This window comes from Vitis vinifera, chromosome 8 (assembly GCF_030704535.1).
Source record: "Vitis vinifera cultivar Pinot Noir 40024 chromosome 8, ASM3070453v1".
NCBI classification, from domain to species: domain Eukaryota; kingdom Viridiplantae; phylum Streptophyta; class Magnoliopsida; order Vitales; family Vitaceae; genus Vitis; species Vitis vinifera.
The window spans coordinates 6777965-6904225 of record NC_081812.1 but is presented as its reverse complement, the minus strand read 5'-3'; the positions used below and the strand labels follow the sequence as shown (position 1 = coordinate 6904225).

Here is a 126261-nt window from a genome sequence, read left to right as displayed (position 1 = left end):
CAAGGTTGCCAAGAACTCCCCAAATTAATTTTTTATTTTGATAGGAAATTTAACCTATAGTTAAATAAATCATTATATTATTTAAAAACAAAATTTTAATATTTTTCATCTTTTATAGAAGAACCCTAATTAAGCAATCTTAGGACCCATTTGGCATATTTTCTGAATATTGCTTTTAAAAACTATTTTTTATTCTTTACCTTAAAAACAAGTTTTAAAAAACATAATCAAACATACCCATATTTTTATTTTCATTTTTATTTTTAAATATATATAGGTGAAAAAAATTCCTACTTGTGTTTCTAAAAATAATTTTTTATTTCATTTTAATTTTTAAAATTGTTTTTAAAAATATAAAAATGTTTTTAATTATTATTTTTAAAATTTTGTTTTAAAAATAAATTATTATTTTTAGAACAAATCTTAGGTGTTTTTAATTATTTGTATATTAAATAATAATTTAAAATATAAATAATTTTTTGAAAACTTTAATATGGGACACAAATTGGTTTTCCTTTTTTTCTTTTTTTCTTTTTTTCCTTCAATTTGTTTAAGTTAAAAATTTAATCACCATGTACCCAAAGATTGGGTTGTGCCAAATTTATTTTTGACCTGAATTCTGCCCATTAGCTTGCCCAACTTGAATTTTGGGCCTCACCTAAAAAAAAAAAACAGAGCTCGAACCTAAACCCCTTAAAAATATATGGGCCAGATTGGGCTAAGAATTAAATTCCTCATAATAGGCATCCAACCAAGGGAATGAAAGTACCCAATGAGCTTGCATTTTAGTTGGGCCTTTTCAACCTTTTGTTTGTTGGAATGAAAGGACCTAATGGGCTTGTATTTTTAGTTGGGCCCTCCAATTAATTTTTTTAACCTCATCCTAAAGAGCCCAAGGACCCAAAAGAAAAAAAAGAAATTGTTTTCCTTGAGAAGTATATCCCAACGCCTCCTAAATAAATTGTTTATATTTTACTATAAACTTTTATAAATAGAAATTTTAATATTATAATAAGTAAATATTACTGCCTTTTTTTTTTTTTTTTTTTTGAGAAAATCGCTTTAAATTAGTTAAAGGGAAATTTAACTAGGTTGTACCTAAGGTGCACTAAGGTTGTACCTAAGGTACATTAAGAAAGTACCTTTACACTATTAAGGTAGTATCTAAGGTTCCAATTGACTAACCAATCACAACATAATAATGGCATGCTTGTAGAAATGCAATTAAAGAAATTGTGTCTTGAGTAGAAAAGTTCTAACAACATTCATCTTCAAATGATGTTCTCCATCTTTAATGAATGCCAAAGCTAGGTCATATTAACATAACTCTATGGGACATGGGCTTAAATAGAAGGAAGGGTTCTGCTCACGGTTTGTCCTCTCTGCACTTTTCACTAAGAGTTGTGATGGAAGGGAAATGGAGATCCAATATAACTAACATGAATCATCAAAACTTGCGTTCTTTACCATGTATGTATGTCCTCACCACTTCTAGTTAGCTAATTATAGGGCAAGGGAACAATCACCAATATTCTGCATTCATTTATAGTGACATGTAGAAGAAACATATGCTACATATAAAGAACACACTATCTATAACTGAATAAATTCTTCCTTAACAAGTTATATACTTTTTGCTAAAATGGCATGTTGATGCATTACCAGCATCACCATCATACAACAATCTTACATAACAACCCATCCATGTTAGCAAATAAATGCAAAATAGATTTATATCTTCCCTTCAATCAAATTATTCCAACTACCATGCAAGTGGTAAATCACTTCCAAGCATTAATCATGGTCCCATATCTAATGCTGCAAAAGAAGAGGTCCAATATATTGATACAAACATATTGGCAAATTATCATAACAAAACTAAACTAGGGTTACAATGAGATTTTTATAAGTAAAACAAGTCCAATATAGGATGCCTAAAACAAGGGTGCTAACCAAGTACTCACAAGTCACAAAGTTCACGCTTTAGGGGGTGGGGTGGGGTTTGGAACAGGGGGTTGCTCACCATAGCTCAACATCTACAAAAGAAGTTCATTCTCCTAGAAAGTTTTATTTCACTCTCACCTCACATCATAGGACAAGAGAGTCACTCTCTGTGTAATACCTAATACTAATGAATTAAATAGGCAATAAAGATTATTTTAGTACTTAACTTTAAGCGTGCTTAATTAGATGTTAAAACTAGTTTAGTGCTAATCATGTTTAATTATGATATAAATTTTGATTAAGGTTAAGTGGGATTAGTTAATGACCTAAGCATGCTTATTAGGTTCTTAGGGACTGATTAGGGTTATGAAAACCTAAAGGACTAATGGGCAATTATGGGTTTTATTTTTGATAACTTGAAGGACTAAAGTGCAAAATTGGGAAATTGAAGTTCCACCTCCTACTTGGGTGGATTGGTGGCAGCCATGTGGCCTACCACCTCGTGCTTGGCTGCATGGAGACCCCTTTAAAAGGGGTTGCAGCTCGTTTTGCACTAGTTCACCTGCAACAACTTGGGTTAGAGAGAGAGTGTAGATTTGAGTTAAGCAAGTTGTTTAATTTTGTAATTTTCGTTTATTTTGGTTCCTAATGGTATGCTGAAAAGAATTAACAATAAAATTTGTGTAAAAATTGAGTGTAATTAGCTATAAACCTGTTTTAGTTTAAAATCGCAATTAATTAAGGATTAAAGTATTTTAGCTTAAGTATTTTATTAATGGTAAGATCAACATGAATCTTTGTTTAATTTGGTTTGATTGAAAAATAGATTAGTAAACATGTAATTAATTAGGTTATTTGGACACTTATGATTTGTTAATAGGTTAGGCTTTAAGAAAATAAAAAGAATTAGTGTTTGGTAATTAATTGGGGAATATGAGATTTAAAAAAAATTAATAATAGAAAGTTGTTAAAAATTAGTAAGAAAGAAAATTTTCATAACTTCTAATTGAGTAAACTTTAATGGTTACGAAACCTAAATTATGTTGTTTATTTCAGTTCCTCGTAATATGCAAAGATTGCCTACATAGAAGAAACACAAAAAGGAAACTAGTGTAAGGTAGGGAATTTTTTGGTATTCTATGGTGTATCTGATATCTTTCCTTGAATCATTTGTTGGCTGAAGGGAGTTCATTTTTTATTTTTTATTTTCAAGAAACTGAATCAAATAAGCCATAAGAATCAATTCTTTTCTTTTCCATGATTTTCTCCGCAACCTAACACACAATTATCTTAACAAAAGCATTAAAATAACACCAAACCTGAAAATTCTTGCCATGCAAAGCAAAATCCGGATGCAAATATTAGTCAAAAAAAAAAATTCAAAATTATTAAACCCTTGTTTGGCTGAAAACATAGAGGAATGCATTATTTATTTATTTATTTTTCAAAAAAAACTAGACTTTGAACCAAACACTTCCATTTCTTATATATTCCCCAGCTTTTCTTTGGAACCAAACCAGAAACCCAAAAAAATTCCCATTCTCACCAAACAAAACTAATGGTTCCAAATCCGAGTATTTGAAAACAAGAAAACGAGATCCACCCAACAAAAACCCAAAAAAAAGTAACAATAATTACGAAGAAGGAGAGTAGGAGAGAGCTAGAAGTGATTACAAATTAGGGATTAGGATCTCAGCTAACGATGAGGAGGAGTTGCATCATGAAATGTCAGCCGTGGATTACACCGGAAAGCATGGATTGTACGACTAGAATTGTGTTTGAGCTTTCAGCTCTACTTTTGCTTTTGTTTTCTCCTTGGTAGGAGAGAGAAGAGTGAGCAACAAAGGACATTTACAATCTGATGCAAAATATGAACAATATTTTAAATAAATAATTTATTTACTATTAATACCTATAATTACGGGTTTGCCCTTTTTCATATAAATTTGGGGAGTTTTTAGAGAGTTAACGGGTGTAATAATGATCCACATCTTAAATTGGATTTTGGAATGGTTGTAGATAAATACATAAATCTTTTATTTTTTTATTTTTTGGAGAGATGCTGGATGTACTTTGCACTAAAATAGATACTTAGAGAAGATGGTTTTAACTTAAACCTCAATTGCTTTTTTTTTTTTTAACACTTGATTACTTTTCATTTATCATTTTTTTCCATGTTCGTAATTGTGTTGACTATTACAAAAATCATGTTATAATAAAATAAAATTATTTTTTATCATTAAATTAACACACCCTATTTTGAAGTTTTTGGCAAAGTTACAAGATGTTTGATTTATATCTCACTTTAAATGAAAAAAAATTATATACTAGTAAGTGTCTACATGCACATAAGGTTATGACTATGTCCATAATAGATATATTAGTAAGTGCACATAAGCTTATGACTATGTCTGTAATATATATACTAGCAAGTGCTTCCATAGCACATAAGTATATGACTATATCCAAATAGAAATACCAGAGTTTGTAAAATACATCATTTTTTATTTTAAAAAAATTAACTTTTCTACTTAAATTTAATAAAGTTAAGGTAATTTTAACTTAAATTCATTAAGATTTTGTATTTCCCTTTAGAATCCCATAAAGAAATATAATCTATTTTTCATTAATAAGATAAGGCATTTCCCTTTAGAAATGGGTAATAAAATCTAATTTATTTTTCATTAGTAGGATAATATTAAAAAAAAAATACGGAAATAAACTCAATAACTCACACTTCAAATAGTTTAAGTGCAAAATTTGTTAAACAAAATTTCTAAGCCCAAAAGAGAGGTGTTAAATACACCATTTAGAATTTCTACTATAAATAGGATATGTCATTGTCATAAAAAATAAAAATAAAATAAAAAAATAAAAATCAATGTGGATCCCTCTTTATAATGGCGCATGGTCTACCATATGAAATTACTTATTATTAGTAGGAAAAAAAGGGTTAAGAAATTCATAAATAACAATATAATCTTTAGCTAGGGAGGGTTTACAAAAAATCCTAATGGACATTTTGGATATTGGATATCAACCTTCAAATTATTTCAAAAGATAATAATTTTCACATCATAGAAAACTACCATATGCGCAACTTAGAAAGGGCTTCAAATAACAATATATTAAGTTGACATCATAGAAAACAATGAACCACAAATGTTTAGACCAGCTCAACGATGATATGGATTGTTTTCTCCTTGTTATATTTGTACATACATGAGCCCTAGACCTGCCTTAGGACAAACACTGTTTAGCATTTTGTGTTTCTAGGTACAATAGACAATTGGATAAGCAAACTTCAAATAAAGTTTTAATAACAATGGATGGGCAGATAGCTTGCTAAAAAATTTCAACAAGGCACAAGGAACAGATCAAGCGACTATAAAGAATCATAGAGAATATGGAATCAAGCAAAGGATTAATGCTTCTACCTTCAACAATATTGGCTTCTTGGTATTCTTTTGCACTGGTCTTGGCTACCATAAAACTTTCCAAGCTACCAACTTTTTATTTATTTACTTAGGCATTTATTGCAGTAACCTCTTGTTCCATATGGAATTGATTAAGCTTCCTCAATAACTCCTAAATGTAAGACTTCAACTCCAGTTTTGTGAACCTCCGACTCTAGTTTTAGTCAGTCGACACGATATATTGCACAGATATATCGGTGGTCAACGCGGTCAAAGCTCAAAATTGAGCTATTTTTCGCTGCTATTGGGGGGATTCGAACCCCCAACAAAAGGTTCAGAATTCATCCCCAGCTCCACTAGGGCATAATATTTTATAATCACATATCACAATATTATCATGAAATAATATTTTATATAATTTAATAATCAATGTACACTTATCAAATTTATATTTTTTATTAACATGTACAATATTATATACATATATATATATATCAATTTATTCAAAAAAAATAACTTTAAAATGTCTATTATGTTTTTAATTTCATTTCTGAGTTTTATTTTATATTTTTATAAGTTTTGATCAATTTTAGGTCTACGGATATTTTGTGTCAAAATATCCACCGAAATCAAATATCACAATATAATGATAAAATAATATTTAATATAATTTAATAATCAATATACACTTATCAAATTTATATTTTTTATGATACGTATAATATTATATATATATATATATATATATACATTAATTTATTCAACAAAATAACTTTAAAATGTCTATTATACTTTTAATTTCATTTCTAAAAGTTTTATTTATATTTTTCTAAGTTTTTGGTCAATTTTAGGTCTACTGATATTTTATGTCAAAATATCCACTGATATATCTCCGATATATTCGTAAAATCAAATTACCGATATTTTCATCCTTGGTTTTAGTTAGTGTGAAAAAACACACATTGTTAAAGATTTATTGCCAATGTGGTAAAGCAAGAATAATAAATTAATACCTTGCCAATCATGTTTTGGAAATAGTCCATCACAGAATCTTCATATAGGGCATGCTCATATGTTTCTTGATTGACTCCATGAGCATTTTAATACCCTTTTGGGTGAATGCTAGACGAGACAAGCAACATGAAATATATTTTCCCATTGTCTAACATCTACAACCGAAGACAAGTCTTGATAGTAGGATAAAACCATGTCACAAAGTACATACAAGTTGGTTTGAAACTTTTTCATCAAACAAAGTGACATCGCCTTGAAAATATTACAGGACAAATGAAGAAATAAAGCCATTTGAGAAATCAAAATTAAAAGCACCTTCAGATATCCCACATGTTGTTGTAGCAACAACTAGTACTAGAATGACTAGGTAGAATACAGTGACAATCTCCTTGTTCTTTAAAAAACGTGCTAATGCAGCAAGAAGTATACCCTTATGGGAGATCAAATCAAAGGAAGTGTATAAAATCAAATGGTAGAGATTTACAGTATCTTGCTTAAATAATGAATGTAGTTTTCGACTGGCTAGAAAGCAAACTGAGAATGATTTTTTTGACAAGAAGAATTAGAGCAAAAACCTTTTGGATATAGCCAATGATATTGCATCTATGTGTGCATGAATGTCCAAGACGCCAATGCACAAAACAATATATGTACCTAAGTAGAATTAAAAAGAAAAATGAAATTCAAATTTGAAATATCACTATGGCAAAAAAATAATAACAATATTTTCACCTTTGTAAAGGACAATGAAAAATTACATCTAACCTAAAATACTCAATGAAGTATGTTTCCAATATGAGTATATTAGGAAATAAAACCAGTTCAAACATACACAATGTTAAAAGAAATGCAAGGAGCCCTCATATTATATCTTATAACGAATACGTGTAAAAACTTGACATGATAAAAAGATGCATATTAGAACATGATAGAATGAAAATATAATTGAAATAATAGCATAAAGAACACCTGAGACTCCACCTAAATCTACTGGAAATCTATTTTCCAAAGATATCTAGAAGAAAATTACTTACAATATTCATTCAACATTAGAATACAATTTAATTTCTACAAAGCTTTGATTAGAAAGGTGTATAGCGGCCAATCAAGTTCTTCTAAGTAGAAACACCGAAAATAGCTTCCTTCGGACACATGACTCCATATACATCAATTTGTTGAAGGTCACTCAACTTCTTCTACTGCTCTAAGGCTGCTTGAAAAAAAGCTATATGAAGTTGTGGCCTAAAAGAGTTATGCTGCAACATCATGAAAAATAAATTCAATGCAGATTTTCTTACCATTGCATTCTTATCCTCTAACCTCCTTGCTACAACTATAACAACCTCATTTTCCATGCAAATTAAAATAGAATGTTGTCAAAATAGTTCCTCAAAACTTGAAGAACCTTACTTTTAGTATAATAAGCTGAAACATCTCGACATCGCTATGGCAATATTTCCAAAATGGCTTGCTTGGTTTGAAGTTGAATAGATTTTGAACTCACTTTACCCTCAATGATGAGAAACAAAAACAACAAAGAAATAAGCTTAAATGGAAACTAGGATGGCATCCCATTGATGGAAAATCTTAGGAAGTTAGAATGACCAATGATAGAACCTAGGATGGCGTCCTAATTATGAGAAAACAAAGGAACGAACAATGAACATAAGTCAAACCTAGGATTGCATCCAAATGTTTGGAACCCAAAGGGACTAAGAACAAACCTAGATTGTCACACCCTGATTTTTATTTTTATTTTTAAACTGAACAATTGATACTCAAATATAGTATATGTAATACCTAGCACCAATGAATTAAATAGGCAATAATGATTATATTAGTACTTAACTTAAACGTGTTTAGTTAGATGTTAAAACTAGTTTAGTGTTAATCCTGTTTAATTGTGAATTAAACTTTGATTAAGGTTAAGTGAGATTAGTTAATGACTTAACCATGCTTATTAAGTTCTTAGGGGCTGATTATAGTTATGAAAAACTAAAGGACTAATGGGCAATTATGGGTATTATTTTTTATAACTTGAAGGACTAAAGTGTTATTGGGAACTTGGAGTTAGTGGCAGCCAAGTGGCATGCCACCTCCTACTTGGGTGGATTGGTGGCAGCCATGTGGCCTACCACCTCCTACTTGGATGCATGGAGAGCCCTATATAAGGGCTTGCAACTCGTTTTGCACCATTTTAACAGCAGCAGCTTGGGTTAGAGAGAGGATCTTGAGAGAGAAAGTGAAGATTTAAGGTAAGCAAGTTGTTTAATTTAGTAATTTTGGTTTATTTTAGTTCCTAATGGTATGCTGAAACAAATTAACGGTAACATTTGTGTAAAAGTTGAGTGTTATTAGCTATAAGCATGTTTTAGTTAAAAATCATAATTAATTAGGGATTAAAGTATTTTAGATTAAATATTTTATTAATGCTAAGATCAACATAAATCTTATTTAATTGAAAAACATATTAGTGAATATGTGATTAATTAGGTTATTTGGACACTTGGGATTTGTTAATAGGTTAGACTTTAAGAAAATCAAAACAATTAGTGTTTGGTAATTAATTAGAGAATTTTATAATTAAAAAATTAGCAACAATAAATTATATAAATCTTCATCATTAGGAAGTCTAAATTATGTGTTTCATTTCAATTTGTTGTAATAGGTAAAGATCGCCTGCATAAAAGAATCACAATGGGAAAGTTCGTGTAAGGTAGGGAATATTATAACATCCCATGGTGTATCTGATTTTCTCCTTGAAACATTTATTGGAAATTTCATGTCATTTCTATGATTTCATAAAATGTTTTAATGTGTCACTGTATCTTAGTTTATTGCGCTGAAATATTACGTTGAGATTGGAACATATATTGGTATGAAGATTCATGGTTCTGTGTTGTGGAAAATGGTTCATGGTGTCGTTGCATGGTTCTGTGTTGTAGAATAATCAAAGATGATATTTAGAGAATTGATTGGTGGGAAGTGTTTATGTGATGCTACAGGCATCATCTTTTGATATATTGTTTATGTGGGACCGTGGGTCCTTGGGTGAAAGTCCCTAAAGCCCTCGAGGAAGACACTCCGATGTGGGTGTATAGGGTTGGTCTTGCCCTTGGGTTTAACTCCCTAAAGACACGGGGTTGGTCCTACCCCTGGGTTTTAGTCCCTAAAGACATAGGGTTGGTCCTACCCTTGGGTATGAGTCCTAAAAGACACGGGGTATGACTTGCCCTTGGGTGATGTCCATAAATAGTCATTATTATATTAACCGAGTATCTTGTGGAGCATTGATATCTGATATATAGATTGGTGGGGATGAGCAGTTTATCAGTTATGAAAGGATGGACGAGGAAAAGCAAAGATGAAACCAGCAAACACATGCATACATGTTTGACATGATTACATATTTGTTAATGGTTATAAAATGTTTATCATGCATTCTATTACATGTTTAATTCAAAGTTTTTAAGGGTATGCTTAGGATGGTTATAAACTTTTCTACTGAGTTGTTAACCCACCCTATCCCTTCTACCTTTAAATGCAGGTAAGAAAACCTATGCAGGAAATAATGCTTAAGCATTGCTTTACTATGATTGGATGTTGTTTGCTCGCATTCATAGTGTTTTGAGGCTTTGCTTTTGTATTAAAGACTGAATCTTTTTGTACGAATGATGTTATATATATATATATATATATTTGTTAGGTACACTTGTAGTATGGGCTACCCATAGTGAACCATGGGGTTTTGGTATATGTAAATTAATGTAGTACAAGTTTCTTTAGTCAAACGAAACATATTTTGTTAACTAATAGTTACGAAGTTTAATATAAGATGCACTCTTTATAATAGGTTTTGCATATCCTCCTTTTGCACAAAATCAAGAAGGAACTCAACATTTAAATTTTGGTATCCCCATATCTTTGAGAGCATTTATACTATATTTGAGAATCAATTGTTCAATTTAAGAAAAAAAAAAACTAGGGTGTGACAATATAAGTGCTCTCAAAGATATGGGGATACAAAAATTTAAATGCTAAGTACCTTCTTGATTTTGTGCAAAAAGAGGATATGCAAAACCTATAATAAAGAGTACATCTTGTATTAAACTTTGTAACTAATAGTTAAAAAAATATGTTTCGTTTCATAAAAGAAACTTGTACTACATTAATTTACATATGCAAAAACCCCATGGTTCACTACGGGTAGCCCATACTACAAGTGTACCTAACAAATATATATAACATCATTTCTTCGAAAAGATTCAGTCTTTAATACAAAGGCAAAGCCTCAAAACACTATCAATGTGAACAAACAGCATCTAATCACAGTAAAGCAATGCTTAAGCATTATTTCCAGCATAGGTTTTCTGACTTGCATTTAAAGGTGGAAGGGATAGGGTGGGTTCACAACTCAGTAGGAAAGTTTATAATCATCCTAAGCATACCCTTAAAAACTTTGAATTAAACATGTAATATAATGCATGATAAACATTTTATAACCATTAACAAACATGCAATCATGTCAAATATGTATGCATGTGTTTCTGGTTTCATCTTCGCTTTTCCTCGTCCATCGTTTCATAACTAATAAACTGCTCACCACCACCAATCTATATATTAGATATCAATGCTCTATAAGATACTCACTCAATATAATAATGACTATTTATGGATATCACCCAAGGGCAGGTCATATCCCGTGTCTTTTGGGACTCATACCCAAGGGTAGGACCAACCCTGTGTCTTTTGGGACTAAAACCCAGGGGTAGGACTAACCCCGTGTCTTTAGGGAGTTAAACCCAGGGGCAAGACCAACCTCATGCACCCATACACTTATATTGTCACACCCCGGTTTTTTTCTTCTTTTTTTTTTTCTTTTAAACTGAACAATTGATTATCAAATATAGTGTAAGTGCTCTCAAAGATATGGGGATACAAAAATTTAAATGCTGAGTTCCTTCTTGATTTTGTGCAAAAGGAGGATATGCAAAACCTATCATAAAGAGTGCATCTTATATTAAACTTCGTAACTATTAGTTAACAAAATATTTTTCGTTTCACAAAAGAAACTTATACTACATTAATTTACATATACCAAAACCTTATGGTGAATTACGGGTAGCCCATACTACAAGTGTACCTAACAAATATATATATATCACATCATTTCTACAAAAAGATTCAATCTTTAATACAAAGGCAAAGCCTCAAAACACTATCAATGCAAACAAACAACATCCAATCACAGTAAAGCAATGCTTAAGCATTATTTCCTGCATAGGTTTTCTGACCTACATCTAAAGGTGGAAGGGATAGCGTTCACAATTCAGTAGGAAAGTTTATAGTCATCCTAAGTATACCCTTAAAAACTTTGAATTAAACATGCAATAGCATGCACGATAAATATTTAATAACCATTAACAAATATGCAATCATGTCAAACATGTATGCATGTGTTTGCAGGTTTCATCTTTACTTTTCCTTGTCCATCCTTTCCCAACTGATAAACTGTTCACCCCCAATCTATATATAAGATATCAAAGCTCCACAAGATACATGATCAATATAATAATGACTATTCTGGGACATCACCCAAGGGCACGTTATACCCCGTGTCTTTTGGGACTCATACCTAAGGGCAGGACCAACCCCGTGTCCTTAGGGACTAAAACATAGGGGCAGGACCAACCCCATACACCTACTTCGGAGTGTCTTCCTCAAGGGCTTTAAGGACTTTCACCCGAAGGACCCACGGTCCCACATAAACAATATATCAAAAGATAATGCCTATAGCTTCCCATCAATCAATTATCTGAATATCATTTATGATTATTCTAGATCCTTGTTGCTGTGCAACCACACCATGAACCATTTCCACAACATTGAACTATGAATCTTCATACCAATATGCGTTCCAATCTCAATGTAACATTTCAACACAATAAACCGAGATGCAATGACACATTAAAACATTTTATGACATGAGATTTCCTACCTTACACGGACCCTCCCTCTGTGATTCTTCTATGTATGCGATCTTTACCTATTACAAGGAATTGAAATGAAACACAGAATTTAGACTTCCTAATGATGAAAATTTATACAATTTACTATTGCTAATTTTTTAATTATAATATTCTCAAATTAATTGCCAAACACTAATTGTTTTGATTTTCTTAAAGTCTAACCTATTAACAAATCCCAAGTGTCCAAATAACCTAATTAATCACATGTGTACTAATCTATTTTTCAAATAAACAAAGTTTTATGCTGATCTTACCATTAATAAAATATTTAAGCTAAAATATTTTAATCCTTAATTAATTATGATTTTTAACTAAAATATGTTTATAGCTAATTACACTCAACTTTTATACAAATTTTACTGTTAATTTGTTTCAACATACCATTAGGAACTAAAATAAACCAAAATTACTAAATCAAACAACTTGCTTACCCCAAATCTACACTTTCTCTCTCTAGATCCTCTTTCTAACCCAAGCCTTCAGCTAAAACGATGCAAAATGAGCTGCAAGCCCTTATATAGGGCTCTCCATGCAGCCAAGTAAGAGGTGGCAGGCCACATGGTTGCGCTTTAGTCATTCAAGTTATCAAAAATTAAACCCATAATCGCCCATTAGTCCTTTAGGTTTTCATAACTATAATCAGCCCCTAAGAACCAAATAAGCATGGTTAAGTCATTAACTAATCTTACTTAACTTTAATCAAAGTTTAATTTGTAATTAAATAAGATTAACACTAAATTAGTTTTGATTAAGCATGTTTAAAGTTAAGTACAAAGATAATCATTAATGCCTATTTCATTCATTAGTGCTATGTATTACATCCTCTCCCCCTAACAAAAATTTCATCCTCAAAATTTAAAGAAATAAACCTGTAAAGAGTTCTGGGTACTTTTTTCTCATATCTGATTACAACTCCCATGTAGTTTCTTCCACTCCATGGTGATCCCATAACACTTTCACTAGAGGTATGGTTTTGGTTCGTAGTACCTCCTCTTTATTATCTAAAATCTCTCTCAGCCCTTCCTCATATGTTATATCTTCTTGCAAATTCAAATCTTGCCAATCCAGTACATGATTGATATCAGGCTCGTATTTCTTCAACATGGAGACATGGAACACATCATGTATACTTGATAGCTATGGCGGTAAAACTAATTTGCATTTTATGTCTCCAATCTTTTGATGGATTTCAAAGGGCCCAATATGTAACACCTAGTACTAATGAATTAGATAAGTAATAATGATTATTTTAGTACTTAACTTTAAGCTTGCTTAATTAGATTTAAAACTAGTTTAGTGCTAATCATGTTTAATTAAGAATTAAACTTTGATTAAGGTTAACTGGGATTAGTTAATGACCTAAGCATGCTTATTAGGTTCTTAGGGACTAATTAGGGTTATGAAAACCTAAAGGACTAATGGGCAATTATGGGTTTTATTTTTGATAACTTGAAGGACTAAAGTGCAAAATTTGGAAATTGGAGTTAGTGGAATGCCACCTCCTACTTGGGTGATTGGTGGCAGCCATGTGGGCTGCCACCTCATGGTTGGGTGCTTGGAGATCCCTTTATAAGGGGGCTGCAGCTCGTTTTGCTCCATTTCACCTGCAGCAACTTGGGTTAGAGAGAGAATCTAGAGAGAGAAAGTGTAGATTTGAGGTAAGCAAGTTGTTTAATTTTGTAATTTTCGTTTATTTTGGTTCCTAATGGTATGTTGAATAGAATTAACGGTAAAAATTTTGTAAAAGTTGAGTATAATTAGCTATAAACCTGTTTTAGTTAAAAATCACAATTAATTAAAGATTAAAGTATTTTATTAATGGTAAGATCAGCATAAATCTTTGTTTAATTTGGTTTGATTGAAAAATAGATTAGTAAACATGTGATGAATTGGGTTATTTGGACACTTGGGATTTGTTAATAGGTTAGGCTTTAAGAAAATCAAAAGAATTAGTGTTTGGTAATTAATTAGGGAAATTAATATGCATTGCAAATATTGTTTAATTCAATTCTAATTTGATCTGTAAACATGTAGGATATAGATTAGAGAATGTGAGAATTAAAAATTTACAACAATAAACTATATAAATTTTCATGGTTAGGAAACCTAAATTATGTTGTTTCATTTCAGTTCCTCGTAATAGGCAAATATCGCCTACTTAGAAGAGACACAAAAAGGAAGTCGGTGTAAGGTAGGGAATTTTATGCTATTCTATGGTGTATCTGATTTCTTTCCTTGAATTATTTGTTGGAATTTTATGTTATTTTTATGATTTCATAAAATCTTTTAAAGTGTCATTGCATCTCGGTTTATTGCATGGAAATGTTACGATGATGTTGGAACGTATATTGGTATGAAGATTGGTGTGATTGCGTTGCAAGAAGGATATGGAATTATCACAGATCATATTTAGAGAATTTATTGGTGGCGAAGTGCTTATGTGATGCTACAGGCCTTATCATTTGATATATTGTTTATGTGGGACCGTGGGTCCTTGGGTGAAAGTCCCTAAAGCCCTCGAGGAAGACACTCCGATGTGGGTGTATGGGGTTGGTCCTGCCCCTGGGTTTTAGTCCCTAAAGACACAGGGTTGGTCCTGCCCTTGGGTATGAGTCCCAAAAGGCACGAGGTATGACTTGCCCTTGGGTGATGTCCCAGAATAGTCATTATTATATTGATCGAGTATCTTGTGGAGCATTGATATCCACTGTGTAGATTGTTGGGAGTCAGCAAATTATCAGTTGTGAAAGGATGGATGGGGAAAAGCAATGATGAAACCAACAAACACATGCATACATGTTTGACATGATTACACATTTGTTAATGGTTATGAAATGTTTATCATGCATGTTATTAAACGTTTAATTCAAGGTTTTTAAGGGTATACTTAGGATGGTTATAAACTTTCCTACTGAGTTGTGAACTCACCCCATTCCTTCCACCTATAGATGCAGGTCAGAAGACCTATGCAGGAAAGAATGCTTGAGCAATGCTTTATTGTGATTGGATGCTGTTTGCTCATATTGAAAGTCTTTTGAGGCCATGCCTTTTGTATCAAGACTACACCTTTTGTTGGAATGATGTAATGTATATATTTGTTAGATACACTTGTAGTATGGGCTACCCATAGTAAACAATGGGGTTTGGTATATGTAAATTAGTGTTGTACAAGTTTCTTTTGTGAAACAAAACATATTTTGTTAACTTAATAGTCACAATGTTTAATACAGGATGTACTCTTTATAACAGGTTTTCCATATCCTCTTTTTGAACAAATTCAAGTAGGAACTCAACATTTAAGTTTTTGAGAGCACTTATACTGTATTTGAGTATCAATTGTTTAGTTGAAGAATAAATAATAATAATAATAAGAAAAAAAAAAAATTGGGGTGTGACACAATATATCTTGGAGCAAGCTTTCCCCTTTTACCAAATCGAAATACGTCTTTCCGAGGTGTTTCATGTAAAAAACACGTGATCTCCTATTTGGAACTTTAGGGGTCTCCTTTTGTGATCAGCATAAATTTTCTGTCTACTTTGTGCTATCAATAGCCTATCGCGTATTATTCGAATCTTGTCAGTAGTCTCTTGCACCAATTCTGGCCCAATCAAACTAGCTTCACCAGATTCCATCCAACACATAGGGGATCTACAAGGCCTCCCATATAGTGCTTCATATGGTGCCATTCCAATACTGCTTTGGAAGCTATTATTGTAAGAAAATTCGATCAAGGTAGATGCTCCACCCAATTTCCTTAAAAATCCATCAAACATGCTCATAACATATCTTCCAAAATTTGAGCAACTCTCTCTTTGACTGCCCATCAGTTTAAGGATGAAATGCCGCACTTAATCTTATTTCAATTCCCAATGCTTTCTATCAGGATTGCCAAAACTGAGATGTAAATCTAGGATCTCTATCAGAGACAATAGAGAGTGTACCCCGTGCAACCTTACAATTTCCTTCACATACAACTTACTCAAAGCATGAACTAAATTAGTGATCCTCATTGCTAAGAAATGCGCTGATTTCATTAGTCTATCAATATTACCCATACAGTATCCTTACTTTGGGGAGTTCTTGGCAATCTTGTCACAAAGTCCATGGTCACATGATCCCACTTCCATTTTGCTATAGCTAGTGGTTGTAACAACCCTGCTGGCTTTTGATGTTCAACACTTGGAAAGGAATTCAGCTATATCCCACTTCATACCTTGCCACCAACATTGATGCCTCAAATCATGGTACATTTTAGTTTCTCCAAGGTGTATTGTGAACCGAGATTGATGAGCTTCCTTCATTACCTCCTCCTTCACCTGAGCTTCCTTAGGAAGACAAAGTTTATTGAAGAAATAAATCCCACCATTAGAATGTATGCTCCAACCTTCCACTTCGCCACCTACCATAATTCAAGTACGCATGCCCTCTAACTTTGTATCTTTCCTTTGAGCTTGAATAACCTTATGCAATATTGTTGGCTGAGCCACCAAGTACAAAAACATGCACCAGAATCACATACATTAAAACAAGGATTGAACTCACTAATGCAATCCTACATTTTCCACTCAGAAACTACCAATCCAGATAACACACATTGAGCTTTTCTACTTAAGGCATCAGCAACCACATTGGCTTTTCCTGGATGATACTGCAAGGTAAAGTTAAAATCTTCAAGGGTTTCCATCCATCTCCTTTGCCTTGCACTCAGATCTTTTTGAGAAAAAATGTACTTCAAACTTTTGTGATCAGAAAATTGTCAAAATTTTCACCATATAAGTAATGTCTCCATAACTTTAAAGCAAAGACTATGGCTGTGAGTTCAAGATCATGTGTGGGATAGTTTTGCTCATGGTACTTCAATTGCCTAGAAGCATAAGCAACCACACTTCCTCTTTGCATCAAAACACATCCCAAGCCATTTCTCGAAGCATCACAATAAACTGTATATATGTCGCCACTAATAGGAGTAATTAGCACAGGCGCTGTTGTTAGTGTCCTTTTTAGCTCTTGAAACGATTCTTCACACTTTTGATTCCAATGAAAGTTCACTCCCTTGCGCGTCAGTCTAGTCATTGGGCATGCAATTATAGAAAAGTTTTCAACAAACCTTCTGTAGTACCCAACTAATCCAAGAAAACTACGTGCTTCAAAAACATTCTTGGGTCTTTCCCACTTTGTCATAGCTTCCACTTTTGTTGGATCCACTTAAATACCCTCTTAACAAACCATGTGCCCCAAAAATTGAATTTCCTGCAACCAAAAGTAACATTTCTCCAATTTGGCATATAACTGGTGTTCTCTAAGTGTTTGAAGTGCCATATGAAAATGTTGATCGTGCTATTCTCTACTCTTAGAATATATCAAAATATCATCCACAAATACCACCACAAAAGGATCCAAATAAGGTCGATAAATACGATTCATCATGTCCATGAATGCAGCTAGAGCATTGGTTAACCCAAATGGCATCACCACAAATTCATAATGACTAAAACCTAGGGACAGGACCAGCCCCATACACCCACATCGAAGTGTCTTCCTCAAGGGCTTTAGGGACTTTCACTCAAGGACCCATGGTCCCACATAAACAATATATCAATAGATAATGCTTGTAGCATCACTTAAACACTTCCCACCAATCAATTCTCTGAATATCATCTATGATTATTCCATATCCTTGTTGCCATGCAACCACACCATGAACCATTTTCACAACACAGAACTATGAATCTTCATACCAATATGCGTTCCAATCTCAATGTAACATTTCAACACAATAAACCGAGATGCAATGACACATTAAAACATTTGATGAAATCATAGAAATGACATGAAATTTACAATAAATGATTCAATAAAAGAAATCAGATACACTATGGGATAGCATAAAATTCCCTACCTTACATGGACCCTCCTCTTGTGATTCTTCTATGTATGTGATCTTTACCTATTACAAGGAATTAAAACGAAACACATAATTTAGACTTCCTAACGATGAAAATTTATACAATATATTGTTGCTAATTTTTTAATTATAATATTCTCAAATTAATTGCCAAACAATAATTCTTTTGATTTTCTTTAAGCCTAACCTATTAACAAATCCCAAGTGTCGAAATAACCTAATCAATCACATGTTTACTAATCTATTTTTCAATTAAACAAAATTAAAAAAAAAGATTTATGCTGATCTTACCATTAATAAAATATTTAAGCTAAAATACTTTAATCCTTAATTATTTGTGATTTTTAACTAATACATGTTTATAGCTAATTACTCTCAACTTTTACAAAAATTTTACCGTTAATTTGTTTCAACATACAATTAGGAACAAAAATAAACAACTTGTTTACCTCAAATATTCACTTTCTCTCATTAGATCCTCTCTCTAACCCAAGCTGCTGCAGCTAAAATGGTGCAAAACGAGTTGTAGGCCCTTATATAGGGCTCTCCATGCAGCCAAGTAAGAGGTGGCAGGCCACATGCCTACCACTAATTCCAACTCCTAAATTTTGCACTTTAGTCGTTCAAGTTATCAAAAATTAAACCCATAATTGCGAATTAGTCCTTTAGAATTTCATAACTATAATCATCCCCTAACAACCTAAGAAGCATGGTTATGTCATTAATTAATCTCACTTAACCTTAATTAGATTAATTCCTAATTAAACAAGATTAACACTAAACTAGTTTTAACATCTAAGATAATCATTGCCTATTTAATTCATTAGTGCTAGGATGACATAACAATGACGAGAAACATAACAAACTACCAACTAAGCTTAGGTAGAACCTAGGATGGTATGTAGACAATCAGACAAAAAATTAACTTAAATTGGATATAGATAGAACATAGGATGATGTCCTAGTGATGAGAAATCAAATGAACATACGAATAAACTTAGATTAAAACTAGGATAGTAACCCAATGACAAAGGAACTGAATGAATAGAGATAGAACCAAGAATTATGGTCCAATGCTAAGTAATCAAGAGAACAAATGAATTAGCTTAGATAGAACCTAGGATGGCATCTCAAAGATGTGAAACTAAACAAAGAATGAAAATGAATAGAACTATGAATGGCGTTCCAATGACGAGCAATCTCAGGAACAAATGATTATGTTTAGATAGAACCTAGGATGGCATTCTGATTATGGGGTGAAGGACAAGGGATACCCTAAAAAAACTTAAGGAAGTGGGATGCCCTTAATAAACTTAATGATGGGAATTCTTTCAAGGAAGCAAATTCGAGTAAGTGGGATGCCCTTAAAATGCCAATGGAAGAAGAACGTCGTAAATGAACATTAAGAAGGGGGATTCACTAATAGGACTCATAGAAGGGGCATGCCGCAAACAAACTCTACCAAGGGGGGATGCCCAATCCCAACAAAAGCGGTTGTGCTAAAAAACCTCAAGAAATGGAGTTGCTAAACAAACTACTGGATGGGGATGCCCTAGTACACTAAAGAAAGTGGGAGTCTGCTAAGTAATCCCTAGGAAAGGGTATGCCCTTAAAGAATTGAAGGAAGGTTGTTGGTCTAAACAAACTCTAAGAAAGGGAATGAATTAAAAATCTCCATGAAGATGGATTGTAATACCTAGCACCATTGAAATAAGTGAGCAACAATGACTATCTTAGAACTTAACTTTAAAAGTGCTTAATTAGATGTTAAAACTAGCTTAGTCTTAATCCTGTTTAATTATGAATTAAACTTTGATTGAGGATAAGTGAGATTAGTTAAGGACTTAACCATGCTTATTAGGTTATTAGGGCCTGATTATAGTTATGAAAACCTAAAGGACTAATGGGGAATTATGGGTTAATTTTTGATAACTTGAAGGGCTAAAGTGGAAAATTGAGAAGTTGGAGTTAGTGGAAGCCATGTTGCGTGCAGCCTCCTACTTGGCTGCATGGAGAGAGGATCTAGAGATAGAAAGTGTAGATTTGAGGTAAGCAAGTTGTTTAATTTAGTAATTTTATTTTATTTTTGTTCCTAATGGTATGTTGAAACAAATTAACGATAAAAGTTGAGTTTAATTAGCTATAAACATGTTTTAGTTAAAAACCACAATTAATCAACAATAAAAGTATTTTGTTAATGCTAAGATTATTATAAATATTTGTTTAATTTGGTTTAATTGAAAAGTAGATTAGTAAACATGTGATTAATTAGGTTATTTAGACACTTGGGATTTGTTAATGGGTTAGGCTTTAAAAAAAATCAAAATAATTAGTGTTTGGTAATTAATTAGGGAATGTTAATATGCATTGTAAATATTGTTTAATTCAATTCAAATTTTATTTGATAACCTGTAGACATGTAGATTAGAGAATATTATAATTAAAAATTAGCAACAGTAAATTGTAATAGGTGAAGATCGCCTAAATAGAAGAATCATAGAGGGAAAGCCCGTGTAAGGTAGGGAATTTCATAAAATGTTTTAATGTGTCACTGCATCTTGGTTTATTGTGTTGAAATGTTACCTTGAGATTGGAACATATATTTGTATGAAGATTCATGGTTTTTTGTTGTGGAAATGGTGAAATGGTGTGGTTGCATTGCAAGAAGGATATGGAATAATCATAGATGATATTAAGAGAATTGATTGGTAGGAAGTGTTTATGTGGGACTGTGGATCCTTGGCTGACTAAAGCCCTCGAGGAAGACATTCCGATGTGGGTGTATGGGGTTGGTACTGCCCCTGGGTTTTAGTTCCTAAAAACATAGGGTTGGTCTTGCCCTTGGGTATGAGTCCCAAAAGATACGGGGTATGACTGGCTTGGGTGATGTCCAAGAATAGTCATTATTATATTGACCACTTATCTTGTGGAGCATTGATATATGATATATAGATTGGTGGGGGTGAGCAGTTTATCAGTCGTGAAAAGATAGATGAGGAAAAGGAAATATGAAACCAGCAAACACATGCATGGATGTTTAACATCATTGCATATATATTAATGGTTATAAAATGTTTATCATGCATGCTATTTTACATGTTTAATTCAAGGGTATTCTTTGGATGGTTATAAACTTTCCTACTGAGTTGTGAACTCACCCTATCCTTTCCACCTTTAGATGTAGGTCAAAAGACTTAAACAGAAAAGAATGCTTGATCATTGCTCTACTGTGATTGGATGTTGTTAGCTCACAATCAAAGTGTTTTGAGGATTTTCCTTAGTATTAAAGACTAAATATTTTTCTATGAATGATGTAATTATATATATTTGTCTGGTACACTTGTAGTATGGGCTACCCGTAGTGAACCATGGTATTTTGGCATATGTAAATTAATGTAATACAAGTTTCTTTGTGAAATGAAACATATTTTGTTACAAAAGATTAATACAAGATGTACTCTTTATAACAAGTTTTCCACATTCCATTTTTTTTTTTTGCACAAAATCAAGAAAGAACTAAACTATTAAATTTTTGGATCTTCAGATCTTTAAGAGCACATACACTGTATTTGAGTATCAATTGAAAAGTATTTAAACAAAAAAAATACACTCAATGAAGGAAGGGCGATGGACTAAATCAAGGTAGTTTGATAGCCCAATGAATAGGAATGTCCTAAAAAAATAGAGGAATGGGAATACCCTAATAACACTCAAGGAAAGAGCATGCCCAAAATAAACTCAATCAAGGGGATACCCTAAACAAACTTAAGGAAGGGGATGCCCGAAATGAAACTCAAGGAATAGAGCATATCCTTAAACAAACTCATAGGGTGGAGTCCTGATTATGAGAAACCAAAGGAACATACGAATAAGCTTAAATAGCTCACAATGATGGGAAACCAAAGGAACGAACAATGAACATAGGCCGAACCTAGGATGACATCACCATGATGTGAACAATAACAAACAACCAACTAAGCTTGGGTAGAACCTAGGATGGTATGCGGACGATCGAACACAAAGTTAACTCAAATTGGATATAGATAGAACCTAGGATGACGTCCTAGTGATCAGAAATCAGAGGAACAAACAAATATATTTAGATTAAAACAAGGACAGTAACCCAATCACGAGTAACTAAAGGAACTAAGAATGAAAAGAATTATGGTCCAAAGATGAGCAATCAAAAGAACAAATGAATTAGCTTAAATAGAACCTAGGATTGCTACTCAATGATGTGAAACTAAATCAACTAATAATGAAAATGAATAAATTTATAAACGGCGTTCCAATGATGAGCAAGCTAGAGAACAAATGATGATGTTTTGACAGAACCTAGGATGACATCCTGATTATGGGGTGAAGGACGAGGGATACCCTAAAAAAACTTAAGGAAGTGGGATGGCCTAAACGATGCCCTTAATAAACTTAATGAAGGGAATTATCTTCACAAAGTAAATGAAGGATGCTCTAAGCAAATTCGACCAAGCGGGATGCCCTTGAAAGAGCCAATGGAAGAAGGATGTCATAAATGAACATTAAGAAGGGGGATTCACTAATAAGACTCATAGAAAGGGCATGCCACAAAAAAAACTCTAGCAAGGGGGATGCCCAATCCCAAGAAAAACGGTTGTGCTAAAAACCCTCAAGAAATGGAGTTGCGCTAAAGAAACTATTGCATGGGGATGCCCTACCACACTAAAGGAAGTGGGAGTCTGCTCAGTAATCCCTAGGGAAGGAGGGTATGTGTCACACCCCAATTTTTTTTTTTAATTATTATTATTATTTATTCTTCAACTAAAGAATTGATACTCAAATATAGTATAAGTGCTCTCAAAGATTTAAATGTTGAGTTCCTACTTGAATTTGTTCAAAAAGAGGATATGGAAAACCTGTTATAAAGAGTACATCCTGTATTAAACATTGTGACTATTAAGTTAACAAAATATGTTTTGTTTCACAAAAGAAACTTGTACAACATTAATTTACATATACCAAACCCCATTGTTTACTATGGGTAGCCCATACTACAAGTGTATCTAACAAATATATACATTACATCATTCCAACAAAAGGTGTAGTCTTGATACAAAAGGCATGGCCTCAAAAGACTTTCAATATGAGCAAACAACATCCAATCACAGTAAAGCATTGCTCAAGCATTCTTTCCTGCATAGGTCTTCTGGCCTGCATCTATAGGTGGAAGGAATAGGGTGAGTTCACAACTCAGTAGGAAAGTTTATAACCATCCTAAGTATATCCTTAAAAACCTTGAATTAAACGTTTAATAACATGCATGATAAACATTTCATAACCATTAACAAATGTGTAATCATGTCAAACATGTATGCATGTCTTTTGGGACTCATACCCAAGGGCAGGACCAACCCTGTGTATTTAGGGACTAAAACCCAGGGGCAGGACCAACCCCATACACCCACATCGGAGTGTCTTCCTCGAGGGCTTTAGGGACTTTCACCCAAGGACCCACGGTCCCACATAACAATATATCAAATGATAAGGCCTGTAGCATCACATAAGCACTTCGCCACCAATAAATTCTCTGAATATGATCTGTGATAATTCCATATCCTTCTTGCAACGCAATCACACCATAAACCATTTCGACAACACAAAACCACGAATCTTCATACCAATATACGTTCCAACATCATGGTAACATTTCCATGCAATAAACCGAGATGCAATGACACTTTAAAAGATTTTATGAAATCATAAAAATAACATAAAATTCCAACAAATAATTCAAGGAAAGAAATCAGATACACCATAGAATAGCATAAAATTCCCTACCTTACACCGACTTCCTTTTTGTGTCTCTTCTAAGTAGGCGATATTTGCCTATTACGAGGAACTGAAATGAAACAACATAATTTAGGTTTCCTAACCATGAAAATTTATATAGTTTATTGTTGCAAATTTTTAATTCTCACATTCTCTAATCTATATCCTACATGTTTTCAGATCAAATTTTGAATTGAATGAAACAATATTTACAATGCATATTAATTTCCCTAATTAATTACCAAACACTAATTCTTTTGATTTTCTTAAAGCCTAACCTATTAACAAATCCCAAGTGTCCAAATAACCCAAGTCATCACATGTTTACTAATCTATTTTTCAATCAAACCAAATTAAACAAAGATTTATGCTGATCTTACCATTAATAAAATACTTAACTTAAAATACTTTAATCTTTAATTAATTGTGATTTTTAACAAAAACATGTTTATAGCTAATTATACTCAACTTTTACACAATTTTTACCGTTAATTCTATTCAACATACCATTAGGAACCAAAATAAACGAAAATTACAAAATTAAACAACTTGCTTACCTCAAATCTACACTTTCTCTCTCTAGATTCTCTCTCTAACCCAAGTTGCTGCAGGTGAAATGGAGCAAAACGAGCTGCAGCCCCCTTATAAAGGGTCTCCAAGCACCCAAGCATGAGGTGGCAGCCCACATGGCTGCCACCAATCACCCAAGTAGGAGGTGGCATTCCACTAACTCCAATTTCCAAATTTTGCACTTTAGTCCTTCAAGTTATCAAAAAATAAAACCCATAATTGCCCATTAGTCCTTTAGGTTTTCATAACCCTAATTAGTCCCTAAGAACCTAATAAGCATGCTTAGGTCATTAACTAATACCACTTAACCATAATCAAAGTTTAATTCATAATTAAACATGATTAGCACTAAACTAGTTTTAACATCTAATTAAGCATGCTTAAAGTTAAGTACTAAAATAATCATTATTGCCTATTTAATTCATTAGTACTAGGTGTTACAGTATGCCCTAAAAGAATAGTAGGAAGTTGGGTGGTCTAAACAAACTCTAGGAAAGGGAATGAATTGAAAATCTCCATGGAGATGGATGGCCTATGAAACTCAAGGAAGGGCGATGGACTAAACTAAATCAAGGTAGTTTGATAGCCCAATGAATAGGAATGGGAATACCCTAATAACACTCGAGGAAAGAGGATGCCCGAAATAAACTCAATGAAGGGGAATACCCTAAACAAACTTAAGGAAGGGGATGCCCGAAATGAACCTCAAGGAATAGGGCATATCCTTAAACAAACTCATAGGATCGAGTCCTGATTATGAGAAACCAAAGGAACATACGAATAAGCTTAAATAGTTCACAATGATGGGAAACCAAAGGAACGAACAATGAACATAGGCCGAACCTAGGATGACATCACGATTGTAACACCTAGTACTAATGACTATTTTAGTACTTAACTTTAAGCTTGCTTAATTAGATGTTAAAACTAGTTTAGTGCTAATCATGTTTAATTATGAATTAAACTTTGATTAAGGTTAAGTGGGATTAGTTAATGACCTAAGCATGCTTATTAGGTTCTTAGGGACTAATTAGGGTTATGAAAACCTAAAGGACTAATGGGCAATTATGGGTTTTATTTTTTTTTATAACTTGAAGGACTAAAGTGCAGTATTTGAAAATTAAGGTTAGTGGAATGCCACCTCCTACTTGGGTGGATTGGTGGCAGCCATGTGGGCTGCCACCTCATGCTTGGGTGCTTGGAGACCCTTTATAAGGGGGGCTGCAGCTCGTTTTGCTCCATTTCACCTGCAGCAACTTGGGTTAGAGAGAGAAACTAGAGAGAGAAAGTGTAGATTTGAGGTAAGCAAGTGTTTAATTTTGTAATTTTCGTTTATTTTGGTTCCTAATGGCATGTTGAATAGAATTAATGGTAAAAATTGTGTAAAAGTTGAGTATAATTAGCTATAAACCTGTTTTAGTTAAAAATCACAATTAATTAAAGATTAAAGTATTTTAAGTTAAGTATTTTATTAATGGTAAGATCAGCATAAATCTTTGTTTAATTTGGTTTGATTGAAAAATAGATTAGTAAACATGTGATGAATTGGGTTATTTGGACACTTGGGATTTGATAATAGGTTAGGCTTTAAGAAAATCAAAAGAATTAGTGTTTGGTAATTAATTAGGGAAATTAATATGCATTGTAAATATTGTTTAATTCAATTCAAATGTGATCTGAAAACATGTAGGATATAGATTAGAGAATGTGAGAATTAAAAATTTGCAACAATAAACTATATAAATTTTCATGGTTAGGAAACCTAAATTATGTTGTTTCATTTCAGTTCCTCGTAATAGGCAAAGATTGCCTACTTAGAAAAAACACAAAAAGGAAGTCGGTGTAAGGTAGGGAATTTTATGCTATTCTATGGTGTATCTGATTTCTTTCCTTGAATTATTTGTTGGAATTTTATGTTATTTCTATGATTTCATAAAATCTTTTAAAGTGTCATTGCATCTTGGTTTATTGCATTGAAATGTTACCATGATGTTGGAACGTATATTGGTATGAAGATTCGTGGTTTTGTGTTGTCGAAATGGTTTATGGTGTGATTGCATTGCAAGAAGGATATGGAATTATCACAGATTATATTCAGAGAATTTATTGGTGGCGAAGTGCTTATGTGATGCTACAGGCCTTATCATTTGTTATATTGTTTATGTGGGACCGTGGGTCCTTGGGTGAAAGTCCCTAAAGCCCTCGAGGAAGACACTCCGATGTGGGTGTATGGGGTTGGTCCTGCCCCTGGGTTTTAGTCCCTAAAGACACGGGGTTGGTCCTGCCCTTGGGTTTTAGTCCCTAAAGACACGGGGTTGGTCTTGCCCTTGGGTATGAGTCCCAAAAGACACGGGGTATGACTTGCCCTTGGGTGATGTCCCAGAATAGTCATTATTATATTGATCGAGTATCTTGTGGAGCATTGATATCTGCTGTGTAGATTGTTGGGAGTCAGCAAATTATCAGTTCTGAAAGGATGGATGGGGAAAAGCAATGATGAAACCAAGAAACACATGCATACATGTTTGACATGATTACACATTTGTTAATGGTTACGAAATGTTTATCATGCATGTTATTAAACGTTTAATTCAAGGTTTTTAAGGGTATACTTAGGATGGTTATAAACTTTCCTACTGAGTTGTGAACTCACCCTATTCCTTCCACCTATAGATGCAGGTCAGAAGACCTATGCAGGAAAGAATGCTTGAGCAATGCTTTACTGTGATTGGATGCTGTTTGCTCATATTGAAAGTCTTTTGAGGCCATGCCCTTTTGTATCAAGACTACACCTTTTGTTGGAATGATGTAATGTATATATTTGTTAGATACACTTGTAGTATGGGCTACCCATAGTAAACAATGGGGTTTGGTATATGTAATTAATGTTGTACAAGTTTCTTTTGTGAAACAAAACATATTTTGTTAACTTAATAGTCACAATGTTTAATACAGGATGTACTCTTTATAACAGGTTTTCCATATCCTCTTTTTGAACAAATTCAAGTAGGAACTCACATTTAAATCTTTGAGAGCACTTATACTATATTTGAGTATCAAATCATTAGTTGAAGAATAAATAATAATAAGAAAAAAAAAATTGGGGTGTGACAGCTTGGTATCAGAGCATAAGGGATTAGATCCCTATTGTGGACAATAGGTGGGGAGCCCAATAGGTGTGCTGAGTCATTATTATTGTGACATTGTTTTATTGTGTATGATATATTGATATTAAGTGAAAGGTTAATGGATGGATGTTAGGTTTGTGTTTTTGTTGTGTTGATGACATTCCTTGTTGTATTGAATATGCCTGGCTATAATAATTGAGATCATGTTGCCTCTTTGAGTGCTTGATCATTGAGAATCCATTACTATGATATTGTTGTTATCATGTTTGTTTTGCAAATGTTTGTATGTGACATAAGTAGTTTGATTGTATTGGTTAAGGGTGCTTGATTTTATGAATAACCCTTATAAGGTTATGTATTGATAATAATAATCCTTGTATACCTTTCTAAGAGAAAATGCCTAGAGGAAGGGACAGATTAACCACAAGGCCTAAACGGACAACTAGATCATCTCCAATATCTCATGGTAATATAACTGAGGGAAGACCTGTAATACATCCAGTTGCTGGTTCAGAATGCCAGAATGTGAGCTTGATTCGGGAATTTAAAGCATTGAATCCTCCAAGCTTTCGGGGTGGCCCTAATTTTCTTGAAGCTGAGAATTGGATGAAAGAAATAAAGAAAATACTAGATGTAATGGCAGTGCCTGAGGAAAGGAGAGTTTCTTTAGCTTCCTTCATGTTGAGGGATGAAGCAGACAACTGGTGGGATATGATCAAGACTACTCAGGATGTAACTAAAATGGTTTGGATGCAATTTGAGGAGCTGCTTTTATCTAATTACTTTCCAGAGGCCGTTAGAAGACAGAAGAGAGCTGAATTTATACACTTGGTTCAAAGGAACATGACAGTGACTGAATATGCAGCAAAATTTACACAACTATCTAGATATGCTCCAAATGTGGTTGCAGATGAACAAATGCGAGCTGAACAATTCCAAGAGGGGTTGAGATTGAACATTAGAGCACAGGTTGCTCCTTTCATGCTTCGTACTTATAGTGAGGTTGTGGCAAGGGCTCTTGTTATAGAAAGGGAAATGGAGGAAGCTCAAAGGTTGAGAAGCAAAAATTCTAGGTTTGGTGGTTCAGAAAAACGAGAACAGGATTTCAAGCGCCTGAAAGTGACTCATCCCCAACAACAACCCAGAAAACAAGAGCAGTATAGTGGGGCTACAGATTCAGCTAAGGGACCAAGGAGATGTTATGAATGCGGTGAGGTGGGACATCTGAGGAGAGAGTGCCCAAAATTTCAACGACTTGCATTCCAGCCATCTCAACGACAGTTTCAGCAAATGAACCCACGAATTCAAGGAAGGCAACCTCAAGGGGAAGGAAACTTTAGACAAGGGAAGCCTGAACAAGCACAACAAGGGAGATTTTATGCAATAGGGTCACAAAATGCAGAGTCAAATGCCTTGGTGGAAGGTATGCTCTTATGTTTTAGCACTTGGGCACATGTTTTATTTGATCCAGGAGCTACCCACTCTTTTATTTCTGCATCATTTGCCTCCATGCTAGACATAGAATTTGTTCCCCTACATTGTTCATTATGTGTTGAGACTCCTATGGGTGGTAAGGTGGAAACCAAGTGGGTATGTCATGCTTGTGTACTTTATATTGGGGGTCTTGAAGTTACAATGGATCTGGTTCTTCTTGATATTTCATCGTTTGATGTAATTGTGGGGATGGATTGGCTTGCCCGACATCATGCTGTGTTAGATTGTTATTTGAAGAAAGTAACATTCCAAACCTCTTCTGGTTCATATATGAGTTTCTATGGTGATAGAAGGCTTACATTTATTCCTCTAATTCGAAACCTGGATGACAAGTGGTCAAGAAAGGATGGCAGACACTACTTTCTTTTTAATCTGAAGGGAGAAGGCAAAAAGATGACAACTATAGATTGTATTCCAATGGTTTGTGAATTTGCTGATGTTTTTTCCTAAAGAATTGCCATGTTTACCTCCACACAGAGAGATGGATTTTTCTATTGAATTGTATCCAGGTACAGATCCAATATCAATAGCTCCATATAGGATGGCTCCAGTTGAACTGAAGGAATTGAACATTCAGTTGCAGGAGTTGCAAACTAAAGGGTTTATTCGGCCTAGTACCTCACCTTGGGGTGCTCCAGTATTGTTTGTAAAGAAGAAGGATGGATCCTTGCGGTTATGTGTGGATTACAGAAAATTGAACAGAGTTACAGTGAAAAACAAATATCCGCTACCTCGGATTGATGACTTATTTGACTAGTTATGTGGGGCTTGCTATTTTTCAAAGATTGATTTAAGATCTGGTTATCATCAGTTGAGGGTACGAGAAACAGATATTCCAAAGACTGCATTTCGTACAAGGTATGGGCATTATGAATTTGTGGTCATGCCGTTTGGGTTAACTAATGCTCCAGCTGCATTCATGGACATGATGAATCGTATCTATCGGCCTTATTTGGATCATTTTGTGGTGGTATTTGTGGATGATATTTTGATATATTCTAAGAGTAGAGAAGAGCACGGTCACCATTTGCATATGGCACTTCAAAAACTTAGAGAAAACCAATTATATGCCAAATTGGAGAAATGTGACTTTTGGCTGCAGGAAATTCAATTTTTGGGGCACATGGTTTCTCAAGAGGGTATCTCAGTGGATCCAACAAAAGTGGAAGCTGTGACAAAGTGGGAAAGGCCCAAGAATGTTTTTGAAGTACGTAGTTTTCTTGGGCTAGCTGGGTACTACAGAAGGTTTGTTGAAAACTTTTCTCGAATTGCTTGCCCAATGACTAGATTGACACGCAAGGGAGTGAACTTTGATTGGAATGATAGGTGTGAAGAATCCTTTCAAGAGCTAAAAAGGAGACTAACAACAGCGCCGGTGCTAATTACTCCTATTAGTGGCGAAAGATATACAGTTTATTGTGATGCTTCAAAAAATGGCTTGGGATGTGTTTTGATGCAAAGAGGAAGAGTGGTTGCTTATGCTTCTAGGCAATTGAAGAACCATGAGCAGAACTATCCTACCCATGATCTTGAACTCGCAGCAATAGTCTTTGCTTTAAAGTTATGGAGACATTACTTATATGGTGAAAATTTTGAAGTGTTTTCAGATCACAAAAGTTTGAAGTATATTTTCTCTCAAAAAGATCTAAATGCAAGGCAAAGGAGATGGTTGGAAACCCTTGAAGATTTTCACTTTACTTTGAAGTATCATCCAGGAAAAGCTAATGTGGTTGCTGATGCCCTAAGTAGAAAGACTCAATGTGTGCTATCTGGGTTGGTGGTTTATGAGTGGAAAATGTATGATTACATCAGTGAATTCAATCCTTGCTTTGATGTACATGATTCTAGTGCATGTTTTTGTACTTTGGTAGCTCAGCCAACAATATTGCAGAAGGTTATTGAAGCTCAAAGGAAAGATACAAAGTTAGAGAGCATACGCTCTCAAATCATGGCGGGTGATGCAGTAGAAGGTTGGAACATACATTCTAATGGTGGGATTCATTTCTTGAATAAACTTTGTGTTCCTAATGATGCTCAGGTGAAGGAGGAGGTAATGAAGGAAGGTCATCATTCTCGATTCACAGTACACCCTGGAGAAACTAAAATGTACCATGATTTGAAGCGTCAATATTGGTGGCAGGGTATGAAGCGGGATATATCTCAATTCGTTTCCAAGTGTTTAACATGTCAACAAGTGAAAGTTGAACATCAGAAACCAGCAGGGTTGTTACAACCACTACCTATAGCAGAATGGAAGTGGGATCATGTGACGATGGACTTTGTGACAGGGTTGCCAAGAACTCCCCAAAGTAAGGATAGTGTATGGGTGATAGTTGATAGATTAACGAAATCAGCACATTTCTTACCAATGAGGATCACTGATTCAGTTATTGTGTTGAGTAAATTGTATGGGAAAGAAATTGTGAGGTTGCACGGGGTACCACTCTCTATTGTTTCAGATAGGGATCCTAGATTTACATCACAGTTTTGGCAGTCCTTACAAAAAGCCTTGGGAACTGAAATCAAATTGAGTTCAGCATTTCATCCTCAAACTGATGGGCAATCAGAGAGAGTTATTCAGATTTTAGAAGATATGTTACGAGCATGTGTGATGGATTTTAAAGGAAATTGGGTGGAACATTTACCTTTGATTGAATTTGCGTACAATAACAGCTTCCAAAGCAGTATTGGAATGGCACCATATGAAGCACTGTATGGGAGGCCTTGTAGATCTCCTATGTGTTGGATGGAATCTGGTGAAGCTAGTCTAATTGGGCCAGAATTGGTGCAAGAGACTACTGACAAGATTTGAGTAATACGTGACAGGTTATTGGCAGCACAAAGTAGACAGAAAAGTTATGCCGATCATAGAAGGAGACCCCTAGAATTTCAGATAGGAGATCACGTGTTTTTACGTGTAACACCAAGGAAAGGCGTATTTCGATTTGGAAAAAGGGGAAAGCTTGCTCCAAGATATGTTGGGCCCTTCGAAATCCTTCAAAAGATTGGAGAGGTAGCATACAAATTAGCCTTACCGCCACAGCTATCAGGTATACATGATGTGTTCCATGTGTCCATGTTACGGAAGTATGAGCCTGATACCACACATGTACTAGATTGGCAAGATTTGAATTTGCAAGAAGATGTAACGTATGAGGAAGGGCCGAGACAGATTTTAGATAAGAAAGAGAAGGTACTCCGAACCAAAATCATACCTCTAGTGACGGTGTCATGGGATCATCATGGAGTGGAAGGAGCTACATGGGAGTTGGAATCAGATATGAGAAACAAGTACCCGGAACTCTTTACAGGTTCGCTTTTGTAAATTTCGAGGACGAAATTTTTGTTAGGGGGAGAGGATGTAACACCTAGTACTAATGACTATTTTAGTACTTAACTTTAAGCTTGCTTAATTAGATGTTAAAACTAGTTTAGTGCTAATCATGTTTAATTATGAATTAAACTTTGATTAAGGTTAAGTGGGATTAGTTAATGACCTAAGCATGCTTATTAGGTTCTTAGGGACTAATTAGGGTTATGAAAACCTAAAGGACTAATGGGCAATTATGGGTTTTATTTTTTTTATAACTTGAAGGACTAAAGTGCAGTATTTGAAAATTAAGGTTAGTGGAATGCCACCTCCTACTTGGGTGGATTGGTGGCAGCCATGTGGGCTGCCACCTCATGCTTGGGTGCTTGGAGACCCTTTATAAGGGGGGCTGCAGCTCGTTTTGCTCCATTTCACCTGCAGCAACTTGGGTTAGAGAGAGAAACTAGAGAGAGAAAGTGTAGATTTGAGGTAAGCAAGTGTTTAATTTTGTAATTTTCGTTTATTTTGGTTCCTAATGGCATGTTGAATAGAATTAATGGTAAAAATTGTGTAAAAGTTGAGTATAATTAGCTATAAACCTGTTTTAGTTAAAAATCACAATTAATTAAAGATTAAAGTATTTTATTAATGGTAAGATCAGCATAAATCTTTGTTTAATTTGGTTTGATTGAAAAATAGATTAGTAAACATGTGATGAATTGGGTTATTTGGACACTTGGGATTTGATAATAGGTTAGGCTTTAAGAAAATCAAAAGAATTAGTGTTTGGTAATTAATTAGGGAAATTAATATGCATTGTAAATATTGTTTAATTCAATTCAAATTTGATCTGAAAACATGTAGGATATAGATTAGAGAATGTGAGAATTAAAAATTTGCAACAATAAACTATATAAATTTTCATGGTTAGGAAACCTAAATTATGTTGTTTCATTTCAGTTCCTCGTAATAGGCAAAGATCGCCTACTTAGAAGAAACACAAAAAGGAAGTCGGTGTAAGGTAGGGAATTTTATGCTATTCTATGGTGTATCTGATTTCTTTCCTTGAATTATTTGTTGGAATTTTATGTTATTTCTATGATTTCATAAAATCTTTTAAAGTGTCATTGCATCTTGGTTTATTGCATTGAAATGTTACCATGATGTTGGAACGTATATTGGTATGAAGATTCGTGGTTTTGTGTTGTCGAAATGGTTTATGGTGTGATTGCATTGCAAGAAGGATATGGAATTATCACAGATTATATTCAGAGAATTTATTGGTGGCGAAGTGCTTATGTGATGCTACAGGCCTTATCATTTGTTATATTGTTTATGTGGGACCGTGGGTCCTTGGGTGAAAGTCCCTAAAGCCCTCGAGGAAGACACTCCGATGTGGGTGTATGGGGTTGGTCCTGCCCCTGGGTTTTAGTCCCTAAAGACACGGGGTTGGTCCTGCCCTTGGGTTTTAGTCCCTAAAGACACGGGGTTGGTCTTGCCCTTGGGTATGAGTCCCAAAAGACACGGGGTATGACTTGCCCTTGGGTGATGTCCCAGAATAGTCATTATTATATTGATCGAGTATCTTGTGGAGCATTGATATCTGCTGTGTAGATTGTTGGGAGTCAGCAAATTATCAGTTCTGAAAGGATGGATGGGGAAAAGCAATGATGAAACCAAGAAACACATGCATACATGTTTGACATGATTACACATTTGTTAATGGTTACGAAATGTTTATCATGCATGTTATTAAACGTTTAATTCAAGGTTTTTAAGGGTATACTTAGGATGGTTATAAACTTTCCTACTGAGTTGTGAACTCACCCTATTCCTTCCACCTATAGATGCAGGTCAGAAGACCTATGCAGGAAAGAATGCTTGAGCAATGCTTTACTGTGATTGGATGCTGTTTGCTCATATTGAAAGTCTTTTGAGGCCATGCCCTTTTGTATCAAGACTACACCTTTTGTTGGAATGATGTAATGTATATATTTGTTAGATACACTTGTAGTATGGGCTACCCATAGTAAACAATGGGGTTTGGTATATGTAATTAATGTTGTACAAGTTTCTTTTGTGAAACAAAACATATTTTGTTAACTTAATAGTCACAATGTTTAATACAGGATGTACTCTTTATAACAGGTTTTCCATATCCTCTTTTTGAACAAATTCAAGTAGGAACTCACATTTAAATCTTTGAGAGCACTTATACTATATTTGAGTATCAAATCATTAGTTGAAGAATAAATAATAATAAGAAAAAAAAAAATTGGGGTGTGACAACGATGATGAGAACAATAACAAACAACCAACTAAGCTTGGGTAGAACCTAGTATGGTATGCAAACGATCGGACACAAAATTAACTCAAATTGGATATAGATAGAACCTCGGATCACGTCCTAGTGATCAGAAATCAAAGGAACAAACGAATAAACTTAGATTAAAACTAGGATAGTAACCCAATCACGGGTAACTAAAGGAACTAAGAATGAAAAGAAGATAGAACCAAGAATTATGGTCCAAAGATGAGCAATCAAAAGAACAAATGAATTAGCTTAAATAGAACCTAGGATGGCAACTCAATGATGTGATGTGAAACTAAATCAACTAAGAACGAGGGTATGCCCTAAAAGAATTCAAGGAAGTTGGGTCGCCTAAACAAACTCTAGGAAAGGGAATGAATTGAAAATCTCGAGGAAAGAGGATGCCCGAAATAAACTCAATGAAGGGGAATACCCTAAACAAACTTAAGGAAGGGGATGCCCGAAATGAAACTCAAGGAATAGGGCATATCCTTAAACAAACTCATAGGATGGAGTCCTGATTATATAAGAAACCAATGGAACATACGAATAAGCTTAAATAGTTCACAATGATGGGAAACCAAAGGAACGAACAATGAACATAGGTTGAACCTAGGATGACATCACGATGATGAGAACAATAACAAACAACCAACTAATCCCTAGTATGCCTTAAAAGAATTGAAGGAAGTTGGTTTGTCTAAACAAACTCTAGGAAAGGGAATGAATTAAAAATCTCCATGAAGATGGATGACCTAAGAAACTGAAGGAAGGGTGATGGACTAAACTAAATCAAGGTAGTTTGTAGCCAAGTGAACAGACATGTCCTCAAAAAATAGAGGAAAGTGAATACCCTAACAACAATCGAGGAAAGAGAATTGTTGAAAGAAACTCAATGAAGGGGAATGCCCAACAAACAACCAAGGAAGGAGGATGTCCTGAACATACTTAACGAATACGGCATACCCTTAAACAAACTCATAGCGTCCTAATTATGAGAAACCAAAGGAACATACGAATAGGCTTAGATTAATCACTATGATGGGCAGCAAAGGAACGAACAATGATTATAGGCCAAACCTAGGATTGCATCCAACTGCTTGGAACCCAAAGGAACCAAGAAAAAACCTAGATAGAAACTTGGATGACATCACATTGATAAGAAATATAACAAACAACCAACTAAGCTTAGGTAGAACCTAGGATGCTATGCAGATGATCGAACACAAATTTAACTCAAATTGGATATAGATAGAACCTAGGATGACGTCCTAGTAATGAGAAAAAAGAGGATGAAACGACTAAACTTAGATTAAAACTAGGATAGTAACCCAATGATGGGTAACTAAAGGAACTAAGAATGAATAGAGATAGAACCAAGAATTATGGTCCAATGATGACCAATCCAAACAACAAACGAATTAGCTTAGATAAAACCAAGAATGGAATCTCAATGATGTGAAACTAAACAAACTAAGAATGAAAATGAATTGAACTATGAATCGCATTCCAATGATGAGCAATCTCGGAAACAATTGATTATGTTTAGATAGAACCTAGGATGACATCCTGATTATGAGGTGAAGGATGAGGGATACCTTAAACAAACAGAAGGAAGTGGGATGCCCTAAACGATTCCCTTAATAAACTTAATGAAGGGAATTCTCTAGTCAAAGTCAAGGAAAGGTAAGCAAATTTGAGTAAGCGGGATGCCCTTAAAAAGCCAATGGAAGAACGTCGTAAATGAACTTTAAGAAGGCGGATTCACTAACAAGACTCATAAAAAGGGCAAGCCACAAACAAACTCTACGAAGGGGGATGACAAATCCAAAAAAAAGCGGTTGTGCTAAAAAAACGTCAAGAAATGGAGTTGCACTAACCAAATTATTGGATGGGGATGCCCTACTACATTAAAGGAAGTGGGAGTTTTCGAAGTAATCTCTAGGAAAGGGTATGCCCTAAAAGAATTGAAGGAGGGTTATTGGTCTGAACAAACTCTAGGAAAGCGAATGAATTACAAATCTCCATGAAGATGGGTGACCTAAGAAACTGAAGGAAGGGTGTAAATCAAGGTAGTCTCATAGCCCAATGAACAAGAATGTCCTAAAAAAAATGGAGGAATGGGAATACTATAATAACACTCAAGGAAAGAGGATACCCAAAAAGGGGAATACCATAAACCAACTCAAGGTAGGGGATGCCCGAAAACGACTAAAGGAAGGAGGACGTCCTGAACATAGTCAAGGAATAATGCATACCCTTAAACAAATTCATAGAATGGCATCCTAATTATGAGAAACCAAAGGAACAAACAAATAAGCTTAGATAATCACAATGATTGGCAACCATAGGAACAAACAATGAACATAGGCCGAACCTAGGATTGTATCCAAATGTTTGGAACCCAAAGGAACTAAGAACAAACCTAGATAGAAATGATATCCCAATGATGAGAAACATAACAAACAACCAACTAAGCTTAGGTAGAACCTAGGATGGTATCCAGACGATCAGACAAAAAAATTAATTCAAATTGGATATAGAAAGAACTTAGGATGATGTTCTAGTTATGAGAAATCAGAGGAATAAACGACTCAACTTAGATTAAAACTAGGATATTAACCCAATGACAGGTAACTAAAAGACCTAAGAATGAACAGAGATACTACCAAGAATTATGGTCGAATGATGAGCAATCAAACGAAAAAACGAATTACCATAGATAGAACCTAGGATGGCATCTCAATGATGTGAAACTAAACAAAATAAGAATGAAAATGAATAGAATTATGAATGGCATTCCAATGATGAGCAATCTTGAGAACAAATAATTCTTTATAGATAGAGCATAGGATGACATCCTGATTATGGGGTGAAGGACGAGGGATACCCTAAAAAAAATTTAAAGAAGTGGGATGCCCTAAACGATCCCCTTAATAAACTTAAATAGGGGAATTCTCTAAACAAAGTCAAGGAAGGGGGATGCTCTAAGAAAATTCAAGCAAGCAAGATGCCCTTAAAAAGCCAATGGAAGAACAACATCGTAAATGAACTTTAAGAAGGCGGATTCACTAATAATACTCAAAGAAAGGGCATGCCACAAACAAACTCAACCAATGGGGAGGCCCAATCCCAACAAAAGCGGTCGTGCTAAAAAAACCTCAAAAAATGGAGTTGTGCTAAACAAACTACTAGATGGGTGCGCCCTACTAGACTAAAGGAATTGGGAGTCTACTTAGTAATCCCTAGGAAAGGTTATGCCCTCAAAAAATTGAAGGAAGTTGGTTGGCCTAAACAAACTCTAGGAAAGGGAATGCATTAAAAATCTCAATGAAGATGGATGACCTAAGAAACTCAACGAAAGATTACGGACTAAAGTAAATCAAGGTAGTTTGATAGCCCAATGAATAAGAATGTTCTAAAAAAATAGAGGAACAGGAATACCCTAATAACACTCTAGGAAAGAGGATGCCCTAAGTAAACTCAATAAAGTGGAATACCCTAAACAAACTCAAGGAAGGAGGATGTCCTCAACATACTAAAGGAATAGGGTTTACCCTTAAACAAATTCATAGGATGGTGTTCTAATGATGAGAAACAAAAGGAACATACGAATAAGTTTCGATAATTCACAATGGAGGGAAACCAAATGAACGAACACAGAACATAGGACTCCATGTTTGGAACCGAAAGGGACTAAGAACAAACCTTTATAGAAACTAGGATGACATCACAATGATGAGAAACGTAAACAAACAACCAAATAAGCTTAGGTAAAACCTAGGATGTTATGCAGACGATCGGACACAAAATTAACTCAGATTGGATATAGATAGAACCTAGGATGGCATCTCAATGATGTGAAACTAAATAAACTAAGAATGAAAAATGAATAGAACTATGAATGGCATTGCAATGATGAGCAATCTCGGGAACAAATGATTTTGTTTAGATTGAACTTGGGATGACATCCTAATTATGGGGTAAAGGACGAGGGATACCCTCAACGATCCCCTTAATGAGGGGAATTCTCTAAACAAAGTCAAGGGGGATGCACTAAGCAAATTTAAGCAAGCAGGATGCCCTTAAAAAACCAATGGAAGAACAACATTGTAAATGAACTTTAAGAAGGCGGATTCACTAATAAGACTCAAAGAAAGGGCATGCCGCAAACAAACTCTACTAAGGACGATGGCCAATCCCAACAAAAGTGGTTGTGCTAAAAAAACATCAAGAAATAGAGTTGCGGGAAAGAAACCACTGGATAGGGATGCCCTACTACACTAAAGAAAGTGGGAGTCTGCTAAGTAATCCCTAGGAAAGGGTATGCCCTCAAAGAATTGAAGGAAGTTGGTTGGCCTAAACAAACTCTAGGAAAGGGAATGAATTAAAAATCTCCATGAAGAATGATGACCTAAGAAACTAAAGGAAAGATGATGGACTAAAGTAAATCAAGGTAGATTGACAGCCCAATGAACAGGAATGTTCTAAAAAAAATAGAGGAATGGGAATCCACTACTAACACTCGAGGAAAGAGGATTCCCTAAAGAAACTGATCTGCCTTTTGGTTCTCCCCCGAAAACGACCTTCCTTTTTTAAACCCATTTTGAAAGAACTTGACAAAAGAATTAGAAAATTTAAAATAAGTGTTTTCTAGTTCTAACAGTTTTACAAGAACAAACAAAATTCTTTATATTTTTAAGGGCTCAAAAGAAACAAAAAAAATGGGTTATAAAAAGTTTTCTATTTATAAATATAAAAAAATAAAAATAAAAGAACTCTTAAAAATGTATCCAACTCAATTATTTAGATTGAGAGTAGTATATGAATCTAGTGAAACTCAAAAACAAAAGGATTCGAAAATCAATAATAAGAAAGGAGGATGTCCTCAACATACTAAAGGAATACGGTGTACCCTTAAAAAAAATTATTAGTGTAACACCTAGTACTAATGACTATTTTAGTACTTAACTTTAAGCTTGCTTAATTAGATGTTAAAACTAGTTTAGAGCTAATCATGTTTAATTATGAATTAAACTTTGATTAAGGTTAAGTGGGATTAGTTAATGACCTAAGCATGCTTATTAGGTTCTTAGGGACTAATTAAGGTTATGAAAACCTTAAGGACTAATGGGCAATTATGGGTTTTATTTTTTATAACTTGAAGGACTAAAGTGCAAATTTTTGAAAATTGAGTTAGTGGAATGCCACCTCCTACTTGGGTGGATTGGTGGCAGCCATGTGGGCTGCCACCTCATGCTTGGGTGCTTGGAGACACCTTTATAAGGGGGCTGCAGCTCGTTTTGCACCATTTCACCTGCAGCAACTTGGGTTAGAGAGAGAATCTAGAGAGAGAAAGTGTAGATTTGAGGTAAGCAAGTTGTTTAATTTTGTAATTTTGCGTTTATTTTGGTTCCTAATGGCATGTTGAATAGAATTAATGGTAAAAATTGTGTAAAAGTTGAGTATAATTAGCTATAAACCTGTTTTAGTTAAAAATCACAATTAATTAAAGATTTAAGTATTTTATTAATGGTAAGATCAGCATAAATCTTTGTTTAATTTGGTTTGATTGAAAAATAGATTAGTAAACATGTGATGAATTGGGTTATTTGGACACTTGGGATTTGATAATAGGTTAGGCTTTAAGAAAATGAAAAGAATTAGTGTTTGGTAATTATTTAGGGGAATTAATATGCATTGTAAATATTGTTTAATTCAATTCAAATTTGATCTGAAAACATGTAGGATATAGATTAGAGAATGTGAGAATTAAAAATTTGCAACAATAAACTATATAAATTTTCATGGTTAGGAAACCTAAATTATGTTGTTTCATTTCAGTTCCTCGTAATAGGCAAAGATCGCCTACTTAGAAGAAACACAAAAAGGAAGTCGGTGTAAGGTAGGGAATTTTATGCTATTCTATGGTGTATCTGATTTCTTTCCTTGAATTATTTGTTGGAATTTTATGTTATTTCTATGATTTCATCAAATCTTTTAAAGTGTCATTGCATCTCGGTTTATTGCATTGAAATGTTACCATGATGTTGGAACGTATATTGGAATGAAGATTCGTGGTTTTGTGTTGTCGAAATGGTTTATGGTGTGATTGCATTGCAAGAACGATATGGAATCATCACAGATCATATTCAGAGAATTTATTGGTGGCAAAGTGCTTATGTGATGCTACAGGCCTTATCATTTGATATATTGTTTATCTGGGACCGTGGGTCCTTGGGTGAAAGTCCCTAAAGCCCTCGAGGAAGACACTCCGATGTGGGTGTATGGGGTTGGTCCTGCCCTTGGGTATGAGTCCCAAAAGACATGGGGTATGACTTGCCCTTGGGTGATGTCCCAGAATAGTCATTATTATATTGATCGAGTATCTTGTGGAGCATTGATATCTGCTGTGTAGATTGTTGGGAGTCAGCAAATTATCAGTTGTGAAAGGATGGATGGGGAAAAGCAATGATGAAACCAACAAACACATGCATACATGTTTGACATGATTACACATTTGTTAATGGTTATGAAATGTTTATCATGCATGTTATTAAACGTTTAATTCAAGGTTTTTAAGGGTATACTTAGGATGGTTATAAACTTTCCTACTGAGTTGTGAACTCACCCTATTCCTTCCACCTATAGATGCAGGTCAGAAGACCTATGCAGGAAAGAATGCTTGAGCAATGCTTTACTGTGATTGGATGCTGTTTGCTCATATTGAAAGTCTTTTGAGGCCATGCCCTTTTGTATCAAGACTAAACCTTTTGTTGGAATGATGTAATGTATATATTTGTCAGATACACTTGTAGTATGGGCTACCCATAGTAAACAATGGGGTTTGGTATATGTAAATTAATGTTGTACAAGTTTCTTTTGTGAAACAAAACATATTTTGTTAACTTAATAGTCACAATGTTTAATACAGGATGTACTCTTTATAACAGGTTTTCCATATCCTCTTTTTGAACAAATTCAAGTAGGAACTCAACATTTAAGTTTTTGAGAGCACTTATACTGTATTTGAGTATCAATTGTTTAGTTGAAGAATAAATAATAATAATAATAACAAAAAAAAAGTTGGGGTGTGACAATTAGGACGGTGTTCTAATGATGACAAACAAAATGAACATACGGATAAGCTTCGATAATTCACAATGGAGGGAAACAAAAAGAACAAACAATGAACATAGGCCGAACCTAGGACTCCATCGAATTGTTTGGAACTCAAAGCAACTAAGAACAAACCTTTATAGAAACTACAAGGACATCACAATGATGAGAAACATAACAAACAACCAACTAAGCTTAGGTAGAACCTAGGATGGTATGCAAATGATCGGACACAAAATTAACTCAAATTTGATATAGATAGAAGCTAAACAAACTAAGAATAAAAATGAATAGAAGAATGAATGGCATTCAAATGATGAGCACTCTCGAGAACAAATGATTATGTTTAGATAGAACCTAGGATGACATCCTGATTATGGGGTAAAGGACGAGGGATACCTTGAACAAACTTCAGGAAGTGGGATGCCCTAAACAATCCCCTTAATAAACTTAATGAGGGGAATTCTCTAAACAAAGTCAAGGAAGGGAGATGCACTAAGCAAATTCAAGCAAGCGGGATGCCTTTAGAAAACCAACAGAAGAACAACCTTGTAAATGAACTTTAAGAAGGTGCATTCACTAATAAGACTCAAAGAAAGGGCATGCAACAAACAAACTCTACAAAGGATGATGGCCAAGCCCAACAAAAGTGGTTGTGCTAAAGCAACATCAAGAAATGGAGTTACGCTAAAGAAACGACCGGATAGGGATGCCGTACTACCCTAAAGGAAGTGGGAGTATGCTAAGTAATCCCTAGGAAAAGGTATGCCCTCAAAGAATTGAAGGAAGTTGGTTGGCGTAAACAAACTCTAGGAAAGGGAATGAATTCAAAATCTCCATGAAGAAGACCTAAGAAACTCAAGGAGAGATGATGGACTAAAGTAAATCAAGGTAGTTTGATAGCCCAATGGACAGCAATGTTCTAAAAAAAATAGAGTAATGGGAATACCCTAATAACACTCGAGGAAAGAGGATGCCCTAAATAAACTCAATGAACGGGATTACCCTAAACAAACTCGAGAAAAAGGATGCCTGAATGCAACTCAAGGAAGGAGGATATCCTCAACAAACAAAAGGAATAGGGTGTACCCTTAAACAAATTCATAGGATGGTGTTCTAATGATGAGACACAAAAGGAACGTACGAATAAGCTTCAATAATTCCCAATGGAGGGAAACCAAACGGACGAACAACGAACATAGGCCAAACTTAGGACTCCATCGAAAACGTTGGAACCCAAAGGGACTAAGAACAAACGTTTATAGGAGGAACTAGGATAACATCACAATGATGAGAAACATAACAAACGACCAACTATGCTTAGGTAGAACCTAGGATGGTATGCACACGATCGAACACAAAATTAACTCAAATTAGAAATAGATAGAACTTAGGATGGCATTTAAATGATGTGAAACTAAACAAACTAAGAATGAAAATGAATAGAACTATGAATGGCATTCCAATGATGAGCAATCTTGGGAACAAATGATTTTGTTTAGATAGAGCTTAGGATGACATCCTGATTATGGGGTGAAGGACGAGGGATACCCTAAAAAAACGAAAGGAAGTGGGATGCCCTAAACGATCCCCTTAATAAACTTAATGAGGGGAATTCTCTAAACAAAGTCAAGGAAGGGGGATGCACTAAGAAATTCAAGCAAGTGGGATGCCCTTAAAAAACCAATGGAAGAACAAAATCGTAAATGTAGTTTAAGAAGGCAGATTCACTAAAAAAAAAAATCAAAGAAAGGGCACGCCACAAACAAACTCTACTAAGGACGATTGACGATCCCAAAAAATATTGGTTGTGCTAAAAAAACTTCAAAAAATGGACTTGCGCTAAAGAAACTACTGGATGCCCTACTACACTAAAGCCCTAGGAAAGTGTATGCCCTCAAAGAATTAAGGGAACTTGGTTGACCTAAACAAACTCTAGGAAAGGGAATGAATTAAAAATCTCCGTGAAGATTGATGACCTAAGAAACTCAAGGAAAGATGATGGACTAAAGTAAATCAAGGTAGTTTGATAGCCCAATGAAAAGGAATGTTCTTAAAAAATAGAGGAATGGGCATACCCTAATAACACTCGAGGAAAGAGGATGCCCTAAATAAACTCAATGAAAAGGAATACCCAAAACAAACTCAAGGATGCCCGAAAACAACTCAAGGAAGGAGGATGTCCTCAACATATTAAAGGAATAGGGTGTACCCTTAAACAAATTCATAGGATGTTGTTCTAATGATGAGAAACAAAAGGAACATACGAAAAAGCTTTCATAATTCAATATGGAGGGAAACCAAACGAACGAACCATGAACATAGGCCGAACCTAGGACTCCATCAATTGTTTCGAACCAAAAGGGACTAAGATCAAACATTTATAGAAACTAGCATGACATCACAATGATGAGAAACATAACAAACAACCAACTAAGCTTAGGTAGAACATAGGATGATATGTAGACGATCGGACACAAAATTAACTCAAATTGGATATAGATAGAACCTAGGATTGCATCTCAATGATGTGAAACTAAACAAACTATGAATGAAAATGAATAGAACTATGAATGGCATTCCAATGATTAGCAATCTCGGGAACAAATAATTACGTTTAAATAGAACTAAGGATAACATTCTGATGATAGGGTGAAGGACGAGGGATACCCTAAAAAAACTTAAGGAAGTGGGATGCCCTAAACGATCCCCTTAATAAAATTAATGAGGGAAATTCTCTAACCAAAGTCAAGGAAAGGGGATGCACTAAGAAAATTCAAGCAAGCGGGATGCCCTTAAGAAACCAATGAAAGAACATGATCTTAAATAAACCTTAGGAAGGCAGATTTAGTAATAAAAGGGCACGCCACAAACAAACTCTACCAAGGCGATTGCCAATCCCAACAAAAGCGGTCGTGCTAAAAAAACAACAAAAAATGGAGTTGCGCTAAACCAACTATTAGATGTGTATGCCCTGCTAGACTAAAGAAATTTGGAGTCTCCTTAGTAATCCCTAGGAAAGGGTATGCCCTCAAGAAATTGAAGGAAGTTGGTTGGCGTAAACAAACTCTAGGAAACGGAATGAATTGAAAATCTCCATGAAGATGGATGACCTAAGAAACTCAAGGAAAGATGTTGAACTAAAGTAAATCAGGGAAGTTTGATAGCCCAATGAACAACAATGTTCTTAAAAAATAGAGGAACGAGAATACCCTAATAATACTCGAGGAAAGAGGATGCCCTAAATAAACTCAATGAAGGGGAATACCCTAAACAAACTCAAGGAAGGTGATGCTCGAAAGAAATTCAAGGAAGAAGGATATCCTCAACATACTAAAGGAATGGGGTGTACCCTTAAACAAATTCATAGGATGGTGTTCTAGTGTTGAGAAACAAAAGGAACATACGAATAAGCTTCGATAATTCACAATGGAGGGAAACCAAATAAACGAACAATGAACATAGGTCAAACCTAGGACTCCATCGAAAACTTTGGAACCTAAAGGCACTAAGAACAAACCTTTATAGAAACTAGTATGACATCAGAATGATGACAAACATAACAAACAACCAACTAAGCTTAGGTAGAACCTAGGATGGTATGCAGATTATCGGACGCAAAATTAACTCAAATTGGACATATATATAGAACCTAGGATGGCATCTCAATGATGTGAAACTAAACAAACTAAGAATGAAAAATGAATAGAACTATGAATGGCATTCCAATGATAAGCAATCTAGGGAACAAATGATTTGTTTAGATAGAGCTTAGGATGACATCCTGATTATGGGGTGAAGGACGAGGGATACCCTAAAAAAACTTAAGGATGTGGGATGCCCTAAACAATCCCCTTAATAAGCTTAATGAGGGGAATTCTCTAAACAAAGTCAAGGAAGGGGGATGCACTAAGAAAATTCAAGCAAGCGGGATGCCCTTAAAAAACCAATGGAAAAACAACATCGTAACTAAACTTTAAGAAAGAGGATTTACTAATGAAACTCAATGAAAGGGCACGCCACAAAAAAACTCTACCAATGGGGAGGCCCAATCCCAACAAAAGGGGTTGTGTTAAAAAATCCTCAAAAAATGGAGTTGCGCTAAACAAACTACTAGATGGGTATGCCCTACTAGAATAAAGGAATTGGGAGTCTGCTTAGTAATCCCTAGGAAAGGGTATGCCCTCAAAGAAATGAAGGAAGTTGGTTGGCCTAAACAAACTCTAGGAAAGGGAATGAATTAAAAATTTACATGAAGAAGGATGACCTAAGAAACTCAAGGGAAGATGAGAGACTAAAGTAAATCAGGGTAGTTTGATAGCCCAATGGACAGGAATGTTCTAAAAAATTAGAGGAATGGGAATACCCTAATAACACTCCAAGAAAGAGGTGCCCTAAATAAACTCAATGAAGGGGAATACCCTAAACAAACTCAAGGAAGGGGATGCCCGAAAGCAACTCAAGGAAGGAGGATATCCTCAACATACTAAAGGATTAGGGTGCACCCTTAAACAAATTCATAAGATGGTGTTCTAATGATGAGAAACGAAAGGAACATACGAATAAGCTTCAATAATTCACAATGGAGGGAAACCAAACAAACAAACAATGAACATAGGCCGAACCTAGTACTCCATCGAAAACTTTGGAACCTAAAGTGTAACACCTAGTACTAATGAATTAAATAGGCAATAATGATTATTTTAGTACTTAACTTTAAGCTTGCTTAATTAGATGTTAAAACTAGTTTAGGGCTAATCATATTTAATTATGAATTAAACTTTGATTATGGTTAAGTGGGATTAGTTAATGACCTAAGCATGCTTATTAGGTTCTTAGGGACTAATTAGGGTTATGGAAAACCTAAAGGACTAATGGGCAATTATGGGTTTTATTTTTTGATAACTTGAAGGACTAAAGTGCAAAATTGGGAATTTGAGTTAGTGGAATGCCACCTCCTACTTGGGTGGATTGGTGGCAGCCATGTGGGCTGCCTCCTCATGCTTGGGTGCTTGGAGATCCCTTTATAAGGGGGCTGCAGCTCGTTTTGCACCATTTCACCTGCAGCAACTTGGGTTAGAGAGAGAAAGTGTAGATTTGAGGTAAGCAAGTTGTTTAATTTTGTAATTTTCGTTTATTTTGGTTCCTAATGGTATGTTGAATAGAATTAACGGTAAAAATTATGTAAAAGTTGAGTATAATTAGCTATAAACCTGTTTTAGTTAAAAATCACAATTAATTAAAGATTAAAGTATTTTATTAATGGTAAGATCAGCATAAATCTTTGTTTAATTTGGTTTGATTGAAAAATAGATTAGTAAACATGTGATGAATTGGGTTATTTGGACACTTGGGATTTGTTAATAGGTTAGGTTTTAAGAAAATCAAAAGAATTAGTGTTTGGTAATTAATTAGGGAAATTAATATGCATTGCAAATATTGTTTAATTCAATTCAAAATTTGATCTGAAAACATGTAGGATATAGATTAGAGAATGTGAGAATTAAAAAAATTTGCAACAATAAACTATATAAATTTTCATGGTTAGGAAACCTAAATTATGTTGTTTCATTTAAGTTCCTCGTAATAGGCAAAGATCGCCTACTTAGAAGAAACACAAAAAGGAAGTCGGTGTAAGGTAGGGAATTTTATGCTATTCTACGGTGTATCTGATTTCTTTCCTTGAATTATTTGTTGGAATTTTATGTTATTTTTATGATTTCATAAAATCTTTTAAAGTGTCATTGCATTGAAATGTTACCATGATGTTGGAACGTATATTGGTATGAAGATTCGTGGTTTTGTGTTGTCGAAATGGTTTATGGTGTGATTGCATTGCAAGAAGGATATGGAATGATCACAGATGATATTCAGAGAATTTATTGGTGGCGAAGTGCTTATGTGATGCTACAGGCCTTATCATTTGATATATTGTTTATGTGGGACCGTGGGTCCTTGGGTGGAAGTCCCTAAAGCCCTCGAGGAAGACACTCCGATGTGGGTGTATGGGGTTGGTCCTGCCCCTGGGTTCTAGTCCCTAAAGACATGGGGTTGGTTCTGCCCTTGGGTATGAGTCCCAAAAGACACGGGGTATGACTTGCCCTTGGGTGATGTCCCAGAATAGTCATTATTATATTGATCGAGTATCTTGTGGAGCATTGATATCTGCTGTGTAGATTGTTGGGAGTCAGCAAATTATCAGTTGTGAAAGGATGGATGGGGAAAAGCAATGATGACACCAACAAACACATGCATACATGTTTGACATGATTACACATTTGTTAATGGTTATGAAATGTTTATCATGCATGTTATTAAACGTTTAATTCAAGGCTTTTAAGGGTATACTTAGGATGGTTATAAACTTTCCTACTGAGTTGTGAACTCACCCTATTCCTTCCACCTATAGATGTAGGTCAGAAGACTTATGCAGGAAAGAATGCTTGAGCAATGCTTTATTGTGATTGGATGTTGTTTGCTCATATTGAAAGTCTTTTGAGGCCATGCCTTTTGTATCAAGACTACACCTTTTGTTGGAATGATGTAATGTATATATTTGTCAGATACACTTGTAGTATGGGCTACCCGTAGTAAACAATGGGGTTTGGTATATGTAAATTAATGTTGTACAAGTTTCTTTTGTGAAACAAAACATATTTTGTTAACTTAATAGTCACAATGTTTAATACAGGATGTACTCTTTATAACAGGTTTTCCATATCCTCTTTTTGAACAAATTCAAGTAGGAACTCAACATTTAAATTTTTTAGAGCACTTATACTATATTTGAGTATCAATTCTTTAGTTGAAGAATAAATAATAATAATAATAATAATAAAAAAAATTGGGGTGTGACATAAAGGGACTAAGAACAAACCTTTATAGAAACTAGGATGACATCACAATGATGTTCTTAAGAAACAACCAACTAGGCTTAGGTAGAACCTAGCATGGTACGTAGACTGTTGGACACAAAATTAACTCAAATTAGATATAGATAGAACCTAGGATGGCATCTCAATGATGTGAAACCAAACAAACTAAGAAGGAAAATGAATAGAACTATGAATGGCATTCCAATGATGAGCAATCTCGGGAACAAATGATTCTTTATAGATAGAGCATAGGATGACATCCTGATTATGGGGTGAAGGACGAGGGATACCCTAAAAAAACTTAAGGAAGTGGGATGCCCTAAACGATCCCCTTAATAAACTTAATGAGGGGAATTCTCAAAACAAAGTCAAGGAAGGGGGATGCACTAAGAAAATTCAAGCAAGCGGGATGCCCTTAAAAAACCAATGGAAGAACAACATCGTAAATGAACTTTAAGAAGGCAGATTCACTAATAAGACTCAAAGAAAGGGCATGCCAGAAACAAACTCTACCAATGGGGAGGCCCAATCCCAACAAAAGCGGTCGTGCTAAAAAAAAAACCCTAAACAAACTTAAGAAAGGGGATGATCGAAAACAACTGAAGGAAGGAGGATGTCCTCAACATACTAAAGGAATAGGGTGTACTCTTTAAAAAAATTCATAGGATGGTGTTCTAATGATGAGAAACGAATACGCTTCGATAATTTACAATGGAGGGAAACTAAACGAACGAACAATAAACATAGGACTCCATCGAATTGTTTGGAACCGAAAGGGACTAAGAACAAACCTTTATAGAAATTAGGATGACATCACAATGATGAGAAACATAACAAACAACCAACTAAGCTTAGGTAGAACCTAGGATGGTATGCAAACGATCGGACACAAAATTAACTCAAATTGGATATAGATAGAACCTAGGATGGCATCTCAATGATGTGAAACTAAACAAACTAAGAATGAAAATGAATAGAACTATGAATGGCACTCCAATGATCAGCAATCTCGGGAACAAATGATTATGTTTATATAGAACTTAGGATGACATCCTGATTATGGGGTGAAGGACAAGGGATACCCTAAAGAAACTCAATGAAGGGGATGCCTGAAAACAACTCAAGGAAGGAGGATGTCCTGAAGATACTCAAGGAATAGTGCATACGCTTAAACAAACTCATAGGATGGTATGCTCATTCTGAGAAACAAAAAGAAAATATGAATAACCATAGATAACTCACAATGATAGGAAACCAAAGAAACGAACAATGAACATATGTCGAACCTAAGATTGGATCAAAATGTTTGGAACCCAAAGGCACTAAGAACAAACCTAGATAGAAACTAGGATGACATCATAATAATGAGAAGCATAACAAACAATTAACTAAGCTTAGGTAGAACCGAGGATGGTATGCAGACGATCGAACACAAAATTAACTCAAATTGGATATAGATAGAACCTATGATGACGTCCTAGTGATGAGAAATAAGAGGGAACAAACAAATAAACTCATATTAAAACCAGGATAGTAACCCAATGACAGGTAACTAAAGGAACTAAGAATAAACAGAGATAGAGCCAAGAATTATGGTCTAATGATGAGCAGTCAAAAGAACAAATGAATTAGCTTAGAGAGAACATAGGATGGCATCTCAATGATGTAAAACTAAACAAACCAAGAATGAAAATGAATAGAACTATGAATGGCATTCCAATGATGAGAAATCTCAAGAACAAATGATTATGTTTAGATAGAACCTAGGATGACATCCTAATTATGGGGTGAAGGACGATGAATACCCTAAACAAACTTAAGGAAGTGGGATGCCCTAAACGATTCCCTTAATAAACTTAATGAAGGCAATTCTCTAAACAAAGTCAAGGAAGGGGGATTCTCTAAGAAAATTCGAGTAAGCGGGATGCCCATGAAAAGGCCAATGGAAGAAGAACGTCAAAAATGAACTTTAAGAAGGGGGATTCACTTATAAGACTCATAGAAAGGGCATGCCACAAACAAATTCTACCAAGGGGGATGCCCAATCCCATTAAAAAGCGTTGTGCTAAAAAACCTCAAGAAAAGGAGTTGCGATAAACAAACTACTGGATAGGGATGCCCTACTTAAAGGAAGTGGGAGTCTGCTAAGTAATCCCTAGGAAAGGGTATCCCCCAAAAGAATTGAAGGAAGTTGGTTGGTCTAAACAAACTCTAGGAAACGGAATGAATTAAAAATCTCCATGAAGATGGATGACCTATGAAATTGAGGGAAGGGTGATGGACTAAAGTAAATCAAGGTAGTTTGATAGCCCAATGAACAGGAATGTCCTAAAAAAAATAGAGGAATGGGAATAACCTAATAACACTCAAGCAAAGAGGATGCCCTAAATAAACTCAATGAAGGAGAATACCCTAAACAAACTTAAGGAAGAGGATGCCTGAAAACAACTCAACCAAGGAGAACGGCGTACCTTTAAACAAACTCATATCATCCGTCCTAATTATGAGAAACCAAAGGAACATACGAATAAGCTTAGATAGTTCATAATGATGGGAAACTAAAGGAACGAACAATGAACATAGGTCGAACCTAGGATTGCATCCAAATGTTTGGAACCCAAAGGAACTAAGAACAAACCTAGATAGAAAGTAGGACGACATCACAATGACAAGAAACATAACAAAAAAAATTAAAACTAGGATATCGATTGAAGCTGAGCTTTGGTAGAACCTAGGATGGTATGCAGACGATCGGACAAAAAATTAATTCAAATTGGATATAGATTGAACCTAGGATGATGTCCTAGTGATGACAAATAAGAGGAAATAAACGAATGAACTCAAATTAAAACTAGGATAGTAACCCAATGATGGGTAACTAAAGGAACTAACAATGAATAGATATAGAACCAAGAATTATGGTCCAATGATGAGCAATCAAAAGAACAAACGAATTAGCTTAGAGAGAACATAGGATGGCATCTCAATGGTGTGAAATTAGCCAAATTAAGAATGAAAATGAATAGAACTATGAATGGCGTTCCAATGATGAGAAATCTTGGGAACAAATGATTATGTTTAGATAGAACCTAGGATGACATCCTGATCGGGGTGAAGGACGATGGATACCCTAAACAAACTTAAGGAAGTGGGATGCCCTAAACGATTCCCTTAATAAACTTAATGAAGGCAATTCTCTAAACAAAGTCAATGAAGGGGGATTCTCTAAGCAAATTCAAGTAAGCGGGATGCCCATGAAAAAGCCAATGGAAAAAGAACGTCAAAAATGAACATTAAAAAGGGGAATTCACTAATAAGACTCATAGAAAGGGCATGCCACAAACAAACTCTAGCAAGGGGGATGCCCAATCCAAACAAAAGTGGTTGTACTAAAAAGCCTCAAGGAATGGAGTAGCGCTAAAAAAACTAATTGATGAGGATGCCCTACTACACTACATGAAGTGGGAATCTACTAAGTAATACCTAGGAAAGAGTATGCCCTTAAAGAATTAAAGCAAGTTGGTTGGTCTAAACAAACTCTAGGAAAGGGAATGAATTAAAAATCTCCATGAAGATGGATGACCTAAGAAATTGAGGGAAAGGTGATGGACTAAAGTAAATCAAGGTAGTTTGATAGCCCAATGAACAGGAATGTCCTAAAAAAAATAGAGGAATGGGAATAACCTAGTAACACTCAAGGAAAGAGGATGCCCTAAATAAACTCAATGAAGGAGAATACCCTAAACAAACTTAAGGAAGAGGATGCCCGAAAACAACTCAACCAAGGAGGACGGCGTACCTTTAAACAAACTCATATCATCCGTCCTAATGATGGGAACATACGAATAAGCTTAGATAGTTCATAATGATGGGAAACCAAAGGAACAAACAATGAACATAGGTCGAACCTAGGATTGCATCCAAATGTTTGGAACCCAAAGGAACTAAGAACAAACCTAGATAGAAATTCGAATGACATCACAATGACAAGAAACATAATAAACAAAATTAAAACTAGGATATCGATTGAAACTGAGCTTTGGTAGAACCTAGGATGGTATGTAGACGATCGGACAAAAAATTAATTCAAATTGGATATAGATTGAACCTAGGATGATGTCCTAGTGATGAGAAATAAGAGAGAACAAACGAATAAACTCAGATTAAAACTAGGATAGTAACCCAACTTAAGGAAGAGGATGCCCGAAAACAACTCAACCAAGGAGGACGGCGTACCTTTAAACAAACTCATAGGATGGCGTCCTAATTATGAGAAACCAAAGGAACATACGAATAAGCTTAGATAGTTCATAATGATGGGAAACCAAAGGAACAAACAATGAACATAGGTCGAACCTAGGATTGCATCCAAATGTTTGGAACCCAAAGGAACTAAGAACAAACCTAGATAGAAATTAGAATGACATCACAATGACAAGAAACATAATAAATAAAATTAAAACTAGGATATCGATTGAAACTGAGCTTTGGTAGAACCTAGGATGGTATGCAAACGATCGGACACAAAATTAATTCAAATTGGATATAGATTGAACCTAGGATGACGTCCTAGTGATGAGAAATAAGAGAGAACAAACAAATAAACTCAGATTAAAACTAGGATAGTAACCCAATGACGGGTAACTAAATGAACTAACAATGAACAGAGATAGAACCAAGAATTATGGTCCAATGATGAGCAATCAAAAGAACAAATGAATTAGCTTAGAGAGAACATAGGATGGCATCTCAATGATGTGAAACTAAACAAACTAAGAATGAAAATGAATAGAACTATGAATGGCGTTCCAATGATGAGAAATCTCGGGAACAAATGATTATGTTTAGATAGAACCTAGGATGACATCCTGATTATGGGGTGAAGGACGATGGATACCCTAAACAAACTTAAGGAAGTGGGATGCCCTAAACGATTCCCTTAATAAACTTAATGAAGGCAATTCTCTAAACAAAGTCAAGGAAAGGGGATTCTCTAAGCAAATTCGAGTAAGCGGGATGCCCATGAAAAGGCCAATGGAAGATGAACGTCGAAAATGAACTTTAAGAAGGGGGATTCACTTATAAGACTCATAGAAAGGGCATGCCACAAACAAATTCTACCAAGGGGGATGCCCAATCCCATTAATTATCAGAAACCAAAGGAACATATCAATAAGCTTAGATAGTTCACATTGATGGGAAACCAAAGAAATGAACAATGAACATATGCTGAACCTAGGATGGTATGTAGACGATCGAGAATAAACAGAGATAGAACCAAGAATTATGGTCCAATGATGAGCAATCAAGAGAACAAATGAATTAGGTTAGATAGAACCTAGGATGGCATCTCAACGACGTGAAACTAAACAAAGTAAGAGTGAAAATGAATAGAACTATGAATGGTTTTCCAATGATGAGGAATCTCGAGAACACATGATTATGTTTAGATAGAACCTAGGATGATATCCTGATTATGGGGTGAAGGATGAAGGATACCATAAACCAACTTAAGGAAGTGGGATGCCCTTAATAAACTTAATGAAGGGAATTCTCTAAACAAAGTCGAGGAAGGGGGATGCTCTAAGCAAATTCGAGTAAGCGGGATGCCCTTAAAAAGCCAATGGAAGAAGAACATTGTAAATGAACATTAAGAAGGGGGATTCACTAATAAGACTCATAGAAAGGGCATGCCACAAACAAACTCTACCAAGGGAGATGCCCAATCTCAACAAAAACGGTTGTACTAAAAAACCTCAAGAAATGGAGTTGCGCTAAACAAACTACTAGATGGGGATGCCCTACTACACTAAAGGAAGTTGGAATCTACTAAGTAATCCCTAGTAAAGGGTATGCCCTAAAAGAATTGAAGGAAGTTGGTTGGTCTAAACAAACTCTAGGAAAAGGAATGAATTAAAAATCTCCATAAAGATGGATGACCTAAGAAACTGAAGGAAGAGTGATGGACTAAAGTAAATCAAGGTAGTTTGATAGCCCAATGAACAGGAATGTCCTAAAAAAAATAGAGGAATGGAAATACCTTTATAACACTCAAGGAAAGAGGATGCCTTAAATAAACTCAATGAAGGGGAATACCCTAAACAATCTTAAGGGGATGCCCAAAAACAACTCAAGGAAGGAGGATGTCCTGCACATACTCAAGGAATAGGGAATACCCTTAAACAAACTCAAGAAAGGGGGATGTGCTAAACATACTGAAGGATGTAGGTATAACATAAACAAATGCAAGGAATAGGAATTCTCTAAAGAAAGGGATGGGGAGGAGGAGATGCCTTAATAACATTGAAGAAAAGGGGATGATCTAAACATAGATAAGTAAGGTGGATGCCATAAATTAATTGAATGAAGGGGGGTGTTTTAAACAAAATAATGGAAAAAGATGCCTTAATAAGATTCGATTAAATCACATTCCCTCAATGAACTAAAGGAAGGTCCATGCATTAAAGAAACACTAAAGATGAGGTTGCCTTAAATAAACTCTACGATGGAGGATGCCCTAAACAAACTCAAAAGAAGGTGTGTTTCACTTCTGCTTCGGTCTTCGACCTTAAGTCTTTCTTGGGAGTTCCACTCTGTATCAGGTATTCTACTTCAAGGTTTCTCGGGTTGCACCCTTTGTTAAGGTGCTTCAAGCCCTTTGGTCTCTCTTTGAGGGGACCCTTTGGGTCCTTTGGACAAAGGAAAGGGAAAAAAACTAGCATAACCTATCGGAGGGCCGATACAATAATAGCCCTTTAGCTCTTATGCTCATTATCCTAGGCAATATGATATGCACTTTAGGGCATCCTCAAGATATGTTTTCAAATACTGCTATACAATTACAACCCATCTTTGCTCAATGGATACAAAACACCCATGCCCTAGCACGTGCTAATAAGACTCAAGAATGGGGGTTGCCTTAAACATAATCAAATGGTGATGCCATAAGTAACTCTAAGAATCAGGTTGTCCTAAACAAATTCTAGGAAGGGGGATGCACCAAAAAAATTCCCAAGGAAGAGGGCACAAACACTAAACAAACTCAAGGAATAGATATTCTATAAAGAAACTAAGGGACAATCGGACGTCTTAATAAGACTCAAGGAAGGGGGATGCCCTAAACAAAGATTTGGAAAGAGAAGGTTGTAAACAAACTCAAAGAAGGGGATGTGCTAACAAGACTCAATGAAGTGGGATGCCCAAAAATTTGAAACCAAAGGAACTAAAATTAAGCACAGATAGAACCTAGGATGATATCTCAATGATGAGAAACAAAAACAACAAAGAAATAAGCTTAGGAAAACCTTAGGAAGTTAGAATGACCAATGACAAAACCTAGGATGGCGTCCTAATTATGAGAAACCAAAGGAACATACAAATAAGCTTAGATAGTTCACAATGATAGGAAACCAAAGGAACGAAGAATGAACATAGGCTGAACCTAGGATTGCATCCAAATGTTTGGAAATGAGAAACAAAGGAACATACGAATAAGCCTAGTTCACAATGATGGGAAACCAAAGGAACGAACAATGGACATAGGTCGAACCTAGGATTGCATCCAAATGTTTGGAACCCAAAGGAACTAAGAACAAACCTAGATAGAAACTAGGATGGTATGCAAACGATCGGACACAAAATTAATTCAAATTGGATATAAATAGAACCTAGGATGACGTCCTAGTGATGAGAAATAAGAGGGAACAAACGAATAAACTTTGATTAAAACTAGGATAGTAACCCAATGACGAGTAACTAAAGGAACTAACAATGAACAGAGATAGACTAAAGAATTATGGTCCAATGATGAGCAATCAAAAGAACAAATGAATTAGCTTAGATAGAACCTAGGATGGCATCTCAACGATGTGAAACTAAACAAACTAAGAATGAAAATGAATAGAACTATGAATGGCGTTCTAATGATGAGGAATCTCGAGAACAAATGATTATGTTTAGATAGAACATAGGATGACATCCTGATTATGGGGTGAAGGACGAAGGATACCCTAAACCAACTTAAGGAAGTGGGATGCCCTAAAGGATGCCCTTAATAAACTTGATGAAGGGAATTCTCTAAACAAAGTCAAGGAAGGGGGATGCTCTAAGCAAATTCGAGTAAGCGAGATGCCCTTAAAAAGCCAATGGAAGAAGAACGTCATAAATGAATATTAAGAAGGGGGATTCACTAATAAGATTCATAGAAAGGGCATGCCACAAACAAACGCTACCAAGGGGGATGCCCAATCCCATCAAAATCGGTTGTGCTAAAAAACCTCAAGAAATGGAGTTGCGCTAAACAAACTACTGGATGGGGATGCCCTACTACACTAAAGGAAGTGGGAGTCTGCTAAGTAATCCCTAGGAAAGGGTATGCCCTAACAAAATTGAAGGAAGTTGGTTGGTCTAAACAAACTCTAGGAAAGGAATGAATTAAAAATCTCAATGAAAATGGATGACCTAAGAAACTGAAGGAAGGGTGATGGACTAAAGTAAATCAAGGTAATTTGATAGCCCAATGAACAAGAATGTCCTAAAAAAATAGAGGAATGGGAATACCCTAATAGCACTTGAGGAAAGAGGATGTCCTCAATAAACTCAATGAAGGGGAATACCCTAAACAAACTTAAGGAAGGGGATGCCCGAAAACAATTCAATGAAGGAAGATGTCCTGAATATACTCAAGGAATAGGGCATACCCTTAAACAAACTCAAGAAAGGGGGATGTGCTAAACATACTCAAGGATGTGGGCATAATCTAAACAAATGCAAGGAATAGCTACAAAGAAACTATGGGATGTGTAGGAGGAGATGTCTTAATAACATTGAAGAAAATGGGATGATCTAAACATAGATAAGGAAGGTGGATGCCATAAATTAACTGAATGAAGGGGGACGCCTTAAACAAAATAATGGAAAAAGATGCCTTAATAAGACTCGATGAAATCACATTCCCTAAATGAACTCAAAGAAGGTCCATGCATTAAAGAAACAAAAAAGATGAGATTGCCCTATATAAACTCAACGATGGAGGATGCCCTAAAACAACTCAAAAAAAGGCATTGCCATTAGGAACTTCATGGAAGGGGAATGCGCTAAGAAGACTCAAGGATGGGGGTTCCCTTAAACATAATCAAATGAGGGGATGCCATAAGTAATTCTAAGAATTAGGTTGCCTTAAACAAACTCTAGGAAGGGGGATGCACTAAAAAAATTCTCAAGAAAGAGGGCACAAACACTAAACAAACTCGAGGAATAGATATTCTATAAAGAAACTAAGGGATAGTGGGACGTCTTAATAAGACTCAAGGAAGGGGGATGCCTTAAACAAAGATATGGAGGGAGAATGTTGTAAACAAACTCAAAGAAGGGACATTAACAAGACTCAATGAAGGGGGATGCGCTAATGAAACTCAAAGAAGGGGGATGCTCTAAACAAACTCTTGGAAAGGGAATGAATTACAAAATCTCCATGAAAAAGAATGACCTAAGAAACTAAAGCAAGGGTGATGCCCTAATGTAACTCAAGGGAGTGGGATGGCCTGAGGAAACTCAAGGAACATGGATGCATAAAACAAAGTAAAGGAAGGGGGATGCCCTATTAAAACTTGAGGAAAGCGGACACCGTAAACAAACTCTAAGAAGGGAAATGCCCTAAACAAACTCAACTAAGGGAGATGTGCCAAAAAAAAAAAATACTCAAAAAAGGGGAGGGGCTTAACAAACTCCAAGAGCAGATGCGCTATGAATCTTAAGGAGGTGGGAGTGCACTAAATCAACTCTTGGAAGGGGGGTGCCATAAAATCAAGCAAGGGGGATCCTTTACACAAACTCCAAAAAGGAGAATGAATTAAACAATCTTCATGAAAAGAGACTAAGAAACTCAAGGAAGGTGAAGCCCTAAAGTAACTCAAGGGAAAGGGGTGCCCTAAGAAACTCAAGGAACGGGGATGCCTTAAACAAACTAATGGAAGGGGGATTCCTTAATAATAGTTTAGGAAGGGAGATGCCCTAGTAACACTCAATGAAGGGGGATTCCCTAAACATACTCAAGGATGGGGAATGCCTTAAACAAACTAAAGTAAGGCGGATCCCATAAACAAAGTCATGGAAGGGGGGGATGCCACACACTAACTCAAGGAAGGGGGATGCCATAACTAAGTGAAGGAAGGGGAATGCCATTATAAGACTTGAGTATGGGAGATGCCCTAAACAAAGTCACTGAAGGAATATATCCTAAACAAATTGGAGAAAAGAAGATGTCCTAAACAAACTCCAAGAGGGTATACCATAAACCAACTCAAGGGGTAGGAGGATGTCATAGAAAACTAATGAAAGGGGGATGTGCTAATAACAGTGATGGAAAGTAATTGTCATAGACAAACTCCAAGAAAGGGGATTCCCTAGACAAACTCAATGAAGGGAGATGTGCTAAACATATATAGAAAATGGGAGGTGTTGAACAAACTACAGGAGGTGCATGCCTTATAAAACTCAAGAAAGTGGGGGTGCATTAAATCAACTATTGAAAGGGTCCTAAACAAACTTAAGGAAAGTGGATGCTCTACACAAAGTCAAGGAAAGGGAATGAACTAAACAATCTCCATGAAGAGGATTGACCCAAGAAACTCAAGAAAGGGAGATGCCCTAATGTAACTTAAGGAATAGGGATGCCCTAAACAAACTAAAGGAAAGGGGGTGTCCAAGAGAAAATCAAGGAAGGAGGGGATTCCCCACAAGAACTAAAGGAAAGGATGCCTTAATTATGCCATAAACAAATTCAAGGACACGGGATGTCCTTAAAAAACTCTAGGAAGGTTGATGCCCTATAAAACTTAAGAAAGTTGGAGTGCACTAAATAAACACTTACTAGGGATGGCTTTAAACAAATTCAACTAAGGCGAATGCTCTACACAAACTCTAGGAAGGGGAATGAACTAAACAATCTCCATGAAGAGGAATGACCTAAGAATGTGAATGAAGGGTGATGCACTAAGGAAACTAAAGGAACTCCATGGCCCAGGCAAACTAAAGGAAGGGGGGTGTCATGATAACACTCGGGGAAAATGGATGCCCCAAACAAATTCAAAGAAATGGAATGCCCTAAAAAAACTCAAGGAAGGGGGATGCTAAAAAAAACTAAAAGAAAAGGGGATGTCCTAAACAAAGTCAAGAAAGGGAGATTCCCTAATAATAATCAAGGAAATGGGATGACCTAAACAAACTAAGGGTAGGGGATACCTTAAAGAAACTCTAGGAAAGGTGATGTCATAAACAAAATTAGGAAATAAGGATGAATTGAAAAAAAAAAAAACTCCATGAAGAGGGATGATGTAACATCTAGTACTAATGAATTAAATAGGCGATAATGATTATCTTAGTACTTAACTTTAAACGTGCTTAATTAAATATTAAAACTAGTTTAGTGTTAATCCTATTTAATTATGAATTAAAGTTTGATTAAGGTTAATTGAGATTAGTTAATGACCTAAGCATGCTTATTAGGTTCTTAGGGACTAATTAGGGTTATGAAAACCTAAAGGACTAATGGGCAATTATGGGTTTTATTTTTGATAACTTGAAGGACTAAAGTGCAAAATTGGGAAATTGAAGTTAGTGGAATGCCACCTTCTACTTGGGTGGATTGGTGGCAGCCATGTGGCCTACCACCTCGTGCTTGGTTGCATGGAGACCCCTTTAAAGGGGGCTACAGCTCGTTTTGCACCAGTTCACTTGCAGCAACTTGGGTTAGAGAGAGGATCTAGAGAGAGAAAGTGTAGATTTGAGGTAAGCAAGTTGTTCAATTTTGTAATTTTCGTTTATTTTGGTTTCTAATGGCATGCTGAAAAGAATTAATAGTAAAATTTGTGTAAAAGTTGAGTATAATTAGCTATAAACCCGTTTTAGTTAAAAATCACAATTAATTAAAGATGAAAGTATTTTAGCTTAAGTATTTTATTAATGGTAAGATCAGCATGAATCTTTGTTTAATTCGATTTGACTGAAAAAATAGATTAGTAAACATGTAATTAATTAGGTTATTTGGACACTTGGGATTTGTTAATAGGTTAGGCTTTAAGAAAATCACAAGAATTAGTGTTTGGTAATTAATTGGGGAATATGAGCATTAAAAAAATTTAACAATAGTAAGTTGTAAAAAATTAGTAAGAAAGGAAAATTTCATAAGTTTTAATTGAATAAATTTTAATGGTTAGAAAACCTAAATTATGTTGTTTCATTTCAGTTCCTCGTAATAGGCAAAGATCGCCTACATAAAAGAAACACAAAAAGGAAACCCATGTAAGGTAGGGAATTTTATGCTATTCTATGGTGTATCTGATTTATTTTGCTTGAATCATTTGTTGGAATTTCATGTTATTTTTATGATTTCATAAAATATTTTAATGTGTCATTGCATCTCGGTTTATTGCATTAAAATGTTACCATGATATTGGAATGTATATTGGTAAGAAGATTCATGGTTCTATGTTGTAGAAATGTCATTTTAATGTGTGGTTGCATTGCACGAAGGATATGGAATTATCACAAGATGATGATATTCAGAGAATTGATTGGTGGGAAGTGTCTATGTGATGCTACAGGCATTATCATTTGATATATTGTTTATGTGGGACCGTGGGTCCTTGGGTGAAAGTCCCTAAAGCCCTCGAGGAAGACACTCCCATGTGGGTGTATGGGGTTAGTCCTACCCTTGGGTTTTAGTCCCTAAAGACACAGGATTGGTCCTGCCCTTGGTATGAGTCCCAAAAGACACAGGGTATGACTTGACTTTGGGTGATGTCCCAGGATTGTCATTATTATATTAATCGAGTATCTTGTGGAGCATCGATATCTAATGTGTAGATTGGTGGGGTTAGCAGTTTATCAGTTGTGAAAGGATAGATGAGGAAAAGCAAAGATGAAACTAGCAAAAACACATGCATACATATCTGACATGATTACACATTTGTTAATGGTTATAAAATGTTTATCATGCATGCTATTGAACGTTTAATTCAAGGTTTTTAAGGGTATGCTTAGGATGGTTATAAACGTTCCTACTGAGTTGTGAACTTACCTTATCCCTTCCACCTCTAGATGCAGGTCAAAAGACCTATGTAGGAAATAATGCTTGAGCAATGTTTTACTATGATTGAATGCTATTTGCTCGCATTGAAAGTCTTTTGAGGCCTTGCCTTTTATATCAAAGACTGAATCTTTTTGTAGGAATGATGTAATATATATATATTTGTCAGGTACACTTGTAGTATGGGCTACCCGTAGTGAATAATGGGGTTTTGGTATACGTAAATTAATGTAGTACAAGTTTCTTTTGTGAAACAAAACATATTTTATTAACTATAATAACAAAGTTTAATACAGGATGTACTCTTTATAACTATCCTCTTTTTGCACAAAATCAAGTAGGAACTTAGCATTTAAATTTTTGAGAGCTCTTATACTGTATTTGAGTATTAATTGTTTAGTTTGAAGAATAACAAAAACCGGGGTGATAGATGACCTAAGAAAATAAAGGAAGGGTGATTCCCTAATTTAACTCAAAGGAATAGGATGACTTATGGAAACTCCAAGAAAGGAGATGCCTTAAACAAATTAAAGGAAGGTGGATGCCCTAATAAAGGGAAATGGCCTAAATAAACTAAAGGAAAGGGTGATGCTAAACAAACTTAATGAAGGGGAATGAGTTAAACAAACTAAAGGAAGGGAGATATCCTAAACAAACTATGGGGGATGCCCTAAACAATGTTAAGGATGGGGGTTACTCTAATCAAATTGAAAGAAAGAAGACGCCATAAACAAAGTCTACAAAGGGGGTTATTATGGACTTGCATTTCTCACTTGCGTCCCCACTCGACAACGAGACTCATTTTTTATTTGTGAAAATTTTGATATTTTATTAAAATTTGGAGTTCTCATGGCACTTATTTTTATTTTTTTTATAGGGAAAATATTATAAGAAATTAAAACCCTAAGAAAAATGACACCTTAAACTTTTGAAAAAACATGCCTTTGAACTAATAAACCCGAGTCTAGATTCAAGAATCAGGTTACTTAATGAGGGAAGTACGCCAATTAAGTGATTAATACAGGGAATCAAGGAAGACTAATGGTGATTACTTAAATTCCAATAACATATTAAGCATGCTAAACAAATAATTCAAGTCAAACCATAAAGGAAGAGTAAGATGCGTACATGGATTGCAATTTAAAGTGCTATTACAAGATACTGAAGTTAATTCAAACAACAAAATATATAGCATGCATCTCATCAACAAAAATCAAACAAACATCAAGGCACTCAACGCCAATATCAAACATGGTATGGTTCACACAAAACATTTCATATGTAACTAAAAAGAAGTGAATTGTGGAGAGTGTACCTGAAGAGCATATCTTTAACGCAATACACTTTCAATGCAAATGGAGAAGCTAGGATAAAAGATGATGACAAGCAATTACGAGAGCATAATATCTGCATGGCATGAACTTACAAAGACATCAGTTATACAAGGCATATAACCAACTTAATAAATCAACTTTGGGAAAAGCTTTTTCGATGCAAATAACATTCTAGAATCAATTTCAAGAAGTGAGTAACATCACACAATTGTGGAAAAAATATTTAATACACTCCAAAAATAATTAAAACAAATTTTCAAACTAAAAGGTCATTAGCTAAGTTGAAACTAGTAGCAAGGATAAATTTTAAAATATCTTTTATGTAGGGTTTTGTCAAATCTTCATTCAATATTCCATAACCCATACATCCTCAACCTCAAGTGAAAAAGATTACCAAGGCCAAGGACATTCCCATTAGTTTGGGGGCACAAGTTCAAACTTATGCGAAATAAAAACAAAGTTTTTGGAAAACCAAAAAGAGAATGCAACTTGTATGAAATGAGTTGCATGTTTTTAAAAGAAAGTGTGAAATGCCAATCTCACATAAGTACCAAATAGGTTGTTAAAAACAACATTTATTAAACCAATTGCTCTAACAACAAAAGCATAAGTTGATTTACATATTAAGGCAGAGAAGAAAAAACATACTTCTTGTCATTGTCGTAGCTTTGAACTTATTAAACCTCGCATTCCACATTATATTATTTCTTAAGAAAACCACAAAAATAATAAGAAACAAACAACTTTTGTAGTGGATTACTAAAATAGAGTTGGCTCTACCACTGTGATTTAGTGCTTCCTTTTTTCCTCTTCTTTTGTAATAGCCAACTTAAATATTAATTAAAGCATGCAGTTTACATAAGGGAAATCCTAGTGGGACCCTTGTTCGCCTCTTTCTATTCCTTATAGAGTAAGACACCAAGCTATAGTTGGAAATTGACCTAAATCGCCAATAACTAACGTGGGTTTTAGGTTAACAAACCAAAGCAAAATAAAGATGCAATCACATTTTAAGACTTCCAACACCCTTATTGAACCCAACCACATAGTGTTACTCATTATTGTGTGAATCACAACATCTATCAACAAAAAAATATAAACACATCATTTCTTTCTTATTGCACAGGGTATACAATGATGATTGTGTAGGGTTGAAATTTTTTTGAAAGTGACACAAATCTACCATCAAAGACAAAGCAATTCTACAACACAAACTGCTTAAAATACAATGGCATAAGTAAAGAGTTTTTTTTTACCATATCAATGATTCAATAAGACAACTTTCAATGATTTCTAAACCACAAACTACCACATACATGATTTTCATAACTCAAACCTAGGTACAAAGTCAAGTACAAGAAATCAAGCCAATCTATGAGAAAAAAAAAAGGAAAAATAAATAAATAAAAGAAAATTTCGAACAACCCAAATACATTATCTAGTAAGATAAGAATGCAATTGAGCAAAGTAACGTAAAAGAGAAAAAAGAACATTATGAAAAGAGGATGACCCCTAGAACATTTGACCCACAACCCTATCATTGGTCTAGTTGGGATTGACGGGGCTTGAACCCGCAGCTGCTGCCTTGCAAAGGCATTGCACTGACCAATTGAACTACAATCCCACATAATTAAGGTCACAATTGTCAATATAGGTAACCAAACAAGTTGTACAAATAACACTTAACAACTCAATCTTTATAATAACAAATACTTAAGTTTAATTTCATTATATTGAATGACATACAATTCTTTTGTAGAAGTACTTATAAATCAAGTATCTTCAAATCAAACAAAATATGCTCATATCCATGCATGGGGAAAAAATGATTCATATTAAGGCAAAAAAGTAAAAAAGAAATATCAGTTACTATTAGATGTCAACCCCATATCCCACATCATATTATTTCATGCAGAAACCAAAAGAATGATCAGCCCAAAACCATAATGAATCCAAAATCATGAAAACATGACTTGACATGGAACAAATAGTCTCTATTAAAAAACCTAAGAATACAAGTAAATCTCAAGGCTATGCCCCACACTATAATGACAACGATTACAAATTGAAAGGATTTGCACTATCCCTCCAACCCAAAGGAAGGGAGGAAAGAAGCAGCCACTGACTACTTCCATACCCTATTCAATACAAATCGTCCTGCATAAATTAAGCTCAGCCACAAATTTTTTATTGCCTAACAAGAGGAATGTGTAGCCATGGAAATAGAAAAAGAATTATACATGTATGTACACATATAATATATGGGTGCACACAATAAATGTAATGCATGTCAAGTGTAACTACAAAATGAAAGAAGAATATATTGATGTGTTAGCTAAACTTCTATTGTGGCATTTCATAAAAGCAAAATTTCCACTGTTTCAGTTCATAGAAACAAAATTTTGATTGTTGCATTTCTATAAAAAAACACATTACTTCTTCATGTTGTCACCTGGATCTGAGGGCCTTTTTCCTAGCAGGGGATTTCTTGTCATTAAGGGATTTTTTGTTGTGATCAGCAGAGTTGGATGGCAGAGAATTGGTTGTAGCATTAAAAGATTTTGTTTCCATTGTCAACATCTTCAAAGATATTTTTCGGAGGTAATCAGACTGAATTAGAAGTAAAAATAAAAATATATCAATTCATCAAATTATTAATGACAAAGTAAGATAGGATAATATCAAGTTTTGCACTTTAATCTTTTACACTAAGGATAGATACAAAAAATGTTCATAGGTCTTGAGGAATGGTTGAGTAAATACTAGCATGATGGATATACCTGGCTTGTGGCAGTAGAATAAATCTTTTCCTCAAACCTTTCAACAATTTTCTTTAGCTCATGAAGTCCCTCTGGTCCAGAAATAGGAAGATGTCTCTTCAATGTTTCCATGCTAGACATAAAAAAAGGTTAAATTGTAATGGGTTATTCTTATGCAATCATTGGTTCAAAAAAAAAAATCTTAAATAGGAAATCATGTTAGTTGTGCACTGACCATGTCACATAAATTTCCAACCAAAAAACAATACTGCATGAAATAGGAATTTAGAGTAAATAATTTTTTTTTTTTTAAGGAAAGGAACAAACATCCTCATAATAAGAGGAGGTTTGAAGTAAATAGAAAAAATTTATTAAGGAAAGGAAAGGAACTAACATCCCATAATAAGAGGGGGTTTGAGGGTAAGACAACCAAAAAGCTTGTATATTTATAGGATTCCATGCTTACATCCCTTCCTTTGAACCAGTCAAACACAAAAGATTGTCTCTTGCAATTTACTGTACATTCTAATACCTTTTTTCTAGTTCCTGTTTTTTAATGATCATATTTGAACTTCCTCATATATTGATTTTTAATGTATCTAACATGCTCACAAAAATTTATTGTGTCTTGCCTGGCTTGAACTCCCAAATACAAGAATAAATGAAATTCAATTATATTCCCCCAAACAATTCATGGAATGCCAACTTACATTTCAATTAGACCAAGGATTACAACAAGTTCTTTGGTCATTATATTTATTTCTTGCCAATAGGAGAAACCAGTTTGGAGGTCAGGGGCCAAGAATATTTTTAGACCACCTATGTAGACTAGCCTAACCTAGACTAATATTGCTTTTGTTAGAATATGATATACAAAATATGGGTCCCCTTCTTGATAACTTAAAACTTTGAGGAAAATTGATCACTTAACATAATCAGATTTTAGGTTATTTAGAGGTCTCCAGTTGAAATCACTCCCCCATTTATTTATGTCTAATTATATGTAATCACAAATGTATGATTTATCTACCACTACTATGATTTGGGAGGATTGAGATTTGTCTACTACTACCATGATTTATGCCTCTCATGGCAAGTATAGGGCCACATGCATGCAATAGCAAATGTGTGATTTGTCAATCATGGGTATAGGGCCACAAGTGCGTGATAAAAAAGTGTGATATATGTCGCTAATACTATAGTTTGTCTCTCACACCCAAGGTGGGTACAAGAACATGTCTGAGGGGGGTGTGAACATGGTATACATTTGTCTATCACTACTGCAATTTGAGAGGATGATCACAAATGTATGATTTCTTTGTCACTATTAGGCTCGTGTTTTTAGTGGAAGCATTTCTGAAAGTGTCTTTAGGAGAATTACCAATCTAATGTTTCTTAAAAAAAAAATATTACAATAATGATTTTTCAAAATTTTAAAAGTATTTTTTAATTTTGTTAAACATCTAATTTTTTTTAAAAAAAAAATTAGGTTAAAAATAATTTCAAAAATTACTGTCAAATACACTATTATCAAGCCTTTTTTAAAATAAAAAAAATTAAGTGTTAAAATCTATTACAATATATAAATTTTGAAACTAACTTGAAAATGTTTTTTAAAACGGTTTTTTTTTTTTGCAACAAAAATAGTTTTCAATTATTAATTTAAAAAAAAAATTCTAACTTGAAAAACAAGTTTAACAAACTTTCAACAAATGTAAATTTTTGAAAATTTGTTTTAAAAATAAATTATTATTTTTAGAACAAATCTTAGGTGTTTTTAATTATTTTTTATATTAAATAATATTTTAAAATATAAATAATTTTTTGAATTCAAAAACTATTTTCAACTTAAGTATGGATCATTTGACCAACTCACGTTAAACCTCGAAGTTGCAACACAAAAAATTCAACCCGATTTATTTTTTATCAATCACATTTTATCATTCTTATTTTTTATTTTCAAGATATACCATTATTAAGAATTAGTACTTGTTTTTTTATAGGCATTTAATTTTTTTTTAATTCTTAACATGGAAATACAAAACATTGAAAGTTCCAATAAGCTGTTAAAAGGTCTCAAACATTCCTCTTATTGCTAGATGGATTTGCAATAGAGGCAGGTGGTACCTGGCGAACGACAACATAATCATCAACAGAAAGACCGAGCTCTCCATCTGCTTGAGCATCAAATGGGTGTATAACCTGCACGATGAAAGAACAAGAAGATAATACTTAAAAATGAGAAGTCCACTAAGAAAATATTAAATGACACTGACACAAACTTCTCATGATAGTTCAGCTACCACAGACAAAAACAAGGGTTGCAGACAGAAGATACATAGTGAAGCCATTCACAAATGGAGCCAAGAATTCATTATTAGGAACCCCCAAGGTATACACAAAGGTCATCAGTTTGTTTAGAAAGTTATATTTTTCTATTTCCTTGAAACAATCCTATTCTGCAGATTTAATTCAAAATTATACAGCCATCTAGGTTTTTATAAACATATTTATGAAAAATTTCAATTTTTTTTTTTTTTTTGCCATTAGAAATAAAACAAGGAAAGAATAAATTTTGTCCTTTAACATTCTAGAACCAACTGAAGCTCTGAAATGCCAAATTTTGGCTCCACCGAAACTTACTCTAGACCCCAAGAAAAGTTCCCCTAGATCTTAACCAAAAACTCTTTTAAACTGTGAATTTGTGGTTCTCCCATTATCAAACACTTCCTAGAACAAGCCCAAGAGTAAACTTGTAACGAAGGATGCCATAATTCCTCGGATGTGGATAAAAAGGTTATTTGACCTCTACACAACATTATGGTCATTGCCTACATAAATTGAATAATATATTCCCATTCATTTAAGAATAGTGTACAAAAGATACTTTATTCTGTAACACAACACCTAGCATGAGAGGATGATAAGCTGCAAAATATAATTTGATGTGGTGAAATAGTCGCCAATAGGGCAATGAAACAGATTACGAAAGAAAAAAAAGAATGGAGTAAGTGAAGCAATATACAGTGAGCTGCCCTATAAGAACTGGGAATTTCCAATATCAATCAATTTTAATAAAACAGTGAGTAATCCATAGACAGTAATTAATGGATGGTCTAGGCGATCAAAGACTTTACTTTTGCAATAAAGTATGAACCATTTTGATTTGCATGTCCATGATCGTCAAATCCATTTGAATTTGCATCCTTGGATGTGGTAGGAACGCAAACATCTTTCTCCATAGTTATTGGCTGAGATGAAGACTCGTTTCGTTTCTTCTCCATAATCATCTAATTCCAATAATAAACATGTGGAGAAAGTATTCCAGTCATAATCTTTGTTATACTGAAAAGAAATATGTAAAAAGTAATGAGAATAGTATCAGCTCCTGATGAAGGTATTTGATACTCATGAAGAACAGTACATAATTTGTCTCAGTATGAAAACAAAGCAGGATGTATAATTACAAACCTCATCGTATAGTTTCTCTAAAGTAGCAAGTACAGTTTGATGATAAGATCTCTCAGCTTCCACCTGTAAGTTGAGTTCACTTAAGTTCCCACAACCAAACAACATCTATTAAAAGTCAATAATGCCTAACATGAATTTGTTTAGCAAGAATGGAAATAAAGAGGCTTGTCTGAGTCAAATGTGAAAAACAAGTTCACCATCATAAGTTTCACACATATACCAGGGTCTTGATGCAACAGTATGGCCATTGTTACTCTAATCAATGAAGGAAAACATCCACCAAGGAAAATGAATTCCTTTATAAAATTTGAGTTTCTTCTATACTCATCGTGCCTTTCAACTGGGATTGATATGAATTAAGGAAAAAAGAAAAATCAAACACCCTTGGCTGTTGGAAAAAACTATTAATCTTTATAAGAAGAAAGACATTTATATTTTGATCAACAATATAATTAAATCCCACCCTTCCATATGCTCTACATCCAGTCTATTAGAATGTGGTATTTGCAGAATAATTCCTTTGCCTTTCCCAGCAAAGAAAATCAACTAGAGAAGACAGAATCATAGATTCAGCTGTAGCGCATCAACTGAATGCGGCTCATGACAACCCAAAAGATTGGTTTTGAATCCATGGATACAGGTCCTTTTAATACCTTTGCAGCACCAGTGCTGCTGGGAATAATGTTGAAGGAGGCAGCTCTGCCACCTCTCCAATCCTAATGGTTTTCTAAATCCATGGTAGTTGTGGTACATGTTTAGCTGGAACCAGAAAGATTCAGTGATAGAACCATCCCTACAATTAATTTTATTATTATTATTATTATTATTATTTTTGTGTAACTAATCAAAAGGGAAAGCAGAAACTTTATTGGCATGCAGAGTAACATGTTAGAGCCAATTAGAGAAGCTCTCATTTTTTATTGGACTGAGGAAGTGTTAGAATCCAGGTTTATTGTCCTGATTTTTTTCCATGTGACTTAGGTCAAGCATGCCTCAAGTATGAAGATAGGTGGGCAACTATCTCAGCAAGATCATGGACAGAATGACCTTTAGCCTTGTTCTCAAACAGAGAAAGGAAAAAAAAACAGAAAATTAAGACAATCCCAATAATGATGTATTAGTTAAATTACAGTTCTGTAAGATTAGGTAAAACTTATAGATTTCCTTTTGTATATTTATACCCAAAGTTAAAAAGTAAACAACTTACATTTCATGATAACAACAAAAATAGAAATAGAAGTATCTATTTTAAAAAAACAAAAAGAAATTGAGCAGAGTGTATTAATATGTTACTAGTGCCTTATTTTCTAGTACATGATGCAGCATGCATAACCTGCAGCCAATTTTCTGAAAGCAACCTGCAGCCTTATTTTCTACCACTTTCTATACAATATATTTAGCTAGAGATCAAGAATCAAATGTCAGTTGTATTATAGCCTCGAATTATGTGGGTTAGGATTTTAAAAAATCGAGCTCCTTAACTCACATGGGCAATGGTACACTCACAGGGACGCTTTATCCCTGCCAGAGATACTGATCAGTAGCTATGAGGAGATCTTGTGCAATATCCAATATAATTTCTACAGATCCAGTGTATATAAATCTGTACAAAAATAGCATGTCAGTAAATAAGAAAAGCTCAAGTCAATTTGGAGATGGAGCAGTGATGCAAACAAGATTTAATTTCCATCTGAGTTGTCCAAGGCCTAATCTGGTTCTTGGTGTTAAACCTCATTCAGATAGATCAGGAATCATTGTCCTTCTGCAAGATAAAGCTAGAAGTAGAAGGTCTTCAAGTTTTCAAAGATGATAAACTAGATAGAATTGAAAAGGAGAATAATGGAATCAAGGTGTAATTTTTTCTTCTCTCTAATACAATAAGACAACAATAGACAATGCTAAACAAGTTAAAATCTTATTTATTCAAAGCAAGTCTTCAAGGGGCATATTGTTTCAAAAGAAAAAGACAAAATTTAATGACATTAATCAGAAATCTTCCAGAGTCAAAAGCCCCCAAATGATGTGACAATCATATTCAAGTGTATTGATATTTACCCACCTCACCAACATTGCTCATGGCAAAGAAAAGTGTCCCTGGAACAAGGAGTGTATCACCAATTAGAGGTTTCAAACCTTCTAAGAGACAAATACAAGTTTGTGTGATAGTGGATACTGTACTAATAAATAATAATGTAAAATTTTCAGTAATGAATTAGAAAATGCCTCAATGACAAAACAAAGCTCTAGTTCTAGAATTTTCAGGTGGATTAAGTCATACTCTATTTTGCTGAATTTCATGATAGTTATGCACTAATTCTTGGAAGATAAAGGTTTTTGGCACCATAAAAATATGTCGCACATAACAGTCTATGCATGCTTTAGACCTTTAAGTTCAAAAGAGAGAAGAGATCATGGTGATACTGTTTTTGTCCAAAGCCTAGATTCACAAACTTCCATTTTCAAGGTTATCTTTCACTAAAAATTGCTACTTATCTGTTTCTGTTCATTTATTCATGAAAAAAATCATTATAATAATTGAATTGATGAATGGTAGGATGAGAAGGGAGAGGATTTTTACCTTTAGCTTTGATAGGGTTTTCTATCATGGATTTGAGCAAGTTGATGTCTATGAATTTCTAACCCAGCCTTGTTTTTTTTTTTTTTTTTTTTGATAGGTAAGAAAAGTTCATGGTAAATCAAAATACCAAAGAACACGATGAAACTTCAAAAATTCAAAACCTAGAATTTTCTTACAGGTAGTTTTATTTGACTTAAAAAGATAAAAAACCATCTGTTTTTTTAATTACAATTTCTGCACAACTAAACAGCACATTAACAAACAAATGGACTAAAAAACACAGATCTACAATAACCATGAAAGAATCATCATCAAAAACTAATTCCCCAAAACAAAGAATCAGACCCGTGGAGAGAATAAATTAAAAACCAAAAAAGAACAAATCATAAAAAATAAAAAAATAAAACAAAAGGACTCGGACTAAATTTTCTAAGAACCCTATTATTATTCTTGGTTTAAACCAAAACCTACGAATTTCATCACAATCATCAAGAACCCGGATTCATAACTCACCTGTAGGGGGGCGAAAGTCTACCGATCCCGGCAAGCAAACTCCCAAGAACCTGATGCAAGTCCCTCTATCTTGCAGCAAACCTAAAGACTCAGACCTCTCGTGCTTCTTCCGTGGAGAGAATAAATTCAAAATTAAAAACCAAAAAGGAACAAATCATAAAAAAATTTCCAAGAACCCGACTATTTTTCTTGGTTTAAAGCAAAACCGACATCATCAAGAACCTGGTGGGATTCAACTCACCTATAGGACAGCGCAAGTCTGCCGATTCCGGCGAGCAAACTCCCAAGAACCCTGATGCGAGTCCTCTATTTTGCAGCAAACTTAAAGACTCCGACCTCTCGTGCTTCCTCTCCTCTCCTTGAAGAAGTCCTTCCGATCCCAAGGAAGTGGTTTTGACGGCATGAAAACCCAGTCAATCGCATGGGCAGCCCCCCCCCCCCCCCCCCCTAGCTTAATCAGCCAACCACACAACCTTGACCCAAATCTAAGGTTTCCAAAATCCCACAACCACAAAACCACTACGCACTAAGCTGATTCCCCGAGCTTCCACACCAAGATCGAACCAAATCACACCGTGCCCTAGCCTCTCGGCCAATAAAACTCAAAAGTCCTCCGCCTTTCACTTCCCCTTCTTTCAAGTCTATGGCTTCCGCCGCGCCCTAGATTCCACTTCGGGGAGACGCCACCATAGATGAGACACAAAAGCCTCGTCTTCCTACCTCCTCCAGTTTCTTTCACTTTCTACACTACCAGGGGAAAAAATTTGTTTTTGTTTGGAACGAGAAGGTGAGATCGTGACGACAATAAGGTACATAAAAGAGAAGAGGAGAAGAAAAGAGGTGAAAGAGAGGAAAGTCTCAAGACTAAAGAATGAGAATGGTATATCTATATCAGATAATCAGCTTCATTTAACCAGAATTTATATAATATTTTCATGTCCCAATAATTAATTTCATTTGTCCTAGTTTATTTATTTTCAAGGCCTATTTAGCCATGTTTTTTTAAACTTGGACACAAGGTAATTTTTAAATTTTGTTTTTAAAGATCGTTTCAAAATTAGAGAGAAAAAGAGTCATGACTAAGAGTATTCTGTTTATTTGTTTCAAAATTTTACTCTGGTTTTCGTTAGTGTGAAAAAAATACACCAATTAATAAAAAAATAAACTGCAAATGAGGTAATGCAAGAACAACTTAATACCTTGCTAGGTTATTAATGAAGTATGTCTCCAATATGGGTAAATAAGAGACTAGTCCAAGCGTAGGTGCCATGACATTATATCTTATAATGAAGTCATGCATTAAAACCTGACATGATAATAAGTTGTCATATTAGCACATGATAGATGAAAATAGAATTAAAACATTAGTATAAACAATACATGTGACTCCACCAAACCTATTGCAAACCTTTTCAACCACAACTTCCATATTTCTCCATAGGAGTTGGATGAGTAGCATAAATAGCAGCAATAACATTATCAGCAGCAGCATACCATTATGTTTCCTGGCAGCCAAAACTGTCAATTAAGATTTCTATTTAGATACATGACACCATATGCGTCAATTGGTTAATAGCAATATGGCACATAATGAATAAATATCTACTAAGTTTTGTTACAAGAACAATTGAAAGGACGCATGATACCACTTTCAATGTAATTTTGCAACTAAGAGACATTTTCCTCAAGTCAAAGGTTTCAGTAGTTGGATGAATTGCATAAATAAAATCAATAACATTATCAGTAACCGCATACCATAAGTTATCTGGCAGCCAAAAACCGGTGATTAAGCTTTTCAGAATGCCAAATATCAGGGTCTCATTATTAGACAATAGGTTTTTCTTTCGCTCTTTAGAAAACTTGTAAGAGTAATGCATCCGATTCAAGCATGCAGTTCAAGCAACCTTGGAGTTGTTGAAACCAATATTAGACCCCAGAATGAGGACAATATTGAGAAGCAAAAAAGTATAGGTTTTAAAAGCAATCCAATGTGAGGCTACCCAATCAAGGATCAGTACATTATCAACAGATCGTAAGTAACTCGAGATGGAGAATCCACCTTTGGAAGAACGCTCAGATTGGGCCTAGGACTCTCCCCAAGATTTAATTTACAAGATAGTGTGAGACTAGAGAAACCTTTGATTAATGAACATACATGATCAAACACGTCTTACTCTTCGAGACAGAAAAGCACTTTCCAAGAGAGATCAAATAATACATCTATTTGCATAAGAAGAAAAAAAGATTAAAATCCTTTAAAAAAAAAATGGTTAAAATATACAAAATAACTAATGTCAATATCTTTACTTAGAAAAATGACTAATGAGAATAAAATAGATATTTGAATCTAACTTGGAAAGTGAAAACTTAACTCAAATACATAGAATGGTTGAATTTGATGCACAAGAGAGAGTTTGTTCACCAGGTATCAAATAAAAATTATTAAAAAATAATATAAAAAAAAACAATGGATTACTCAAATGTTCAATTGATTGTTAATTTTAATTTTTTATTTTTGCTTTTCTTCCCATTTCTCACAGTTGAGAATATTTGAGGGTTTTATCAATTGTTGATGGGAAAAAACACCATTGATAAGAAAACTGAATATAAATCATGAACCAAAAGATTTACCCCACTTGTTTAGATGCCATGAATATGTAGGATAATAAAAGAAAACAAACTTTTCTTGATATATATGGTAACAAACACATTCTCCACGGCTTCATAAGTGGACTAGTCCTGAGAAAATACAGGACAACCTGTGTTGGCTAAAATCAACTTTGCAAATCTATCAACGAGCTCCACAAGAAAGCAACGTCTGATATTTATAGCCCCAACTTTGTCCTTCACATAGTCTTTTCGGTTTGTCCTTCCAACCTCTATGATAGGAGAACCAACCAAACTACCAACAACACATGATTGCACCATATAGTGGTATTTGGTAGCACATGTCCCCATTAAATCACAGAGAGCATCTTTTGTCTTTCAATCTTTTAACGGTATTGTGTTCTTAACCATAGTGTACAAGAGATGTAAATTAAACCTACAAAGATAAACATGCAAAATAAAATTAAAATAAATCCAACTACTCACCCAACTTGATTTACAACAAAAAATAAGTAATTTCCATATGGTCTCATGGAGTTGAGTATCTAACCCCTCTGTTGTTTCCAATTCCAAGAGTGTATAGGTTGTTTCTTCCTACAACTAGTACTGCCTAAATCCATTACAAGAACACTTTCATAAATTAGTAGCAACTTCCCAATATGACACACATGCACATACTTATCAAATAAATAAATAAATAAGACACACATGCACATAAAATGGAAGAGTACCTTAGGGTTGTTGTTGGGAAAAAAAAAGTATAGATTTTAAAAGCATTTCGATGCAAGGCCACCTGATCAAGAATTAGTACATCATCAACATGATTGTCAGAAACTCAAAAAAGAGAATTCAGATTTGGAAGAACACTGAGATTGGACCTAAGACTATACAACATCTACTTTACATTTTACAAGAAAGGGTAAGACTAGAGAAGCCATTGATTATGGAATACACATCAAATGCATCTTGCTCTTCAACATAGAAAAACACTGCATCAAAGATATTAAATGATACTCATACAAGTTTGAGTAAGAAGAAAAACATATTAAAACCACAAAATATGGTTAATATGTACAAAAAATGTGACGACCCACCCTTGCAGGCGCCATCCACGCAAGACAGTGTCTCTTCCCTAGTCTGAAGACTAAGATGTAGATACTATCCTATGAAAGAAAATTAACTTGTGACAAGATATACTGTGTCAAAGCAATACAAGGATGCATATTTAAGGAACCATAAATTCATTACTATGTCCGAGATAAACAGTTTTGCATACATAAAAGCTGGTCTTAAGGGATCGAAAACTTGTACATACCTAAGAAAATGGCTACATGCCAGTAGTCTATCCAAAAAGAAGCAAAGGAAAAGGCAACAACATTTATATGCCTTGTTGACCATCCTCCAGAACTTGCTTGGTATTTGGTTCTACTAGGTCCTCGTCTAAAAAATTTAAGGAACTACAAAGTGAATAACTCAGTGAATGATCATATAATACAGGTTGTAGGATGGTCAGTCCAAAGTAGAAAGAGGAGTTTTATCATGTAGGTAACATTCAACGTAGATAATATATGGTATAACAATCAAGTAGACATGCAACATTGGACGACCCTATGTCTAATCAATCAAACACATGCATAATCCATGGCTACAATGCCACTCCAACTCTCGGCACATATGCAATATAACTGCTACAATGCCCTTTCCTCCATCAACATGTATCAAATATGCAACCGCATGCGACATATGTCTCAAATATCATGGTGCCTTATAGACACAGTATCCCTACATCTCTCAACACACTTCTCATACAAACTGCTCTAGTGCCCCTTTATCTCTTGGCATAAAAGATTACTAGGTTAATTGGCTACAGTGCGCCACTCCATTTGTACGGCACGATATAGGTCTAGGGTAAATTACAATTGCATCCATAGTAATAATGTAAAATACCATAATGACAACACCAATGATTTTTAGTGAATGGTACGTTAATATGAAATATATTTCCTTCATCTAACATCTACAAAAGAATAGCATATATGCATATAAAAATATCCAACACTCCAATTCACAAAATAACATATGTTCCCAAAAGCATAATAAAATATTAAAATTCAAAGGAAATTTAAATTTCAAAAATAGTGGGAAAAAAAAAAACTATTTTCACCTTATAAATGAATTTTTTTGAATTTTAAGAAAAAATCTAGTCTAAACTTCCAAAATCAAGGCCAATGTCAGGCTAAAAGCTTTTAGCTCAATACCTCCATCATGAAGGATGAGATTACTTACCACACATTCAAATGTCAAGGTTTGTAAATTCCATGTGGAGTTTAAACAGAATCTTCAAATAATGTGAGGAACATAGACATAGCTATGAGAAGTGAAGAGGGAGAGCCACACCTCTTGCATCAAACCAAAATTTCTACAAAGCATCGACAACAAAGGTGCACAGTGGCCAATCAAGCTCTTCTCCACAGAAACACCATAAACAATTTCAATCTCTGCCCTTTAGGAAACAAAATCAATTATTGCATCTTAAGAAACATCAAGACCAAACTCAGCATAAAAACCATTCTCCTACAAAGCACCATCAAAGAGAGTGGAATCAGTCAGAACAAGTAAAAAACCACAGATCTTATATTTAATTATAATAAGCCTCACATGTGTAACCTATGTAATAAATATCTAAATGTTCATCTAACTAGACAATGTGATTTTCTCAATCATCTATTGTAAGAATTTTCATAGTTTTTCGATTAGATGATATGGAATAATCTGATAACAATACTTGAGGACAATAGATGATACCATTCTCTTGCAAGACACCATCAAAGGGACCAAGATCATCAAAAGAGGTTCTAGTAAAGAAAAATTGAAATGATTAAATGCTTTCATACTCAATAATTCAAACCTTGATATCATACTCAATTTTCTCAATGTATTAAAGAAATGAAAAATAATTCCAACCTTGTATCTCAGTTTTTCTAAAACACTTGTTCTAATGCATGAAATGATTTTAATTCAATGCCTACATCATGAAGAATGAGATTATTTACCACACTTTTAAATGCCAAGTTTCACAAATTCCATGCGACATTTAAATAGAATCTTCAAAGAGTGTGAGGAACAAAGACAAGCTGTGAGAAGTGAGAGTTGAAACAACATTAGCTTGATCTATAATAAAAGTGTGTCTGAAAACTTTCAGTCTAGGCACAGTAAGGTCCAGCCTTGATCTACTAGTTTGTAGATAAGGATCAAGCTATAATTTGGTATTAGTTTCTGGAAAGAAGTAGAGAAAATCAACAGCATCAACTTGATAAAGTTTACGTATACCTTAATATGTGTATACCTACTGTCTCTCTTTGATCAATAAAATAATCACACCCCGCCATATTAAGGATATATAAAATGTACATAGGAAGCTCATACAATGGAAACAACCCTCCTACAAAATAATTAAATCAGATCAATTCCTATCTGACATGCAAAAACTGAAAAACATAAAATTTATATATATAAAGTAAACTCCGAGCTCTATAATTTTTCTGCACAACACACAAAAGTTTCCCCCAAAATTAGTTTCAACTGCTCCAACATTTCCCTTTTTGGAAACAAAAATGTTTCTGGCAAAACCATTTCATTTATAATACCCAACAAGCTATAAATATGAAATAACTTGAAAATAATGTCTGATGCTAGGTTTTGATTTGTCTTCTTCCAAGGGCATGTGCTCAAAATCCTTTTAATCAAATATTTCATTTTGGTAATATCTATCCCAAAAAACCTGTTTACTGGAAGAGGAAGGCTTCTTTATTCAACTAGTTGCTGCACATAATACATCTTTTGGTGCAGAGTTTATGCTTCTTACCTCTGATTGTCCAAGAAATTTGTCCTCCAACGTTTGAGTGTCTGGTGATAATGTATTCTTATGTTTTCCAGATGCTCCACACTGCATTTACACAACTCTCTTAGATTAATTTTTTCAGAAAGCGGAAGAAAGTTGATTAATTCCAAATCATTGTATTAGCTTTTACCAGTGTCTTGATGCAACAGTATGGCCATTGTTACTCTAATCAATGAAGGAAAACATCCACCAAGGAAAATGAATTCCTTTATAAAATTTAAGTTTCTTTTGTACTCATCGTGCCTTTCAACTGGGATTGATATGAATTAAGGAAAAAAGAAAAATAAAACACCCTTGGTTGTTGGAAAAAAATATTAATCTTTATAAGAAGAAAGACATTTATATTTTGATCAACAATATAATTAAATCCCACCCTTCCATATGCTCTACATCCATTCTATTAGAATGTGGTATTTGCAGAATAATTCCTTTGCCTTTCCCAGCAAAGAAAATCAACTAGAGAAGACAGAATCATAGATTCGGCTGTAATGCATCAATTGAATATGGCTTATGACAACCCAAAAGATTGGTTTTGAATCCATGGATACAGGTCCTTTTAATACTTTTGCAGCACCAGTGCTGCTGGGAATAATGTTGAAGGAGGCAGCTCTGCCACCTCTCCAATCCTAATGGTTTCCTAAATCCATGGTAGTTGTGGTACGTGTTTAGCAGGAACCAGAAAGATTCAATGATAGAACCATCCCTACAATTAATTTTATTATTATTATTATTTTTATTTTTATTTTTATTTTTTTTTGTGTAACAAATCAAAAGGGAAAACAGAAACTTTATTGGCATGTAGAGTAACATGATAGAGCCAATTAGAGAAGCTCTCATTTTTTATTGGACTGAGGAAGTGTTAGAATCCAGGTTTATTGTCCTGATTTTTTTCCATGTGACTTAGGTCAAGCATGCTTCAAGTATGAAGATAGGTGGGCAACTATCTCAGCAAGATCATGAACAGAATGACCTTTAGCCTTGTTCTCAAACAGAGAAAGGAAAAAGAACAGAAAATTAAGACAATCTCAATAATGATGTATTAGTTAAATTACAGTTCTGGAAGATTAGGTACAACTTATAGATTTCCTTTTGTATATTTATACCCAAAGTTAAAAAGTAAATAACCTACATTTCATGATAACAACAAAAATAAAAATAGAAGTATCTATTTTAAAAAAACAAAAAGAAATTGAGCAGAGTGTATTAATATGTTACTAGTGCCTTATTTTCTAGTACATGATGAAGCATGTATAACCTGCAGCCAATTTTCTGAAAGCAACCTGCAGCCTTATTTTCTAACACTTTCTATACAATATATTTAGCTAGAGATCAAGAATCAAATGTCAGTTGTATTATAGCCTCGAATTATGTGGGTTAGGCTTTTTTTAACAATGGAAAATCGTGATTTTCGGAGGCATGTTTCTACCAGTGATAGACCAATGTTGAGCTAAAATGACCAATGAAGTTAAAAATAGTTTTTTTTTTTCTTGCATTGCGCTATCCTCCTTTTGCTTCGGTTAGTTGGGTATTCATTTAGAGTGGACAATAGTACACATGTGAATCATTTGTATTGAATTATATTAATTCATATATCAAAAGCTAGCTAAAGATTTTTGTAAGACAAATATTTAGGCTTCCAAGCAATTGCCTCCATTGAGACTTCCTACAACTCCAAAAGTATTTCCAACTTCTTCCTTAGTAAGCTATTAGTAGAAATGGCAGTTATAAATAGATATATAGAGACAGAGAGAGAGCATCACATACCCGGCCTAGAACTCAGTTTACTAAACTGCTCCAAGATAGACAAGAGGCATGTGTGTCTTAAGGAAATAGCACGGAAGGCTTCTGAAAGCTCATGCATTCTTGAAACATTTTCCAGTGATATATCCTTGAAAATAAAAATAAAAGAGTCACCAGGTGTCCACAATCTGATTCAAAGCAGTAAAGGAATTCATATCCAAAAAATCGAGCTCCTTAACTCACATGGGTAATGGTACACTCACAGGGACGCTTTATCCCTGCAAGAGATACTGATCAGTAGCTATGAGGAGATCTTGTGCAATATCCAATATAATTTCTACAGATCCAGTGTATATAAATCTGTACAGAAATAGAATGTCAACAAATAAGAAAAGCTCAAGTCAATTTGGAGATGGAGCAGTGATGCAGACAAGATTTAATTTCCATCTGAGTTGTCCAAGGCCTGATCTGGTTCTTGGTGTTAAACCTCATTCAGATAGATCAGGAATCATTGTCCTTCTGCAAGATAAAGCTAGAAGTAGAAGGTCTTCAAGTTTTCAAAGATGTTTTGAACTAGATAGAATTGAAAAGGAGAATAATGGAATCAAGGTGTAATTTTTTCTTCTCTCTAATACAATAAGACAACAATAGACAATGCTAAACAAGTTAAAATCTTATTTATTCAAAGCAAGTCTTCAAGGGGCATATTGTTTCAAAAGAAAAAGAAAAAATTTAATGACATTAATCAGAAATCTTCCAGAGTCAAAAGCCCCCAAATGATGTGACAATCATATTCAAGTGTATTGATATTTACCCACCTCACCAACATTGCTCATTGCAAAGAAAAGTGTCCCTGCAACAAGGAGTGTATCACCAATTAGAGGTTTCAAACCTTTTAAGAGACAAATACAAGTTTGTGTGATAGTTGATACTGTACTAATAAATAATAATGTAAAATTTTCAGTAATGAATTAGAAAATGCCTCAATGACAAAATTTAATGTTTACAAATTCGTTTCCTTTTCATCTGTTCTCTTGACAACTGTCGCTAGACGCAGTATTTCTCTGAATTGAATGCCATGGATACTTTATTTACTTGATTCCTGTGTCATATGATATTGGTTGGTCAGATGCTCTTCGGAATTAACTCGCATGTAGTAATGTACATGATTGGTTGGGAGCTGCAGCATGCATTATGTGTTTCTAGGCATGTTATAATTTCACCCAGCATTCAAGGATTCTTTAATGAGATAGTAGAAAGGCAGAGTAGCCAAAAAAATAAAAAAAGACCAACTAAAACTGGGAATCTTACAGCAAGATCTCTATATGGCACCTAGAACTTGACTTTGGAGATTTTATTTGATCTTGCTGATATACTTGCCTTTGTTCTATTTATGTGCTGTATCATTATGGTCTAATTTTACTTGAGATTTATGATAATTGTTAGGCATGTATAATATGAAACACTCTGTTTCCAAAATACTTGTTAGTTGTTTTTCTGTAACATCAAATCAAATCCCAAAGCTTCTTGGGGCATAGGAAATTCTTTATAATTATACTGATGCTATTTGGATCTCTAAATGTTATCTGGTGTATTCAAGAGTTTGAAATTCAGTCAAATTAAATTATGTTCTAGTTGAATTCTTGGACCAGGTTTGACATCCAACCAAATTTTGTGATGGGTTTCACACTAACCTCTTGTTCTGACTAGCTTTGAGTTCTTAATCAAACTACCTAATCATCAACACTAATGCTTAGCATATGATCATTAGGATAAGAACATGATGATCCATTTTGTATTTAAAGGTATCTCTAAATTATTATCACGCTATAAAAATTTGACAGTGTAATCATGAGCTGTTAGGAACGATATAAGAAAAATAAACCGGATTTAGTGCCTGGTTATTCTATATTAAGTTGCCTAAAATACAAGCATAAACAAGATGGACAATTGTTGGAGGGAGAAATAGACTTTCTTGGATGGGAATTGAATGAGCAAGACAGGGCCAATGATAAACTTCATAAATTTCTCTGGTAATGGAAGAAAATAAATGCTTAATCAGTACATTAAAAATCTCATAAAAGTAATCCCACAGCAGAAAAAGAAAAAAAAATCATAAGCAGAGACCACATATTTGAACTTTCCAAAATTGATAGGAAAATTTTGTGTAACATCTGTATAGTTAAGGCACAATGCCTTTCTTCATTGAAAAAAGCAAAAAACAAAACAAAACACAACTCTAAATTACTCAAAATTACAACAATTTCTCATTCAGTAACTAACTTCTTCTGGTATATAATTAGTTGAAAGCTAAGACATCTAACCTGTTGTGGAAAATCTCCTTTTTCCATTTGGGAATTAATGAGCACCTTTGCTGCAAAATGCAGCCAGGTTGGTTCTGTCAATGTTTAAAGTGAAGTGATGATAAGTATTGAATTAGTATCCTTGGTATTAGAATATGATAGGAGACCTAACTGCCCAGTTGCAATGAGAGACAACATTGCTCATCCAATGTTCACTAGCTATGATTTGTTCCTTTCCAGGTTTACTTGTTCTCACGAATTGGAGGAATCTATTTTGCTGCAATGAATCAAATGTCTTTTGCAACTAAAATTTGATTTTTTTTTTTTTTTTAAATTTTGTTGATAGAAAACTGTAAGACTCGATAAAATGTGTGTCTAAGAACTTTGAAATGATTGAAATTCTAGCTAAAGTGTCAGAGTTAGATCCTTCATGTTGATAGGCTGATTGAAACCAATGTCTTTGTGTAATTCAATCAAATTAATGAGGTCAAGAATATTTGCCTGCCTGAAATCATTTTCTCATCAAGTGTTATTTCCATAGCTAATATTTATTAAAATTTGAGAAGACTCTTTATTTTGGTTTCAACAGATGTTAAAATCACACTATCAACTTAGATAGCTTTGACTGTTACCTTGATTTGGCATGAAAGGTTACTCTCTCCCCAATCACCAGAATCAAGCTATATCGATGGTAGAAAATCACAAGCTTTTCTGATGATTGAGCTATTTTCATAGATCTTGACACCAGAGCCAACAACCCCTCTATCCCAAACCATGTTCCATAGGTGTAGCAAACTCCCCATGACCTATGCAAGAGGACTTCAAATAATGCTAGATATTGGATTTCTTAGCTGAGATATTTAGTTCTGGATACCACTAAACACAAGTAGAAAATTCATCCCTTCATTCAACAAAAATCTAACTTTTTTAACTTTATTTTACTTTTTGAAGGAACAAGCACATTATTGTACTCATAAATAGTTATGAAGTAGAAAACAATGGTCCTCCCAAAGCCAGAAAACTCACCATGAGCCATTTGGTTGTTGAATGATTTTATTGAAGTTGGTTGCCTGTCAATACTTCTGTCTCTTTCCTATGTCCTGGATACAGTTTTGAAAAGAATTGAAGACCTTGATTGCCGCTGAGGTGTATTCAACATTTCTAAAATACGATGCATGGTCCAAGAAAACATTGCTGTGTCATAAATACTCACCTAGAATTTTCAAGACAAATAAATGACAGTTGTTCTCATATGGGTCTGGACAGCTTGTGAATAATTCAAAATTTCAATTTGATCTTCTTGTCTATCATCATATCTCCAAATGTTGCAGATGAATTGAGCATCTGAGAAACCTTGATTCATGATCACTTCATTAAGTTACCATTCAACCATTCAAAAAGTTTGTTTGGAAGAGAACGCTTTTCCTTCAGTATCCTGTGATGCCAAAAAGGAATAATTGCCTGGGTCACTGAATTATTGTCTAGTACATCCATGATTGTGGATTTCAGAATATACATAGCACCTAGTTCTTATAGCAGTCTTTCATCTTTGTTATGATTCATTTGTTTTTCCATGAAAAAAAAAACATTTAAGCGTCTTATTTGAATTATGTATCCAGCTAGTTTTCTCTTTCCTTCCAAAAAGCCTATGCCAGAGGTTCTTGAAAATTCATGGAGAAAGCTATTATGGTAATAGTTGATTAGTACTCAAAACCGATGTGTTTCCTTATATAGAAATAGGTTTTTGAATAGCTTTTGAGTGCAAACCATTATCTTTTAGCTTGTATATATGCTAAGCCCTTATTTTGGGACTGCTGTTTAAGTCTAATGGAGAATACAACAGAAATAAGATAAAATGTGCATAAATGTGAGTGAATTACAACCCAAAGAACCAATGATGATTGAAGTAAGGTGGAGAAGCCTGAAAACACAAGAAAAGATGAAGAAAGCAAGGAAAAGATGTGCTTCAAGCTGCAATATTGGAATATTTTATTCAACAATTTGATAGAAGACTCAGAGTTGAATCAAGTACAAAAAGATTGGGCTCTTATTGAATAATTCAATACTAGCACCTCATGGTATCAAAATATTCTATTCTAAATAAATGACTGTAAGTGAAGCTTCTAGTCCTCCTCTATTGGATGCAATCTAACACCACGATAAGGTATCGAAATCACCCATTACAACAACCAAGGGTCCAAAAGGTTTAGGCTATTGTTGAAATGGAAGTCGATATGATTTGAATTCCCAAAACAAAGAATCAGACCCGTGGAGAGAATAAATTAAAAATTAAAAATTAAAAACCAAAAAAGAACAAATCATAAAAAATAAAAAATAAAAACAAAAGGACTCGGACTAAATTTTCTAAGAACCCTATTATCATTATTGGTTTAAACCAAAACCTACGAATTTCATCACAATCATCAAGAACCCGGATTCATAACTCACCTGTAGGGGGGCGAAAGTCTACCGATCCCGGCGAGCAAACTCCCAAGAACCTGATGCGAGTCCCTCTATCTTGCAGCAAACCTAAAGACTCAGACCTCTCGTGCTTCTTCCGTGAGAGAATAAATTCAAAATTAAAAACCAAAAAGGAACAAATCATAAAAAACAAAAGGGCTCGGAGACCAAATTTTTCAAGAACCCGACTATTTTTCTTGGTTTAAAGCAAAACCGACATCATCAAGAACCCGGTGGGATTCAACTCACCTGTAGGACGGCGCAAGTCTGCCGATTCCGGCGAGCAAACTCCCAAGAACCCTGATGCGAGTCCTCTATCTTGCAGCAAACTTAAAGACTCCGACCTCTCGTGCTTCCTCTCCTCTCCTTGAAGAAGTCCTTCCGATCCCAAGGCAGTGGTTTAGACAGCATGAAAACCCAGTCAATCGCAAGGGCAGCCCCGCCCCTAGCTTAATCAGCCAACCACACAACCCTGACCCAAATCTAAGGTTTCCAAAATCCCACAACCACAAAACCACTACGCAATAAGCTGATTCCCCGAGCTTCCACACCGAGATCGAACCAAATTACACCGTGCCCTAGCCTCTCGGCCAATAAAACTCGAAAGTCCTCCGCCTTTCACTTCCCCTTCTTTCAAGCCTATGGCTTCCGCCGCGCCCTAGATTCCACTTCGGGGAGACGCCACCATAAGCCTCGTCTTCCTACCTCCAGTTTCTTTCACTTTCTAAGCTAGCAGGGGAAAAAATTTGTTTGGAACGAGAAGGTGAGATTGTGACGACAATAAGGTACATAAAAGAGAAGAGGAGAAGAAAAAGTGGTGAAAGAGAGGAAAGTCTCAAGACTAAAGAATGAGTACGGTATACCTATATCAGATCATCGGCTTCATTTAACCAGAATTTATATAATATTTTCATGTCCCAATAATTAATTTCATTTGTCCTAGTTTATTTATTTTTAAGGTCTATTTAACCATATTTTTTTAAACTAAAACACATGATAATTTTTAAAATTTGTTTTTAAAAATCGTTTCTAAATTAGTGAGAAAAAAGTCATAACTAAAAGTCCGTTTGACAGTAATTCTAATAAAAGTGTTGTTCTTAAAAGTGTTTTATTTTTATGAAAAACACTTTTATGAGAATCAGAAAAAATAATTCTAATAGTGATTTTGATAATATGTTGTATAAGTATAAAAACACTTTTAATATTAATAAATTACTAAAAATAACATATAATTTTAATTACAAAAAAAATAGTATGATAAACAAAAAAAACTTTTCAAAAGAATATATATATATATTGTTAAAAAAAACTAAAAAATAATTTTTTATTTAAATAAAAATTTGAAAAATGTTTACAAAAGGAATTGGATTAATAAATAAATATTAATCATGATATAACAAATTATTTGATTATATATTAGTTTAAAATTAATAATTTTTTATCACTATAATAAAATTTTAAAAAATATTTTTAAATTACATTGAATAAAAGATAATTTTCAAATAAAACAATACATGATTGCCCAAAACCCACACAATAGAACCCTAACTTATAGCAGATTGAGTACATATCGTCTTCCACTTTGAATGACTTCATGTATTCTTGTTGTTTGTCATATCTCATTCTACTATGAACTCCTCCTTCTACTTTGGCTTCTCATGGACCAATCATTGAACACCTGGTGGATGCAAACACAGTGGGAACTAAGAACACTTGGTGCATTGCCGATTTCAACTCCTGAAAATCAAATGATCTTCCTCCATAGACCAAGGATTTGAATACTGATATTATGATCGGAAAAACTGACCTATAACAACATGCATAAATGGGACCGTTGTTCTTCTCAATTGAAATTGTTGTTCCCATTATGCTTCCCTCAACATCAACACAAAGGTCGTAAATAGGCTTAACCTCACAATTCAGATATGCATTCTCATTCGAAATTGACGGCAACATAGGCCGACCTATGTTTTCATCAATGTTAATTCTCAAGAACTCGAGTAGATAGAGGCTGGGGTAGAATAATTTGCGATCCGAATTAGGCATAGAATCTTGAATCCAAACAATTCGAGTTCTGGCCAAATAGAGGGTCTTCCTACTGTGCAGTCTCGGATAGAGAGCGATGGATGAAGAGAATGAAGGAGAGAGGTATGAGTGAAAGGGAAAGAAAGGTATCGGGAATCACTTGGGGGCATTTTTGGAATATTTCAAAATTTTTGAAGTGTTTTTTTAAAAAAACACTTGTCAAGTGATTATCTAAAAATCACTTTTAAGTGTTTTTCCGGATTTTCAAAAGTGTTTTTAAAAATTTGCCAAACACCTCATTTTCATCCCAAAAACACTTAAAAGTGTTTTTAAAGGTAGAAACACTTTTGAACATCACTGTCAAACAGGTTTTAAATTTTTTTAAAATAAAAGTATTTGACAAGATGTTTTAAAAAATAGTTTTTTAAAACAAAAAAAATTCATTTATAAATTTAATTTTTAATAATATAAAATCAAATTCAAGTTAAGTCATGTTAACAAAATAAAAATTAAATCTACAATTATCTATAAATTAAAGATAAATAAATTTTTTTTAATTATAAAACAATTTTTTTATTCTAGTGATATAAAGATTACTAAAAGATAAAAATAATTTTAATATTCAACCATGATTTCTCATGCTTGTTTTTAGAAACCGTTTTTAAGTTAAAAAATAAAAAAAAAATATTTTATAAAAATAAGGGTATTTGGCAAGTTATTTTTATAAAAAGATTTAAAAAAAAAACAGAAAGACTTGTTTGGATAAATAGTTTTTTTTTAAAAAAAATATTTTCATTTTTAAAAAATAAATTAAATTAAATCTATATAATTTGCTAAGAAATAACCTAGATTATATTAAAGAATAATTAGCTAGAGAAGAAAAATTTGTTAGAAAAGAAATAGAACAAATAAAATTAGAACAACAAAATTTAAAAGAAACTTTAGAAAAAATTAACCAAAAAGTAGATAAACTTTTAGAACAAAGAAATATAGTAATATCAGAGGAACAAAAATTAAATAACCTTTTAAAACAATTTGAAAACTTTAATTTAGGAGAAAAACCAATAATTAAAATAGAAAGAAAAATAAATCCTTTTGAACCAAAAAATCTAGCAATAAAACCATGGAAATAGTAGAAGCAATAAACCCTCGAGATAATGTAAAAGAATTTATTGAAGAAAAATTAAAAAAGGCAGTAAAGGAAGTAACACCTTACAAAAAACAATTAGTTCAAAATTATAAAATAACTAGATTTTTAAATCAACATACTATAAGTTCAATAGGAAATATTGTATATTTAGATTTAGTATCTCCAGAAACAAAACATAAATTATTAAAAAATAAAACCGATAAATATATGCACTTAGGAATAATTTTGATAGGAATAATAGGACTTCATCGTAAAGAAATTGGAGCACTTATAAATATTAACCTTTTAGATACTAGAAACAACACAGTAGGACGAGCTCTTTTAGCTAGTGCAGAAGTTAATATGAACCAAAATTACGCAGTTATTGGTTGTATACCTCAATTTTGTATAGATCTTAAGGAATTCACAGAAAAAATAAAAATAACTGTAAATACTAAAGGTTATGATATGGAATTAGGAAGTAAAAACCTTAGCATAGCTATAGGATTTATAGGAAAAACTACTAATGCTTTAAGCTTAAAATGTATGATGGAATTCGATGATATAGTAAAAACTTTTGGAAGTAAGACAGTAAATATGATAGAAGCAAAACCTGTAAATATAGACTATTTACTAGGACGAGAATGGGAATTACCTCAAATAAATAAACCAATAATAAAATATCCAACATCCAGTAGCTTATATGAAAACCAAGATGGAAGTGCAAGTATAACCTTTGGAAATTATAAAACTGTAAATGTAGAGGTAGAGTCAGATAGTGAGATAGAAAATGTAAATGTTATACAAGAAGATATTTTACTAAACATTGAGACAGTAGAAAACCTATACAAAAACTCAGAGTTAGTAAATATAATGTTAGAAGAATTTAGTAATCCAATATTACTAGACGAACAAATGGATCAAGAAAACTTTGCTAATATAATGTGTAACAACTATACAGATGACCAAATAATAGAACAACTCTATAAAACCAATTTAATCAAAAAGCTTATAGATATAGAAATGATAAATCAATTTACTATTCAACCAAAAGTTAACGAAAACATAGAAATAATCCCAAACGAATCAATAAATACAATAAATACAATAAATGAAGAAAAAGAAACTGTAAATGTAAAAAGTGAAATAGTAAAATATAATAAGCCGTATAGCAAGCCAAAAGGACCTCAATGGAAAACTAAAACAGAACCTTCTAGTTCTTTGCAACCAATATACGAATATGGAACAATATTAGATATAGATAGTGCACAAGATCTTAGAAAAACCATAGAAAATTGGGAGCAATCTTTAAATTCAGCAGGTGTGGTAGTATCCTTTGAAAATCAACAAGAAATTTATGAATTTTGTAAAAGCACCCTTAGAGGAACTGTACTACAATTTTTTAGAAACATGGAACAAGAAAACAGCAGTTATTTTCAAGAAGTCAGAAATAATTTTAGCATATCTGTATTTATAAATCTAATAAAACTTTATTTTTTAGGAACAACACAAGAAGATGTAAAGGAACCTGCAATATACCTTCATAAGTTAGAACAATTGAAATTATGTAACCTTTCATATATAAGAGAATATGAACAAAAATTTAGGAAATATGCAATCCTTGCTAGAGTAGACAGAACCCCTGAATATTTAAATAAATATATATTAAAAATACAAGGACCCGTAGGACTTAGATTATGGAATGAATTTACAACCTCCGAGTATAAAAACTCTCCTTATATAGGTGCTAGAATAGAATTTGTAAAAAATTGGTTAGAAAGAGAATGTGTAAGCATAGGAGAAAGAAGTCAGATAAAGAAACAAGACATAAATCAACAACTTTGTAGAAAATTACATATAGGAGAAAATCTAGATATAGGATGCAGAGAATATAAGTTTAGAAAACCTAAGAGATATAATAAATTTTTAAGAAGAAAGTCAAGAACCTTTTATAAAAAACGACCATATCATGCAAGGTATAAAAAACCTGGAAAGTTTTGGATAAAAAGAAAAAGAACCTCAGAAAGAAAAAGACAGTGTAAATGTTATTTGTGTGGTCAGGAAGGCCATATAAGACCTGAATGTCCTGAACTTAAAAAACCATTAAATGAACGAAATAGAAAAACCCAAGTAAAAATAAACCTAATAAATGAGTATCAGCTAGATAGTGAAGAAGAAGAACTTATCAGTGAATTAGACTTTGAAAGTGAAAATTCAAGTGTATATAGTGTAGAAGATAGTGAAAATGAAAAAGAAGAAATTTGTATGATTATTGAAAAAGAGGAAAATCAAGCTAAGAAAACCCCTTTAAATTTAGAAAACCTTGTACAACCTTTAGAAAGTAAAATAAAACCTTATAATATATGGAAAGATTTACAAATAATAATCAAAGGAAAATTTTCAAAAGAAGAAGAAGATAGTAGTTCAAAAACTAAGGACACAGAAGAACACACAGAAGAACCAAAAAGTCCTGTAAAAGAACCAATGAATCCTGAAAAAATAATCATACAAACAATAGAACAAGTAAATATGGCAAATAAAGTTAAATCCATTATTTTTCCAACAACAATTAAATTAAAAACCATAGAATTAAAGGTAGACGCAATGTTAGATACTGGAGCCAGTAAAAACCTTTTATTTGAAACCTTAGTACCTCTAGAAGATCAGCAAACATTAGTTCAACCAGTAGAATTAATCCAATACAATCAACAAAAACTAATACTAACTAAGTATATTTCAAACGTACCAATCATAATTAATAACATAACCTTAGTATTACCTCAAACTTATCTTGTACCTACTATAAGTTTATATCCTTTTATTTTAGGTCTAAATTTTGTACATTCTTTACAAGGAGGGATAACAATACAAAATAACCAAGTTAGTTTTCATCCTAAAACCACAACAATTGTTTATACAAACATGGAAAATGTATTAAATAAAAATCATAATGTAACATCTCATCAAATTAGCAAAGTGGAGGCACAAAAGGATAGCATAATTAATGACTACTCAGAACAATTAAGAAATGCAAATAGATTAAAAAACCTTATATTAGAAGCAGAAAAAATAGGAATTATAGGAGAAGACCCACAAAAACATTGGAATAAAAATAAGACAACCTGTAAAATACCAATTAAAAACCCAGATTTAACAATAAAAACTGCAGATATAGCATGCAATCTTATAGATACAAAGGAATTCAAAATTCAAATAGAAGAACTGTTACAGAATAACCTCATAAAACCAAGTTTCAGTCCCCATAGATCCTCAGCCTTTTTAGTTAGGAACCATAATGAAGAAAAACGAGGAAAAGCTAGGATGGTTATTAATTATAAAAGATTAAATGATAATACATATGATGATGCCTATAAAATTCCGAACAAAGATTCTTTAATTAATTCTATTCAAGGATGTAAATATTTTTCTCAGTTAGACTGTAAAAGTGGATTTTGGCAAATCAGATTAGAAGAGGATAGTAAACCATGGACAGCGTTTTCATGTCCTTGTGGATTATATGAATGGAATGTAATGCCATTTGGACTAAAAAATGCTCCTCAGATATTCCAACGAATGATGGATAATATTTTTGGAAAATATTCTTTTGTTCTTGTATATATTGATGATATTCTTGTCTTTTCATATACTCTTCAAGAACACATAAAGCATTTAGAATTGATTTTTGAAAAATTAATTAGTCATGGATTAATAGTAAGTAAAAAGAAATTGAAATTATTTAAGACTCAAATAGAATTTTTAGGATTAGAACTAGAGGATGGACAAATAAAATTACAAGAACATATAGTACAAAAAATAAATAATTTTCCAGACAAACTCGAAGACTTAAAAACCCTTCAAAGTTTTTTAGGATTATTAAACTATGCTAGGCCATATATTAAAAACCTTAGTAGATTAGCTGGACCCCTTTATAGTAAAACAAAAAATACAGGGCAGAGATATTTTAACCAAGAAGATATTAAACTTATACAGAAAATAAAAGAACTTGTGAAACATCTCCCAACCTTACATTTACCCTTAGAAAATGAATATAAAATAATCCAAACTGATGCTAGTCAAACAGGATGGGGAGGTATACTTTTAGCTGTAACTAATATAGGAGAAGAAAAACTTTGTAGATATTGTAGTGGAACTTTTAATGATTATCAAAAGAACCTTAGCTCTACAGACTTAGAAATTGAAGCAATAATATTAGTCTTAGAAAAATTTCAATTATTTTTGAACCAAGAACAATTTACTTTAAGAACCGATTGTGAGAATATTAAAAAATTCTTTGAAAACAAAAATTCTTCAAAACTGTCCACCAAAAGATGGATAAAGTTTCAAAACTCTTTAATTGGTTTCAAACCTAAATTTGAACATATTAAAGGAAAAGATAATATATTAGCAGACTGGTTAAGTAGACAAATAATTAATAATGTCGATAATACTAATGATTGATTTCATGATTACAGGAACATGGCTCAAAGAAAACCTACGAAAGCTAGAACCTTTCAATATGGAACCATATGTCTAAACGAAGTGTTGAATCCAAACCTAAGGTTTAACTCTTTATTTTCTCAAAACCTTTTTGAAGAACATAAGGTTATTGTAGATAATTTTTGGTCTTTAAAACCACAAAGTTTTCCGAACCAAAATTTAGAATACGCTTATGGAAAAACAGTGTCAGCTTTAGCCCAACATTTACAAAACCTTCAAAACCAACTGATTGCTTTAGAAACCCAAAAATTCCAAAACCTCAAAATCCAAGAAAATCAAGAAAAACTGATAGAAGATTTGAAAACCAGTACAGTGTCAACCAATCAAACCAGCTGTTCAAACAGTCAACCTGAAGTAATTAGTTTAATTAAGAAATCAGCTCTTCTGACTGAACAATATGAAAGGCTTGTTGTTAAAAATATAATTGGAGTTGATAACTACTCTTTCGTCAAAACCTTTTTTCTACAAAACCAATATAACAAAGTGTTTAAAAATCAAGAACTTTTGTATAAACATTTTAGAACTAAAAATGTCGGGATAAAAACAGGGTATATGGCATATCACGACCCTGAATTTTTCTTTGTTATATATCTAGCTTATGTAAATATGTCTGTTGTAAATAAAGAAAATTTTGATTTAGTACCGCAACTTATGGATCAGGGAATTTTAAAAAATGTTTTTATGAACCATATATCTCAAATTCCTGAAAATTTCCCAGAAAAATTGAAAGATATTTTAACCTATCTTTTTAAAACCGAAAAATATATAGATATTTCTTTTGAAACCATTCCACCTTTATTTCAACCCGATGGATCAGTAGTACCAGCCTATCATCATGTATATATAAAACATAATAAAGAACCACTCATCCCTCAACAAGAACCAGAATGGGAAATGACCCGTTCAAACGAATTTCCAGAATTTTTTACTCGCTTTAGAGCTTTTCAAATCTATGATCTTAGACCAACCCGGAATAAATTATTTCATCTCATTGGCGAAACAAAAACCATGTCTATATGGAGAGTAAAACCTTTAGAACACATCATTGTTCCAAACCCTTTTATTACTTCTGAAGAACAGGATTTTATAACCGAACTCAGTGTAGATATACCGGAACCATCTTCCTACCTCAGTGATGACGCATTATTTTGGGACAACCTGGACGATGAAAGTTATCATAATCTACAAAATGCAATGGAAGGATGATGTCAGCAATGACGACATTGAAGCAGTAAATGCGTCTTCAACTACACAAATTAAATATGGCAGTACAAATCCAGAAGCAGTAAAAACATCCACAAGCCACGTATTATGCATGTAATAAAAAGAGAAAAAAAGGACAAGAGAAAGAGACAAGAAGGAAGAGAAGAACGGATGAATAAAAGTCACATGTCTCAAAAGTCAAAAGTCTTTGTATTTATTTTATACCAAACCTCTGAACACCGTAAATATTTTTCCTACCATCCAACCACTTGAAATTAATTCTCACCTGTATTCTCACCTGTCACTTGTAAATGCTTTGCCTATAAATTAGTGGTAGTAAAAGAAAAGAAGTGTGCCCGAGAGAAAGTGTGTGCAATAGTGTGCAAAGTTGTCTGTAAAAAAGCTCCATCATCTTCAGCCTTGTAAATTCATCAGCAATCAATAAGAAAGTAAGAATTTTCTGTTAAATTTTTTGCCTTCATTTAAATTTCTGTATTATGTATTTTTCTTACCCTTAGGGGGTAAAAAGGGGTAAAAAGGTAAAGTAGGGAAATGAAAAATTATTTGAATTATTTTTTAAGTTTTCTTTACTAGTTAATATATGCAATATACATGGATCCTTTTTATATAACGTTCTCATCAATGTAAAAAAAAAAAAAAAAAAAAAAAAAAAAAAAAAAAATTATTTAGAAAATTTTGGGTATAAAATCATGAATTTAAAACTAGAGTCTTTAGTCTTAACCCTTGACCTCAAACCCGTTTTTGCCGGAAAATTGGCGTTCTAGGGAGACTATGTCTGGTCAGAAGGGGGGTATTACCTTGACACGAAGTGATGTTTTAAAATTTTTGAATTTTACTACCTGAATTTTTGAGATATCCGATTTCAAAAACTTAAAATTTTATGTTATTTTAATAAGTTTTTGTAAAATTTTATATTATTTTATTAGGTGTTTGAAAATTTTATGTTATTTTAATAAGTTTTTGTAAAATTTTATATTATTTTATTAGGTGTTTGAAAATTTTATGTTATTTTAATAAGTTTTTGTAAAATTTTATATTATTTTATTAGGTGTTTGAAAATTTTATGTTATTTTAATAAGTCTTTGTAAAATTTTATGTTATTTTAATACTAGTAATAAATGTGTTCACACTTAAATGCAATAAAAAACTTTAATCAAACCCTCATTGCTAACAGAGATTTTAAGAACCTTTACTAACAAACTGTTGTTGAAACTGCTTATTTGGAAAAGTGACTAGTGATGGGAAAAGTACTTTTAAAACATCACTTCGTGTCAAGGTAATACCCCCCTTCTGATCAGACATAGTCTCCCTAGAACGCCAATTTTCCGGCAAAAACGGGTTTGAGGTCAAGGGTTAAGACTAAAGACTCTAGTTTTAAATTCATGATTTTATACCCAAAATTTTCTAAATAATTTTTTTTTTTTTTTTTTTATATTGATGAGAACGTTATATAAAAAGGATCCATGTATATTGCATATATTAACTAGTAAAGAAAACTTAAAAAATAATTCAAATAATTAGCAATGAGGGTTTGATTAAAGTTTTTTATTGCATTTAAGTGTGAACACATTTATTACTAGTATTAAAATAACATAAAATTTTACAAAGACTTATTAAAATAACATAAAATTTTCAAACACCTAATAAAAAAATATAAAATTTTACAAAAACTTATTAAAATAACATAAAATTTTCAAAATTTTCAAACACCTAATAAAATAATATAAAATTTTACAAAAACTTATTAAAATAACATAAAATTTTAAGTTTTTGAAATCGGATATCTCAAAAATTCAGGTAGTAAAATTCAAAAATTTTAAAACATCACTTCGTGTCAAGGTAATACCCCCCTTCTGACCAGACATAGTCTCCCTAGAACGCCAATTTTCCGGCAAAAACGGGTTTGAGGTCAAGGGTTAAGACTAAAGACTCTAGTTTTAAATTCATGATTTTATACCCAAAATTTTCTAAATAATTTTTTTTTTTTTTTTTTTTTTTTTTTTTTTTTTTTTTTTACATTGATGAGAACGTTATATAAAAAGGATCCATGTATATTGCATATATTAACTAGTAAAGAAAACTTAAAAAATAATTCAAATAATTTTTCATTTCCCTACTTTACCTTTTTACCCCTTTTTACCCCCTAAGGGTAAGAAAAATACATAATACAGAAATTTAAATGAAGGCAAAAAATTTAACAGAAAATTCTTACTTTCTTATTGATTGCTGATGAATTTACAAGGCTGAAGATGATGGAGCTTTTTTACAGACAACTTTGCACACTATTGCACACACTTTCTCTCGGGCACACTTCTTTTCTTTTACTACCACTAATTTATAGGCAAAGCATTTACAAGTGACAGGTGAGAATACAGGTGAGAATTAATTTCAAGTGGTTGGATGGTAGGAAAAATATTTACGGTGTTCAGAGGTTTGGTATAAAATAAATACAAAGACTTTTGACTTTTGAGACATGTGACTTTTATTCATCCGTTCTTCTCTTCCTTCTTGTCTCTTTCTCTTGTCCTTTTTTTCTCTTTTTATTACATGCATAATACGTGGCTTGTGGATGTTTTTACTGCTTCTGGATTTGTACTGCCATATTTAATTTGTGTAGTTGAAGACGCATTTACTGCTTCAATGTCGTCATTGCTGACATCATCCTTCCATTGCATTTTGTAGATTATGATAACTTTCATCGTCCAGGTTGTCCCAAAATAATGCGTCATCACTGAGGTAGGAAGATGGTTCCGGTATATCTACACTGAGTTCGGTTATAAAATCCTGTTCTTCAGAAGTAATAAAAGGGTTTGGAACAATGATGTGTTCTAAAGGTTTTACTCTCCATATAGACATGGTTTTTGTTTCGCCAATGAGATGAAATAATTTATTCCGGGTTGGTCTAAGATCATAGATTTGAAAAGCTCTAAAGCGAGTAAAAAATTCTGGAAATTCGTTTGAACGGGTCATTTCCCATTCTGGTTCTTGTTGAGGGATGAGTGGTTCTTTATTATGTTTTATATATACATGATGATAGGCTGGTACTACTGATCCATCGGGTTGAAATAAAGGTGGAATGGTTTCAAAAGAAATATCTATATATTTTTCGGTTTTAAAAAGATAGGTTAAAATATCTTTCAATTTTTCTGGGAAATTTTCAGGAATTTGAGATATATGGTTCATAAAAACATTTTTTAAAATTCCCTGATCCATAAGTTGCGGTACTAAATCAAAATTTTCTTTATTTACAACAGACATATTTACATAAGCTAGATATATAACAAAGAAAAATTCAGGGTCGTGATATGCCATATACCCTGTTTTTATCCCGACATTTTTAGTTCTAAAATGTTTATACAAAAGTTCTTGATTTTTAAACACTTTGTTATATTGGTTTTGTAGAAAAAAGGTTTTGACGAAAGAGTAGTTATCAACTCCAATTATATTTTTAACAACAAGCCTTTCATATTGTTCAGTCAGAAGAGCTGATTTCTTAATTAAACTAATTACTTCAGGTTGACTGTTTGAACAGCTGGTTTGATTGGTTGACACTGTACTGGTTTTCAAATCTTCTATCAGTTTTTCTTGATTTTCTTGGATTTTGAGGTTTTGGAATTTTTGGGTTTCTAAAGCAATCAGTTGGTTTTGAAGGTTTTGTAAATGTTGGGCTAAAGCTGACACTGTTTTTCCATAAGCGTATTCTAAATTTTGGTTCGGAAAACTTTGTGGTTTTAAAGACCAAAAATTATCTACAATAACCTTATGTTCTTCAAAAAGGTTTTGAGAAAATAAAGAGTTAAACCTTAGGTTTGGATTCAACACTTCGTTTAGACATATGGTTCCATATTGAAAGGTTCTAGCTTTCGTAGGTTTTCTTTGAGCCATGTTCCTGTAATCATGAAATCAATCATTAGTATTATCGACATTATTAATTATTTGTCTACTTAACCAGTCTGCTAATATATTATCTTTTCCTTTAATATGTTCAAATTTAGGTTTGAAACCAATTAAAGAGTTTTGAAACTTTATCCATCTTTTGGTGGACAGTTTTGAAGAATTTTTGTTTTCAAAGAATTTTTTAATATTCTCACAATCGGTTCTTAAAGTAAATTGTTCTTGGTTCAAAAATAATTGAAATTTTTCTAAGACTAATATTATTGCTTCAATTTCTAAGTCTGTAGAGCTAAGGTTCTTTTGATAATCATTAAAAGTTCCACTACAATATCTACAAAGTTTTTCTTCTCCTATATTAGTTACAGCTAAAAGTATACCTCCCCATCCTGTTTGACTAGCATCAGTTTGGATTATTTTATATTCATTTTCTAAGGGTAAATGTAAGGTTGGGAGATGTTTCACAAGTTCTTTTATTTTCTGTATAAGTTTAATATCTTCTTGGTTAAAATATCTCTGCCCTGTATTTTTTGTTTTACTATAAAGGGGTCCAGCTAATCTACTAAGGTTTTTAATATATGGCCTAGCATAGTTTAATAATCCTAAAAAACTTTGAAGGGTTTTTAAGTCTTCGAGTTTGTCTGGAAAATTATTTATTTTTTGTACTATATGTTCTTGTAATTTTATTTGTCCATCCTCTAGTTCTAATCCTAAAAATTCTATTTGAGTCTTAAATAATTTCAATTTCTTTTTACTTACTATTAATCCATGACTAATTAATTTTTCAAAAATCAATTCTAAATGCTTTATGTGTTCTTGAAGAGTATATGAAAAGACAAGAATATCATCAATATATACAAGAACAAAAGAATATTTTCCAAAAATATTATCCATCATTCGTTGGAATATCTGAGGAGCATTTTTTAGTCCAAATGGCATTACATTCCATTCATATAATCCACAAGGACATGAAAACGCTGTCCATGGTTTACTATCCTCTTCTAATCTGATTTGCCAAAATCCACTTTTACAGTCTAACTGAGAAAAATATTTACATCCTTGAATAGAATTAATTAAAGAATCTTTGTTCGGAATTTTATAGGCATCATCATATGTATTATCATTTAATCTTTTATAATTAATAACCATCCTAGCTTTTCCTCGTTTTTCTTCATTATGGTTCCTAACTAAAAAGGCTGAGGATCTATGGGGACTGAAACTTGGTTTTATGAGGTTATTCTGTAACAGTTCTTCTATTTGAATTTTGAATTCCTTTGTATCTATAAGATTGCATGCTATATCTGCAGTTTTTATTGTTAAATCTGGGTTTTTAATTGGTATTTTACAGGTTGTCTTATTTTTATTCCAATGTTTTTGTGGGTCTTCTCCTATAATTCCTATTTTTTCTGCTTCTAATATAAGGTTTTTTAATCTATTTGCATTTCTTAATTGTTCTGAGTAGTCATTAATTATGCTATCCTTTTGTGCCTCCACTTTGCTAATTTGATGAGATGTTACATTATGATTTTTATTTAATACATTTTCCATGTTTGTATAAACAATTGTTGTGGTTTTAGGATGAAAACTAACTTGGTTATTTTGTATTGTTATCCCTCCTTGTAAAGAATGTACAAAATTTAGACCTAAAATAAAAGGATATAAACTTATAGTAGGTACAAGATAAGTTTGAGGTAATACTAAGGTTATGTTATTAATTATGATTGGTACGTTTGAAATATACTTAGTTAGTATTAGTTTTTGTTGATTGTATTGGATTAATTCTACTGGTTGAACTAATGTTTGCTGATCTTCTAGAGGTACTAAGGTTTCAAATAAAAGGTTTTTACTGGCTCCAGTATCTAACATTGCGTCTACCTTTAATTCTATGGTTTTTAATTTAATTGTTGTTGGAAAAATAATGGATTTAACTTTATTTGCCATATTTACTTGTTCTATTGTTTGTATGATTATTTTTTCAGGATTCATTGGTTCTTTTACAGGACTTTTTGGTTCTTCTGTGTGTTCTTCTGTGTCCTTAGTTTTTGAACTACTATCTTCTTCTTCTTTTGAAAATTTTCCTTTGATTATTATTTGTAAATCTTTCCATATATTATAAGGTTTTATTTTACTTTCTAAAGGTTGTACAAGGTTTTCTAAATTTAAAGGGGTTTTCTTAGCTTGATTTTCCTCTTTTTCAATAATCATACAAATTTCTTCTTTTTCATTTTCACTATCTTCTACACTATATACACTTGAATTTTCACTTTCAAAGTCTAATTCACTGATAAGTTCTTCTTCTTCACTATCTAGCTGATACTCATTTATTAGGTTTATTTTTACTTGGGTTTTTCTATTTCGTTCATTTAATGGTTTTTTAAGTTCAGGACATTCAGGTCTTATATGGCCTTCCTGACCACACAAATAACATTTACACTGTCTTTTTCTTTCTGAGGTTCTTTTTCTTTTTATCCAAAACTTTCCAGGTTTTTTATACCTTGCATGATATGGTCGTTTTTTTATAAAAGGTTCTTGACTTTCTTCTTAAAAATTTATTATATCTCTTAGGTTTTCTAAACTTATATTCTCTGCATCCTATATCTAGATTTTCTCCTATATGTAATTTTCTACAAAGTTGTTGATTTATGTCTTGTTTCTTTATCTGACTTCTTTCTCCTATGCTTACACATTCTCTTTCTAACCAATTTTTTACAAATTCTATTCTAGCACCTATATAAGGAGAGTTTTTATACTCGGAGGTTGTAAATTCATTCCATAATCTAAGTCCTACGGGTCCTTGTATTTTTAATATATATTTATTTAAATATTCAGGGGTTCTGTCTACTCTAGCAAGGATTGCATATTTCCTAAATTTTTGTTCATATTCTCTTATATATGAAAGGTTACATAATTTCAATTGTTCTAACTTATGAAGGTATATTGCAGGTTCCTTTACATCTTCTTGTGTTGTTCCTAAAAAATAAAGTTTTATTAGATTTATAAATACAGATATGCTAAAATTATTTCTGACTTCTTGAAAATAACTGCTGTTTTCTTGTTCCATGTTTCTAAAAAATTGTAGTACAGTTCCTCTAAGGGTGCTTTTACAAAATTCATAAATTTCTTGTTGATTTTCAAAGGATACTACCACACCTGCTGAATTTAAAGATTGCTCCCAATTTTCTATGGTTTTTCTAAGATCTTGTGCACTATCTATATCTAATATTGTTCCATATTCGTATATTGGTTGCAAAGAACTAGAAGGTTCTGTTTTAGTTTTCCATTGAGGTCCTTTTGGCTTGCTATACGGCTTATTATATTTTACTATTTCACTTTTTACATTTACAGTTTCTTTTTCTTCATTTATTGTATTTATTGATTCGTTTGGGATTATTTCTATGTTTTCGTTAACTTTTGGTTGAATAGTAAATTGATTTATCATTTCTATATCTATAAGCTTTTTGATTAAATTGGTTTTATAGAGTTGTTCTATTATTTGGTCATCTGTATAGTTGTTACACATTATATTAGCAAAGTTTTCTTGATCCATTTGTTCGTCTAGTAATATTGGATTACTAAATTCTTCTAACATTATATTTACTAACTCTGAGTTTTTGTATAGGTTTTCTACTGTCTCAATGTTTAGTAAAATATCTTCTTGTATAACATTTACATTTTCTATCTCACTATCTGACTCTACCTCTACATTTACAGTTTTATAATTTCCAAAGGTTATACTTGCACTTCCATCTTGGTTTTCATATAAGCTACTGGATGTTGGATATTTTATTATTGGTTTATTTATTTGAGGTAATTCCCATTCTCGTCCTAGTAAATAGTCTATATTTACAGGTTTTGCTTCTATCATATTTACTGTCTTACTTCCAAAAGTTTTTACTATATCATCGAATTCCATCATACATTTTAAGCTTAAAGCATTAGTAGTTTTTCCTATAAATCCTATAGCTATGCTAAGGTTTTTACTTCCTAATTCCATATCATAACCTTTAGTATTTACAGTTATTTTTATTTTTTCTGTGAATTCCTTAAGATCTATACAAAATTGAGGTATACAACCAATAACTGCGTAATTTTGGTTCATATTAACTTCTGCACTAGCTAAAAGAGCTCGTCCTACTGTGTTGTTTCTAGTATCTAAAAGGTTAATATTTATAAGTGCTCCAATTTCTTTACGATGAAGTCCTATTATTCCTATCAAAATTATTCCTAAGTGCATATATTTATCGGTTTTATTTTTTTAATAATTTATGTTTTGTTTCTGGAGATACTAAATCTAAATATACAATATTTCCTATTGAACTTATAGTATGTTGATTTAAAAATCTAGTTATTTTATAATTTTGAACTAATTGTTTTTTGTAAGGTGTTACTTCCTTTACTGCCTTTTTTAATTTTTCTTCAATAAATTCTTTTACATTATCTCGAGGGTTTATTGCTTCTACTATTTCCATGGTTTTATTGCTAGATTTTTTGGTTCAAAAGGATTTATTTTTCTTTCTATTTTAATTATTGGTTTTTCTCCTAAATTAAAGTTTTCAAATTGTTTTAAAAGGTTATTTAATTTTTGTTCCTCTGATATTACTATATTTCTTTGTTCTAAAAGTTTATCTACTTTTTGGTTAATTTTTTCTAAAGTTTCTTTTAAATTTTGTTGTTCTAATTTTATTTGTTCTATTTCTTTTCTAACAAATTTTTCTTCTCTAGCTAATTGTTCTTTAATATAATCTAGGTTATTTCTTAGCAAATTATGGTTCTTAAAGTCTTCCAGCTTCTTTTCTAATTCCTAAGACCGTGTTTAATTTTTCTTCAGATTTTATTTGTCTTTTCTGGATTTCTTTTAAAATATCTATATTGTTTTGGTTTTCTTTCTGAATTTGTTCTTGTAATACTTCGTTTGTTATTTTTAATTGTGTCTCTACTAAAAATTTTAACTGCTTTACCTCTTGGGTTTGTAGATAAGGGTTCATTATCTCTAATATGTTTTAATTAGATGAGTTAGCATATAAATTATCAATATAATATTTTATAATTTCTCTTCTAATTATGGTTTCTGTAGCAAAAAGTTCATCAAAAGCTTCTTGTATAGCTACTTCGTATTCATTCAAATATTTAAGAGAAGTTAAGTTTTTAATATCTGTGGTTAAATCTTTTACAGTAGTTCTTAAATTATGTAATTTATCACAAGTTTCTCTAAATTCTTTACGTTGAGAATACAACCTATTATTAAGTTCTTTTACACGATCATAATCTATATTATATATACCAGGAGGATAAGGAATAAAAGACATTAATTCCTAATTCATGTTAAGTAAGCAGAGCAAATAAAGATTCAGAATAAATTAAGCAAAATTAATCAGACTTTATATGGGGTAAGGTAAAGTTCGGTACTCTGAAAATCAATTTGAATCTACAGTCTCCTTTCCTAATTAATATACTGCAATACACAGAGAGAAGCTCTGATACCAACTTTTCCCATCACTAGTCACTTTTCCAAATAAGCAGTTTCAACTTTTCCCATCACTAGTCACTTTTCCAAATAAGCAGTTTCAACAACAGTTTGTTAGTAAAGGTTCTTAAAATCTCTGTTAGCAATGAGGGTTTGATTAAAGTTTTTTATTGCATTTAAGTGTGAACACATTTATTACTAGTATTAAAATAACATAAAATTTTACAAAGACTTATTAAAATTACTAGTATTAAAATAACATAAAATTTTACAAAGACTTATTAAAATAACATAAAATTTTCAAACACTTAATAAAATAATATAAAATTTTACAAAAACTTATTAAAATAACATAAAATTTTTAAACACCTAATAAAATAATATAAAATTTTACAAAAACTTATTAAAATAACATAAAATTTTCAAACACCTAATAAAATAATATAAAATTTTACAAAAACTTATTAAAATAACATAAAATTTTAAGTTTTTGAAATCGGATATCTCAAAAATTCAGGTAGTAAAATTCAAAAATTTTAAAACATCACTTCGTGTCAAGGTAATACCCCTCTTCTGATCAGACATAGTCTCCCTAGAACGCCAATTTTCCGGCAAAAACGGGTTTGAGGTCAAGGGTTAAGACTAAAGACTCTAGTTTTAAATTCATGATTTTATACCCAAAATTTTCTAAATAATTTTTTTTTTTTTTTATATTGATGAGAACGTTATATAAAAAGGATCCATGTATATTGCATATATTAACTAGTAAAGAAAACTTAAAAAATAATTCAAATAATTAGCAATGAGGGTTTGATTAAAGTTTTTTATTGCATTTAAGTGTGAACACATTTATTACTAGTATTAAAATAACATAAAATTTTACAAAGACTTATTAAAATAACATAAAATTTTCAAACACCTAATAAAATAATATAAAATTTTACAAAAACTTATTAAAATAACATAAAATTTTCAAAATTTTCAAACACCTAATAAAATAATATAAAATTTTACAAAAACTTATTAAAATAACATAAAATTTTAAGTTTTTGAAATCGGATATCTCAAAAATTCAGGTAGTAAAATTCAAAAATTTTAAAACATCACTTCGTGTCAAGGTAATACCCCCCTTCTGACCAGACATAGTCTCCCTAGAACGCCAATTTTCCGGCAAAAACGGGTTTGAGGTCAAGGGTTAAGACTAAAGACTCTAGTTTTAAATTCATGATTTTATACCCAAAATTTTCTAAATAATTTTTTTTTTTTTTTTTTACATTGATGAGAACGTTATATAAAAAGGATCCATGTATATTGCATATATTAACTAGTAAAGAAAACTTAAAAAATAATTCAAATAATTTTTCATTTCCCTACTTTACCTTTTTACCCCTTTTTACCCCCTAAGGGTAAGAAAAATACATAATACAGAAATTTAAATGAAGGCAAAAAATTTAACAGAAAATTCTTACTTTCTTATTGATTGCTGATGAATTTACAAGGCTGAAGATGATGGAGCTTTTTTACAGACAACTTTGCACACTATTGCACACACTTTCTCTCGGGCACACTTCTTTTCTTTTACTACCACTAATTTATAGGCAAAGCATTTACAAGTGACAGGTGAGAATACAGGTGAGAATTAATTTCAAGTGGTTGGATGGTAGGAAAAATATTTACGGTGTTCAGAGGTTTGGTATAAAATAAATACAAAGACTTTTGACTTTTGAGACATGTGACTTTTATTCATCCGTTCTTCTCTTCCTTCTTGTCTCTTTCTCTTGTCCTTTTTTTCTCTTTTTATTACATGCATAATACGTGGCTTGTGGATGTTTTTACTGCTTCTGGATTTGTACTGCCATATTTAATTTGTGTAGTTGAAGACGCATTTACTGCTTCAATGTCGTCATTGCTGACATCATCCTTCGTTCCTTTGGATCCTTATCATTAGGATGTTATCCTAGGTCCTATCTAAGTTTGTTATTTGTTCCTTTGGACTCTTATCTTTGGGACGTCATCCTAGGTTCTATCTAAGCTTATTATTTGTCCCTTCGGTTTCTAATCATTAGGACACCATCCTAGGTGCAATTTGAGTTTATTCTTTGATCATTAGGACTCTTATCATTAGGATGTCATCTTAGGTTCTAGTTAAGTTTATTATTTGTTCCTTTTTTTTTTCTAATAGTTGGGATACCATCCAAGGTTCAATATAAATTTATTCTTTGTTCCTTTGAACTCTTATCATTGGGACACCACCCAAGGTTCTATCTAAATTTATTATTTGCTCCTTTGGTTTCTTATCATTGGAACACCATCCTAGGTTAAATCTAAGTTTATTCTTTGTTCATTTTAGAGTTTTATCATTAGGATGTCATCCTAAATTGTAATATTTAGCACCAATGAATTAAATAGACAATAATGATTATCTTAGTACTTAACTTTAAATGCACTTTATTAGATGTTAAAACTAGTTTAGTGTTAATCCTATTTAATTATGAATTAAACTTTGATTAAGGTTAAGTTAGATTAGTTAATGACTTAATCATGCTTATTAGGTTCTTAGGGGTTGATTATAATTATGAAAACCTAAAGGACTAATGGACAATTATGGGTTTAATTTTTGATAACCTGAAGGATTAAAGTGCAAAATTGGGAAGTTGGAGTTAGTGGCAACCAAGTGGCTTGCCACCTCCTACTTAGGTAGGTTGGTGGTCACCATGTGGCCTGCCACCTCCTACTTGGTTGCATGGAGAGCCCTATATAAGGGTCTGCAGCTCATTTTGCACCATTTTACCTGCAACAACTTAGGTTAGAGAGAAGATCTAGAGAGAGAAAGTGTAGATTTGAGGTAAGCAAGTTGTTTAATTTAGTAATTTCGGTTTATTTTTGTTCCTAATGGTGTGTTGAAACAAATTAACGATAAAATTTGTGTAAAAGTTGAGTGTAATTAGCTATAAACATGTTTTAGTTAAAAATCCTGATTAATTAAGGATTAAAATATTTTAGCTTAAATATTTTATTAATAGTAAGATCAGCATAAATCTTTGTTTAATGGTAAGATCAACATTATTAGGTTCTATCTAAGTTTATTCTTTGTTCCTATGGTTACTCATCATTGACAGACCATCCTAGATTCTATTTAAGTTTACTCTTTGTTTCTTTGGACTCTTATTATATATATATATATATATATTATCTTATACATTTATGATATATGTCTTATAAATAAATTTATTACTAGGATTAGTCAAAATAAATATTAGCTAGAATTGATAAAATGTAGAATGGTGTCCAAATGATAAGAGTCCAATGGAACAAAGAATAAAACTATATTAAACCTAGGACGGTGTCCTAATAATTACAAGCAAAAGGAACACCGTCCTAGGTTTCTTTTGCTTGTAATTATTAGGACACCGTCCTAGGTTTAATATAGTTTTATTCTTTGTTCCATTGGACTCTTATCATTTGGACACCATTCTACATTTTATCAATTCTATATATATATATTATTTGTTCCTTTTGCTTGTAATTATTAGGACACCGTCCTAGGTTTAATATAGTTTTATTCTTTGTTCCATTGGACTCTTATCATTTGGACACCATTCTACATTTTATCAATTCTAGCTAATATTTATTTTGACTAATCCTAGTAATAAATTTATTTATAAGACATATATCATAAATGTATAAGATAATTAAAAAAATATTTATTTATGAGACATATATCATAGATGTATAAGATAATTAAAAAAATATTTATTATAAAATATGAGTTGTGAAAAATTCATGGTTGTGTAATGCCTTTTGAGAGTATATGAGGTAAAAGAGATTTGCAATTAAAAATAAGTAAATTATTTTGATTTAATAATTAAAAGGTTATTTTTGATATTAAGTTATGTTATTCAATTATTTTATCAAACACATTTAATTTATTCATCAATTTAAATTTAAATCATTAAATCATTAAATTGATTTATTGAATATCTTCTAACTATTGAGTGGATGAAGTGACAAGGAAAGATAAGGAAGTGTTTTGTAAAACTTAATATTTATTACTTGATAATTTAAGTTGACTTTAAGTTAAATTATACTTAAGTTATTGACTTAAAACTTATTATTTAATTCTTATTTTAAATATTAAAGTTGTTTGATAAAATTAACTTAAATCTTATTCTTAATCATAAAATTGACATATAACCTCATAAATTATAATTATAGCAAAGAAGGCTGAGTAATAGTGGAGGTTGTAAAGTAGCAAAAATAATCGTAAAGGTAATTAGAATAAACGAGAGAAAAAAAGTAAAATGAAGATGTTAACTTAAGAATAAGTTAATTGTTTTTATTTAATACTTAAAGTTACCTTTGACTTGAAGTCACATCATTAAGTTATTTTATTAAGCATATGTAATTTACTTAATAACTTAAATTTAAGTTATTAAGTTGGTTTACCTATAAAATGACTAGGAAGCTAAGCTTGGGAACACATGTAAAAAAACCTTGATATGGGTCATCCAAAAATGATAACCCTTTTGATTTGCTTATCCGGAAGATAAGCCTACCTTTTTAAAGTCACTAAAAACTTTCTTCCATGTCCAAGCAATTTTATCAAAATAGTTTGTGAATTAAACAAATTGATATAAATATACTATTGCTTCCTCTAATTCACATTTTAGCTACCACTGGAAGTTACCTATGTTTAATGAAACTTTGTAATATCGAAGTTCTCTTCTAAAATTATGAATTTAATTTCAAAAACCTATCTCAATTAAAGTCTTAAAATGTGTTTGGTAGTTATTTTAGGAAGTGTTTCTAGTTTTTTTATGCTTGAAAGATAAAAAATTTTAAGTGTTAAAAAGATTATAAACTATTTCTAAAATCACTACCAAACGCACTCTTACTCTAGGATGATTTCTAAAATTCTCAGATATTAGAATGGGCCAAGAATTCCAGATTCTTGGCTTTAACATGTTTTTAATTTCAAGCTTCATTTTCAAAAATATGATTCATTTACGGTTGAAGAAGCTAACTGCAAATATTTTTTTTCCTTTATCCAAGTAACCATGTGGTAAAAAAAATCTGCCAAGATACCAGCTTAAGCAACACAGAAAAAGGTGTTGATGAGAAATGATGGGAACTCGTGGATCATGCAGCATTCTGTTAATGCTTAGCATTAGTCCTTCATTCTCTACTCTCAACTCTCTCTCTCTCTCATCCCTCATCATCAAGTTGCCCTTGCTCACCAATTGGTCCAACTAACCGAGGTCGGAATCCTCATATTGTGTTTGAATCGATGTTATCAGAATTAAACTAGAGCAGTTAGACACTACTAATTGAGTTCGTTTTCAGTCTGGGCTAGGGTTAAAATTTGACCTCTCATGGTTGGAATTTGGGACAGATAAATAGGATGAATTTCCACCCAAAGACTCTTATATGATTGCGGTTGTTACAATGAATTGAGATTCAACAAATTACAACACCGAGTTGCTCTTCCATTGCAATCTCCTACAACTACTAGGAACTGAACGTACACCTCAAATTACAATTACTAGGAACATCCGACTTCCTTTGCATTCTCTTTTTTTATATAACACTAACATTCTGAGGCAACTGCCAATATTATCTCATCAAGGGTTTATGGTAGAAAAAGATAAAACAAATCCTCACCAAGAAACGGTCAGTTGCAGCAACAAATTATCTGAACATTTTGTTGAATAATTGGCGGGTCTCTTCCATCTAAGAAAGCACCTCCAGTGCCTTTGAAACATGAGAAATACTGATCATTCCACCACTCTTGACAATATGGTCATTAATTAAACAATGAAATGAGTAAATTCATTACTGAGAAGCAACCAGAGTTGCAAGTAACTCAAGTTTGTCTTAAATTTGGAGAACATGATCATACCCATAAAATCTTAAAATCCAGCAGGAACAAGATTTACTTGGCAGAAGCTTAACAACAAAATTGTTTCTTAGACAACTTGCTGGAGTTGTGTGCAAGTTTTACTAAGTTTTACCAGATTCAAGATTCAATTTGGGGGAGTGGCAATATAATGCATATTTTCCATAGAATAGCAGCCGCACTCGCTGTGGCACCTGACTTGCTACATAAAGACCTCAGTAGCCCACTGCAACAGAATAACAAAGGGGGTAAAAACGGTGAAACAATTTCTTCAGTCAGCATCTATTTGAGAAATGAACCACTTTTTCCTTTCTTAGTCTGTACGCAATATTGTAACAAAGTCAGGTGGCAGAGATTCCATGAATGGATGATATGTCCTCCATCTTAAGGAACTTCAACTCTTGCTTTAGTTTTTTCTTCTCTTCATTTGACATTCCCTTCTTGAAAGTTGATTTACTGCAAAACACATAATTTGTTAATATTTCTAAAGCACTATAGCAACCATGAAAAGAAGAAGAAGCATGTTTCAATGTTTTGCCTCAAGATAATCTTGAGGAAATGAAGGAAAGGTATACCAATTAAAGATAGGACCTTCTCCCTTAAAACATTATCCTAGAGCTTGATTTGAGGGCTTTTGACAAATGTAGGGTTTGTTTGGAGCCATGCAGTTGTTTGTCAAGTTAAATGAGGATAAGACTACATCTCTAAGAGATGAGTCAACATTCCAAAACCAAGGCCATATTCAAGCATCTAGGTTTCAATATATTCTAAAACATGATATAATCCTAAGCTGACTGCACCCATGTTGAATTCAATACCAAATTCAGATTCCATTCCGTCCTATTCACACCTCACACACCTTATAATCACCTCAGGGGCTGAAAATAGAATGAGCTAGTAGCCTAGTAAGGGAAAATAAAACAAGGAAGATCAACTAAAAGTTCAAAAGAGAAATCAAAATAACGAATATCATATTCACAACATATTAACCAAATTCATTTTCTCAAAACAGATATCATAAATCTTTCAAATATAACCTTTTCTTTTTTCTTAGTCATGGCTTGATTCCTTTAGTTTTTTCTTTGTGTCAAATAAAATATGGTAAAAATATACCGACCAGTCTAAAAGATCTAAAGTTCAATAGTATTAAAAAGCCTCTAACTTAACCCTCTAGGGGTTGGGGTACAATGCCTTAGAACCCCCAACAAAGGTGCATAGGATCTCAAATCATGTGAGCTCAGATGAAATATATATGCAAATATTCCCAAACTACCAATTCCAATAATCAAAATGTAAACTGAATTTCACAAAGGAATTGCAAGATCTACATTTTTAGGTTCATTATACAAAAACTTAATTCACATGATTCTTTCAAATGATTCTTATAGAATGACAGGTCATAGCATTGTCCTTACCTTAGGTATTTTGATGACCAATCAGCCCCAGATGGCATTAAGCAAACTATCTTCTCCTATTGTCAAACAAATAAATGGGTAAATATTTTGCCATATATTCCCAATACTAGGTTTTACTTGAGTTAATCTAATTTTGTTTGGGTTGGCCTTAACCAGGAGTGTGATTTTATATCCACTGTTGGTCTGTTTGCTAAAAGTATTAAATGGTTGTCTGGTATTGGATCCATTCCATTCTTTGATAATCCCAAGTTTATAGAACATAAAAAAGATCATGATCAAATTCATAGTCACTGATTACAATCTTTAGTCTTAGAGCCTTTTCCTTTTGTATCAAAAGATCAGTTTTGTTTCTCTCCAATCTACTTTGTATTTACATTTTAGAAATTCAGATGGGTATTTGATATTTACACCATCATTGAGAAACAATGAGGTTATTGTGGACCCGCATTTTTCACGTGCGTCCCCACTCGATTGGCGAGACTCGCTTTTTATTTGTGAAAAATTATTTAGTTTTGGAAATGTTGGAGCCGCCACTTATTTTATTTTTATTTTAAAGGGAAAATAAAACAAGAAATAAAACCCTAAAAAAATGACTCCATAATTTTTGGAAAAGCATGTCTTTGAAAAACCCAAGTCTAGGTCCGGGGATCAGGTTACTTATTGGGAAGGTACCTTTAGGAGGTAGCACCCCTCTAAGCCCTAAAGAGGTCTCTACTAACTAAATTAGGGGTAATGTGGCATTTAATTGATTAATTAGGGATAACTAGATAGACTAAGGTGATTTCAAAAAATAACATGCCAAATAGGGTCAAATTGCCATAAAAGAGGGCTAGGGTGCATACCTGGACGGCTTCTCAAAACGCTATCATAAAACATCAATGGTTAATTCAGAAATATGACACACGACATGCATTTTATGAAGGATGATCAAACAAGCATCGAGACAATCAAGTATGGCATCAAACAAGGGCAATGACATGCATATTCATGAAATTTTGGGAAGTGTGGTGGCAGAGAGCATACCTGGACAGCAAGCTAAAGCGCCTATATGGGAAACAAGGTTAGCCCAATAACAGATTCAAAATAATCTCATGCACCTCAAAGAGGAAGCACAATCAATCAGATATCAAACAAACAATATAGAAGAGAATATCATGGATGTTGGGCCCCCACCAAAGCCCTGATTGATTTTGCATGAGTTGATTCTATGAATTCCATTGTTCGGAATAATGAAGTTTATTCATGCTTGCTTAAAAAAGAAAATCAAGAAAACCAAGAAAAATGTTGAAAGACCCAAAAAATGCACGCCTGAATGAAATATGGCAGTGAAGGTTTTTTAAAAATTAATTTTCTCAACATGAAATCTTTCAATGATGAAATTAAAAAAAGAATAATTGCTTTGATGGAAAAGAGATTTTGAAAACGTGATTCAAAACATGTAAGATCGCAGGGAAATATAAAAGCAATAAGGGGATGGTGCACCAAGATGGCCACTGTATGAGTGAGGTCTGGAGGTGTGATTGAGACTTTGCTAAATTTGAAGATGATTTCCTTAATTCCATTCTGCTGCAACTTTCTGGTATGCCTCAGTAATTCAGGCATGTTCATCTCCTTGGCCATTTGAAACAAGCTCCATGGTTTGCAGATAATTATAAGTCTCATGAATGCAGGAGCAATCATTACCTATTTCCAGTAATTGACATATTTAACATCTTGTTCACGAGTCATGCAACCTGGTTAACCTACCAGAATTGTAGAAAATTAATGCCAAGTAAATTCTATGAGGAACAAGCGGGTGTCACGATTCTCAATTTTTGAAGCTTCAATCACATGCTATACAAATAGTTGACTTTCATTAAGTTCGTCATCATCATCATCCACACAACCAGGTCGTTGCTTTAATTCAGTGTCAAGTTGGTGAATCTTCTTCTTTTTAGTCTCAAGCCGGTCATCTTCTGTGTTTTAGCCATATAGGAAGCCTTTTCGATTGTAAATCCAGAATGACACCATGCTTAATTTCCAATTCTGAACTCTCGGGGTATAGTTTCTTCATTGAGCCTTTATTACTTCTCCTTTACTGATATTACAGTAGTCCAACTCAGGCAGCCAACTTAGCAAATTAAACAAGCATTTCTTGAGAAGATGTTCATTTCATTTAAACATCAGAGATGCTTCCCAAACACTTTGGGAAGTTATAAAAGGATTTCTCACCAATCTACTCATTGTCCTCTACAAAAAAAACGTTGCATATACGACAACATAACCAATGAAGACATGTTTACGATGGATATCGGCATCAATTTGCTTGCAAACTTTGTTGAATTTAGCAAACCTCTCATCACTAAGGTCTTCCAAAAATTCTTAAGGCGGTTTGCCACATTTTCTTGAAGAACTGTCATTTCGACAATTTTGGAATATTTTGTAGTGATATCATCAACATGAGCATTTGCATACCGATGTATAATCAATGGCGGGATGCATATCATCCACAATTCTAACTGTCTAAGCCATGAAGCAGTCAAAATGCAACCAGTTCTAACTCTCGTTGCCTTTATCGAGTTCAAACTCTGAGGAGAACAACTTACTGACTTGATCAAAGACACAACTACGACTTATTGGTCAACCTAATTCCATGAGTCTATGAAGGAGTCTCCCAAGCAAGTTACGACGTATCAGCTATACATGAACTACAGCCACTAGCTCCTTCTAACAGAGTGCCCTAGATTTTGCATGAAAGCAATCCACTTAAACCTCATATTCCCAGCGAGCTATGTCTTTAATTTTTCTATTTTTTGATTTTTTTTTTGTCTCTTCCAAAAACAAACTGGACTGCATCATTAAGAGTATCGAAACCAATAAAGTGGGGGTCCATCTGTCATGCTTTCCATAAAAGTCTTTAGTTGATGTCTATGTATGACATGAGCTTTCCTGAATTTGGCTATCTTCCTATGTCTCAATTGGAGCGGAAACCTTGCTTTCAGGGTGTCTAGCTTTTGAGTTGCATGTCCCTACGTTGTGTTGTTGATTTTTGAGAAACCCAAATATTAAACTTCAATTTAATCTAGCGTAGGGGTCGAATAAACACCAGACTCCAAGTAGAAAAACTTGATTTGAATTAAGCTGAATGTGATTGAAGCTCGAATCAGAGGGAGCATGAGTGAATCCGAAATAGATGTGAACAAGCGCGTATGGAAAGTGAACAGTTGGGAGGCCAAAGCATGGGTTTCATTATTTTTCACTTCAACTCTTGAATGGACATGCTTCAACACTAAGAACTAGAGGGCCTTTACAAATGTCTAGGCATCCCACAGAAAGAAAATAACTCTACTAATCAGAGATTGACTAGGCGGGTGCACTTTAAAAGGAGATAAAATAGAGGATAACGTCCCTAGACAGCCCATTAGTTTTCCATAGCTACGTAAAGAACTGTAGAACCATGAAAGATCAATCTATTCCTTTCTGTTATACTCTGAATTCTGGTTATCAGTCTCCATTGGTGAAGTAAGAGTCCAACTGTTGACTACAGCTAATAGTGTAGTCAAAACTGACTGAAACAATACATGCTTGTGTAAGCGATTCACCTGAACAGGATTATAGGAATCTGGCCCATCCGTTAGAAATGCCATTAATAGAATCAGTAACTTTGCCATCTCGACATTCTTAAAGAGAGCAATCTATAGTGGGACTTGATGTCATACACATCCAATATCTCCCAAAACATCTTTGCTGTCGTTTTTGAATTCAGTGGAGTTGGGTGATGCTGAGCAGAGCCTTTTGTATACCACGACGCTGTGCAAAGCAATAGACATTCCTTCAGAGGGTTGGACATCATTAAGTTGTGGTAGAGGATTCATTAGAACTTCAGTCCCTGATCGTTCTATGAACCGAAACTATCACACGGAAGATGCAAAATTGGATGAACCGCTCATCACTAGTCCCCCACTCAATCACCCTTGCAGTTTTGAACCCCGTCATCAAAGTATTTTGCTATTATGAGCACTAGGTCAGAATCTTCATCCTCCCAATTGGTAACAGACTGCATAAAGTTGTAAGGCTTTCCACAAAATAAGTTCCATGAATTATTGCTCGCCTCAACATCTCACTATTTCTGTCGTGCCATACGTTTAGTTCTGCTGCATGCTGTATAACATTCTGTAGAATTGGTCAAACCAAAGATAACCAGGGTGCTTTATGCTTCAACACAAACTACATCTTTTCTTATCTTTGTAAAACCATCTCCATCACCTCTGATAATGAGTCTAGAAGCAAGTGAATTAATAAAAGTAAACCAAAAGGAAGGGTGGCACACCAAACACAGGATTTCGATGTTTCAGAAGCAGTGGTAATAAACCGATGCAGATTAACTATAATGACATTGTTTCCATAAGCATATTAATCAAACCCGAGTTCTCCATATGGGCCAGTTTTTGCATGTGACTTTCAACCATCTCCTTTTCCACAACACTAGTTATCTTGGCTTCATTCTTGGCATCCAAGTAATTTGGTAAGGACAAAAACCGCAGTGTATGACCCGTAGGTTGGGCCTCAGAAGGCTTATCAAATTTCCTATAAGAGTGATGCAGCTGCTAATGAAATTGATGAGGCTCTATCTTCAATTCTTGTAACTTTTGAGAATCCTCAAGAGTCGAACTAGCTCCATTGAAGATCATGCCAGGAAAACTTCATTACAATGAGTACTTCGATCCAGATGTTTCCTTTTCAAATGACTTTTGATTGATGACTAAGAAATATACTATGAAGTGCACCCAAAAAAGCAAGGTCCATTGTCAAAAGCTCCATCATCAGAACATCCATCTCCATTAGAATACGCAGAAACAACTGGAAAATGTCCATGTTTAAGATCCATCTTGCATGCACTCTTTAGATAGAGCATCTATGGTTTGGCGAATCTTATTCTATATAATCCATTAGGGTTATCAATCCAGCAACTGCACCTGAATTTGCAATTATAAGATTTATCCCCCGACTTTCATTACAAACAGGACTAATCAGCCTGGGCAACAAAGGATCTGTCAATCACTTCATTAGATTTCATTAAAAATGCAAGTGAAGGTATGATGCGCACGGTCTTCAAGGTTACAAGGAACCTAACAACAATAGAAATTGCTCTAATAATCTTTTCAAACCCGTCAATTCAATCCAATGCATTCTTTGCCTAACTTTGAACTCAATGAGTGTTCTTGGACCCAACTAGAAGGTCATGATCATCCATGTGAGTAGATTGCAGGGTGTGTGCTACGTCAACAAATACCAGAAAGCTCCTCTGATAACTAACGATATTTTAAACTAGCCACTTGATGTATTATGATGCATGCCACGGAAGGCTTTGGATGTAGAAATCATGTGAGAAAAGAATGACGCCTGTAACTTGTCTAGGAGTCATGGAAAGCCACTTGGATTTTAAGTGGATAATGATTAAGTGAAGAGCTTCTAGTCCCAAGATAGTGGACTTGAAGTAAATTTGGCTCTACTATTCTCAGATGGATGAACTGAAGATAGCATTAATGCAGAAACTGACTGGCTGCGATTAATATAATCAAAGTTCTTTATCCTCGAATCTATGTCTTCCTCAACATCCGTCATCTGAGTAATTCCAAAAACATATTTGATTTGATCGAATATTGTGACCAGAGATCTTGCCAACAGTTGGACTGTGTAATCATAAGTCCTTTTCCATAGAGGAAATTCCTGAAGATCCCTCTCTCTTTGCCATTTCCATGCAACCCTTCTTCTGTTATTCAACCAAATTCACACGATATGAATCTCCATCACTACCCTTCATTCTTCATAGTCCACCAGGAATACACTGAGTACACCGCGTTTGCTACACACTTTATCTTTCATATCAGCACTTCTATCAGTCCCGAATACACACCCAAATATATAGACAAGGACTGGAAGGTAGTATGAATAGGGGAATAGAGGACATGAATAGACACATAGTAAAAATCGGGGAAGGAATAAGCAGAGGATGCCAATTAACGTAGCCCCATTTCAAGTGTTAATCCATGGGCTTAGATTGGTGGGAAGAGTAAAAGAGAAATAGGGCAACCAATATCATCAAATAATATACTATAAAACAGAGTCTCACTGAGTTCATATGATAAAAAAATAAATAGCAAGGAATGAAATAATATCTATAAGCATATACAAGAACTAGAAATCAATAAAGTTCGCATGGAGTTTCTACCATCCTCAACCCAACAAGCAAACAATGTCCCAGATCATAAAATGAGAGAATGAAGAACATATATTGGGAATATGAGCCAGAAAAGTCAACAGAAAACTTACCTTAGAACTTCTCTTAAAGAGGCAAAGATTGCTTCTCTTTTCCAATTCCATTCCGTTCTCAATGCATACTCCAAGTCCCTTCCTTTATTCACTAACTTTTTTGATTCCACTGTAATTTAAATATGAATCTGTTGTAGTATGAGACACAGAAGAATCAAATGGAGGATCACTCCTGAGTGGATACCCAAGCTCTTTTCTTCTCGTCCAGTGACCTAATAGCTTTAGGGCCATTCTTGGTGATATCGTGCTTCCATCCTTCATTAAAGACAGGTGTGAAGTGGAAACATAAACTGCCAGATTTAGTCTCAACCTGGTTTCAACCATTTCATTACTCAAAACATTCCAGATCTTGCCAGGACCAAGAACCATGATCTGATCCCTTGCTGCAAGCACTCAGTGAGAAACTTTCTAGTGTGGAGATGACCCCAAGCAACCCTACTGTACATAGCGTTTATAAAGTTTCCACCTTTCTTGGAATACTCATGATCTTCATAGCCAAAAATGCTCCTCTAATTCTCACTTTTATGCCTTGTTCTCTCTTAGTGCATGCTGATCATGTCTGCTACCTGTAATGGTGTATATTCACGTTATCAATAGGAGTGTGTGATGTTCCTCCAATCTCACTAAACCGTCTCCGTTGGAGAGGAATTCCCCTTTCGAATTTGTAGCCTGATCGTAAAGGATGTCGTGTCCTCTCTTTGGTATATGGACTACTCCTTTTCTATTCTTCTCAGATTTCTCTCTCTCTGTTTTCCTTCCTTTTTCATTCCCCCTTTTTCCGGTGGTACCACGACAGCCTTATTTTCTTTCTCCCTCCTCTTCATGCGTCTGCCAGTCCCCTTTTTCGAAAAAAACCTCTTATTCTCCAAAACTTCCCATATATTTTTTTTTCTATCTTTGTTTTTCCGAAAGGAAACTTTCCTCTCTCGTACCAAAAAAAAATCTGCCACTTTCCTTTCTCCAAAATTCTAGTGATCCTCCTTCCAAAATAAATGGCAGCCCGTTTCCTCATGCCCAAAAAGCCAAGAAATATGATTTAGGAAACTTATAATAAAATAAAATAAAATATAAAAATAAATAAATAAATAAAAATGAAGAAAACCATGCAAGCCACACAAGTCATGTAGGTCATGCAATCATGTAAGTTATATAAAAAGTGAGTCTAAAAGTGGCTATGTGAGCCTAAGTGTCCTAGATGGGCCTAAGGTGGTGCCTAATGGGCCAAGTATACCTAAATGGACCTAAGGCGTTAGGGATAGTGCCTAAGTCTAAATTACGGCTGCTAAGGGTATTATGAGGGGTCAGATAAATCCTTCAACCCAAAGTCCCCAAAATGGCTCAGAAAAAAGGTAAGCAATATGAGTAGCAATGGGCCACCAAGGAACTACTATGGAGTACTGGACAAATACCTAATAGGACATGTGCTAGGAGGACAAAATTGAGGGTCTACAAATATGCCCCTCTTCGATAAAGGTCACGAGTGTAAGGAATGTGAGTAAAAATAAAACGAATAATGAGTGGAATGAAGTGAACTATACCGAAGAACTAAAGAAGGACCAAAGATTTTGTCTTAGCACATGGCGAGAGTAAAGTCGGAACATGGGTCTGCAACGACAAGGATGGAACAACTCTACGTGGGGGAATGGCAGTAAAGAGAGAAAGGTATGTGACGAGTAGCACAAAGATGGAAAGAGATGAAAATGATGACTCAAAGTTATGGATGAGATGAATAACTCTAGATCATGGACAAGATGAATGACACTGGGTCAAAAATAGGACAAACGACTCTGGGTCGGAAATAGGATGAACGACTCTGGGTTGGAAATAGGATGAATGACTCTGGGTCGTAAATAGGGTAAACAAATCTGGGTCATGAGCTCAGGGCTATAAATGCTAAGAATGACTCTGGGTCATAGATGAAGTGAATGACTCTGGGTCATGAGCTCAGGGCTCTAAATGGAAGGAATGCTAGGTCATAAATGAAAATCGACTCTAGGTCGAGAACTCAGGGCTCTAAATGGATAGCCGATCAAGATGCTTTCCGGCTCATGGTGCCGGGTCGAGGCCACTCACAAGTGGCTAGAATGATGAAAACGAAACATCTCAAGGATGTGAAGGATGCAAATGACTCTGGGTCATAAGCTTAAGGCTCGAGATGCTATGAATGACTCTGGGTCATGATGCGATGAGTAACTTAGGGTTATGATGAACAACTCAAGGCTATGGATGACATAAATGACTCTGGGTCATGATGCAATGAGTAACTCGGGGTTACAATGAATAGCTCAAGGCTATGAGCTCCGGGCTCTATGACTGATCGGCTAGAAGGAGAATGCGATATGGAAACTCCCGGTCAAACCACTCATGGACGACCAAATGATGAAGGCTTAGCTCAGGGCTGGAAAGACTCCGGGTCTATAGGAAACGATAGCTCAGGGCTACCAGGCTCAGGACCTAAGGGAAGAAAGAGAGCTCAGGGCTATAAGACTCAGGGTCTAGAAGGAATGGATAACTCAAGGTTATGAGGCTCAAGGCCTAGAAGGAACGGATAAATCAAGGCCATAAGACTCAGGGTCTAGAAGGAGTGGATAGCTCAGGGCTATGAGGCTTAGGGCATAGAAGGAACAGATAAAGAAGACCAACTCGAAAGTGGATATGAAGTAAATGGGCTCAAAGTCGTATACTCAATGTGACAAGAGTCGGACTACTGAGCTCAAGAAGGGAAATATGTCCCAGTATCCAGGGTGCTCACACTGCTAAAACAACTAGTAAATCAATCATCCGCTGAAATCAATAGGTCAGAAACTGATGCATCATGACAAACCTCTGAAAAGTCTAAGCTGAAAGAACTCTCTGTGTCTGAAAAGCTACACTGTCGACGGATCTCAAAAGGTAAATCTCAAAGCGCACAAAATACTGCTCATCTGGGTAATCCAATTTGCAAGGTGACAATGATGAAAACAAATCTATCCCATGAACATTTGGCTAAAGGATCCACCCATGCTCCTCTGGTGAAAGCCGATATGATCCATCTCTATCTCGACAAATCCATGTAGGGAGGTCCTAATATAATCAATCGCCGAAAACTCCAAACTAATCTCAATCTAAAACCAAGCTGGCCACTGTCTCAATCTCAAGGATACTCAAAGAAAATGGGGAAATACGCTCCAGTATAAGATCCGATATCAAAGTCATGAGGTAAACAACCGACACTAATCATCCATCCTCATACCACTGCCCAAACTAATCTCACAAAGGAGAGGGGAATATGCCCTAGTATGATATCTGATGTCGAAGTCGTGAGATAAACAACCAACAATGATCATCCATCTATATACCGTTGCCCAAACATAATCTCATCATGAAGAGGGGAATATGCCCTAGTATGGATATCTGATGTACAATAGAGAATCAATCAAAATCAATCAAACATCTCTATAACCATGAATAGGAATAGTCATATCATCCAACAACAACTAGAAACCTCAGAGAAAAGGGGAAAAATATGCCTCAGTGTGGATATTTGACACATAATCAAAAGGATGAATCCAACATCATCAATCAACTGTCTCCAACTTAACAATAATCCGCTAAGAAATTAGAATGAAGTATCAGCCGATACCTCAAGGAAGACTCTCTAAATCTGATCTCAAATGAATAACCAAAATGATGAGGAATATGATAATCTCGAGAGTAGAAGCACGTCTCTGATGAATCCCTAACTAAATCTGATGGGATTCTGGTGACCTCCAAATAGGGGAATATACCCCAATGTACAAGATCTATACACTGCACTGAAAACTGCCTGCAACTCAATAATGATCCACTAGTCTATCTCAAAAATACTTCGCAAATGGAACCTAGAATCATAAAAACTGTCAATAAGCTCAACAATGCTCCACTAGAACTAATATCATCTCAACATGCTCCACTAGGGATCTCTGATCGATGAAAATGCCCAGGCTCAAAGAAAGTGCTCCACTAGGGGCTCATCTCAACCAAATGAAATGGGAATATGCCCTAGTATGGATATCTGATGTGCAGTAGAATGGGAAGCCAAACAACGTCAAATATCAGCCATAAAAATGAAGCAAACGTCTACATCCAACACTAAATCACCTCCAAGCATCAAAGAAGCATCTCCTAGAAGAAGAAATAGAATGACGTCTATATATCAACCAAATCCCAAACACCAGCCTAATCAGAGGCTGTCAAAGATAGCATCTGATCTCATGGCCTTAGGGTGGTCTTAAGACACGGGACGTAACGTAGGCCAGGGTGATAGGGTGAAAGAAATGAAGGGAAACTAGGCTCAAATACGCAATGATCAAACCCATACCCTCATGTACAAAATGTAATGCATAGAAAAAATCTCATGAGCCATGAACCTAAAGGTAACCAAAGGAAATGTTGATGGCGAAACAAAAGAAAGGATAAGTGGTCAAACCATCAATGAAACATGTGAGTGATGTGAAGAAGGTATCGAATCAGAAATGCGTATCAATATGTAGGGAATAGATAAAATATGGAACGATGATCTGGAAAGAGGTGATGAGATACAAAAGAAGGCAATGAGAAAGTGGAATGAATGATGATCAACTCATATTAGTACAATAAAGGAAAGTCATATCACCAATGATGGAATGGTGGATAAGACAATGATCTGGAGACCCTAGTAAAAGGTCACTCATCTCTCATACCTAACACATATCTACCATGACCCGAGAAGTATAGGATACCATAGAACTCTCACACGAACCCTCGAGACTCCAAATGCATGACAAGAATGGCTCAAGGAGTGAAAACCCATATAAAAATCTCGTAAGAACCCACAATGACAAATATACCCAATAAACAGACCTCAAAAGGTGACATAAGTGCCCAATGGAGCAAGATTCCACACGTAAACATATCATTGCGCTTTTTCTTTCTTTCTTTTTTGTTTTGTTTTTTTTTGTTTTTTTTTGTTTTTTTTTTTTTTTTGTTTTTTTTTGTTTTTGTTTTTAGCGCATGCTCTGATCATCAATAAGTCAAACTCCAATGGGAAAGATACAAGAAATGAATAAACTCTCTCAAATCACTGATGAATACATGAACCCCTACCCATGAGACAACCTCTCAAACTAAAATCTCCGAATCAATGCCAAATGATAGGATGAATGGAGTGATATGACTGCCTTCTTTGCACTAAGATGTGAAGAATCATCAGCCCAAGGAAGAGAAGAGATAAAATGAAGCAAATAATGATAAAAGCAAGAAAGAGAATGGAAATGTGATGATAGCAAAATAGAACAAACGGGGTGATAAGGAGATGATGACAAGAATGAGAAGATAGGCCTATAAGTCTAAAGCTCATGAGACTTTCATAGCAAAGCATGCATATACACCAAAGGGTCCCAACCCGGGTGTAGAAATGGTAATCAAGGCTATAAGAAAGAAATAAGGCTATAACATACCACGTGAGGCTCAATGGGCTAGCAATGGTTTAATATATCAATAAAGGTGATAAGGTGTAAGGCTAACCGAAATGATGGCCACCCATCCTGCGACCATGGTCTCAAATGTAATACTTTTTCAACTAATCCACATTGGTGGGGTTTGAGAACTGGTCTCTATCCAGATATGTCAATCATATTTCCTCTCTGGGGTCAACTCTCTAATGACAAGTGGTGTACTCCAAGTAAGTCCCTAGGGTCTCCTGGAATAGATGAATCTCCATGACCATAACCGGGCTAATATCGTCCTCAAACATATCATCAACATAAGCGGGATGCCCTAACATAAATAAACTGAATCTCTTCTGAACTCTCAACAATGAAGATCTGAAGCATATCAAGAGAGTGAATTATCTCTGGCTAATATGTGCCAAGCATCCAACTATCATCCAACACGTCCATCTCAAGCTCATCATGAAGAAAATCATGTCAATCAAATCTTCTATCTTAGAGGAGAAAACTAACATCCTCTATAAGAACCCTCATCTGATAAACTTTGACTCATAATCCACTAAACTCATCATATGTACAAAGTCACCCTCAACAATGTCACTGGCTAACTGGGTGGTGAGGGTGGGTAGGCAACAAATCATAGGACATCTCCTCCTAAACTGGATGCTATCTATCTCACTATCCATCAATCATCTAGCTCAAACCTGCTAATGCCTCCTGAATAGAGTCATGATTACTGTAAGTCGATCAACTGTATCATGTTGAGGATCCATACCTGACTGCTTTGAAACCCTGATCAATCTATCTCCAACTCTGATCTAAGAAGTTGAATCTACACTAAAGCGGATAACACTCTTATAAGGTACAAAGGCACGAAAAGATAAATAACACGAGGGAAGCTCAGAAGATGTGGGAATGCACTAATCACAATGCAGAAAGGTGGCCCAACTGAAACTCAAACATGTACCAATCTCTTAGCACACCAAAAAGAGACCGTGAAGAGGATAACTAAACCTAATTGTGACCAAGGCAGCTCTAAGAGTCCATAGATGCACCCACGTGTAGGAGTGAATTCTTAATTGGGTCTAGGTTAGCCTACAATGTTGAGGTGGCTCTATAAGATAAAATGGGTGGGTTAAAGGATCCCTAGTAGAAGCGATCGTACCCTCCGACGGTACGCAACCCTCTGCACGCCTTTGAGGAGACGGGGTGCTTCCATGCAAGGTGGTCATCACCTCCACACATGCACTTCCTCGCATTCCCAGGGAGTTTCTTAATGGTGAAGGCTCTCTCATATCTCAATACTCAAGGATAATCTAAAGTGCACAGTGAAAGATGTGGGTGCATTCGAAAAACCTAAGATCTAAAGTGAGATAGTGAACAAAGACAAACAATCATACAACCATGCAAGAGAAAAGGGTTGTCATGCAACAAACAGTCATGCGAAGCGGATATGTATCATACAAACAAGGTCCTATCTAGCATATGCGAGAGTGAATCAGGATGAAGTGAGCAAAACAATCAAGTGATCATCCAAGTTAATCAAACATGTTAGGATAGCAAACCAAACAAGCAAGCAAATTAAATCACCTTGCCCAAAAAAAGAGGTACCCACTAATCGACCAATTAAACGCCACATTTTCCTCAACTAGTGTTCAAGCTTGATCCTCAAAATCCCCAGTGGAGTCACCAATTTGTGGACCCGCATTTTTCACTTGCGTCCCCACTCAATCGACGAGACTCGCTTTTTATTTGTGAAAAATTATTTAGTTTTGGAAAGTTGGAGCCGCCACTTATTTTATTTTTATTTTAAAGGGAAAATAAAACAAGAAATAAAACCCTAAAAAGAAAAACCCGAGTCTAAATCCGGGGATCAGGTTACTTATTGGGAAGGTAGCTCTAGGAGGTAGCACCCCTCTAAGCCCTAAAGAGGTCTTTACTAACTAAATTGGGGGTAATGTGGCATTTAATTGATTAATTGGGGATAGCTAGATAGACTAAGGTGATTTCAAAAAATAACATGCCAAATAGGGTCAAATTGCCATAAAAGAGGGCTAGGGTGCATACCTGGACGGTTTCTCAAAGCGCTATCATAAAACATGAAAGTTAGTATTGAGATACATCACACAACATGCATTTTATCAAAGATAATCAAACAATCATCAAATGTATATCAAGGCAATCAAACAGGATAGCAAGCATGGACATAGTACGCAACGACAATCATATTCATGGGGTTTAGAAAGTGGGTATTAGGGAACGTACCTGGATAGCATATATAACTCCTAATGCGCTTCCTCAGGACATGGGGTTTAGATAATAAATAATAAATAATAAATCCTAGCATGCTTATCTAATTAATTAGCAAAAATTATCAGAATTTGGAATAATTAATTATCATATATATCTTGTATACGATTCCTAAAAAGAAAAATGTAAATGTAATTACAATAAATAGTAGGGTGGTAGCAAAAATAAATTTAGAAAAAGATTTTCTTATGTAGGGGTTTCACCAATTCCCCGATTGATATACACGAATTTAGCTCAAAATGATCCCATTTATGTGGGACCACAAGATTTGATTCGTGTCTGATTTCAAACCAAAATTTTCGTTAAAAACCGAGAAAGATGCAAACCGATCAAAAAATGGTTGCATATTATTTTAAGAAAATGGGGTTTTTGATTCTAAGGACTCTAAATGAATTTTTAAAATAGGTTTTTATAAGGAACATTTTGAGAAAAGTATTTTATTTTAAGATAAGAGAAATTAATTTGAGAACAATAAAACGTATGAGAAACATTGTACCAAGCAAAACAAACAGAAACAAAATCATAAAGTAAAATTTTTGGCAACCAAGCAAACTGAAATGGTGTGAATGGAGGCCAATCTTCACAATTTTTCGATGGCCTCCATGAATCAAATATAAACGAACAAATGTCAAAGAAAATAACTAAACGGCCTTAGATCAAATAAAGTCAACTAGATATCAATTAAGAACTAACAAAGATTAGTCAAGCGTATAAATTGAGGATATAATCAATAATTAAATTAGATTAGTCGAACACACAAACCTATGATTAAGGTAATGTTAAATATAGTACCATAAGAACTTACAATTCTAAAACACTGGAACTGAGTAAGGAGCAATCAGGAACTAGGGCTTAACACACTTAAAACATGGATATAATGACAAGGGGTCAAATAAATTAAATAATTAAAATTCTAAAGAAACCAAATATGATGAATCAAAAAAAAAAATAAAAAAAAATAAAAAATAACTGAAATT

The 126261-nt window shown here is 33.8% G+C and overlaps 1 protein-coding gene and 1 long non-coding RNA gene across 18 annotated transcripts; one reads left to right on the top strand and one right to left on the bottom strand.

Annotated features, from left to right (window-relative positions):
* Window positions 1–18296: 18296 nt before the first annotated feature.
* On the bottom strand, window positions 18297–86608 carry LOC104878063 (uncharacterized). 17 transcript variants are annotated; one of them, XR_009466342.1, is made up of 15 exons: window positions 85924–86608; window positions 85663–85768; window positions 84428–84567; window positions 81919–84314; window positions 81730–81764; window positions 81155–81271; window positions 80936–81059; window positions 79136–79216; window positions 76002–78712; window positions 75821–75880; window positions 73863–75706; window positions 71632–71666; window positions 71059–71175; window positions 69573–69635; window positions 68310–69446 (listed from the first exon to the last, which is right to left on the bottom strand). XR_009466342.1 is itself a non-coding variant. In XM_059738904.1 (12 exons), exons 4-12 carry the CDS (start codon window positions 84248–84250, stop codon window positions 18348–18350), a joined length of 558 nt encoding a protein of 185 aa, XP_059594887.1. In that variant the 5' UTR covers window positions 84251–84314; window positions 84428–84567; window positions 85663–85768; window positions 85924–86608; the 3' UTR covers window positions 18297–18347. The 17 variants fall into 17 exon arrangements, 1 of the variants encoding a protein (XP_059594887.1); XR_009466348.1 differs by lacking the exon at window positions 75821–75880 and having other exon boundaries at window positions 73863–74168; window positions 76002–76063; window positions 77668–78712; XR_009466337.1 differs by having other exon boundaries at window positions 73863–73969; window positions 74072–78712.
* LOC132254160 (uncharacterized) lies at window positions 32693–34744 on the top strand. The gene is made up of 2 exons (XR_009466336.1): window positions 32693–33637; window positions 34464–34744. It is a non-coding gene; the product is annotated as an uncharacterized LOC132254160 (long non-coding RNA).
* Window positions 86609–126261: the final 39653 nt, after the last annotated feature.

What these genes read in the sequence shown, in the direction of transcription:
- LOC104878063 (XM_059738904.1), bottom strand. An exon ending in GTTCATACTTTATTGCAAAA is followed by an intron (nt 68,304 to 69,238) that starts GTAAAGTCTTTG and finishes TTCATCGTGCAG; the next exon opens with GTTATACACCCATTTGATGC. An exon ending in ATTCTACTGCCACAAGCCAG is followed by an intron (nt 63,416 to 66,122) that starts GTATATCCATCA and finishes CATGCCATGCAG; the next exon opens with ATATTATGCTCTCGTAATTG.